The following is a 144179-nucleotide window of genomic DNA, read 5'->3' as shown; positions in this document are numbered from 1 at the left end:
CCAGATGAAATTGCACATTGATCTTTCCAATTCCATGAAGAACTGGGTTGGAATTTTGATGGGGATTGCATTGAATCTGTATGATTGCTTTTGGTAGGATGGCCATTTTTAAGATGTTGATCTTTCCAATCCATGAGCATGGGAGATCTTTCCATTTTCTGAGATCCTCCTCAATTTCTTTCTTCAGAGGTTTGAAGTTCTTGTCATACAGGTCCTTCACTTCCTTAGTTAGAGTCACACCAAGGTATTTCATAGTTTTTGTAACTATTGTGAAGGGTACCTTTTCCCCAATTTCTTTCTCCACATGTTTGTTTTTTGAGTATAGGAATGCTACTGATTTGTTTGAGTTAATTTTGTATCCGGCCACTTTGCTGAACTTGTTTATCAGCTGTAGGAGTTCTCTGGTGGAATTTTTGGGGTCACTCAAGTACACTATCATGTCATCGGCAAAGAGTGATGTTTTTATCTCTTCCTTTCCGATTTGTATCCCCTTGATCTCCTTTTGCTGTCTAATTGCTCCAGCCAGGACTTCCAGTACTATGTTGAATAGGTAGGGAGAGAGTGGGCAGCCTTGTCGAGTCCCTGATTTTAGTGGGATTGCTTCAAGTTTCTCGCCATTAAGTTTGATGTTGGCTGTTGGTTTGCTGTATATTGCTTTTATTATGTTTAAATATGGGCCTTGGATTCCTGTTCTTTCCAGGACTTTTAACATGAAGGGGTGTTGGATTTTGTCGAATGCTTTCTCAGCGTCTAGTGAGATGACCATGTGATTTTGGTCTTTAAGTTTGTTTATATGGTGGATTACATTGATGGATTTCCTTATGTTAAACCATCCCTGCATCCCAGGGATGAAGCCTACTTGGTCATGATGAATGATGGTTTTGATGTGTTCTTGGATTCGGTTTGCAAGGATTTTGTTGAGTATTTTTGCATCAATGTTCATAAGTGAGATTGGTCTGAAGTTCTCTTTCCTTGTAGGGTCTTTGTGTCGCTTAGGTACGAGGGTTATTGTAGCCTCAAAAAATGAGTTGGGTAATATTCCATCTGATTCTATCTTTTGGAATAGCTTGGTGAATATTGGTGTTATATCCCCAATAAATGTCTGATAAAATTCTGCACTGAACCTGTCTGGACCTGGGCTTTTTTTGGTTGGGAGGCTTTTGATGACTTCTTCTATTTCTTTAGGTGTTATAGGGTTATTTAGATGGTTTACTTGGTCCTGGTTCAACTTTGGTACCTTGTATCTGTCTAGGAATTCGTCCATTTCCTCCAGATTTTCCAATTTTGTGGAGTATAAGTTTTTGTAGTAGGATCTGATGATTTCTTGAATTTCCTTAGTTTCAGTTGTTATGTCACCACTTTCCTTTCTGATTTTGTTAATTTGGATACTCTCTCTTTGCCCTTTAGTTAGTCTGGCTAGGGGTTTATCAATCTTGTTGATTTTCTCAAAGAACCAACTCTTTGTTTTGTTGATTTTTTCAATGGTTTTTTTTGTTTCTATTTGGTCTATTTCTGCCCTAATTTTTATTATTTCTTGCCGTCTACTCTTTTTGGGTAAATCTGCTTCCTTTTGTTCTAGGGCTTTTAGCTGTGCTGTCAGGTTGCTGATGTGAGCTCTCTCCAGTTTCTTCTTGGAAGCACTTAGAGCAATGAGTTTTCCTCTCAATACTGCTTTCATTGCATCCCATAGGTTTGGGTATGTTGTGTTTTCGTTTTCGTTGAATTCTAGAAAATCCTTAATTTCTTTCTTTATTTCTTCTTTGACCCTGCTATTTTTTAGCAGAGTGTTGTTTAGTTTCCATGTGTATGTGGGCATTTTGTTGTCTTTGTTGTTGTTAAAGACCAGCCATAGACCATGGTGATCTGAGAGGATGCATGGGAGTATTTCAATCTTCTTATATCGATGAAGGCTCGTTCTGTGTCCAATTATGTGGTCAATTTTCGAGAAGGTGCCATGGGGTGGTGAGAAGAAGGTGTATTCTTTTACTTTAGGATAGTATGTTCTGTATATATCTATTAATTCTAGTTGGTTCAAAGTCTCTGTTAGTTTTGCAGTGTCCTTGTTCAGTTTTTGTTTCCCTGATCTGTCCATTGGTGAGAGTGGGGTTTTAAAGTCTCCCACTATTATTGTGTGGGGTGAAATGTATTTTTTGAGCTTTAGTAGAGTTTCTTTTATGAATGTGGGTGATTTTTTATTTGGAGCATATATGTTAAGGATTGAGAGTTCCTCCTGACAGATTGCCCCGGTAATGAGTAAAAAGTGTCCTTCTTTATCTTTTTTGATAACTTTTTGTTGGAAATTTACTTTATTCGATATTTGAATAGCCACTCCAGCTTTCTTCTTGGAGCTGTTTGCTTGGAAGTTTTTTTCCCACCCTTTTACTGTGAGATAGTGTCTGTCTCTGTCTCTGAGATGAGTTTCCTGTATGCAGCAAAAGGCTGGATTTTGTTTATGTATCCAGTCTGATAGTCTGTGTCTCTTTATTGGGGAGTTGAGCCCATTTATGTTAATAGATATCAAGGAATAATTGTTTCTGTATCCTGCCATTTTTGCTTTTTTGGGTTGAGTTGTGTCCGTGTTTTTTTTTCTTTTTTTAGTTTTCTTGTTTAGGAGTTTTCTTGTTTTTACTAGGCTGTATTTTCCCTCCTTGTATTGGGTTTTCCACCTGTAATTCGTTGTAGTGCTGGGTTTGTGGTCATATATTGTGTGAATTTTGATTTGTCTTGAAATATCTTTGTCTCTCCATCGATGGTGATTGATAGTTTTGCTGGGTATAGCAGCTTGGGCTGGCACTTGTGCTCTCTTAAGGAGTGCATGATGTCTGTCCAGGCTCTTCTAGCTTTCATAGTCTCTGCTGAGAAATCGGGTGTGAGTCTGATTGGTCTGCCTTTATAAGTTACCTGACCTTTTCCCCTTACTGCTTTTAGTATTCTTTCTTTACTTTGGGCACTTGATGTTTTTACTATTATGTGTCGGGAGGTATTTCTTTTCTGGTCCAACCTATTTGGAGTTCTGAAGGCTTCTTTTATGCTCGTGGTCATCTCATTCTTGAGGGTAGGGAAGTTTTCTTCTATGATTTTGTTGAAGATATTTACTGTGCCTCTTAGTTGATACTCTTCTCCCTCTTCTATTCCTATTATCCTTAGGTTCGGTCTTCTCATTGTGTCTTGGATTTCCTGGACATTTTGGGTTAGGAGCTTTTTGTTTTTTGCATCTTCTCTGGCTGTTTTGTCTATGTTTGCAATGTTGTCTTCTGCCCCCGAGATTCTCTCCTCGATCTCTTGTAATCTGTTGGAAATGCTTGCTTCTGTGACTCCTGATTTCTTTTTTTGGTGTTCTGACTCTAGGGTTATCTCTTTTAGCGCTTTTTTTATTGTGTCAATTTCTGTTTTAATTTCCCTCTTCCATTCCATTATTTCCTTGGTTCTGTTTTCGTCTCGTTCTTTGAGTTCTTTGAGTGTTTTTCTTGTTTCTTCTTTAAAAGCTTCTGAATCTTTTTGCTTTTCCTCCGTTTCTTGTTTAAGTAACTCTATCAGCGTCTTGAGGCATGTTTTCAGGTCTGTGTCTTCTTTCTCTGGAGTGTTTGGAATTCCTATGTTTGCTACTATCGGAGAGCTGGGTTCTGGTGTTGCTAGATTGTCTTGGTTTCCTTGGGATATACTCTTTCTCTTTCCTCTTGCCATTTTGTTGTCAGTGATATGTTCTTGCCTTTCCCTTGTATCTGGTCTGTGTCCCTGGTACACTTTCCGTGTGCACTCCTCAGAGATCTCTCTACTCCCCAGCAGCCCAGGTTCCGGGTGGCAGCTGGGCCAGGCTCTGCTCTGCGTACTGAAGTCACCTCCGGGTGGGAACAGATGTTCCTAATATTTGTTCCTGGTCCCAGTAGCTCAGCCTGTACGAGCCGCCTTTCCGGCTGGTGGTTGGGCCAGGCTCTGCTCTGCGACCTGAAGTCGTCTCCGGGTGGGAACAGAAGTTCCTAAGATCTGTTCACGGTTACTGGATCAGGGAGGACAGGGCAGGTCAGGGCAGGGGGTGCCCTTTCGTGTGCACTCCGCAGAGGTCCCTCTGCTCCCCCGCAGCCTAGGTCTCCCACTCACCAGTTGCTCAGCCTGTACGAGCCGCCTTTCTGGCTGGAGCCGCCTTTCCCCACAAATACATAATTAATGTTTGATTTGGTTTCTATTTGAAATTTAGATAATGTAGAAATATCAAAAATTATATACATAAGAATGATACAAATATTTTCATAGAAGCCACCAACAAGGACACCGATGACACAGCTGTATTAACAAATCGATTGTCAAGTGAAAGAAAGCTGCATGTCTACAGGCTCATTGGCTGTGATGTCTTCAATCAGGTTACATTGCCAGGTTCTTCTGACATTTCTCTCTTCAGGTCCAAACACTAGTGACTTCACACTAGGCAGGGATGAGAAATCATACAGCAATAACAACATTCATCCTGCTGGGGCTGACAGATGACCCAAAGCTACAGGTTCTAATTTTTCTGTTTTTGCTTCTCACCTACATGTTGAGTGTGACTGGGAACCTCACCATTATCACCCTGACACTCTTGGATCCCCATCTCAAAACACCCATGTACTTTTTTCTCCGAAATTTCTCTTTCTTAGAAGTTTCATTCACCACTGTATGTATTCCCAGATTCCTGTACATGATGGCTACAGGAGATAACACCATCACTTACAACGCTTGTGCTGCGCAGCTGTTTTTTGTTGTCTTCTTTGGGGCAACAGAATTCTTCCTCCTGGCCGCCATGTCCTACGATCGCTATGTAGCCATCTGCAAGCCCCTGCACTACACAACCATCATGAACAACCAAGTGTGCACAGTTCTAGTCCTCTCCTGTTGGTTTGCTGGCCTATTGATCATCCTCCCGCCTCTTGGCCTTGGCCTCCAGCTGGAGTTCTGTGACTCGAATGTGATTGATCATTTTGGCTGTGATGCCTCTCCTATTCTACAGATAACCTGCTCAGACACGGTGTTTATAGAGAAGATTGTCTTGGCTTTTGCTATACTGACACTCATTATTACTCTGGTGTGTGTTGTTCTCTCCTACACATATATCATCAAGACCATTTTAAAGTTTCCTTCTGCCCAACAAAGGAAAAAGGCCTTCTCTACCTGTTCTTCCCACATGATTGTGGTTTCCATCACCTACGGCAGCTGCATTTTCATCTACATCAAACCTTCAGCAAAGGAAGGGGTGGCCATCAACAAAGTGGTGTCTGTGCTCACAACTTCAGTTGCCCCCTTGCTCAACCCATTCATTTATACACTTCGAAACAAGCAAGTGAAAGACGCTTTCAAGGGCACAGTAAAACGAATCATCTTTCTCACAAAGAAGTAAGTTTTTCAAACTGACTTGAATTTAAGTCTAACTTGGCATCCAATCCACAGACTTGACAGTCTGTGTTTTCCTCTTACCCCAGAGATTTGAGATTTTTTTCTCCATAAGGAACTGTTTTCTCTCATAATCCAAAAATGAAAATCAAGTAAGTTGTTTCACAATCTTTTAAGTTTGTTTTATTTAGAATAGTTTCTTCTAGTATTGTATTCTCCAAAGATGCATTTTCAATATCATACAAAAGACATGAAAACAACAGTTGTGTTTCTGGTTGTGTGGCTTTCTCAAGATGTGGAATATCAACACCCATGTTTTACTCATTAAATCCCTTATATCATGTCTTGCTTCTTGGGAATACTTGAGTTTCTTGACTGACTCATCAAGAGTAATTATAGACATTTTTTAAAAACCTATACTACATTTTAATGTGATCAAAGTTTCAATGCTAAGCAGCAACAACTTTCAGTGCTGACATTTCACTGGGTCATCTCAGAATACACACAATAGGGATGCTGACAAGCCTACCACTGCTTGGTGCACACATGAGCTTCCCTTTCCCTGAAAACTAAACATCTTCCCCTCCTAATCTGTCCTGTATAACAATCTTGCCCTAATCAAGGAACTGAAGTTCAACTCACCTTCAGCTGCTAATTCAGGCATTAGGGATGATCTATTCAGTGCCATCAATATATCTGTATCGGAGATGTTCATGTTCATCTGTATGATATGCTTCTCTGAAGAGCCCCACTGTGCAAGGCAGTGTTTGAGATCAAAATACCTTATTAAAAAAGCAAAAGGAAAATGAGAACATTCAGTTGGTTTTGTTGAAAATTTGTAGAAAAGTCTGAAGTTGGGAATGGAAAGATTCCTTTGAGATGGAGCTGATATGTGACTTTTCTTGGTGACTATACAGGAAGAATGATGCAAGATTAGGGTAATTGATTAGATATGTGCACAGATTACATGCATTAGCAATTAACTCTAAGTTACCAATAATGCATTGGTGTCTCATTTAACCAAGAGTGAGTCCAGATTTGAAGGCTCCACATCATATTCCCTGTGTCTTTCATCCTCTGTGTATTGCATTAGTCTGAATCTATGCCTGTATCAGTATCAGTAGTCTGTCCCTGTAAATGTGTGTCTGTGATTGTATCTGTGTTTTTCTGTGAGTCTCTGTGTCTAAATGTGTGTTTGTGTGTTTCTATACATGTATGTGTGTCATATGAGCTGTGTGTTTCTGTATGTGTTTTCTGTGACTGATTAGCTGTGGATCTATCTGTTCCTAACAGAGGACCTCATTCTGTCTGTATTGAACAACTCTGAAGCATCACATGGGAAGATAGGCCATACTTTATAGAAAACTATGGATTGAGTAACTGCTCTAGCTGAATCCAACCAACCCAAATAACAAACATTGTTTATAAACCAATATCCATAAAGATTTGCTTTCAAACTTTATGGTAGTTTTCAGAAAATAGGTTACGACTTATGTTTTGCTACTTTTGGCAATTGATGTGTGGATGTTACCTGCGTCAGGAGCATTGTAGAGTACATAGTTTGAAATTGGAACTATGTATTAACTTAGGTAGTAAAAGTTAAATATATGAAAATTTCAAGGCAAATAATGTTGGTTTTTATATTTTTCCTCTTAAAGGCAGTTTAATCAAACAGTTTGGGTACACAGTAGGATAGCAGTTTTAAGGGATAAGGGACTTCAAAGTATATTATTAACTCCACCTATGAAATTCAGGATGTAAGAAGTATTTTCAGAAATTGTATCATCACAGATATGTGCAAAGTGGTGTACAAAGAAAACAACATGTCATGTTCATGTCTTAAATTTATGGAGCTTGTAACATATGTAAGTATTTTTCTGTGATGGAATACTCTTTTTATTTTTTTCTGGGGAAACTGTGAAAGTCATGAATGGGTTTGGGATGGTTGTATGAGACACATCCAGTAATCATCATAAAAGTAACTTGGACCAAATTATTGAAATGCTATTAAGTGGTAGTCTTTCATTTTTGTCATGTTCTGTAAATGGGAAAATAAAGTTTATGTCTTCACTGTGTACCTAGATGTTATTTATTTCTATCAAACATCTTTTTTTATTTTATTTTATTTTATTTTTTTAAACGACTTTATTTTGCAAAACAAAGATAAATTAAAAATTTTAAACATTTTTTGCTTAAAATTATACATTTTTGTCAGTACTGTTTTTTCAGACATTAAAATAAATTTTACATAAAACCATATGAATATGTTTTTTAGTCAGTACTTGATTTTTTTCAAGGGCTTGACAGTATGCATTGAAAACCTACTAGTTGCAATAAGCGTAAAGTACATGCAAAACAAAACGCAACATGAAAATAGTCAAAGTCTTCTTGTTTTGTGAATATATGTATATTTTTTGTTTTCTTTATTTCTTGGACTTCATACAGTCTGTGAGTTGTTTCTGGGGGAGTGCAAGCCTCTGGGGTTAGCATCCCACTATCAGTGACTGCATATTATGTCTGTTCTTTTGTGACTGGGTTATCTCACTCAGGATGATCTTCTCTAGATGCAGCCATTTTCTTAAGAATTTGGTTAAGTCATTGTTTCTGGTGGCTGAGAAGTATTCCATTGTGTATATGTACCACAATTTTTGTATCCATTCCTCTTCTGAAGGACATCTGGGTTCCTTCCAGCTTCTGGCTATTATAAATAGAGCCGCTATGAACATTGTGGTGCATATATCTTTGTTGTGTATTAAAGTGTCTCTGGGGTATATGCCCAGAAGTGGAATAGCTGGGTCTTCAGGTAGTACTATATCCAATTTTCTGAGGTATCGCCAGACCGATTTCCAGAGTGGTTGTATTAGCTTGCAACCCCACCAACAGTGGAGAAGTGTTCCTCTTTCTCCGCAGCCTCACCAGCATCTGCTGTCATCTGAGTTTTGGATCTTGGCCAATCTGACTGGTGTGAGGTGGAATCTTAGGGTTGTTTTGATTTGCATTTCCCTGATGGCTAAGGATGTCGAGCACTTCCTCAGATGTTTTTCGGCCATTCGGTGTTCCTCAACTGAAAATGATTTGTTTAGCTCTGTACTCCATTTTTTAATAGGGTTATTTGATTCTCTGGTGTCTAGCTTTTTGAGTTCCTTGTACACCTTGGATATTAGGCCTCTATCTGGTGTGGTGTTGGTAAAGATCTTTTCCCATTCTGTTGATTGCCGTTTTGTTTTCTTGACGATGTCCTTAGCCTTACAGAAACTTTGCAATCTCATTAAGTCCCATTTGTTAATCTTTCACCTTAGAGCTTGAGCCATTGTTGTTTTGTTCAGGAAATTTTCTCCTGTGCCTATGTGTTCTAAGGTTTTCCCTACTTTCTCATCTAATAGTTCCAGTGTATCTGGTTTAATGTGGAGATCTTTAATCCACTTACACTTGAGCTTTGTACAAGGAGATAAGAACGGGTCTATTTTCATTCTTTTGCATGCTGAGTGCCAGTTGGACCAGCACCATTTGTTGAATAGGCTGCCCTTTTTCCATTGAATGTTTACTGCTCCTTTGCAAAAATCAGGTGATCATATACATGAGGGCTTATTTCTGGATCTTCTATTCTATTCCATTGATCCACTTGCCTATTTCTGTACCAGTACCATGCAGTTTTCAGCACAATTGCCTTGTAATATAGCTTGAGGTCAGGGATAGTGATTCCTGCAGATGTTTTTTTGTTGTTGAGGATGGATTTCACTATTCTAGGTCTTTTGTTATTCCATATGAAATTGCACATTGATCTTTCCAATTCCATGAAGAACTGGGTTAGAATTTTGATGGGGATTGCATTGAATCTGTAGATTGCTTTTGGTAGGATGGCCATTTTTAAGATGTTGATCTTTCCAATCCATGAGCATGGGAGATCTTTCCATTTTCTGAGATCCTTCTCAATTTCTTTCTTTAGAGGTTTGAAGTTCTTGTCATACAGGTCCTTCACTTCCTTAGTTAGATTCACACCAAGGTATTTCATAGTCTTTTTAACTATTGTGAAGGGTACCTTTTCCCTAATTTCTTTCTCCACATGTTTGTCCTTTGAGTATAGGAAGGCTACTGATTTGATTGAGTTAATTTTGTATCCGGCCACTTTGCTGAACTTGTTTATCAGCTGTAGGAGTTCTCTGGTAGAATTTTTGGGGTCACTCAAGTACACTATCATGTCATTGGCAAAGAGTGATGTTTTTATCTCTTCCTTTCTGATTTGTATCTTCTTGATCTCCTTTTGCTGTCTAATTGCTCCAGCCAGGACTTCCAGTACTATGTTGAATAGGTAGGGAGAGAGTGGGCAGCCTTGTCGAGTCCCTGATTTTAGTGGGATTGCTTCAAGTTTCTCGCCATTAAGTTTGATGTTGGCTGTTGGTTTGCTGTATATTGCTTTTATTATGTTTAAATATGGGCCTTGGATTCCTGTTCTTTCCAGGACTTTTAACATGAAGGGGTGTTGGATTTTGTCGAATGCTTTCTCAGTGTCTAGTGAGATGACCATGTGATTTTGGTCTTTAAGTTTGTTTATATGGTGGATTACATTGATGGATTTCCTTAAGTTAAACCATCCCTGCATCCCAGGGATGAAGCCTACTTGGTCATGATGAATGATGGTTTTGATGTGTTCTTGGATTCGGTTTGCAAGGATTTTGTTGAGTATTTTTGCATCAATGTTCATAAGTGAGATTGGTCTGAAGTTCTCTTTCCTTGTAGGGTCTTTGTGTGGCTTAGGTACGAGGGTTATTGTAGCCTCAAAAAATGAGTTGGGTAATATTCCATCTGATTCTATCTTTTGGAATAGTTTGGCGAATATTGGTGTTATATCCCCAATAAATGTCTGATAAAATTCTGCACTGAACCCGTCTGGACCTGGGCTATTTTTGGTTGGGAGGCTTTTGATGACTTCTTCTATTTCTTTAGGTGTTATAGGGTTATTTAGATGGTTTACTTGGTCCTGGTTAAACTTTGGGACCTTGTATCTGTCTAGGATTTCATCCATTTCCTCCAGATTTTCCAATATTGTGGAGTATAAGTTTTTGTAGTAGGATCTGATGATTTCTTGAATTTCCTTAATTTCTATTGTTATGTCGCCACTTTCCTTTCTGATTTTGTTAATTTGGATACTCTCTCTTTGCCCTTTAGTTAATGTGTCTAGGGGTTTATCAATCTTGTTGATTTTCTCAAAGGACCAACTCTTTGTTTTGTTGATTTTTTAAATGGTTCTTTTTATTTCTATTTGGTCTATTTCTGCCCTAATTTTGATTATTTCTTGCTTTCTATTCTTTTTGGGTATATCTGCTTTCTTCTGATTTAGGGCTTTTAGCTGTGCTGTCAGGTTGCTGATGTGAGCTCTCTCCAGTTTTTTTTTGGAAGCACTTAGGGCTATGAGTTTTCCTCTCAATACTGCTTCATTACATCCCATAGGTTTGGGTATGTTGTTTTTTTGTTTTCGTTGAATTCTAGAAAATCCTTAATTTCTTTCTTTATTGCTTCTTTGACCCTGCTATCCTTTACCAGAGTGTTGTTTAGTTTCCATGTGTATGTGGGCTTTTTGTTGTCTTTGTTGTTGTTAAAGACCAGCAATAGACCATGGTGATCTGAGAGGATGCATGGGAATATTATAATCTTCTTATATCGATGGAGGCTCATTCTATGTCCAATTATGTGGTCAATTTTCGAGAAGGTGCCATTGGGTGGTGAGAAGAAGGTGTATTCTTTTACTTTGGGATAGTATGCTTTGTATATATCTATTAGTTCTAGTTGGTTCAAAGTCTCTGCTAGTTTTGCAGTGTCCTTGTTCAGTTTCTTTTTCCCTGATCTGTCCATTGGTGAGAGTGGGGTATTGAAGTCTCCCACTATTATTGTGTGGGGTGAAATGTCGTTTTTGAGCTTTAGTAGGGTTTCTTTAATGAATGTGGGTGATTTTTTATTTGGAGCATATATGTTAAGGATTGAGAGTTTCTCCTGACAGATTTCCCCGGTAATGAGTAAAAAGTGTCCTTCCTTATCTTTTTTGATAACTTTTTGTTGGAAATTTACTTTACTCGATATTAGAATAGCCACTCCAGCTTGCTTCTTAGAGTTGTTTGTTTGGAAGTTTTTTTCCCATCATTTTACTCTGAGATAATGTCTGTATCTATCTCTGAGATGATTTTCCTGTATGCAGCAAAAGGCTGGATTTTGTTTATGTATTTAGTTTGATTGTCTATCTCTTTATTGGGGAGTTGAGTCCATTTATGTTAATAGATATCAAGGAATAGTTGTTTCTGTTTCCTGCCATTATTGCTTTTTTGGGTTGAGTTGTGTCTGTGTTTTTTTCTTCTTTTAGTTTTCTTGTTTAGGAGTTTTCTTGTTTTTCCGAGGCTGTATTTTCCCTCATTGTATTGGGTTTTCCACCTATAATTCGTTGTAGTGCTGTGTTTGTGGTCAGATATTGTGTGAATTTTGATTTGTCTTGAAATATCTTCGTCTCTCCATCTATGATGATTGATAGTTTTGCTGGGTATAGCAGCTTGGGCTGGCACTTGTGCTCTCTTAAGGAGTGCATGATGTCTGTCCAGGCTCTTCTAGCTTTCATAGTCTCTGTTGAGAAATCGGGTGTGAGTCTGATTGCTCTGCCTTTATATGTTACCTGACCTTTTTCCCTTACTGCTTTTAGTATTCTTTCTTTACTTTGGGCACTTGACGTTTTTACTATTATGTGTCGGGAGGTATTTCTTTTCTGGTCCAACCTATTTGGAGTTCTGAAGGCTTCTTTTATGCTCGTGGTCATCTCATTCTTGAGGGTAGGGAAATTTTCTTCTATGATATTGTTGAAGATATTTACTGTGCCTCTTAGTTGATATTCTTCTCCCTCTTCTATTCCTATTATCCTTAGGTTCGGTCTTCTCATTGTGTCTTGTATTTCCTGGACATTTTGGGTTAGGAGCTTTTTGTTTTTTGCATCTTCTCTGGCTGTTTTGTCTATGTTTGCAATGTTGTCTTCTGCCCCCGAGATTCTCTCCTCGATCTCTTGTAATCTGTTGGAAATGCTTGCTTCTGTGACTCCTGATTTCTTTTTTTGGTGTTCTGACTCTAGGATTATCTCTTTTAGCATTTTCTTTATTGTGTCAATTTCTATTTTAATTTCCCTCTTCCATTCCTTTATTTCTTTGGTTCTGTTTTCCTCTTCTTCTTTGAGTTCTTTGCGTTTTTTTCTTGTTACTTCTTTAAAAGCTTCTGAATCTTTTTGCTTTTCTCCCCTTTCTTGTTTAAGTATCTCTATCAGCATCTTGAGGTATGATTTCAGGTCTGTGTCTTCTTTTTCTGGAGTGTTTGGAATTCCGATGTTTGCTGTTATGGGAGAGCTGGGCTCTGGTGTTGCTAGATATCTTGGTTTTTTTGGAATATACTCTTTCTCTTTCCTCTTGCCATTTTCTTGTAAGTGATATGTTCTTGCTTTCCCTTGTATCTGGTCTGTGTCTCTGGTTCTCCACTGGTCCAGGTGTCAGATGGGTCGAGCCCTGCTTTATGCCTCATAGTCGTCGGGTGTGAGCAGAAGTTACAACGTTCTGTTTCTGGTTGCTGCATCAGGCTCGGCAGGGCAGGGCAAGGCAGGGGGTGCACTTTCCATGTGTACTCCGCAGAGATCTCTCTGCTCCCCGGCAGCACAGGTCTTCCACCCACTAGTTGCTCAGCCTCTACGAGCCTCCGTTCCGGGTGGCAGTTGGGCCAGGCTCTGCTCTGTGTCCTGAAGTCGCCTCCGGGTGAAAACAGAAGTTCTAATTTTCTGTTCCCAATTGCAGTTGCTCAGCCTCTATGAGCCGCCGTTCCGGGTGGCAGATGGGCCAGGCTCCGCTCTGAGTACGAAAGTCGCCTCCCTCAGTGTAGAATTTAATCACACATTTACTGACAACATAATACCAATACTCTCCAAACTATTCCATGAAATAGAATCATATGAAACAGTACCTAACTTATTTTTGAGGCTACAGTAGCCTTGTTGTTAAACCACACAAAGACCCTGCAAGGAAAGAGAACTTCAGACCCATCTCATTTATTAATATTGATGCATAAATAGTCAACAAAATCCTTGCAAACCGAATCCAAGAACACATCAAAAGGATCATTCTCCATGATCAAGTAGGTTTCATGCCTGGGATGAAGGGATGGTTTAATATATGGAAATCTGTCAATGTAATCCCCCATGTTAACAAACTCAAGGAAAAAATCCACATGGTCATCTCACTAGATGCCGAGAAAGCATTTGACAAAATTCAACACCCCTTCATGTTAAAAGTCTTGAAAAGAACAGGCATCCAAAGCCCATACCTATACACAATGGAAGCAATATACAGCAAACCAACAGCCAACATCAAACTTAATGGTGGGAAACTTGAAGCAATCCCACTAAAATCAGGGTCTCGACAAGTCTGCACACTCTCCCCCTACCTATTAAACATAGTAGTGGCAGTGCTGTCCAGAGCAATTAGACAGCAAAAGGAAATCAAAGAAATACAATTTGGAAATAAAGAAGTAAAAACATCACTATTTGCAGATGAGAATATAGTGTATATTAGTGACCCCAAAAATTCCACTAGAGAACTCATAAAGCTTATAAACAAGTTCAGTAAAGTTCCTGAATATAAAATTAACTCAAACAAATCAGCAACCTTCCTCTACTCAAAGGACAAACATGTGGAGAAAAAAATTCGGGAAAAGATACCCTTCACTATAGTCACAAAAACTATGAAATACCTTGGTGTGACTCTAACTTAGCAAGTGAAGGACCTGTATGACAAGAACTTCAATCCTCTAAAGAAGGAAATTGAGGAAGATCTCAGAAATGGAAAGATCTCCCATATACATGGATTGGAAGGATCAACATTTTAAAAATGGCCATCTTACCAAAAGCAACCTACAGATTCAATGCAATCCCCATCAAAATTCCAACCCAATTCTTCATAGAGTTGGAAAGAGTAATGTGCAATTTCATATGGAATAACTAAAGACCTAGAATAGTAAAATATATTCTTAACAAAACATTCAGAAAACATCTGCGGGAATCACTATCCCTGACCTCAAGCTATATTACAAGGCAATTGTGCTAAAAACTGCATGGTACTGGTACAGAGACAGGTACATGGATCAATGGAATAGAACAGAAGATTCAGAAATGCACTCTCACATATATGGTCACTTGGTATTTCACAAAGTAGCTCTAAACATTCAATGGAAAAAGGACAGCCTCTTCAACAAATGGTGTTGGTCCTACTGGCAGTCAGCATGCAGAAGAATGAAAATAGACCCTTTCTTATCTCCTTGTACAAAGCTCAAGTGCAAGTGGATCAAAGATCTCCACATTAAACTAGGTACACTGAAACTATTAGAAAAGAATGTAGGGAAAACCTTAGAACACATATGCACAGAAGAAAATTTCCTGAACAGAACACCAATGGCTCATGCTCTAAGGTCAAATATCGACAAATGGGACTTAATAAGATTGCAAAGTTTCTTTAAAGCTAAGGACACTGTGAAGAAAACAATATGGCAACCAACAGAGTGGGAAAAATTCTTTACCAACCCCACATCAGATAGAGGCCTAATATCCAAGGTATACAAAGAACTCAAGAAGCTAGACACCAGAGAATCAAAAAACCCTATTAAACAATGGTGTACAGAGTTAAACAAAAATTTCTCAATCGAGCAATATAGAATGGCTGAGAAGCATCTAAGGAAGTGCTTGACATCATTAGTTATCAGGAAAATGCAAATCAAAACAACCCTAAAATTCTACCTCCCACCAGTCAGATTGGGCAAGGTAAAAATTCAGATGATAGCAGAAGCTGGCAAGGATGTGGAGAAAGAGGAACATTTCTCCACTGTTGGTGGGTTTGTAAACTGGTACAACCAAACTGGAATCAGTCTGGTGATTCCTCAGAAAATTGGACATAGTACTACCTGATGACCCAGTTATTCCACTTCTGGGCATATACCCCAGAGAAGCTCCAACTTACTACAAAGACACATGCTCCACAATGTTCATAGGAGCTTTATTTATAATAGCCTGGAGCTGAAAAGAACCCAGATGTCCTTCAGTAGATGAATGGATACAAAAATAGTGGTCTATTTACACAGTATAGTACTCCTCATCTATCAGAAACAATGAGTTTAAGAAATTCTTAAGAAAATGGATGCAGCTAAAGAATATCATTTTGAATGAGATAACCCAGTCATAAAAGGACAGACATAATATGCAGTCACTGATAATTGGATACTAACCCCAGAAAGCTCCAAATACCCCAGAAACCACTCACAGAGGATATGAAGTTCAAAAAAAGAAAAAAACCCATTATACTTAATCTTTACATACAAAGAAAACTTCACCTAATCCCAGAATACATCTTCCTTTACATTTACTTTATGCTCATTGTAACTAGTAAGATCTTAATGCACACTATCAATCCTTTAAAAAATGTAAGCACTGACAAAATGTATTTATATACTTTGATGCAAAAATGATTAAAATTTGTACATTTATATTTGTTTTTTAAAATAAAGTTGTTCAATTAAAAAAGGATTAAGTACTGACAAAATTATTCATATAATGCTATGCCAAAATGCCTTTAACAATCTATAAATGTATCCCCCTCTCTATCTTTTTTAATATAGGGATAAGGAATAAAGAAAAAAACAATAACATTATCATCTGAGTAGATTCTGCAAAAGCAATTGACAAAATTCAAGATGCTTTCATGATAAAATTGTTACAAAGATCATGAAATCAAGGACCATTTCTAAACACAGTTAAAGCAATATACAGCAAACCAGTATCAAACATTAAACTAAATGGAGAGAAACTTGAAGCAATACCACTAAAATCAGTGACTACATATACCGCCCACTCTCTCCCTACCTACTCAACATAATATTAGAAGTCCTAGCCAGAAAAATTAGATAACAAAAGGAAGTGAAAAGGATACAAATTGGAAAAGAATCCAAAATATCACTATTTGCAGATGATAGGATAGTATGCTCAAATGACCCCTCTAATTTCACCAGAGTACTCCTAAACCTGCTAAACAAGTTTAGCATAGTGGCAGGATATAAAATTAACTCAAACAGACAGTAGCCTTACTCTACTCAAAGGATAAACTGGTTGAGAAAGAAATTAGGGAAACAACACCCTTCACAATAGTGATCAAATAATATAAAATACCTTGGTGTGACTAACCAAGCAGGTGAAAAAATCTCTATGTCAAAAACTTCAAGTTTCTGAAGGAAAAAACCAAAGAAGATCTCAGAAGATGGAAAGATCTCCCATGCTCAGATATTGGCATAATTAATATAGGAAAAATGGCCATCTTGCTGATAGCTATAGATACAGATGCAATGCAGTTCCCATCAAAAATTCAACTCAATTGTTCATAGAATAAGAAATAAGAATTCTCAAACAAAACTAAAATAAAAAACTCAGAAAAATTTATTCTCAACAATAAAATAACTGCTGGAGTCATCACCACCCATAACCTCAAACTGTATTACAAAGCAATTGTGAAAAAAATGTATGGTACTGGTACAGAGACAGGCAAGTAGATCACTGAAATAGAATTGACTCCCCAGAAATGAACTTACACACCTAATGGTTACTTGATCTTTGACAAAGGAGCTAAAACAATCCGGTAGAAAAAAGACAGTATTTTCAACAAATAGTGCTGTTTTAACTGGTAATCAGCATGTAGAAGAATGCAAATCAATGCATTCTTTCATTTTTTATCAACTTTTCAATTGTATATTCTTTGCATTTACATTTCAACTGTTATCCCCTTTCCCTTTACTACCATTCCCCATACCCTTCCACTTGTTTCCATGAAGATGTTCCTCTCCCAACCACCCTTTACATCAATGCCTTGGCACTCCCCTACATTGAGGAAACACACCTACTTTGGACCAAAGGCCTCTTCTCCCATTGATGCCAAATAATACTATCCTCTGGTACATATGCAACTAGAGGCATGGGTTTCTCCATGTGTGATCATTGGTTGATATTTTAGTCCCTGAGAATTCTGGAGGGTTTGGTTGGTTGATAATGTTGTTCTTCCTATGGGGTTACAAACCCTTTCAGCTCCTTCAGTTCTTTTTCTAATTTCTTCACTGTGTTCAGTTTGATGGTTAGCTGCAAGCATTCTCACCTGTATCCGTATAACTCTGGTAGAGCCTCTGTCGAGGCACCCATATCTGGCTCTGCCAGTAAGCACTTCTTGGTATCAGCAATAGTGGTTGGGTTTGGTAGCTGCATATGGGGTGGATCCCCAGGTGAGGCAGCCTCTGAATGATTTTTTCTTCAATCCCTGCTTCTTTATTTGTCCCTTTATTTCCTCCTGTGAGTGCCTTGTTTTTTTTTTTTTTTTTCCTAAAAAGGACTGAGGCATTCACATTCTGGCCTTCTTTTTGAGCTCTTTAAGGTCTGTGAATCGTTTCTTGATTATTTAGAGCCTTTTGGGCTAGCATCCACATATCAGTGCATGTATATCATGTGTGTTCTTTTTTACTTTTTAAATTATATTTATATAAAGAAAACTTAGTGTACATTTAACCCAGTTTAGTGGTGAGTTCTTTATCCTTTGCCTTTTCCAGCTTGGCAATTTGAGCCACGGACTTAGGACCCGGAACATTGCCTCCCTAATGCCAGCGGATCTCATATCTGTCATTATAGTTGGTCCTAATAGCTTCTATCAGCTTAGCCAGAGCACCCTTGTCTTCTGAGCTAATCTGTGTGAAGGCAACAGTGGTGAATATCTTCCTGTGTGGACCAGGCACCCTAGCTTTGCCTTTCCCTTGATGATGCAGTAGGGCACCCCCATCTTTCAACACAGGGCAGGCAGGAAAACCACCAGCTCAATGGGGTTTACATTATGGGTAATCACCACCAGCTTGTTCTCCACCAAGGTGGTGACTATATTGACTGCTGCTTGGAGGACAGGTGGTCTTTTAGTTGGGATGTCCCCTTTGCCAGCAGCTTTCTTCCTAGCAGGGGCCAGTAGCCTTTGATTCTTCTTTGCTTTGTCTCTGGCCTGTATTGTGGGCAACCTTAAGCAGCTGAGTATCTGTTTGCCTGTCCAGGGCCTGGGTGAACTGGTTAATGGCAGGAGGTACTTCGAGCCACTTATAGAGTATGGCTAATTGCCTCTACAGCCTGATGTAGTGTGGCCATTTGATGAAGTATGCTAGATCTCTTTTGGGCTGGATATCCTGCCCAATTTCAAAGTTCTCGGTCCTTTCCTCAAACAAAGGATTGACCACTTTTTTGACCTCTTGCTTATTGACAACGGTGGGGGCTGGTGCCACCTTCTTCCCCTTGGCCTTTTTTCTTTTGGGCATCTTGCTTGGCTGAAGGAGAGAGAGCTCATGCGTGTTCTTTTGTGACTGTGTTATCTACTCAGGATGATAGCTTCTAGTTTCATCCATTTGCCTAGGAATTTCATAAAGTCATTGTTTCTAATAGCTGAGTAGTACTCCACTGGGTAAATGTACCACCCTTTCTATATCCATTTCTCTGTTGATGCACATCTATTGAACATTATTTCTAGTTTTTGCCTATTATAAATAAGGCTTCTATGAAGATGGTGGAGTATGTGTCCTGGTTATATATTGGGGTGTCTTTTGGCTATATGCCCAGGAGTGGTATATCTGGGTCTTCAGGTAGTAATATTTCTAATTTTCTGAAGAACAGCCAGACTGATTTCCATAGTGGTTGTACTAGCTTGCAATTCTACCAACAATGGAGGAGTGTTTCTCTTTCTCCACATCCTTTCCAGCATCTGTGTCACATGGGTTTTTGATCTTAGCCATTCTGACTGGTATGATGTAGAATCTCAGACTTGTTTTGATGTGCATTTCTCAGATGATTTGTGATGTTGAACATTTCTTTAGGTGCTTTTCAGCCATTTGGTTAAAAAGTCTTTGAAAAATCAGGACTTCAAGGTCTATACCTAAACATAATAAAAGCAATATACAGCAATCCAAAAGCCAATATCAAATTAAATGGTGAGAAATTTGAAGCAACCCCACTAAAATCAGGGACTTGACAAGTATGCCCACTCTCCCCCTACCTTTTCAATATAGTAATTGAAGTTCTACCCAGAACAATTAGACTGCAAAGGAAGTTAAAAAAATTCAAATTGGAAAGGAAGAAGTCAAAATATCACTATTTGCAGATAATATGGTAGTATACATACGTGACACCAAAAATTGCACAAGAGAACTCCTACAGCTGATAAACAACTTCAGCAAAGTGACTGAATATAAAATCAACTTAAACAAATCAGTGGCCTTCCTCTACTAAAAGGATAAGCCGGCTCAGAAAGTAATTAGGGAAATAGCAGCATTCACAATAGTCACAAACAATATAAAATATCTTGGTGTGACTCTAATCAAGCAAGTGAAGGATCTGTATGAGAAAAACTTCAAGTCTCTGAAGAAGAAAATTGAAGGAGATCTCAGAAGAAGGAAAGATCTCCCATGCTCATGGATTGGAAGGAGCAACATAGTCAAAATGGTCATCTTGCCTCAGGCAATCTACAGATTCAATGCAATCCTCATCAAAATGCCAACTCAATTCTTCATAGAGTTATAAAGATCAATTTGCAAATTTATTGGCAATAACAAAAAATCCAGGATAGCACAAGTTATTCTCAAAAATAAAAGAACGTCTGGGAGAGTCCCTATCCCTGACCTTAAGCTGTATTACAGATCAATTATGATAAAAACCTCATAATATTGTTACAGAGACAGGCAGATAGATCAATGGAACAGAATTGAAAACCCAGAAATGAACCTACACAATTATTGTCACTTGATCTTTGACAATGGAGCTGAAACATTCAATGAAAAAAGGACATCTGCCACCGGGACCGGCAGCTCGTAAAGGCTAAAAAACTGGTGAGTAGGAGATCTAGGCAGCCAGGGAGCAGATGATCTCTGCGGAGTGCTCACACAAAGCCCACCCTCCAACCTGCCTGATCCAGGGACCAGGAACATAACTTTGGAACTTCTGTTCCCACTTGGCGACTCTGAGGCATAGAACAGAACTCCGCCCATCTGCCACCTGGACCAGTGGAGATCCAGGGACACAGACCAGATACAAGGGAAAGGAGAGAACATATCACTGACAGCAAAATGGCAAGAGGAAAGCAAATGAGTATATTCCAAGGAAACCAAGAAAACCTGGCAACACCAGAACCCAGGTCTCCCATAAAAGCAAACATCGGAATGCCAAACACCCCAGATAAAGAAGACACAGACCTGAAATCATACCTCAAGATGCTGATAGAAATACTTAAACAAGAACAGAAGGAAAAGCAAAAAGATTCAGAAGCTTTTAAAGAGGAAACAAGAAAAACACTCAAAGAACTCAAAGAACTAGTGGAAAACAAAACCAAAGAGACAAAGGAATGGAAGAGGGAATTTAAAATGGAAATTGACACAATAAAGAAAACACTAAAAGAGATAACCCTAGAGGTAGAACACCTAAAAAAGAAACAGGAGTCACAAAAGCGAGCATTTCCAATAGATTACAAGAGATGGAAGAGAGAATGTCGGGGGCAGAAGACAACATTGTAAACATAGACAAAACAGCCAGAGAAGATGCAAAAAACAAAAAGCTCATAACCCAAAATGTTCAGGAAATCCAGGACAAAATGAGAAGACCAAACCTAATAATAGGAATAGAAGAGAGAGAAGAGTATCAACTAAGAGGCACAGTAAATATTTTCAACAAAATCGTAGAAGAAAACTTCCCTACCCTCAAGAATGAGATGACTACTAGCATAAAAGAAGCCTTCAGAACTCCAAATAGGTTGGACCAGAAAAGAAATACCTCCCGACACATAAAAGTAAAAACGTCAAGTGCCCAAAGTAAAGAAAATACTAAAAGCAGTAAGGGAAAAAGGTCAGGTAACATATAAAGGCAGGCCAATCAGAATCACACCCGATTTCTCAACAGAGACTATGAAAGCTAGAAGAGCCTGGACAGACATCATGCACACCCTAAGAGAGCACAAGTGCCAGCCCAAGCTGCTATACCCAGAAAAACTATCAATCATCATAGATGGAGAGATGATGATATTTCAAGACAAATCAAAATTTACAAAATATCTGACCACAAACCCAGCACTACAACAAATTATAGGTGGAAAACCCAATACAATGAGGGAAAATACAGCCTAGTAAAAACAAGAAAACTCCTAAACAAGAAAAATAAAAGAAGAAAAAGACACAGACACAACTCAATCCAAAAAAGCAATAATGGCATGAAACAGAAACAACTATTCCTTGATATCTATTAACATAAATGGACTCAACTCCCCAATAAAGAGACATAGGCTATCAGACTGGATAAAAACAAAATCCAGCCTTTTGCTGCATAGAAGAAACTCATCTCAGAGACAAAGGCAGACACTATCTCATAGTAAAAGGGTGGGAAAAAAACTTCCAAGCAAACAGTCCCGAAAAGCAAGCTGGAATGACTATTCTAATATCGAATAAAGTAAATTTCCAACCAAAAGTTATCAAAAGATAAGGAAGGACACTTTTTACACATTACCGGGGAAATCTGTCAGGAGGAACTCTCAATCCTTAACATATATGCTCCAAATAAAAAAGCTCTCACATTCATAAAAGAAACCATACTAAAGCTCAAAAAATACATTTCACCCCACTCAATAAGAGTGGGAGACTTTAATACCCCACTCTCACCAATGGACAGATCATGGAAACAGAAACAGAACAAGGACACTGCAAAACTAGCAGAGACTTTGAACCAACTAGAATTAATAGATATCTACAGAACATATCATCCTAAAGTAAAAGAATAAACCTTCTTTTCAGCACCCCATGGCACCTTCTCGAAAACTGACCACATAATTGGACAAACAGCAAGCCTCAATCAATATAAGAAGATTGAAATACTCCCATGCATCCTCTCAGATTACCATGGTCTAAGGCTGGTCTTTAACAACAACAAAGACAACAAAAAGCCCACATACACATCGAAACTAAACAACGCTCTGTTAAATGATATCAGGGTCAAAGAAGCAATAAAGAAAGAAATTAAGGATTTTCTAGAATTCAACGGAAACGAAAACACAACATACCCAAACCTGTGGGATGCAATGAAAGCAGTACTGAGAGGAAAACTCATAGCCCTAAGTGCCCTCCAAAAAGAAACTGGAGAGAGCTTACATCAGCAACCTGACAGCATAGCTAAAAGCCATAGAACAAAAGGAAGCAGATATACCCAAAAAGAGTAGACGGCAAGAAATAATCAAAATTACGGCAGAAATAGACCAATAGAAACAAAAAGAACCATTGAAAAAATCAACAAAACCAAGAGTTGGTTCTTTGAGAAAATCAAGAAGATTGATAAACCCCTACCCAGACTAACTAGAGGGCAAAGAGAGAGTATACAAATTAACAAAATCAGAAAGGAAAGTGGAGACATAACAACGGAAACTGAGGAAATTCAAGAAATCATCAGATCCTACTACAAAAACTTATACTCCATAAAATTGGAAAATCTGGAGGAAATGAACAAATTCCTAGATAGATATAAGATCCTAAAGTTAAACCAGGACCAAGTAAACCATCTAAATAACCCCATATCACCTAAAGAAATAGAAGAAATCATCAAAAGCCTCCCAACCAAAAAAATCCCAGGTCCAGACAGGTTCAGTGCAGAATTTTATCAGACATTTATTGGGAATATAACACCAATACTCTCCAAACTATTCCAAAAGATAGAATCAGATGGATTACCACCTAACTCATTTTTTGAGGCTACAATAACTCTCTTACCTAAACCACACAAAGACCCTACAAGGAAAGAGTATTTCAGAACAATCTCACTTATGAACATTGATGCAAAAATACTCAACAAAATCCTTGCAAACCGAATCCAAAAACACATCAAAATGATCATTTATCATGACCAAGTAGGCTTCATCCCTGGGATGCAGGGATGATTTAATATAAGGAAATCCATCATTGTAATTCACCGTATAAACAAAGTCAAAGATCAAACTCACATGGTCATCTCACTAGATGCTGAGAAAGCATTTGACAAAATTCAACACCCCTTCATGTTAAAATACCTAGAAAGCACAGGAAACCAAGGTCCATACTTAAACATATTAAAAGCAATATACAGCAAACCAACAGCCAACATCAAACTTAATGGTGGGAAACTTGAAGCCATCCCACTAAAATCAGAGACTCAACAAGGCTTCCCACTGTCCCCCAACCTATTCACCATAGTACTGGAAGTCCTGAATGGAACAATTAGACAGCAAAAAGAGATCAAGGGGATACAAATCGGAAAGGAAGAGATAAAAACATCACTCTTTGCCGATGACATGATAGTGTACTTAGGTGACCTCACAAATTCCACCAGAGAACTCCTACAGCAGATAAACAAGTTCAGCAAAGTGGCTGGATACAAAATTAACTCAAACAAATCAGTAGCCTTCCTATACTCAAAGGACAAACATGTGAAGAAAGAAATTAGGGAAAAGGTACCCTTCACAATCACCACAAAAACTATGAAATACCTTGGTGTGACTCTAACTAAGCAAGTTAAGGACCTGTATGACAAGAACTTCAAACCTCTAAAGAAGGAAATTGAGGAGGATCTCAGAAAATGGAAAGATCTCTTTCGCTCATAGTTTGGAAAAATCAACATTTTAAAAATGGCCATCTTACCAAAAGCAATCTACAGATTCAACATAATCCCCATCAAAATTCCAACCCAGTTCTTCATGGAATTGGAAAGATCAATGTGCAATTTCATATGGAATAACAAAAGATCTAGAATAGCAAAATCCATCCTCAACAACAAGAAAACATCTGCAGGAATCACTATCCCTGACCTCAAGCTATATTACAAGGCAATTGTGCTGAAAACTGCATGGTACTGGTACAGAAATAGGCATGTGGATCAATGGAATAGAATAGAAGATCCAGAAATGAGCCCTCATGTATATGGTCACCTGATTTTTGACAAAGGAGCAGTAAACATTCAATGGAAAAAGGACAGCCTATTCAACAAATGGTGCTGGTCCAACTGGCACTCAGCATCCAAAAGAATGAAAATAGACCCGTTCTTATCTCCTTGTACAAAGCTCAAGTGTAAGTGGATCAAAGATCTCCACATTAAACTAGATACACTGAAACTATTAGATGAGAAACTAGGGAAAACATTAGAACATATAGGCACAGGAGAAAATTTTCTGAACAAAACACCAATGGCTCAAGCTCTAAGGTCAAAGATTAACAAATGGCACTTAATGAGATTGCAAATTTTCTGTAAGGCTAGGATATTGTCAAGAAAACAAAACAGGAGCCAACAGAATGGGAAAAGGTCTTTACCAACTCCACATCAGATATTGGCTTAATATCTATGGTATACAAAAAACTCAAAAAGCTAGACACCAGAGAATCAAATAAGCCTATTAAAAATGGGGTACAGAGCTAAACAAAACGTTCTCAGCTGAGGAATATCGAATGGCTTAGAAATATCTGAGGAAGTGCTCGACATCCTTAGCCATCAGAGAAATGCAAATCAAAACAACCCTGAAATTCCAACTCATACCACTCAGATTGGCCAAGATCCAAAACTCAGATGACAACAGATGCTGGCAGGGTTGTGGAGAAAGAGGAACACTTCTCCACTGTTGGTGAGATTGCAAACTAATACAACCACTCTGGAAATCAGTCTGGCCATACCTCAGAAAATTGGACATGATACTACCTGAAGACCCCGCTATTTCTCTTCTGGGCATATACCCAGAGACACCTTAGTACACAACAAAGATATATGTACCACAATGTTCATATCAGCTCTATTTATAATAGCCAGAAGCTGTAAAGAACCCAGATGTCCTTCAGAAGATGAATGGATACAAAAATTGTGGTACATTTACACAATGGAAACCTACTCAGCCACCAGAAACAATGACTTGAACAAATTCTTAAGAAAATGGCTGCATCTAGGCAATATCATTCTGAGTGAGATAACCCAGTCACAAAAGAAGAGACATAATATGCAGTCAGTGAGAGTGGGATGCTAACCTCAGAGGCTCGCACTGCCCCAGAAACAACTTACAGAATGTGTGAAGTCCAAGAAATAAAGAAAACAAAACAAAACAAAAAAATCTTTACACAACAAAAAAACTTTGACTATTTTCATGTTACATTTTATTTTGCATGTACAATGTGCTCATTGTAACTATTGGGTTTTCGATGCATACAGTCAAACCCTTAAAAAGATCAAGTACTGACTATTCATATATATTTATGTAAAAATTATTTTAAACTCTGAAAATAAGTACTGACAAAAATGTATTTTATAATTTTATGCAAAAAAATGCTTGAAATCTTTACATTTATCTTTGTTTTGTAAAATAAAGATGTTAAAAAAACAAAACAAAACAAAACAAAAAAATCTTTACACAACTAGAAAACTTTGACTATTTCCATGTTACATTTTCTTTTACATGTACTTTATGCTCATTGTAACTATTAAGTTTTCAATGCATACTATCAAACTTTTAAAAAAATCAAGTACTGACTAAAAATATATTCATACAGTTTTATGTAAAAATTATTTTAAAACCTGAAAAAAAAGTACTGACAAAAATGTATTGCATAATTTAATGCAAAAAATGCTTAAAATCTGTACATTTATCTTTGTTTTGTAAAATAAAGTTTTTTTTAAAAAAAGAAAAAAGGACAGCATCTTTAACAAATGGTGCTGGTTCAACTGCCAGTTAGTATTCAGAATAATGTAAGTCAATTCATTTTTATTTCCTGGTACAAAGCTCTAATCCAAGTGGATCAAAGACCTCCACATAAAATCAGGTACACTGAAATTGATAGAGGAGAAAGTGGGAAAGAGCTTAGAACACATAGGCACACGGGGATATTTCATGATCAAAACAACAATTGCTTCTGCTTAAAATGTAGAAATGACAAATTGGACCTCATGAAATTGCAAAGTTTTTGTAAGGCAAAGGATACTGTTAAGAGAACAAAACAGCAACCAACAGATTGGGAAAGATAGAGGGCTAATATTAAATGTATACAGAGAACTCAAGAATTTAGATTCCAGAGCATCAATAATCCTATTAAAATGGGGCATAAAGCTAAAAAAGAATTCTCAATTGAGGAAAATCAAAGCATTCTTATCTTCTTGTACAAAGCTCAAGTCTAAGTGTATATAGGACCTCCACACAAAAACAATCAAATAAAAGAAAAAGTGGGGAAGAGCCTCAAACACATAGACCAGGGTTATATTTTCTGAATAGAACACCAATAGCTTATGCTCTGAGGTATAGAATCAACAAATGGGACCTCATAAAATTGCAATGGTTTTGTAAAAAAACAATGCTGTCAATGGGACAAAATGGCAACCAATAAATGAAAAAAAGATTTTTTTTTTTTTTTTTTACCAATCCTACATTTGATAGAGGGATACTATCTAATGTATATAAAACTCAAGATGTTTAGACTCCAGAGAATTAAATAATCTTATTAAAAATGGGGGAAAGAGGTAAACAAAAAAAGTTTAAGTGAGTAATATTGAAGAGTTGAGAAGCACCTAAAGAAATACTCAACATCCTTAGTTATCAGGGAAATGCAAATCAAAACTATCCTGAGATTCTACCTCACTGTAATCATAATGAGTAAGATAAAAAATCTCAGGTTACAGCATATACTGGTGAGTATGTGGAGAAAGAGGAACACATCTTCATTGTTGGTGGGATTGCAAGCTGGTAAAACCACTCTGAAAATCAGTCTGGCAGCTCTTCAGAAAGTTAGACAGTGTTACTTTCTGACACAAGTAATATACCTCTCCTGGGCATAAATGCCAAAGATGCTCCAAAATATAACAAGGATACAAGATTCCCTAAGTACTTAGCATCCTAATTTATAAAGCTGGAAAGAACCCAGATGTTCTTCAAAAAAGGAATGGATTCAGAACTGTGGTACATTTATACAATGGAGTACTATTCAGCTATTAAAAACAATGACTTTATAAAAATCTTAGGCAAGTGGATCTAACTAGAAAATATTATCCTGAGTGAGGTAACCTAGACACAAAAGAACACATATGGTCTTCACTCACTCATAAATAGATTTTAGCCCAAAAGCTTGAAACTCCCAAGGTATAATGCACAGACCTCAACAAGAAGGAAAACCAAATTGTGAACATTTCAGTTCTTCCTGAAGGGGGAATAAAATAATATTGGGAAAATCATAGAGACCAAGTTTGGAGCAGAGTCTGAAGAAAAGGCCATCCAGACACTTCCGCACATGGGATCCATCCCAATGTAGCCCCCAAACTCATTCAATATTGCTGAAGCCAAGAAGTTCTTCCTGAGAGGAGCCTGATATGGATGTCTCCTGTGAGGCTCTGCCAGAGCTTTACCGATAAATTCAAAGCAGTCGATACAGAATTACACTTGTATGCAGGCTTAAGTGGATAGAATTCCAACACTGCGATTAATTTTCTTGTAAGGGTTTGTCCTTTATTTGATTTACGACCCTCCAATGTAAGTGACATACCCAGGCTTATACGGAGAGATTGTGCTTGATGAGTTTCAAAAACAAAGACATGAAGTTTGGTGGTTATGAAAGGAGAAGGAAGAGGAGGGCAAAATAACTGAAGAACATTGTAAAAAGTTCTCAAAGAAGAGTGATTTTAATGTAAATAGATGCTGAAAAGTACATAACATGTACTATCCACCTATATGGACACCATTTAGATAATAGTTTATGTAATTCAGTAAAAAACATAAGCTATAATTGTAATTATTAAAATAATATTTCTACTTTTAAATATGCCTGCTGTCATTTACTTCCAAATATTAAAAGAAAACTTGCTTCAAGTTTTCTAATGGTTTTGTTTTATCACCACAATGTCTTGAGAAAAGTAGTAGTTGCAACATCCTTATAGTCTTTCACCTTTGATTTATGGTAAGGAGATAAAAACAGGCAATTCTAGCTAGTTCTTGACTATATGAATTTTCTCCCTTGTGTCTTTGGTCTTTACTGTTGTTATGGCTGCATTTTTGTGTCTCTAAGGACACTGACCACACTACAGCATCTTTCAGGATGTTTTTGCCCAGGTTCATTATAGATTCTCATTAGTGAGGTCTGAACATATGTCACAGAGGACTCAGATATTTATTTATTTAGCTAGTTTCAGGTTTAGGAAATAAAGAAAATGCAAATATGAATAGTATAAAAACATGCCCAAAGAAATCATTATATGTGTGCTTTGAAAAAAAAAGAAGACAATACTTGAAGTTGTGTTTTATTTTCAGCCAAAAGAAATCTAAAATATATGCATAGCATAAAAAGGAACAAAATCTCATTAAGAAAATCTGTCCAGTGTGTTGGTGATGAACTACTTTGGAAGGTTTTGTGGGACTAGGCCTTCACACAGCATGAGAAAAAGTAGGGATCTGTACATGTACACTGAAACTGGAAAGTTCTACATGAGTCTTTCCTGGTAGGTTTTCTGTATTAAAGTAAAATCCAGACTCTTGTTAAAGAATCAGCTGAACCTACCATTAGCTGTCAGAAGAGTAAGCACAGTGGCTCTTCATTCAAGTACATCTTTGGTGATGGTTTTTCTGGTAAGCATATAGGACCTGACATACCAAAATTATTTGCTGTAATTATTTGTATAAATTGTTACATAAAGCTACACAGATGGTTCTGAGTTGTATTTTAATTGTGCTGTTTTATTTTTTTCATCAAAGTGTAAATACTATGTGCATTTATGGCCTGTTGCTGTGATTTCCTAACCTCACCCTCCCTTTTCAAGTGAAAAGATGTAAAATAAAAAATCATTCAGACTGATAATTTGTCCTAATGACAAAATTGGTTCTCTGGAAACTTTTTAAGAAAAATTTTTTTGGAAGATTTAGTTATTTTCTAAAGCTTGTCTCTTAAAAGACTGGATATAACTGTCCTTAATGAAGTAATTGAAGGTGATTTTAGTGTTATTACTGCAACATAACTACACTGTAAATTCAGGGCAAAGTAAAGTTTATGAGCAACATACTTGTACATAAAGGTTCTAAACTGATATAGCTTTTGCTAGTAAATCTGCATTTTAAGAATTATGGAAAGATTAAAATGCACTTTGCAAATATTTAAACAGTATTAATATGCATAATAACCTATAGGAAAAATATTTAAAGTGTAGCATATGTTTATGTTACTTTTAATATAGGTAAAACTTCAAAATAATAACAGTTTACAAAAATAATGAGAGTTTTTAACTTTTAACACAAATATTGTGAGGTAAGTTAAATGGTCTTAGGGCATTTATGGATATACAAAATTATTTTCTATATATTTTCATGTAAAAAATATGAAAATCATACATGAATGCACATGAATGATGTATGTGAATTCTTTGACTTCTATCTTGAATATATTACTGACAGATGTCTCAAGAAAGCTAAAATTTTCAGTAACCAAGTAACAAGGAGAGCTAATGAAAGGAGGAGATGATATTGAACCAGCATGTAGTAAAGTAATGACTTTATTCACTAGTAACTCTCATTTTGAAAATACAAAAAGAAAATATCAAGATCAAATTTAAAACCTACCAAAATTTTAAAGTTAAAATCACTGAGCTTAGTTAACAGCTCCGTGGATAAAATGCTGGTCAGCATATAGACCTGAGTTCTGATCCCCAGCAACTATTTAAAAAGTCAGAGCGGTGGTGCACACTTAGGAAAATACATAGAGTTCACTGGCTAGCTAGCTTGGCCAAGGCAGCAAAGCCCAGGTTCAGTGAGAGATTTTGTCTCAGAAAAATAATGTGAGTACCAATAGAGCAGAATACCTGATGTGACCCTCTGTGCTCCAAATGCAAGCACATACACATACATGAACACCTCTAACAGAAAAACACATATGTACACATAAAAATATCATACAGAGATATGAAATAGTTTGTCAGTGACAAAACTTTTTACAGCTGTATCCCCAAAAGAATGTAATGCTACTTTCAGTCTGTAAACCAGTGGTGTGGGTATGTAAAAATACTGCTGAAGTATTTCACGCAATTGGATGACCATTCTGGGACTGTGCTGGTTTGGGTTGGTATCTGAGTTAAGAGAATAGAACAGTACATGAATTCGATAAGCTCACATTCTCTGAGAAAGTGTCAAAGTAGAATCACCTGACACTGGAGCACAAATGAGCAAAGCAGACAACAGAGCTTTAGGCAGAGGTTAGTAAAGTGAGATTCAAACTGAACTTCTAAATAAGTAGTTATTCAGTCAGTATATGGAGAGCAAGTGTACTATTTTTAACTTGATTTTGAACTAGATGTCATTGATAAGTTTTTAAAGTATTTTCCATACTCAACACACTGAAAGAATAAAGGTTATATGTTTTCATTTCTAAGCTTGGATAAACATTTTCACCTGTAGTCAATTGTATATCCCAATAAACAGTGTGTATGAATTATATCCTAACAGAAAAATATGAAAAGAGAGATGTTATAAAGGAATGTAGAAGTTTCAACTTAAAAGAGAAAACATACTTCATAAATGCATCCTTAATCATCATGAAAAAATGTAAATTACAAATTTCAGCTAAAGCAACAGAGCCTGTTCATGGAATGCAGATGAGTTGTTACGTCTTTATATTCTATGGAGGACCAAATATTTTAGCAAAGGGATTTTAATGTCCACCTTTTAGATACAAAAGAAATATCAAACATACAAAGATAGTGCTTTCATTGAATGAGAACGCTTTATGATTCAAATCTAACACTACAAGGGAACCTAGTTAGGTATAGATTACAAGATCAAAAATGAAGATTAAAAATATCATGTTTAAGTTGATTTTTGAGATATATTTCAAATTGTGAAGCCGATCAACTAAAGCAAATTATTCAATAGCTAAACACTCAAATTTGAACACTATCAGTTTTCACTTGCAGAGGAAACGACACAGGAACAAGTTCAGTATAACAGTCACTGTTCACTGCTCTCTGGCTCTGCTGCATTGCAAAGAAGAAATCGGTACATTTTACCTGAGGATTGAACAATTCAGAAGTGAATAATGAAAAACAACACATTAACCACCTTCATTCTGCTGGGACTAACAGACGATCCTCAACTTCAGATTCCGATTTTTGTGTTTATATTTTTCACCTACATGCTCAGCATAACTGGGAATCTCACTATCATATCTCTCACTATATTGGACTCCCACCTTAAAACACCCATGTACTTTTTTCTACAAAATTTCTCCATATTAGAAATTTCATTTACATCAGCATGTATTCCTCGGTATTTGTACAACATAGCAACAGGAGACAGGTCAATCACATATAATGTTTGTGTCACTCAAGTGTTTTTTACTGATGTTTTGGGAGTAAATGAATTTTTTCTTCTGGCCATTATGTCCTATGATCGCTATGTAGCCATCTGCAAACCCCTGCATTATGTAACCATCATGAACAGGAAGGTGTGTCAGAGGCTTGCTCTCTGCTGCTGGATGGCTGGCTTGTTCATCATATTCCCACCATTTACCCTGTTCCTAAATTTGAGATTTTGTGATTCAAATGTTATTGACCATTTCTTCTGTGATGCATCTCCTATGTTAAAGATTTCATGCTCAGACACTTGGCTCATAGAGCAGCTGGTGATTGTCTGTGCAGTGCTGACCTTCATTCTGACCCTGGTGTGTGTTGCTCTGTCCTATGTACATATCATCAAGACCATTCTAAAGTTCCCCTCATCCCAGCAAAGGAAAAAGGCCTTTTCTACTTGTTCTTCTCACATGATTGTAGTTTCAATCACCTATGGAAGCTGTATTTTCATTTACATCAACCCGTCAGCTAAGGAATCAGTGGCTATCAATAAAGGTGTAGTAGTTCTGATGACATCAATTGCTCCCATGTTGAATCCATTCATTTATACTCTGAGAAATAAGCAAGTCAGACAAGCCTTTAGTGATTCTTTCAAAAAGATTGCCATTATCTCAATGAAGAAAGAAAGTGTTCAAATATAGAAATAAAATATTAAGCATAAACCATTAAAGTATATATATATATATATATATATATATATATATATATATATATATATGTTTGTTTTTTCTTCAATGAATCAGTATTTGAATGGACTTTCTCAAAAATTTTTGAGAAAAGGACAGGAGAATGCATGTCATATAAAAACAGTGGTGATGAACACTGTGAAGAAGGCTTAATTGAGAATAGAGCCTGGAGTTAGGAGAGAACAGACTATAAGTGGAGAGTTAACTACATCTTATGAAGTATAAACAGTAGAAAACCCCACTCCTTTATAAACTAATTCAAAATATTTTAAAGAATTTTGAAGTCTGTCTAGATAGATTATACTGTTCTCAAAAACCATGGGTTATAAAATTACAGTTCTAATGCCAGGTATATAATATCTAGCTCTCTATGTCTTTTTCATTAGGGAAGTTTCAAAGATCCTCAAAATAATACAAGCCATTTTTCTGTTTTGGCTACCCATCACAGCTAGGTGACATACCTTATGGCTGAAGACATCACATAAATTATAAGATGTGGAATAAATCAACCTGAAATTGAGATAGAATCTTCTTTCCTAGTGGTTCGCTTTTGTTGTACCAGAAGACTCGATGCAGTGTTATTTTTTTTGGGGGGGGTTAGCTATATATTTCTTACCAAAAATGGGCCTTACATACTGTATTAACATTAACATTCTATGTGAGACATAACTGGCTTACTTAATAGTGGTGTATATGTTACAGGGATAACCAATGACTTTCTGATTACATTTAAGATCCTCACTACTGCAAGAAATTATTGCGTGGTAATGCAGATAAGGAAAGTCAATGGCTAGAGAGGTCATAGAGCCTAAGTGGGAAACCTAATACTGCCCTTTAGCTAAATCTGCACCTCAAACTAGCTTCTAAATATTTGTTTTTGTTCTCAGAAATTAGTGCTGCCTTCTATGCTGATCAGAGTAGCTTCTTTTGAAGGGGTCAAAGACTCCTAATTGGTAAGTGAGCTGAGAATGAGTGTCTGTTGAGTGTGGCTGGCTAGGGTAGCCTGAGTTGCAATTAATGCCCCAGGACTGAAGGGGTCATGCAAAGAAGTTGAGGCTTGGCACCATGAAGAAAGCCTATGAGAGGCTATTGGCAAAGTCTAGTTGCAGCAGAAGACAGTAGTGTTTTGGAGATGCCAGTACCATGAGATGATCACCAAGAAAAGCAGTGCCAGTGGAGAACAGGCAGCTGAAGCCTAGAAGACAGGTGTGTGCTACAAAGGGCAGAGCTGGAGAAGTGACCCACACCCTAGGAGGAGCCCAGAAGTTTGTGAGTGATTTCAGATATTGGATGGTTAGAGTTTAATTTTACTTTTGATTGTGACTGTGCTCTGATATTTTTCCTTCTTGAAGGAAGAAAGTATTTTAGTGGAGCCCACTGTTAACAGACTTTGAATTGAAAAAAGCTTTTGAATTTAAAAAGAGATTGGATATTTTAAAGGGATTGAAATTTTAATATGTAAGATTTTGTAAAGACTGGGACTCTTAAGGTTATTTAGATCTCGGGGATAAATAAGAAAGTGAGGGTTGAGGTTTAATAGTGATGTGTTTGTGTGACAAGTTGACAAGGGGTCAATTGTACTGGTTGTTTTTTTTCAACTTGCACAAGCTGGAGTTATTACAGAAAAAGGAGCCTCAGTTACTGAAATGTCTCCATGAGATTGAGCCTTAAGGCATTTTCTCAACTAGTGTTCAATGGAGGAGGGCCCAACCCATTGTGTGTGGTGCCATACCTGGGCTTGTAGACCTGGGTTCTATAAGAACGCAGGCTGAGCAAACCAGGAGAAGCAAGCCAGTAAGTACCATCCCAGTATGGCTTCTCTATCAGCTTCTGCTGGTACACACATACACACCCAGATACACACACACACACACACACACACACACACACACACTCCACATAATTACTTGTCTATTAAAATTATAGACTCTAATAAGTACTATATCATCATCATCATTATTAATTATAGGCTCAGGAATAAAATTGCTTCTGAGTGTTTGGCTTTTAGTGGGCAAGCAGTGAATTCTGGTAGTAGTGACTCAGCTGTCTGTTGGCTCAGGTGTGGAAGTTCTTGTGAGGCTGTTCTGGGAGCTCAGCCCTCTGCGCACAGGTCCTGAGTATTACTGGCAGGGACCTGGCTCTTTCTCTAGGCCAAAATGGACCCTTTTTCAGATAGCACAGTACTTTCTGCTCTCTGCGAACTCCTGGTGTGCCAGGCTCCCCTCTGGTCCAGGTGTATGAGGGGCTGTAGAGCTGAACTTCAAGCACTGCCTTTCCAGGGCAGATCCTGGTTCCCACTGGCAAAGGCCTGTGCCTTACTGTGGGCCTGTGCATTTAGTCCACGAGTACAGGTTTTCTAGGTGGCTACCAGGTCCCTCTGCCAGAGTCCTGGCACTTACTATGGGCAGCCTAGGCATGTTTTCCACAAGCTCCACCTAACCCTTTCTGAGCTTTGGTTACTCACAGTGCAATCTCACCAGGTCTGTGTCCCAGGGTCTCTGCTGTTTAGGTGGCAAAGTGCCTGTGTGTGGGTCTGGTCCACATGCTCTGGCTTTTTCCTTGTTGAAATTTTATTACTGAAGATACCTCACACTTTATAACAGAAGCCTTGTATTATTTGAGCTGTATTTAATAGAAAAGTCTTTTTTTTTGTGGTCAAGTTTTCATAGTATCAGAAAGTACCTTGCAAGCTTCCATGAGAAGCAATTAATAGTCTTAGCCAAATGATAAACCACAACCATGGTCAGAATGACAAGATAACAATTAAAGTCCAATAGTGGCACTCACCATTGCCACTATTGTTGTGGTAAGCAACAGTTGTCTAAGTGAGCCAATGGACACTCATTAGAAGGAAACTCATGACTGGCACTAGAAACCTAACCAACTTGTAGGGTCTAGTGACATCATGGATGTTAGAAGAGAATCTATTACTACAATTCTGCCACACAGCATAAATTCTAACTACATCTGTATACCCATAGACAAATGTAGCTATCATTCTTCAACAAAAGAAATTTTCCAAAAACTTCTACTATTATTAAATGAAAATTATAATTAAAACATCAACAAACAAAAACAAATATGCATGCACACACGTGCATGCACAACTCGACACAATGCAGTGAGACCACAGTCCAATGGAAACATCTACTGTACAACACATACATGTATGGCTCAGGGAACCTGGAAAAGGGAACAGAGAGATTGTAAGAAACAGAATACCAGGAACTCTGCTGTAAAACTGTCTCTCCTAAAAATGGCTGAATAAAAAAGACTTAAGCAATTATAATATCAATAGTCATGCTAATGTAGAAGAGGAAAAAAAAATCTCACAGTATCTCACCCCTAGATAAAGAACTTCAGACACTTATTTATAATATCTAGAAACTGGGAAGAACCCAGATGTCCTTCAACAGAGAAATGGATACAGAAAATGTGGTACATTTACACAATTGAGTGCTACTCAGCTATTAAAAACAATGACTTCATAAAATTCTTAGGTAAGTTATGGAATTAAAAAATGTTATCCTGAGTGAGGTAACCCAGTCACAAAAGAACGCACATGATAAGTAAATGTCAGCCCAAAAGCTTGGAATACCTAACATATAATTCACAGACCATTGATGCTCAAGAAGAAGAAATACCAAAGAGTGGATGCTTTGATCCTTCTTAGAAGGGGGTACAAAATACTCACAGGAGGAAATACAGAGACAAAGTGTGGAGTAGAGACAGAATGAAAGGCCATCCACAGACTGCCCCACCTGGGGATACATCCCATATATAGTCACCAAACCCAGGCATTATTGTGGATGCCAAGAAGTACATGCTGACAGGAGCCTGATATTGCTGTTTCCTGAGAGGCTCTGGCAGAGCATGAAAAATACAGAGGTGGATGCTCTTAGGCAACTTTTGCACTGAGAACTGGGCATCCAATGGAGGAGTTACAGAAGGGACTGAAGGAGCTGAAGGGGCTTGTAACCCCATAGTAAGAACAACCAGACCCCTGAGAGCTCCTAGGGACTAAACTACCAACCAAAGAGTACACATTGAACAACCATCCATCCCACTGTTGAAGGAGATCTGGGTTCTTTGCAGCTTTTGGCTATTGTAAATTATAAATGTATTGTAAGGTTGCTATGAACATAGTGGAACATGTGTTCATGTTATATGTTGGAACATCATTTGGGTATGTGTACAGGAGTGGTATAGGTGGGTCCTCAGGTAGTACTATGTCCAGTTTTCTGAGTAACCTCCAGATTGATTTCCAGAGTGGTAGTACCAGTCTGCAATTCCACCAACAATGGAGGAGTGTTCCTCTTTCTCCACATCCTTGACACCATCTGTTTTACCTGTGCTTTTGATCTTAGCTATTCTGATTTGTAAGAGGTGGAATCTCAGGTTTTGATTTGCATTTCACTGATGACTAAGGTTATTGAACATTTCTATAGGTGCTTCCTAAATATTCAGTATTCCCCAGTTGAGAATTCTTTAACTCAGTCCCCCATTTTAAAATAGGGCTATTTGATTCTCTGGGGTCTAACTTATATGTTCTTTTGGTCTTTTTTGAAAGAAGAGTTTTTTTATTGCCTTTTCTATGGTGCAGTTTCCCTTTTCATTGGATTTTTCCATCTATTATCCTTTGTAAGGCTTGATTTGTGGAAAGATATTGTGTAAATTGGTTTTATAATGGAATATCTTGGTTTCTCCATCTATGGTAATTGAGCGTTTTGCTGGGTATGATAGCCGGGGCTGTCATTTGTATTCTCTTAGGTTGTCTATAAAATCTGTCCAGGATCTTCTGACTTTTAGAGTCTCTGTTGAGAAGTCTGGTGTAATTCTTGACAGGTCTGCCTTTATATGTTACTTGACCTTTTTGACCTACTGCTTTTAATATTATTTCTTTTTCTGTGCATTTAGTGTTTTCATTATTATGTGACATGACAAATTTCTTTTTTGGTCCAGTCTATTTGGAGTTCTGTATGTTTATTGGCATCTTTTTCTTTAGGTTAGGAACGTTTTCTCCTATAATTTTATTGAAGATATTTACTAGTCCTTTAAGTTCGGAATCTTTGCCATCTTCTATAAGAGCTTCTTACATTTTCCATTTTCTCTGACTGTTGTGTCAATGTTTTCTATGGTATCTTCTGCCCTTGAGATTCTCTCTTCTATCTCTTGTATTCTGTTGGCGATGCTTACCTTTATGGTTCCTGATGTCTTTTGTAGGTTTTCTATTTCCAGGGTCATCTCTTTGTGATTTCTTTATTGTTTCCATTTCTATTTTAGATTTCAGATGGTTTTGTTCAATTCCTTCACCTGTTTTGTGTGTGTGTGTTTTCTGTACTTCTTTAATGGATTTTTGTGTTTCTACTTCCACAACAGGCTTCTCCCTGTTTACCTGTTGTCTCCTGTATTTCTTTATGGAGTTATGTTTTTCCTAAAGTCCTCTATCATCATCATCATCATCATCATCATCATCATCATCATCATCATCATCATCTGATTTGATTTTAAATTTGAATCTTGCTTTTCCTGTGTCTTGTGATATCCAGGACTTGCTATAGTGAGAGAACTGAGTTCTGATGATGCTATGTAGATTTGGTTTCTGTTGCTTATGTTCTTGTGCTTGCCTTTTACCATTTGGTTATCTCTAGTGCTACCTGTTCTGCTCTCTCTGACTGGAGCCTGTCTTTGTGATCCTGGTTGTGTCAGAACTCCTCAGAGTCCAGCTGTCTTCTGTGATACTGTGATTTTGGGATTTTGTAATTCTGGGATCCTGGGAGTGTCAGAGCTCCTGGGAGTCAAGCTGTCTCTGAGATGCTGAAGTCCCAGTATGACCAAGCTCCTTAGGTCTTGTTATGTTAAAGGTCCTGGAAGTCAAGCTTTCTGTGAGTGTTGTAGGAGTGAATGGATGGGGGATGTGTCAGAGCTCTGTGTTTGCTCTGGGAACAGACACAAGTTGGAATGAACCCATTCTTCTGGTGGTGCAGGGATTTGCATTTTTCTAGTTCCTGTGGAGGTCCCAGTTATTCTGGGTGTTGGAAAAGATATTGTGGTCTCAACTGTGATCTTGAATGTGTCATAGCTCCAGTGCCCCTGGTGTGTCCAATCTCCTGGGAATCATGGAACTAGTATCCAAGGTCTGCTCAGGGCAAAAATTCAGAATGGAAGGAACTCATGCCACTGGCTGGGTGGCAGTTTCCATATCCCTGGATCCTAGGGGACCCAGGTCCTACTGGTTTTGGAGCAAATATTGTGCCCTCCTCATGTGTTATCTTGCAGTGTGAGAGCACCTGGGTGTTGGGCTTACTCAGGGTGTTGTGGGAATGGGTGTAAGACCAGTTTCCAAGGTCTGTTGAGAACACAAATTCAGACTGGAAGGGTTATAACTTCTCAATAGGGGTGAGCACGAATAGGTTCTTCCCCCATCCATACTGTCAATGATCTCTGTTTTGTCCAGCTGACTACAGGTGTTGTATGTTCATGAGTGTTGCTACCATATCATATCCAGAGGATAGCATTCCCAGCACCCTTCTCCATCCTCTACCCTCATGGCTTCTTTTTCTTTCTATTCCTATTTTCTTGGTGTTTTTGATCTTCTGGTGGTGGTGATTAATGCCTTCTTTAGGGTTGATCACTCAGCAGACACCTTTTGTAAAAAAAAAAATAATAATGTATGAGTGCTCTGCTGTATATACATCTGCCTGCTGGAGGATGGCATCAGATTTCCTTGTAGATGGTTGTGAGCCACCAAGGGGTTGCTAGGAATTAAACTCCAGACCTCTGGAAGAGCAGCCAGTGTTCTAAACCATTGAGATATTTCATAACCATTAAGATATTTCATTTGATTTCCACTCAAGAGACACTCATTCTCAGCACTTTTACAATGAATAGTTTTTGACCCATTAAATAGAAGCAATTTTGATCAGCATTGAAGGAAGCACTAATTTATGAGAATAACAAATATTTAAAAGACAGATTGAGGCAGTTTCCAGCCAGTGGCCCTTGGGTGCAGAACAGACATCACCTGCCACCAGGAACAGCAGAGATACAGGGACACAGGCCTGGTGAGAAAGCATTCAGAGTTGAGGACACAGAAAGTGAGCCATCCCCCTGCTTGGTTCAGGGAACCAGGAACCATGCATTGAGCTGTCTGTTTCCAACTGGCAGCCAGTGCATACAGAATAGATGCCAGGCATCTGCCACCAGGAAAGCAGAGATCCAGAAACACAGGCCAGGTACAAGGGAAATGCAAAAACCAATCACTGACAACAAGACAATGTATAAACACAGACAACAAGATGGCAAGAGGAAAATGAAAGAACGTACCCCAGGGAAACCAAGACAACCTGGCAACACCAGAACCCTGCTCCCCATCACAGCAAAGAGTGAACTGCCAAACACTCCAGAAAAAGAAGACTCAGACCCGGAATCATACCTCAAGATGATGAGGGAGATCCTTAAACAAGAATGGGAGGGAAAGCATAAAGAATTAGAAGCTTTTAAAGAAGAAACAAGAAAAACACTCAAAGAACTAGAGGAAAACAGAACCAAAGAGATGAAGGGATGGAAGAAGGAATTTAAAACAGAAATAGACACAATAAAGAAAACACTAAAAGACAACCTTAGAGGTAAAAAACCTAAAAAAGAAATCAGGAGTCACTTATGCAAGCATTTCCAACAGATTACAAGAGCTGAAAGAGAGAATCTCGTGGACCAAAGACAACATTGAAAACATAGACACAAGAGTCAGAGAAGATGCAAAAACCAAAAAGCTTCTAACCCAAAATGTCCAGGAGATCCAGGACACAGTGAGAAGACTAAACCTGAGGATAATAGGAATAGAAGAGGGTGAAGAATATCAACTAAGAAGCACAGTAAATATCTTCAACAAAATCATAGAAGAAAACTTCCCTACCCTTAAGAATGAGATGACAATGAGCATAAAAGAAGCCTACAGAACTCCAAATAGTGTGGACCAGAAAAGAAATTCCTCCCGACATGTCCCGCGCTACCATCTTGCCAGCAAGAATGCACGCAGAACACCAGGATCCTTCTGCAGCAAAACCTTTATTGAATCTTGAAGAGGAAGACTCCTGGCAGGAAAAGGCACCCTAATTTATACCCCCCAAGGGTGGCATGTCGCTGTGTGATTGGCTGCCCACCAGTGGTCTGATCGTGACGCCCCAGGATGGGTGGTGACTTGGCTCGAATCACTCTTTGCATATGTGCCCAGTGGTTATTTACCACACTTTAGCTGATTCATGGCACCTGAAACCAGCACCATCTTGTAAGGGTGCAGCCTTTGGCCCTCAACATTTCCCTTTTTTTGTTTTACTAGAACAAGGCTGGTCTAGGCCTCTGTAGTTAGGTCTATCTGCTGTGGCTCCTGTGTTATGTCATTCCTCCAATGTCGCAGCCTTATCCGTCATAGGGTGACCCTATCACCACCGGGGCCCATGTCTTAGATTGGTCTGTGCATAAGGAAAGTTGCCCATCTCTGGATACCACAGTGCTGTGCGACAACAACTGCTAAATGACCTAGGGCGAACTCTACAAAAGAGGCCAGCCAAAAAATGAATTAGTGGGGAAGTCATGATCACCCTATCGCGTGCAATGAGGAAACCTCAGCGACGTGCAAGGGCTGATCAATGACCGCTGAGTCTGTTTTGTCCCAGTGCAATGGATCTATAAATCTGTGGGGTGCAAGAGCAGAGAACTCAGAAGCTGACTAATTCTTGAGCATAGATAACCAAATTTTAGGGGAGGCCCCTTGTTCAATGGCCACAAGTGCTTGAGTGATAATGACCTTGTCATGTTTCTGTTGAGACCGGAGTCTGCAAACCAACCACAGCAGGAACACCAACCCACAGCAAAATATTGCACAAAAAAGACCCACCCCCACCCATTCCTTAAAATAGGAGAAAATCGAAGAGATCCAGGTAGAGAGGCCTTCTGTCAAAGACAGGTCCACTTGTGTTGAGTTGATAGCCAACACTGCTGCCCTCAAAGACTCAAGAATCCTGCTGACCAATATCCTGCAAGGTACAATCTAGACAGATTAGCTGCTTGGGTAAAATTTTCATATTGTACGCTGGTAATGCAAAGCGCCCCCAATTTTCTCTCACATCCCAATTGGGCCAGTTGAAAGAGAATATCTAATCTTTCCTCTACCAGGTCGAGGCGTTAGTTAACAATTATTAATCTGCCCTTTAACTGGGCACTAGCAGAGGTATGAAAATCAACAGCATCTGCCACTGCAGCTGACAATTGATTTAAGGCTGTGCCTGTTAAAGCTCATTGATAGTTTGCACCATTTGTACTGATGTTGAGAGTGCAAGAGCCGAGGCTATAACCAAGACAGCCACCGCAGCTGTGACAATCAAGCCGGCAATGACGGCAGAAATCCCGAAATCTCTCCTTTCCCAAAACAAACTTAAGCTACTGGGGGCATCCACCGGAACAGGAACAAAGCAGGGCATGTGAGTATCTAAGGCAAAAGGATACATAGACGCATTCCAGCATAAGGTATAAAACAATTATTCGGGGAGCAATATAATCTTTCTTGGCCTTGTGTCATGCTGATATTACTTACTATCCATATAAATGGGGGCCACACACACACACAGGTGTTGCTGAGTAATTTGTTCTCTTATAGGTTGTATATTTTATATTGGATGTTGCCAAGCAAAACTTCCTGAATTTTTACCGGCTTGTATTCCTGCAGCAACACCACCCTTCCAATCAAAACTCAATTGGCCCTTCTCACTATATCCTCCTCGAATCATGAATATAGGGGAAAGGTCAGTGCAGCTACCATTAATACCACAAAGGAGCCACTGATCAAAAGGATTAGCATCAGCCTTGCCAGGATAGGATCATCAGTAGAATCATCTTGAGACTTGGCATCCTCTGTTACAAGGATCTTCCTTGTAAGGCATTCAGGCACCCAGAATGGATTATCTTCTTCCTGTGGAAAACACAAATAGCTCCCCTGGATCTTATTAATATAAGATACGGGCCTTTCCATTGACCAGTCAGTACATCCTTCCATTTTACGATCTCTTTTGGGGCACTTGGCTCTGAGCAGTGACGTTCGGCTGCAGTTCGACCATGGTCATCAAGATTTAAAGAGAGCCATAGAAACAGCTGTTCTTGGTAATGAGGGCAGAGCCTTGTTGAATTGAGCCAAGTAAGCACATCTGTGACTCCAAGGATGGTCTGGAGCTTAAATCCATCATTAAATAGGCAGCAGTGGCATCTGCTTATATCTTGGGAGGCTTCTGTAAGTCTGGTAAAATTAGTAACTGAGCAACTATATCACCTTCAGAAAAGGAAGATATGCTCCAAGGGCTAGAACATAAAACCTGGAGCTCTCCTGAGTGTCCATGATCTATCACTGCGGGGAGAAAAATGACCCCCTTTCTGGCCATTGGAATGTACCCTATTACCAGGCCTAGGCTGTCATTGGGTAAAGACCCTTCATAACATGTAGGAATAGGCTGAACCCCCATCTCTGGCATTAACAAAAATTGGGTGGCGGAACAGAGGTCCAATCTTGTGGGTCCTCCTGTGCTTCTGCAGACTGGGGAATCCTGGACTGAGGAATCCACCTGCGAGGGGCATGGGTCCCATATGTTTTGGGGGGCCTAAGACTGAAGGCCCTGAAGCACGTTATTTAGAGCAGAAACCTCGCCTGTTGACTGCTGAGGTAACGGTGGCAGAGCTCGACCCTGAAGGTCTTTTATAGAGTGGCACTCAGTAGCCCAATGATATCCCTTTTTACACTGTGTGCACAGTCCTGGTAATCTTTTTTGTTGTTGTTCCTGACAATCTCTCTTTCAGTGCCCAGGTTTTCCACAATTATAACAGACCTTCTGGCCTTTTTGTCCCAGGTGCCACGTACTCTGAATTATTGCAGCCTTCACTGTTGTCTGCCAGCCTCCTGGAGTCATGGCCAGAGTGGCAATCCTCTCGACTTGGGAAAAAGTAAAATTGGCACTAACTCCATAATTATGGACTGACCCGGCAAGTTTCTTAATTTGAATATATTCTACTGGTGGGTGAACACGGCCTCCATCGGCAGCCTCAAACACCGGAAATGCCTGCCGTATCTTTTTCTGCTTATCTCTAGTAAGGAAGGAATCTGAATAGAATCTTTCTATATAAGGTAGAGGGGTGCTGGGGCCTATAGGCTGGGAAACCGCGTGGTTTCCACCTCCCACTTTCTTCTGTTTTTTGCCCAAGCTGTTAGCTTGTAGTTCATCTGGGTGGTATCTTTCTTCTTCATAGCAAGCTGCCTCATCTTCTAAATCCTCTTCCTCAGAGAGGCTAAGCTCATCTGTTTCTAAACTATCAAGCCCCAAAGCCTCTTCTTCTAAATCCTTTTCCTCAGAGGGGCTAAGCTCGTCTGTTTCTGAACTATCAAGCCCCAAAGCCTCTAACTCCTTTACCGGATAAAGGCTTTTACTTTTTGGGGTTTTCTCCTCCTTTCCCTGTTTCTCTCCCAGGATCCTTTTGTCCTCAAACTTTTCCTCTTTCTCCTCTTTCTCTTACCCAGGGCGTCCTTTCCCTTATCTCTCACTTCCTTGGATCCAAAGTCCTTGGAAGGGTCTTTTTTCTTAGGTGTACCTTTTCTCTTTGAACTCTTTAATCTCTCATCTCGCTCTGTTTCTGACATGCTGTCTTGCAACTCCTCGAGAGCTCCCTGTCCTGCTGCTACCATAGCATGATAGGCTTTATTTTCTAACAAAACCAAAAGAAAAAGAATAAAGACAAGGAAAACAAGAATAAAAGCTTCTACCGTGCCTTCAGCGGAGAGAAAGAGATGGGAGAGGTCAAGACCAAACATGTCTCTCAGAGCTTACCTTCGTCCTGCAGTTCTGGATCCTCTCCGTAAACGGAGGGTCTCCTCAGTGCCAGCGATGTTGAAGTTACCCAGGTTTCGGCGCCAAATGTCCCGAGCTACCGTCCCGCCAGCAAGAACACACTTGGAACACCAGGATCCTTCTGCAGCAAAACCTTTATTGCATCTTGAAGAGGAAGACTCTGGGCAGGAAAAGGCACCCTAATTTATACCCCCAAGGGTGGCATGTCACTGTGTGATTGGCTGCCTGCCAGTGGTCTGATCGTGACGCCCCGGGATGGGTGGTGACTTGACTCGAACCACTCTTTGCACATGTGCCCAGTGGTTATTTACCACACTTTAGCTGATTCATGGCACCTGAAACCAGCACCATCTTGTAAGGGAGTAGCCTTCGGCCCTCAACACTGACACATAATAGTCAAAACACCATGTGCTCAAAGCGAAGAAAGAATACTAAAAGCAGTAAGGGAAAAAAAGTCATGTAACATATAAAGGCAGACCAATCATAATCACACCTGTTTTCTCAACAGAGACTATGAAAGCTGGAAAATCCTGGACAGACATCATGCAGACCCTAAGAGAGCACAAGTGCCAGCCCAAGCTGCTATACCCAGCAAAACTATCAATCACCATAGATGGAGAGACTATGATATTCCAAGACAAAACTAAATTTACACAATATCTGATCACAAATTCAGCAGTACAACAAATTATAGGTGGAAAACACAATACAATGAGGGGAACTACATCCTAGTAAAAACAAGAAAATTCCTAAGCAAGAAAACCAAAATATGAAAGACACACAGGCACAATTCTGCCTCCCAAAGCAAAAATAGCAGGAAACAGCAACCACTAATCCTTGATATCTGTTAACATAAATGGATTCAATTCCCCAATAAAAAGATATAGGCTATCAGACTGGATACATAAATAAAACTCAGCATTTTGCTGCATACAAGAAACTCATTGTAGAGACAAAGACAGCCACCACAGATTTGTCTCTCCTCATGCCAGTTTTCATTATCTCTTGGAAAGAGAAGGTTGAGGAAATCCTGAACATGCTGACTGCCAGGTTACCTGGGAAAGCAAGTGCTGATGAATCTCAAGCAATGCAAATCCACACGGGCCTTGCATTGGGGATGTTTCTCTCTCCCTTTTGTGAAGAAAAACTCAGTGACATTTCTGGCCAACAGATGAACCTTCTGATAAAGTTCTTGGATGCCATGGAAAACTGCTGCTTTGACCCCATTCTTGAACACAACACCAGCTGTATACTGGGAGTTGGACTTGCCCTGTCCCTCATGAGCCACAACAGCCACACACAAAGTCATGAGTTCATGTGGCAGCATCTCTGCAGAAGCTCTCTACCTACCTAGATCAGAGCAGGAGCCAGAGCAGGACATTTCAGGAGGTCCTCGCCTACACACTTAGCTGTGTGTGTACATCAGCATTCAGTGCTGGCATCATTGAGACTGCAGAGGCTGAAGATATTATGAGCAAGCTTCAGCTGTTGGTAGAGAACAACCAGCAGACTTCAGGCTTTGCACTGGCATTAGGAAACTTTGTTTATGGTTTGTCTGTGTGTGGACATGGGAAAGCTAAAGACTTGGGCAACAGACTTTGCCCCAGCTGGATTAAAGTTGTCTTGACAGAGGGTTCCCCCACCATGCTCTGTCTGGCTGCCCTTCATGGCCTGGTGGCACTGGTAGGCTCTGATGTGATGTCATGCAGCTCAAGTCAGAAGCCATCCAGAACACCCATTTCCAAGCAATACTCAATGAAATAATTTGAACCTTAACTGAGGTTATCAGTGTCTCAGGGGTGATTGGTCTTCAATCAAATGCAATATGGCTGCTAGGACATCTTCATCTATCTACTTTGTCTTCAAATCAAAGCAGAACTTCTGTTCCTACTGACTACAACTATTTGCCTGAAGGCAGTTTTATTAGAGCCACCATTGGCTTCTTCGTCACAGAAGGAAAAAAAGGTTCTGAAGCTGTTCCTCCATCCCTTCTCAAAGTAGTGATGAAACCCATAGCAATGGTTGGGGAAAGCTACCAGTACCCTCCTGCCAACTTGGCCGCACTCCTCTCGCCACTTATGAGGCTAAACTTTGGTGAGGAGATACAGCAACTGTGCATTGAGATTGTTGTGACTCAGGCACCATCATTCCAGAGCTCGAATGCACTGCTGAGCTTGTGGATGGTGCCACCTCTGATCCATGGTCTGAGTCTGAATATCAAGAAATACCTCCTGGTATCTATGCCTCTGTGGGCAAAGCATGTTTCTGATGAACAGATCCAGGGTTTTGTCGAAAACCTGGTGGTAACAGATTTTTTTTTCTTGTTTCCTATTCTTTTTTTTTTTTTTACAACTTTATTTTAAAGAACAAAGATAAATGTACAGATTTTAAGCATTTTTTGCATAAAAGTATATAATACATTTTTGTCAGTACTGTTTATTTTTTTTTTTAAAGGTTTGATAGTGTGATCAAGATCCCACCAGTTACAATGAGCAAAAAGTACATGTAAAACAAGATGCAACCTGGAAATAGTCAAAGTTTTCTTGGTGTGGAAAGATTTTTTTTTTTTTTTTTTTACAATGAGCAGACAGTACATGTAATACAGGGTACAACCCAGAATTTGTCAATATGTTCTTGGTGGGTAAGAATTGAGCATGACTATTTTTTTTGTTTTGTTTTCTTTTTTTCTTGGATTTCATACAGTCTGTGAGTTGTTTCTGGGGCAGTGTGAGCCTCTGGGGTTAGTTTCCCACTATCAGTGACTACATATTATGTCTGTTCTTTTGTGACTGGGTTATCTCACTCAGGATGATATTTCCTAGATGCAGCCATTTTCTTAAGAATTTGGTTAAGTCATTGTTTCTGGTGTCTGAGTAGTATTCCATTGTGTAAATGTACCACAATTTTTGTATCCATTCCTCTTCTGAAGGACATCTGGGTTCTTTCCAGCTTCTGGCTATTATAAATAGAGCTGCTATGAACATTGTGGTGCATATATCTTTGTTGTGTATTAAAGTGTCTCTGGGGTATATGCCCAGAAGTGGAATAGCTGGGTCTTCAGATGGTACTATGTCCAATTTTCTGAGGTATCGCCAGACTGATTTTCAGAGTGGTTTATTAGTTTGCAACCCCACCAACAGTGGAGAAGTGTTCCTCTTTCTCCACAACCTTGCTAGCATCTGTTGTCATCTGAGTTTTGGATCTTGGCCAATCTGACTGGTGTGAGGTGGAATCTCAGGGTTGTTTTAATTTGCATTTCTCTGATGGCTAAGGATTTTGAGCACTTCCTAAGATGTTTCTCATCCATTCGATATTCCTCAAATGAGAATGTTTTGTTTAGCTCTGTACCCCATTTTTTAATAGGGTTGTTTGATTCTCTGGTGTCTAGCTTTTTGAGTTCTTTGTATACCTTCGATATTAGGCCTCTATCTGATGTGGAGTTGGTAAAGATCTTTTCCCATTCTGTTGGCTGCTGTTTTGTTTTCTTGATGATGTCCTTAGCCTTACAGAAACTTTGCAATCTCATTAAGTCCCATTTGTTAATCTTTGACCTTAGAGCTTGAGTCATTGGTGTTTTGTTCAGGAAATTTTCTCCTGTGCCTATATGTTCTAAAGTTTTCCCTACTTTCTCATCTAATAGTTTCAGTGTATCTGGTTTAATATGGAGATCTTTGATCCACTTACACTTGAGCTTTGTACAAGGAGATAAGAAAGGGTCTATTTTCATTCTTTTGGATGCTGAGTGCCAGTTGGACCAGCACCATTTGTTGAATAGGCTGTCCTTTTTCCATTGAATGTTTACAGCTCCTTTGTCAAAAATCAGGTGACCATATACCTGAGTGCTCATTTCTGGATCTTCTATTCTATTCCATTGGTCTACATGCCTACTTCTGTACCAGTACCATGCAGTTTTCAGCACAATTGCCTTGTAATATAGCTTGAGGTCAGGGAGAGTGATTCCCGCAGATATTTTCTTGTTGTTGAGGATGGATTTCACTATTCTAGGTCTTTTGTTATTCCATATAAAATTGCACATTGATCCTACAAATTTAATGAAGTACAGGGTTGGAATTTTGATGGGGATTGCATTGAATCTGTAGATTGCTTTTGGTAGGATGGCCATTTTTAAAATATTGATCCCTCCAAACCATAAGCATGGGAGATCTTTCCATTTTCTGAGATCATTCTCAATTTCCTTCTTTAGAGGTTTGAAGTTCTTGTCATACAGGTCCTTCACTTGCTTAGTTAGAGTCACACCAAGATATTTCATAGATTTTGTGACAATTGTGAAGGGTACCTTTTTTCTAATTTCTTTCTCCACATGTTTGTCCTTTGAGTATAGGAAGGCTACTGTTTTGTTTGAGTTAATTTTTTATTCAGCTACTTTGCTGAACTTGTTTATCAGCTGTAGAAGTTCTCTGGTGGACTTTTTGGGGTCACTTAAGTACACTGTCATGTCATCAGCAAAAAGTGATGTTTTTATCTCTTTCTTTCTGATTTGTATCCCCTTGATCTCCTTTTGCTGTCTAATTGCTCCAGCCAGGACCTCCAGTACTATGTTGAATAGGTAGGGGGAGAGTGGGCAGCCTTGTTGAGTCCCTGATTTTAGTGGGATTGCTTCAAGTTTCCCTCCATCAAGTTTGATGTTGTCTGTTGGTTTGCTGTATATTGCTTTTATTATGTTTAGGTATGGACCTTGGATTCCTGTTCTTTGAAGGACTTTTAACATGAAGGGGTGTTGGATTTTGTCAAATGCTTTCTCAGCATCTAGTGAGATAACCATGTGATTTTGTTTTTTGCGTTTGTTTATATGGTGGATTACATTGATGGATTTCCTTATATTAAACCAACCCTGCATTCCGGGGATGAAGCCTACTTGGTCATGTTGAATGATCGTTTTGATGTGTTCTTGTGTTCGGTTTGCAAGGATTTTGTTGAGTATTTTTGCGTCAATGTTCTTAAGTGAGATTGGTCTGAAGTTCTCTTTCCTTGTAGGGTCTTTGTGTGGTTTAAGTACGAGGGTTGTTGTAGTCTCAAAAAATGAGTTAGGTAGTATTCCTTCTGATTCTATTTTTTTTGGAATAGTTTGGAGAGTATTGGTGTTATATCTGCAATAAATGTCTGCATTGAACCCATCTGGACCTGGGTTTTTTTTTGGTTGGGAGGCGTTTGATGACTTCTTCTATTTCTTTAGGTGTTTTGGGATTATTTAGATGGTTTACTTGGTCCTCGTTTAACTTTAAGATCTTGTATCTGTCTACAGAAATTCATCCATTTCCTCCATATTTTCCAATTTTGTGGCGTATAAGTTTTTGTAGTAGAATCTGATGATTTCTTGAATTTCCTCAGTTTCAGTTGTTATGTCTCCACTTTCTTTTCTGATTCTGTTAATTTGGATACTCACTCTTTGCCCTCTAGTTAGTCTGAGAGGGGTTTATCGATCTTGTTGATTTTCTCGTAGAACCAACTCTTGGTTTTGTTGATTTTTTTAATGGTTCTTTTTGTTTCTATTTGGTCTATTTCTGCCCTAATTTTGATTATTTCTTGTCCTCCACTCTTCTTGGGTATATCTGCTTCCTATTTTTTTTATGGATTTTAGCTGTGCTGTCAGGTTGTTAATGTGAGCTCTCTCCAGTTTCTTTTTGGAAGCACTTAGGCCTATGAGTTTTCCTGTCAGCACTGCTTTCATTTCACCCATAGGTTTGGGTATGTTGTGTTTTCATTTTCGTTGAATTCTAGAAAGTCCTTAATTTCTTTCTTTATTTCTTCTTTGACCCTTCTATCGTTTAATAGACTGTTGTATAGTTTCCATGTGTATGTGGGTTTTTTGTTGTCTTTGTTGTTTTTAAAGAGCAGTGGTAGACCATGGTAATCTGAGAGGATGCATGGGAGTATTTCAATCTTCTTATATTGATTGAGGGTTGTTCTGTGTCCAATTATGTGGTCAATTTTGGAGAAGGTGCCATGGGGTTTTGAGAAGAAGGTGTATTCTTTTACTTTAGGATGATATGCTTTGTAGATATCTATTAATTGTCGTTGGTTCAAAGTCTCTGCTAGTGTTGCAGTGTCCTTGTTTAGTTTTTCTTTTTATGATCTGTCCATTGGTGAGAGTGAGGTATTAAAGCCTCCCACTATTATTATGTGGGGTGAAATGTATGTTTTGAGCTTTAGTACTGTTTCTTTTATGAATGTGGTTGTTTTTTTATTTGGAGCATATATGTTAAGGATTGAGAGTTCCTCCTGACAGATCTCCCCATAATGAGTTAAACATGTCCTTCCTTTTTTTTTTTTTTTTGATAACTTTTGGTTGGAAATTTACTTTATTTGATATTAGAATAGCCACTTCAACTTGCTTCTTGGAGCTGTTTGCTTGGAAGTTTTTTTCCCACCCTTTTACTCTGATATAGTGTCTGTCTTTTTCTCTGAGATGAGTTTCCTGTATGGAGCAAAATGCTGGATTTTGTTTATGTATCCAGTCTGATAGCCTATGTCTCTTTATTAGGGAGTTGAGTCCATTTATGTTAATGGATATCAAGGAATAGTGGTTTCTTTTTCCTGCCATTATTGCTTTTGTAGGTTTAGTTGTGTCTGTGTCATTTTCTTCTTTTGGTTTTCTTTTGTAGGAGTTTCTTGTTTTTACTAGGCTGTATTTTCCCTCCTTGTATTGGGTTTTCCACCTATAATTCGTTGTAGTTCTGGGTTTGTGGTCAGATATTTTGTAAATTTAGATTTGTCTTGAAATATCTTCCTCTCTCCATCTATGGTGATTGATAGTTTTGCTGGGTATAGCAGCTTGGGTTGGCACTTCTGCTCTCTTATGGTGTGTATGATGTCTGTCCAGGCTCTTCTAGCTTTCATAGTTTCTCTTGAGATATCGGGTTTGATTCTGATTGGTCTGCCTTTATATGTTACCTGCCCCTTTTCCCTTACTGCTTTTAGTATTCTTTCTTTTCTTTGGGTAATTGGAGTTTTGACTATTATTTGTTGGGGGGTATTTCTTTTCTGGTCCAACCTATTTGGAGTTTTGAAGGCTTCTTTTTTGTTCGTGGTCATCACATTCTTGAGGGTAGGGTAGTTTTCTTATACGATTTTGTTGAAGATATTTACTGTGCCTCTTAGTTGATACTCTTCTCTTTCTTCTATTCCTATTATTTTTTTGGTTTGGTCTTCTCATTGTTTCCTGGATTTCCTGGACATTTTGGGTTAGGAGCTTTTTGGTTTTTGCATCTTCTCTTGCTCTTTTGTCTATGTTTACAATGTTGTCTTCTGCCCCTGAGTTACTTTCTTTCATTTCTTGTAATCTATTGGAAATGCTTGCTTCTGTGACTCCTGATTTCTTTTTTAGGTGTTCTACCTCTAGTGTTATCTCTTTTAGTGTTTTCTTTATTGTGTCAATTTACATTTTAAATTTTCTATTCTATTCCTTCATCTCTTTGGTTCTGTTTTCCTCTAGTTCTTTGAGTGTTTTTCTTGTTTCCTCTTTAAAAGCTTCTGAATCTTTTTGCTTTTCCTCTTGTTTTTGTTTAAGTACCTCTACCAGTGTCTTGAGTTATGATTTCAGGTCTGCGTCTTTGTTTTCTGGAGTGTTTGGCATTCCAATGTTTGCTGTTATTGGAGAGCTGGGTTCTGGTATTACCAGGTTGTCTTGGTTTCCTTGGGACATACTCTTTTGCTTTTCTCATGCCATCTTGTTGTAAGCGATATGTTCTTGCCTTTCTCTTGTATCTGGTCTTTGTCCCTGGATCTCCACTGGTCCAGGTGTGAGATTGGCCGAGCCCTGTTCTGCACATTGAAGTTGCTGAGGGTGAAAACAGAAGTTCCATAGTTGAGTTCCTGGTCCCTGGATCAGGTAGGGCTGGGGCTGGGCTTACCGTGCGCACTCGGCAGAGATCTCTCTGCTCCCTGGCTGCCCAGATCTCCTACTCACCAGTCATTAAAGCTTTAGGAGCTGCTGATATGGGTGGCAGATGGGCTGCACCCTGTTCTTCGCCCTGAAGTAGCAGCTGGGTAAAAACAGAAGTTCTAAAGCTGTGTTCCTGGTCCCTGGATCAGGCAGGGCTGGGGGTGCGCTTTCTGTGCGCACTCCGCAGAGATCTCTCTGCTCCCTGGCTGCCCAGATCTTCTACTCACCAGTCTTTACAGCTTTAGGAGCTGCTGATCTGGGTGGCAGATGGGCCGCACCCTGTTCTGTGCCCTGAAGTCGCAGCCGGGTGGAAACAGAAGTTTCAAAGTTTTGTTCCTGGTCCCTGGATCAGGCTGGGCTGGGGGTGCGCTTACCGTGCGCACTCTGCAGAGATCTCTGTGCTCCCTGGCTGCCCAGATCACCAGTCTTTAAAGCTTTAGGAGCTGCTGATCCAGGTGGCAGGATGTGGTAGCAGTTTTTAAAACAGATTCCCAACTCCGCCATCCTGAGATGTGTCCAAGTGCCTTACAGGGTCTGATCCAGGCCATGAAACTGCCCAGTCCTTCCCACCACCTCTGGAGTCTGCTCTGCAATGCTACTGGAAGAATTTTTGACCTTCTGCCAAATAGGATTCAGAGAAACGATCTGGAGTTGTACATCAGTATAGCAAAGTGCCTCTCGGAGATGTCGGATAAAGGTGCCAATCAGGTTTCCCAGATTACCAACGATGACATAGAGAAGGCTGCCTCTGTCAAGTTGTACCTAGTCTCTCAAGGATGACTCCCATTGACAAGCCTGACTGATCTACTCACTGCTGCTTTGCAGCACCCTGAGGAGACTCTAGCCTGGATGGTCCTGTACAGCTTATACCAGGCATGCACTGCAAACCAGGCCAACACAGGCATGTTGAAGAGACTGGAGTGGCTCTTGGAACTGATGGGCTATATGAGAAACATTACTTACCAGGGAGCATCTCTGCTAAGAATGTGGCTTCCGATGAGGCTTTGGACTTCTTCATGCTCATATTTGCTGCTGCGGTGGTGGCATGGGCAGACCATGAGGCCCTGCTTCTCCTTGGCCTCAGTGTCAGTTGGTTGCCCTGGCATCAGGAGAATGGCTTTGGTAGACCAGCAGTAGCCTTGCTTGGCAGGAGTCCAGTGCATAGAGTCATCGTGCAAGAGGTTCTTACTGTTCTCCCCAGTAGCATGCTACTGCTGCTACAAAAAGAGCCATGGAAGGAACATACCCAGAAGTTCATTGTCTGTTTTGCATCATGAAAATTCCTAATAAAGCCTTTGCAGCAAAGTCCAAGGACCTATTGAAAGCAACTCTGTTATCCTTGAGAGTTCTACCAGAGTTTAAGAAGAAAGCTGTATGGACCAGAGCATACGTTTGGTGACAGTCACAGGAACCAGCAACATTCTCCACCAAATGAGACAGACCAGAGAAATAGAAGCTTTCTAGGATTGGTATGTGAGATCAGTGAGAAGTGATCCCCACCGCTGGAGGTCATGAGAAGACAGCTAGCTACTGACATCTCACTACGTGTGTGGCCAAGAGAGGGGTGCATTCCTTGGGTACCCAGACATTTGAGACTAAAATAGAACATGGCCAGAGTTCATTGTAAAAGTCTTTTCTTTGTGAAAACTGGAGTATATTTTTTCTTCCTTAAGTTCTAGTAAAATAATCTTTTTTTTTTCTCACATTCTTTTTTTTAAACGACTTTATTTTACAAAACAAAGATAAATGTACAGATTTTAAACATTTTTTTGCTTAAAATTATACATTTTGGTCAGTACTGATTTCTCAGATATTAAAATAATCTTTACATAAAACTATGTGAATATATTTTTTAGTCAGTACTTGATTTTTTCAAGGGCTTGACAGTATGCATTGAAAACCTAATAGTTACAATGAGTATAAAGTACATGCAAAACAAAACACAACATGGAAATAGTCAGTCTTCTTGTTTTGTAAATATATACATTTTTTTGTTTTCTTTATTTCTTGGATTTCATACAGTCTGTGAGTTGTTTCTGTGGGAGTGCAAGCCTCTGGGGTTAGCATCCCAATATCAGTGACTGAATATTATGTCTGTTCTTTTGTGACTGGGTTATCTCACTCAGGATGATATTCTCTAGATGCAGCCATTTTCTTAAGAATTTGGTTAAGTCATTGTTTCTGGTGGCTGAGTAGTATTCCATTGTGTAAATGTACCACAATTTATGTATCCATTCATCTTCTGAAGGACATCTGGGTTCTTTCCAGCTTCTGGCTATTATAAATAGAGCCACTATGAACATTGTGGTGCATATATCTTTGTTGTGTATTAAAGTGTCTCTGGGGTATATGCCCAGAAGTGGAATAGCCTGGTCTTCAGGTAGTATATATCAAATTTTCTGAGGTATCGCCAGACTGATTTCCAGAGTGGTTGTATTAGTTTGCAACTCCACCAACATTGGAGAAGTGTTCCTCTTTCTACGCAGCCTCGCCAGCATCTGCTGTCATCTGAGTTTTGGATCTTGGCCAATCTGACTGGTGTGAGGTGGAATATCAGGGTTGTTTTGATTTGCATTTCCTTGATGGCTAAGGATGTCAAGCACTTCCTCAGATGTTTCTCGGCCATTCGATGTTCCTCAACTGAGAATGTTTTGTTTAGCTCTGTACCCCATTTTTAATAGGGTTATTTTATTCTCTGGTGTCTAGATTTTTGAGTTCCTTGTACACCTTGGATATTAGGCCTCTATCTGATGTGGTGTTGGTAAAGATCTTTTCCCATTCTGTTGGTTGCCGTTTTGTTTTCTTGACGATGTCCTTAGCCTTACAGAAACTTTGCAATCTCATTAAGTCCCATTTGTTAATCTTTGACCTTAGAGCTTGAGCCATTGGTGTTTTGTTCAGGAAATTTTCTCCTGTGCCTTTGTGTTCTAAGGTTTTCTCTACTTTCTCATCTAATAGGTTCAGTGTATCTGGTTTAATGTGGAGAACTTTGATCCACTTACACTTGAGCTTTGTACAAGGAGATAAGAAAGGGTCTATTTTCATTCTTTTACATGCTGAGTGCCAGTTGGAACAGCACCATTTGTTGAATAGGCTGTCCCTTTTCCATTGAATGTTTACTGCTCCTTTGTCAAAAATCAGGTGACCATATACATGAGGGCTCATTTTTGGATCTTCTATTCTATTCCATTGATCCACATGCTTATTTCTGTAGAAGTACCATGCAGTTTTCAGCACAATTGCCTTGTAATATAGCTTGAGGTCAGGGATAGTGATTCCCGCAGATGTTTTTTTGTTGTTGAGGATGGATTTAGCTATTCTAGGTCTTTTGTTATTTTATAAGAAATTGCACATTGATCTTTCCAATTCCATGAAGAACTGGGTTAGAATTTTGATGGGGATTGCATTGAATCTGTAGATTGCTTTTGGTAGGATGGCCATTTTTAAGATGTTGATTTTTCCAATCCATGAGCATGGGAGATCTTTCCATTTTCTGAGATCCTCCTCAATTTCCTTCTTTAAAGGTTTGAAGTTCTTGTCATACAGGTCCTTCACTTGCTTAGTTAGAGTCACACCAAGGTATTTCATAGTTTTTGTGACAATTGTGAAGGGTACCTTTTCCCTAATTTCTTTCTCCACATGTTTGTCCTTTGAGTATAGGAAGGCTACTGATTTGTTTGAGTTAATTTTGTTTGCAGCCAATTTGCTGAACTTGTTTATCAGCTGTAGTTCTCTGGTGGAATTTTTGGGGTCACTCAAGTACACTATCATGTCATCAGCAAAGAGTGATGTTTTCATATCTTCCTTTCTGATTTGTATGCCCTTGATCTTTTTTTGCTGTCTAATTGCTCCAGTAAAGACTTCCAGTACTATGTTGGATAGGTAGTGCAAGAGTGGGCAGCCTTGTTGAGTCCCTGATTTTAGTGGGATTGCTTCAAGTTTTTCGCCATTAAGTTTGATGTTGGTTGTTGGTTTGCTGTATATTGCTTTTAATATGTTTAGGTATGAACCTTGGATTCCTGTTCTTTCCAGGTCTTTTAACATGAAGGGGTTTTGGATTTTGTCAAATCCTTTCTCAGCATCTAGTGAGATGACCATGTGATTTTGATCTTTGAGTTTGTTTATATGGTGAATTACATTGATGGATTTCCTTATAATAACCATCCCTGCATCCCAGGGATGAAGCCTACTTGGTCATGATGAATGATCGTTTTAATGTGTTCTTGGATTCGATTTGAAAGGATTTTGTTGAGTATTTTTGCATCAATGTTCATAAGTGAGATTGGTCTGAATTTCTCTTTCCTTTTAGGGTCTTTTTGTGGTTTAGATACGAGGGTTATTGTAGCCTCAAAAAATGAGTTAGGTAGTATTCCATCTGATTCTATCTTTTGGAATAGTTTGGAGAGTTTTGGTGTTATATCCCCAATAAATGTCTGATAAAATTCTGCACTGAACCCGTCTGGACCTGAGCTTTTTTTGTTGGGAGACTTTTGATGACTTCTTATATTTCCTTAGGTGTTTTGGGATTATTTAGATGGTTTACTTGGTTCTGGTTTAACTTTGGGATCTTGTATCTGTCTAGGAATTCGTCCATTTCCTCCAGATTTTCCAATTTTGTGGAGTATAAGTTTTTGTAGTAGGATCTGATGATTTTTTGAATTTCCTCAGTTTCAGTTGTTATGTCGCCACTTTCCTTTCTGACTTTGTTAATTTGGATACTCTCTCTTTGTCTTCTACTTAGTCTGGCTAGGGGTTTATCAATCTTGTTGATTTTCTCAAAGAACCAACTCTTGGTTTTGTTGATTTTTTCAATGGTTCTTTTTGTTTCTATTTGGTCTATTTCTGCCCTAATTTTTATTATTTCTTGCCATCTACTCTTTTTGGGTATATCTCCTTCCTTCTGTTCTAGGGCTTTTAGCTGTGCTGTCAGGTTGCTGATGTCAGCTCTCTCCAGTTTCTTTTTGGAAGCACTTAGGGCTATGAGTTTTCCTCTCAATACTGCTTTCATTGCATCCCATAGGTTTGTGTATGTTGTGTTTTCGTTTTCGTTGAATTCTAGAAAATCCTTAATTCCTTTTTTTATTTCTTTTTTGACCCTGCTATGGTTTAACAGAGCGTTGTTTAGTTTCCATGTGTATGTGGGCTTTTTGTTGTCTTTGTTGTTGTTAAAGACCAGCCGTAGACCATGGTGATCTGAGGATGCATGGGAGTATTTCAATCTTCTTATATCGATTGAGGCTCGCTCTGTGTCCAATTATGTGGTCAATTTTCGAGAAGAATCCATGGGGTGGTGAGAAGAAGGTGTATTCTTTTACTGTTAGGATAATATGTTCTGTATATATGTTTTAATTCTAGTTGGTTCAAAGTCTCTGCTAGTTTTGCAGTGTCCTTGTTCAGTTTCTGTTTCCATGATCTGTCCATTGGTGAGAGTGGGATATTAAAGTCTCCCACTCTTATTGTGTGGGGTGAAATGTATTTTTTGAGCTTTATTAGGGTTTCTTTTATGAATGTGGGAGCTTTTTTATTTGGAGCATATATATTAAGGATTGAGTGTTTCTCCTGACAGAATTCCCCGGTAATGAGTAAAAAGTGTCCTTCCTTATCTTTTTGATAACTTTTGGTTGGAAATTTAGTTTATTCGATATTAGAATATCCACTCCAGCTTGCTTCTTGGAGCTGTTTGCTTGGGAGTTTTTTTTCCCACCCTTTTACTCTGAGATAGTGTCTGTCTTTGTCTCTGAGATGAGTTTCTTGTATGCAGGAAAAGGCTGGATTATTTTTATGTATCAGTCTGATAGCCTATGTCTCTTTATTGGGGAGTTGAGTCCATTTATGTTAATAGATATCAAGGAATAGTTGTTTCTGTTTCTTGCCATTATTGCTTTTGTGGGTTGAGTTGTGTCTGTGTCTTTTTCTTCTTTTAGTTTTTTTGTTTAGGAGTTTTCTTGTTTTTAAGAGGCTGTATTTTTCCTGATTGCATTGGGTTTTCCACCTATAATTCGTTGTAGTGCTGGGTTTGTGGTCAGATATTGTGTAAATTTTGATTTGTCTTGAAATATCTTCATCTCTCCATCAATGGTGATTGATAGTTTTGCTGGGTAAAGCAGCTTGGGCTGGCACTTTTGTTCTCTTAGGGTGTGCATGATGTCTGTCCAGGCTCTTCTAGCTTTCATAGTCTCTGTTGAGAAATCGGGTGTGAGTTTGTTTGGCCTGCCTTTTTATGTTACCTGACCTTTTTCCCTTACTGCTTTTAGTATTCTTTCTTTGCTTTGAGCACTTGATGTTTTTACTATTATGTGTCGGGAGGTATTTCTTTTCTGGTCCACCCTATTTGGAGTTCGGAAGGCTTCTTTTATGCTCGTGGTCATCTCATTCTTGAGGTTAGGGAAGTTTTCTTCTACGATCTTGTTGAAGTTATTTACTGTGCCTCTTAGTTGATACTCTTCTCCCTCTTCTATTCCTATTATTCTTAGGTTCTGTTTCCTCATTGTGTTCTGGATTTCCTGGACATTTTGGGTAAGGAGCTTTTTGTTTTTTGCATATCTCTGGTTGTTTTGTCTATGTTTACAATGTTGTCTTCTGCCCCCGACATTCTCTCTTTTCTCTCTTGTAATCTATTGGAAATGCTTGCTTCTGTGATTCCTGATTTCTTTTTTAGGTGTTCTACCTCTAGGGTTATCTCTTTTTGTGTTTTCTTTATTGTGTCAATTTCCGTTTTAAATTCCCTCTTTCATTCCTTCATCTCTTTGATTCTGTTTTCCTCTAGTTCTTTGAGTTCTTTGAGTGTTTTTCTTGTTTCCTTTTTAAATCTTCTGAATATTTTTGCTTTTACTCCTGTTCTTGTTTAAGTATCTCTATCAGCATCTTGAGGTATGATTTCAGGTCTGTGTCTTCCTTTTCTGGAGTGTTTGGCATTCCGATGTTTGCTGTTATGGGAGAGCTGGGTTTTGGTGTTGCCAGGTTGTCTTGGTTTTTTTGGGATATACTTTTTCACTTTCCTCTTGCCATTTTGTTGTCTGTGATATCTTCTTGCCTTTTCCTTGTATCTGGTCTATGTCCCTGGATCTCCACTGGTCCAGGTGGCAGATGGGTTGATCCCTGTTCTATGCCTCAGTGTCACAAGGTGGAAACAAATGTTCCAAAATTCTATTCCTGGTCGCTGGATCAGACAGGGTGAGGCAGGGCAAGGCAGGGGGTGCACTTTCCGTGTGCAATCAGCAGAGATCTCTCTGTTCCCTGGCAGCCCAGGTCTGCCACCCACCAGTTGCTCAGCTTCTAAGAGCCGCCCTTCCGGGTGGCAGATGGGCCAGGCTCTTCTCTGCGTCCTGAAGTCACCACCGGGTGAAAAGAGAAGTTCCAAATTTCTGTTCCTGGTTGCTGGATCAGGCAGGGCAGGGCAGGGCAGGGCAAGGCAGGGGGTGCACTTTCCGTGTGCAATCCACAGAGATCTCTCTGCTCCCTGGTAGCCTAGGTCTCCCACCCACCAGTTGCTCAGCCTCTAGGAGCCGCCGTTCAGGGTGGTAAATGGGCCAGGCTCCGCATAATAATCTTTTGAAAAAAAAAAAAAGACAGATGGGATGCCGTGGCAGGGAAGATGGCAGACGGGAAGGCGGGAGAGGAGAATCCTGAGAAGCTGCAGTGAGCTGCACCCTCCGGAGGACCTGAAGAAGAAGCAGAAAAATCTGTGAAAATTAAGACTGTTTCTTCCAGTAATGGAGGGGAAGGTTCCAGTCGCAGTGCTGAAAAGCGACCAGCTGAAGACAAAGTTGCAGACCTCCCAACAAAGCCTACAAAGATGTCCAAGTTTGAATTTGCCATAGGTAATCAGACGGCAAGGAAAGCATCCGCCATCTCCATTAGATATGGAGCAAGTAAGCCTAAGGAAACAGTTCCAACTTTTGCTCCAAAAACTCTTTCAGCAGCAGTGGCTTTCAATAAAGATGAAGATAGTGAGCCAGAAGAAGTGCCTCCAGAAGCAAAGATGAGGATGAAGAATATTGGAAGGGACACAGCAACATCAGCCAGACCAAAATCCTTTAATAAAGGAAAGCATGGCTTTTCCGATAACCAGAAGCTGTGGGAGGGAAATATAAAATTTCATCTTGGAAACATCCACGAGCAAGACAATTAAGTGAAGCGTGCTGAGATTGGGTTTTGGGTGGGTACAGGTATAAGGAGCAGTCTCCTTTCTTTAAAGAATGGTGTAAGACTAGCTTGGAGCCGTTTTTCTTTCCTCTTTTTTTTTTCTTTTTTCTATTTTTAAAAGATTGGTGCACCAATAAACGAGAGTTTGCGATTAGAGGTAATTTATATTTTATATACAGATTTCAAACATTTGCTAATTTTGTAGTTTCACATGATTAGTTTCCAAGGGTTACAGATAATAAAGAATTCAGAAGTGGTACCTTTCTAAGAATTGCATATTTTTTTTAGACACAACTATTAGCACATTAAGACACAACTATTAGCCAACTATTAGCCAACTATTAGACACAACTATTAGCCAAATGTTATTGCCTACTTCAAACTGAAAGCAGTTCCTCTCCTGACTTCTCCCCTCATCACCCGACTGTCTGGATCTCTGGATCAGCCTTACCGAGAGGGAGTATTGGACTGAGAAGACAATGTTACTGGACTATTGACTGAAAGTAAATTAGGTAGAATTAAAGTAAACCTTTTCCTATGGGCATTTCACGTGTCTGGGCCATTGTCTGCTAGTGCTGCTTTGCTGTCAGTGGTGCAGGTGCTTTGCTCTTTAAACATTTCTTTTTCATTAAAAATTCTCATATGAAACATTGAGTATTATAACTGGCCCACTTTACTGGAGCTTGTCTTGTTCAGGGTTCTTCTAAGGACACTATGTGCTACCAACGTAAGTCAGAATTTGGAACCTGCTTCTCCTGGTTTCCATTCTAGTTCTATAAGCTCTTCCACCAGAACCTGAGGCAAAGCTTAAGGAAGCTGTTTCTTTTAAAGAAAAACACCACTAAAAATATCAGTGTACATACTGCTTTTTGGTTGGCTTTTACTTTTTAAAAGGTTTAAATACCAAAAAGAAGGTCTAACATTGTATGAAGGCAGAGGCGGCAGCACATCTTCTGTGACTTTTGAAGCATTTATGTTACTAACTTACTAGATATGGTTTGAATTGAATTCACATTGATTTCTTATTCGTACAACTCCATGGCTTATTTTAAGTATATACATATTTAATATTTTAAGTATATACACATGTAAGTATATGCATACTTACATACATATCAGTGGTTTCAAAAGCACATTTAGTGATTGAAATAGGACAGAAATGCTTCTTCAGATACATTTCCATTGTCTCTCATTGCATGTACTTAGATTTCTGTATTTAGGGTGTTTGTTTTGTATTTTTGTATTGTATATGGGCTTTTAAAATGTGACAATTAATGCATTTTTAATAGTCACAGACAAAAAAATGATAAAACATCCTTGAAAATTACAATGTTATTTGGGGGCCTCTTCAGCGAGTTTCGTGGGTGGTGATTATTCACTTTGACAGTTTTTAATGTAATGACTTCCAAGAAGCAGCCCGAGATATTCCTAACACTTCATTCACTTCATTTTAGTTTACTTAACAAGCCCCAAGTAAAATGATGGAAATGTATATAGCACTATTATTTCACACATGACTTAAGCATATCAAGATACATAAATTTAACTTTTATGTCTGCAAACTGTCTATTTGTCCATTTTACTGTTTGTCGAAATAACACCTCTCCTACTTACACTTTACTTGACTCAAATAACAAGTTAACCTGAGGTCAAGATGGAGAGAGATGACTGAGCTGAACGTCTTTACTAAAATTACAATAAATTTTGTCAAACTTGATAAAAAAAAGACAGATTGATGTGCCCATAAGCTAAATGGCAGTTGTAGACTCACCACCTAGGATCCTACTAGCCATTAATCTTCAATGACTAGCAATGACCTCTCTAGCCATAAACTTTCCATATTTATGTTACTAGGCATTAATTTCTTCCAGTAGGAAGGACCTTAAATGCAATCAGAAAGTCATTGGTTGTCCCTGTAGAATATATACCACTATTGAATGAGGCAGTTAAATCTCAAATAGAATGTTAATATTAGTACATTTTGAAAGGCCCATTTTAGGTAAGAAATTGAAACCTATCCACCCCCAGTACCCTACATAGCATAATTTGGTACAACAAAATCTAACCATTAGGAAAAAAGCTTCTAAGATTCTATCTCAGTTTCACGTTGATATATTCCATGTCTTATAACTTGTGCTATGTCTTCAGCCATAAGTTTATGTCATCTAGTGATGGTGGGTAGGCAAGAGCAGGAGCAATAACTTGTATTATTTTGAGGGTCTTTGAAGCTTCTCTAATAAAAAAGACATAGAAAGGAAGATATCCCATACCTGGCACTGGGATTGTCAGTTTATAACCCAAAGATTCTAGGAAAAGTATAATATACCCAGACAGAGTATCTATGTTCAAAATTCTTTGACACATTTTGTAATTAGCCTATAAAGGAGTGGGTTTGTATACTTTTTATGTATCATAAGTTGTAGTTAACTGTCCTCTTATGATGTCTTATCCCCTAACCTCAGTCCCTATTCTCAATTAAGCCTCCTTCACAGTGTTCATCACCACAGTTTTTATATGACATTTATTCTTCTGCTCCTTTCTCAACAATTTTTTTGAGAAAGTACATTCAGATACTGATTCATTGAAGAAGAGACAAATATATATGGGTTTAATGGTTTATGCTTAATATTTTATTTCTATATTTGAACATTTTCTTTCTTCACTGAGATCATGACAATCTTTTTGAGGAAATAACTGAAGGATTGTCTAACTTGTTTATTTCTCAGAGTATAAATGAATGGGTTTAACATGGGAGCAATTGATGTCATCAGAACTGCTACACCCTTATTGATAGCCACTGATTCCTTAGCTGATGGGTTGATGTAAATGAAAATACAGCTTCCATAGGTGATTGAAACTACTATCATGTGAGAAGAACAGGTAGAAAAGGCCTTTTTCTTTTGCTGGGCTGAGGGGAACCTTAGAATGGTCTTGATGATATGTACATAGGACAGAACAACACACGCAAGGGTTAGAATGAAGGTCAGCACTGCACAGACAATCACCAGCTGCTCTATGAGCCAAGTGTCTGAGCATGAAATCTTCAAAATAGAAGATGCATCACAGAAGAAATAATCGATAACATTTGAATCACAGAATCTCAAATTTAGGAACAGGGTAAATGGTGGGAGTATGATGAGCAAGCCAGCCATCCAGCAGCAGAGAGCAAGCCTCTGACACACCTTCCTGTTCATGATGGTTACATAATGCAGGGGTTTGCAGATGGCTACATAGCGATCATAGGACATAATGGCCAGAAGAAAAAATTCATTTACTCCAAAAACATCAGCAAAAAACAATTGAGTGACACAAACATTATATGTGATTGACCTGTCTCCTATTGCTATGTTGTACAAATACTGAGGAATACAAGCTGATGTAAATGAAATTTCTAATATGGAGAAATTTTGTAGAAAAAAGTACATGGGTGTTTTAAGGTGGGAGTCCAATATAGTGAGGGATATGATAGTGAGATTCCCAGTTATGCTGAGCATGTAGGCAAAAAATATAAACACAAAAATCGGAATCTGAAGTTGAGGATCGTCTGTTAGTCCCAGCAGAATGAAGGTGGTTATTGTGTTGTTCTTCATTATTCACTTCTGAGTTGTTCAATCCTCAGGTAAAATGTACCGATTTCTTCTTTGCAAAGCAGGAGAGAGCAGTGAACAGTGACTGTTACAGTGAACTTATTTCTGTGTCATTTCTTCTGTAAGGAGAAGCTGATAATGTTGATATTCTTTAGTGTTTATCTATATAAGTTATGACACATATTCTTGCTTTTTTTTTTTACTTGTAATCTCTTCCTCATTGGGTTTTCTCGTGGTGTTATATTCAAATCACAATGTGTTCTGATTCAATAAAATTATTGAGTTTGTATGTTTAATATTTCTTTTGTATTTGAAAGATGCACATTCAAATGCCTTTCCTAAAATATTTGATCCTCTATAGAATAAAAAGATGTAACAACTCATCTGAATTCCACGAACAGGCTCTGTTTCTTTAGCTGAAACTTGAATTTTATATTTTACCATGATGATTAAGGATGCATTTATGAAGTTTGTTTTCTGTTTTAGGTTGAAACTTCTACATTACTTTATAACACCTGAATTTTTATATTTGTCTGTTAAAGTGTAATTCATATATACTGTTTACTCAGATATACAATTGACTACATGTGAAAATGTTTATCAAAGCTGAGAAAAGAAAATGTATGCCCTTTATTCTTTCAGTGTGTTGATTATAGGAAATATTTTAACAAGTTATCAATACCACCAAGATCAAAATCAAGTTAAAAATAGTACACTTGCTCTCCATATACTGACTGAGTAACTATTTATTTAGAGGTTCAGTTTGAATCCTACTTTACTAACCTCTGCCTAAAGCTCTGTTGTCTTCTTTGTTCATTTGTGCTCCAGTGTCAGGTGATTCTACCTTGACACTTTCTCAGAGAATGTGAGCTTATCGAATTCATGTACTGTTCTATTCTCTTAACTCAGAGACCAACCCAAACCAGCATAGTCCCAGAATGGTCATCCATGTGCATGAAACTCTTCAGCAGTATTTATACATACCCACACCATTGGTTTGCAGACTGAAAGTAGCATTGCATTCTCTTTGGGTTACAACTGTAAACAGTTTTGTCACTTCCAAACTGTTTTGTGTCTGTGTATGATTTTTGCATGTGTATATTTGTGTGTTTGTTAGAGGTGGTCATGTATGTATATATGCATGCATTTGGAGCCCAGAGTTTCACATCAGGTATCCTGCTATATTATATTTTTTGAGACAAAATTTCTCACTGAACCTCTCTGCTTTGCTGACTTGGCCAAGCTAGCTAGCCAGTGAACTCTATGTATCTTCCTAAGGATTACTAGTGTGCACCACCACTCTGACTTTTTATGTAGTTTCTGGGGATCAGAACTCAGGTCTATATACTGGCCAGCATTTTATCCACTGAGCTGTTAACTAAGTCCCTGTCATTGATTTTAACTTTAAAATTTTGGTGGGTTTTAAATTTGATCTTGATAATTTCATTTTGTATTTGAAAAAAGAGAGTTTACTAGTGAGTAAAGTTATTACTTTACTACACGCTGGTCCAATATAATCTCCTCCTTTCATTATCTCTCCTTATTACTTGGATACTGAAAATTTTAGCTTTCTTGAGACATCTGTCAGTAATATATTCAAGATAGAAGTCAAGGAATTCACATATGTTCTTCATATGAATTCATGTATGATTTTTATGTTATTTACATGAAAACATAGTCTATACTTTAAAGAATAATTCTCAATGTGCTCTTTTGTGTCACTTTATTTAAGACTGTTTAAATATATGCAAAGTATGTTTTTACAGATTTATAATTCTTAAAATATATTTTCCTTAGCAAAAGCTACATCTATTTTGAACCTTTATGTAACAGAATGTTGTTTATGAACTTTTAATTACTTTTCCTTGAACTTACAGTGAGGCTATGTTGTAGTAATAACACTTAAATTGCCACAGATCAATATGGTAAATATACCTTGCTTCAAGATTTTTTTTTAGTGTAGTCTCATTATCTAGACCTGGATGGCTCTGTATTCACTATAGAGATTGGCCTGGCCTTGAACTCACAGAGTTCTGCCTGCCTGCTTTTGTTTCCCAAGAGCTGTGATTAATTGTGTGTGCTACAGTGACTCTCTGTGTGTATTCATTTGTTTTGTTTTCAAAATTTTTGAGAGTTTTCTATTCTTTTCCATAAGTTCTGTTCTATAAAGTTTTCAGTCATAAAAGTGTGCCATGATATAAGTCCTGATCTATGAGGTTTTCCTTCATAAAATTATACCGTGGAATAGTCAGCTTCTAAGTTTTCATTTAAGGATTTCTCCATCATTATCTATAGGTTTACCATTATATTTTCTATTTCTGTTTCTTTAATGAATATTTTAGTAATACATGAATATCAGAGTTAAGGATTTTCTAATTTTTGATTTAGAGTAATAGTTGCTCCATTGGTTTACACAGGTGACACTTTGTTTCATTAACACATTGAATGAACTATATTTTAGTTTTTAAATGACCATCTCCATTTTTTGAGTATTAAGAGTAAGCCTTTCTTTCCCTATTTTCCTAATAAAACTAGCATATTAGGTGGACAGTTGTCCTTTTCCCTAAAATAACCACTGCCTCAATAGATGAAATCTGCATCTCTCTAAATTATATGGCAGGTTTCTTATCACCATCAATGGGAAGAAGGGCCAACAATGGTTTTGGAAGACCCACAACATTCCAGGATCTATAAAGACTTAATTATTTTAATCAATTGAATGCACTTTTTTTTAGCCCCCTTCTTTTGTCCACACATATCTTGTGAGTGTCTATTCTTGGATCTAGTTTGTGATAACTTCTTATTCCTGTAGTGTTGTGTGATAGCCCTGGCTGTAAAATAACCTTCATTTACTTTATTAAAGGCAAATATACCCTAGCTTTCAAGAGGCAAGGCTTAGAAAAATAATTCCATCTTCCAAAGAACTTTTTATTATAAAATTACAAAAGTTTTCAGAGGGTCAATTTGTCCTCATCAGGATAAATTATCATACTGGATGATTTTTGATTCTACATATTTTCCCTTTAAACAGGAGGATGAGGTTATGATGTCCATAAATGCACATAGTATTTACACTTTGATTAAAAAAACAGCACAATTAAAATACAACTTAGAGCCATCTGTGTATCTTTATGCAACAATTTATACAAATAATTACAGCAGTTAATTTTGGTATGTCAGGTCCTATATGCTTACCAGAAAACCATCGCCAAATATGGACTTGAATGAAAAGCCACTGTGCTTACTCTTCTGACAGCTAATGGTAGGTTCAGCTGATTCTTTAACAAGAGTCTGGATTCTATTTTGATACAGAGAACCTACCAGGGAAACCTTGTGTAGAACTTTCCAGTTTCAATGTATGGATTTCCACTTTTTCTCATGCTGTGCGAAGGCCTAGCCCCACAAAACCCTCCAATGTTTTTCATCTTCAACACACTCGGCTGATTTTCTTAATTATAAATTTAGTTTCCTTTTATGCTATGCATACATTCTAGATTTCTTCTAGCTGGAAATAAAACACAACTTCAAATGTTGCCTTTTTTTTTCTTCAAAGAATTGACTTGCTTTCTTTGGATAGGGTTTTCACTATTCAAATTGCATTTGATTTATTTTCTAAACCTGAAAGTAACTAAATAAATAAACATCGGAGTCCTCAGTGACCTATGTTCAGACCTCACTAATGAGTATCTATAATGAACCTGGGCAAAAAATCCTGGAAGGCACTGTAGTGGGGACAGTGTCCTTTGAGACATAAATATGCAGCCATAGCAACGGTACAGACCAAAGACACAAGGGAGAAAATTTATATGGTCAAGAACTGGCTGGTATCTCCTGTTTTTTTTCTTATCATTAATCAGTGGTGAAAGGCTATAAGGCTGTTTCAACTCTTATTTTACTCACTCATTATTGTGATAAAAAAAACATTAGAAAACTTGAAGCAAGTTTCCTTTTAATATATGGAAGTAAATAACAGCATTCATATTTAAAATAAATATATTTTATTATTTGCAGTTATAACTTGCTTTATTTCATTAATTACATAAACTGTTATCTAAAACAATGATCATAGAAATTTATGGTACATGTTATGTACTTTTCTGCATCCATTTATATTAACATCACACTTCCTTGATAATTTTGTATAATTATTTCAGTTACTTGCACCCCTTTTTCTTCCTTCCATAACCACTCAACTTCAAGTCCTTTTTTTTTGAAACTCATCAAGCACAATTTGCTCAGATGTGTCAGTATTATTGGATGGTGGTAAACCCAGTAAGTGCCATACCCTTAAAGGAAAATACATGTCCATGTTGGAATTCTATCCACTTAAGTCTGCATAAATATTGTTCATTCTGTATCACCTTCTTTGACTTCATATATGCAACTGTCATGATGAATCCAGGAAACACCATTTCCTTGTAGTCATCCACCCCTCCTTTCAAATGATCCCTGAGCCTTAGGATAATGGGGTATGCTAAGGGTGTCTTGCTTGGGGCTGAGCATTCCATAGCCTATCCCCATGGACACTTTGGTCAGTTGTGGGCATTTTTGTTAACTTCCATCCATTTGCAATGAACATTGATGGATACAGTAATCTATCGGCATAGCAAGAAGTCATTAAGAGACACTATAATACTATATTCCTTTACTTGTTTATATTAAAACTTTATTTAAAGGAAATTTTCATTTTTTTGTTTTTTTCTAGGATAGTTTATGTGTTTACATTTGAAATGTTATCTCATTTCCCAGTTTTCCCCTCTCCCATACCTGCTCCCTCTTCTTCTATGAGAATGCTTCACCTCCCACCAACCTACTCCCACTTCAACACCCTGGCATTCCCCTACATTGGGGAAATGAGCCTTCATGGGGCCAAAGGCTTATCTGCCTGTTGATGCTACACAATACCATTCTCTGCTACATACACAGATAAAAACATGGGTTCTGCCAATGTGTACTCTTGGTGTTTTAGTTCCTGGGATCTCTAGGGGTCTGGTTGGTTGATATTCGTATTCTTCTTATGGGGTCCTGTGCTTCGTCTGATGGTTAGCTTCAAGCAATGCATCTTAATCTGTATCAGTAAAGCTCTGAAAGAGGCTCTCCAAAAAAAAAAAAAAAAAAAAAAAAAAAAAAAAAGCCTCTCCGGAGTTATGCATATCAGGCTCCTATCAGCAAAAATTGCTTGGCATCAGCAATAGTGACTGAGTTTTGTGGCTGCATGTGAAGTGAATCCCCAGGTGGGGCAGTCTTTGGATGGCTTTTTCTTCAGTCTCTGCTTCAATCTTTGTCCCTGTATTTCCTCCTGTGAATATTTTCTTTCACCTTCTAAGAAGAACTGAAACATCCACATTTTGGTCTTTCTTTTTCTTGTGCTTCATACTGTTTGTGAATTGTTTCTAGAATGTTCTGAGCTTTGGAGCTAATATCTACTTATAAGTGATGGCATGTCATGTGTCCTTTTGTGTCTGGGTTACCTCACTGAAGATGTTATTTTCTAGTTCCATCCATTTGCCTAAGAATTTTATGTAGTCATTGTTTTTAGTAGCTAAGTAGTTCTTCATTGTGTAAATGTACCACATTTTCTGTATCCATTCTTCTGTTGAAGGACATCTGGTTTGGGTTCTTTGCAGCTCCTTGCTATTATAAATAAGGCTGCTATAAACATAGTGGAACATGTGTCCTTGTTATAGGTTGGAGCATCTTTTGGGTATATGCCCAGGAGTTGTATAGTGTGGGGAAGATAGGCCTGGATTCTCGCTTGAGATAGTAGAAGCCTGGGGAATGGTGAGTGAGAAAGCAGGTAGCTTCCTGGACTCCTGTGAATCAGGGGCCCTTGCCATAGGCACCACACTGCTCTTTGGACACTGGCCACACCTAAAGTCCCTCTTCTGTAGGTAGATGTGATCACAGGCCACATAAGCTAGGCAGAAGCGATGGGCAGAAGCAGGACCACCCCCAAATATGTAGACAGGTCTTCCCAAGCCCTTAGGCCAAGCAAATAGGAAGTACCGGTTGTCAGAATCATTTCAAAATTATATATACGGGATCTTGGGTCGAAAGAAAAGAGATGTATGTAAAAATTATTCTTCCACCCCGAGTTCCTTTGTTCTAAAGAACTGTTAACATCACCAATTAGGAAGAGATTTTCTCTCCCAAAGCTACTTGTATCTTGCACTGTAGTCTCTCGCTGGCTCACTTCAACCTGGCCTGGTGCTCCAGGGCTGTAGTGGAAACTCATGCCTTGCCGAGCATAGCAGCAAAAGCAATGAAGCAGCAGCCTGGCTGGGTAATCTCCCTGCTTACCTGAGCTCGTGGGCCAGACCCATTGGCAAAGGTGGCTGAGGGCACCCTATCTAAATCCAGAGATCTGTGTGGAATTTCTGGCACCAGATCCCACAATATAGCTGGGTCCTCATGAAACACTATGTCCAATTTTCTGAGGAATGGCAATACTGATTTCTAGTGGGGTTGTACAAACTTGCAATCCCACCAACAGTGGAGGAATGTTCCTCTTTCTCCACATTGTGGTTATGGGACTATTTAGATGGTTTATCTGATTCTGATTTAACTTTTTGGAACCTGGCATCTGTCTAGAAAATTGTCCACTTCCTCCAGATTTTCCACTTTTGTTGAGTATAGGTTTTTGTAGTAGGATCTGAAAGATTTTTTAATTTTCTCATTTTTTTTTGTTGTTATGTCTCCCTTTTTATTTCTGATTTTACTAATTTGAATACTCTCTTTGCACCCTCTTGTTAGTCTGGCTAAGGGTTTATCTATTTTGTTGATTTTCTCAAGGAACCAGCTCCTGGTTTTGTTGATTCTTTGTATAGTTCTTTTTGTTTCTATTTGGTTGATTTCAGCTCTGTGTTTGATTATTTGCTGCCTTCTACTGCTCTTGGGTGTATCTGCTTCTTTTTGTTCTAGAAATTTCATCTGTGCTTTCAAGTTGCTAGTATATGCTCTCTCCAGTTTCTTTTTGGAGGCACTCAGAGCTATGAGTTTTCATCTTAGCACTGCTTTCATTGCATCCCATAAGTTTGGGTATGTTGTGCTTTCATTTTTGTTAAATTATAAAAAAATCCTTAATATCTTTCTTTATTTCTACCTTAACTAAGTTATCATTGAGTAGAGAGTTGTTTAGCTTCCATGTGTATGTGGCCTTCCTGTTGTTTTTGTTGTTATTAAAGACCCAACCTTAGTTCATGGTGATCTAATAGGTTGCATGGGATTATTTTGATCTTCTTGTATCTGTTGAGGCCTGTTTTGTGACCAACTATATGGTCAATTTTGGACACAGTACTGTAAGGTGATAAGAAGGTATGTTCTTTCATTTTAGAATAAAATGTTCTACAGATGTATGTTAAATCCATTTGGTTCCTTCTGTTAGTTTCACTGTGCCTATGTTCAGTTTCTGCATTCATGATTTGTCCATTGATAAGAGTGGCATGTTGAAGTCTCCCACTATTATTGTTCATGGTGCAATATATGCTTTGAACTTTAGTAAAGTTTCATTTATGAATGTGGGTGCCGTTGCATTTGGAGCATAGATGTTCAGGATAAAGAGTTCAAATTGGTAGATTTTTTTATTTAATGAGTATGAAGTGTCCTTTCTTATCTTTTTTTGTTAACTTTTGCTTGAAAGTTGATTTTATTTGATATTAGAATTATTACATCCACCTTTTTGGGGGACCATTTGCTTAGAAAATTGTTTTCTACCCTTTTAATCTGAGGTAGTGTTTGTTGTCTTTCTCACTGTCCTCCATACAGATCCAGTCTGTTAGTCTATGTCTTTTTATTTTGGGAATTGAGTCCATTAATGTTGAGAGACATTATGGACCAATGATTATTGTTTCCTGGTATTTTTGTTGTTAGAGGTGGAATTATGTTTGTGTGGCTATCTTCTTTTTGGTTAGTAGAAAGAAGATTACTTTCTTACTTTTTCTAGGGTGTAGTTTCTCTACTTGTGTTGGAGTTTTCCATCTATTATTTTTTGTCAGGCTGAATTTGTAGAAAGATATTGTGTCAATTTGGTTTTTATCATGGAATACCTTAGTTTCTCCATCTATGTTAATTGGGAGTTTTTCTGGGTATAGTAGCCTGTGCTGGCATTTGTGTTATCTTAGTGTCTGTATGACATATGCCTAGGATGTTCTGGCTTTTAGATTTTCTGTTGAGAAGTCTGCTGTAATTCTGATTGGTCTGCCTTTATATGTTACTTGACCTTTTTTCTTTACTGCTTTAAGTATTGTTTTTTTGTTTTGTGCATTTAGTATTTTGATTATTTATTATATGATGGGAGGAATTTCTTTTCTGTTCCAATCTACTTGGAGTTCTGTAAGCTTCTTGTATGTTCATGGTCATCTCTTTCTTTAGATTAGGGAAGTTTTCTTCAATAGTTTTGTTGAAGATATTTACTGGTCCTTTAAGTTGGGAATCTTCACTTTCTTGTATACTCATTATTCTTAGGTTTGATCTTCTCATCGTGTCCTGGATTTCCTGGATATTTTGGGTTAAGAGCTTTTTGCATTTTGTATTCTCTTTGATTGTTGTGTCAATGTTTTCTATAGTATCTTCTGCACCTGAGATTCTGTTTTCTATCTCTTGTATTCTGTTGGTGATGCTTTTGTCCATGACTCCTGATCTCTTTCCTAGGTTTTCTATCTTCAGGGTTGTCTTTCTTTGTGATTTATTTTTTGTTTCTATTTCCATTTTTTAGATTGTGGATAAAAACCATTTCTTCACCTGTTTATGTTCTCTCATAATATTGAAGGGAGTCATTCATGTCCTCCTAAAGTACTCTATCACCATCATGAGATATGATTTTAAATGCAAATCTTGCTTTTCAGGTGTGATGGGAGAACCAGGACTTGTTGTATTGGGAGAACTTGGTCCTGATAATTCCAAATTGTCTTGGCATCTGTTGCTTTGGTTCTTGTGCTTCCTTCTTGCCATCTTGTTATTTCTGATGTTAGTTGGTTTTACTGTTTCTGTCTTGTGTTTGTCCTACTTGTGGCCATGTGAGTCTGTGATCTTTGGAGTGAGTGTGCTTCAGGGGGACCAGCTCTCTCTGGGCTGGTTTTGGGTCTGAAGAACTGTGAGACAGCCTTAGCTCTGAGCACAGAAGGAGACCAGAAGAGCCATGTCCCAGACCACCCTCAGCTTCTATGCCCCACATCTTCCAAGCAGGTATCTTTTTGGACAGTCAGTGTAATGAAAGTAGAGTCCTGCTTGTGAGCTTAGGAGTGAGAGCTCTCCTGTGAGACCAGCTTTCTGAGAGCAAGTTTTGGGTCCAGAGGGATTTGGGACAGCCCCAACTCTGGGTGCAGTAGTCCCAGGCATTCCTGTGATTCCTGTGCCCTGTGCGGACCTAGCAGGTCTCTCTTTGGACAGTCAGTGGGGGAGAAAGTGGAGTTTCACCTGTGAGTGAGCGTGCTTAAGAGTGAGAGTGCTACTAAAAGTTCAGCTCACTGCAGGCAGGTTTTTTTTTTTTTTTTTGTCCAGAGGGCTTTGGGGTAGCTCCAGCTGTGGGTGCAAATAGACACTGGAGGGCCCTGTAGCTTTTCCTAAGTGACTTAAGTACTATTTATGGGACTCAGGAGTTTGAGAATGAGTGGGTCTCTGATTCTTGTGACTGCTCTTGGGACGCGTCCTTCTTTTGAGTTGTCTTGTTCAACTTCTATGATGAATTTTGCTTTGTCTTACTATATTTTATTTACTTTATTTTATCATATTTTGTTTTTATATATTAGAAGTATATTTTATTCTAACAAAAGATCAAATGGAAGTGTATCCAGTGGTGAAAAAATGGGGAGGGAACTGGGAGAAGTAGAGTGAAGGAACACTATAATCAGAATAAACAGTAGAGAAAAAAAATCATTTCTGGGTCTTCAATTCTATTCCATTGATCTACCCTTTTGTCTTTGTACCAATACCATACGGATTTTTATTTAAAATCATAATTGCTCTATAATACAGTTTGTCGTTCTTTTATTGTTGAGAATAGTTTTTGCTATCTTGGATTTTGGTTATTCCAAATGAGTTTGAAAATCGCTCTTTTTAACTCTATGAAGAATTGAGTTGGAATTTTGATGGTGATTCCACTAAATTTTTAAATTGCTTTATGTAAGATGGCCATATCAATATTGCCAATCCATGAGCATGGGAGATTTTTCCATCTTCTGAGATCTTTGATTTCTTTCTTCAGAGACATAAAATTCTTGTCATATAGATTTTTCCACTTACCTGGTTAGAATCAACCAATGTATTTTAAATTATTTGTGACTATTGTGAAGAATGTCATTTCCCTATTATCTTTCTAGGCCTGTTAAGCCTTTGAGTAGAGGTTTGTTTGAGTTAATTTTATATCTAGCCAATTTGTTGAAGATGTAAAAATTTCCTGGCAATTGCTTCTCTGTTGTTTTATTTTACTTTGTCATTCTTTTAATTCTTAATTTTAAAGTAAATTTTCTGAAATCTATTAGCACACATGGAACAATATGATCCTAGAAGATATTTGTGGGAGCAGGAATGTCAGTTGACAACAACGAGAAAGAGTGATCAGGAAACATAAACCTGACAAAAATGTTTAGGAAGTTTTTCACGCATATTTATTGGGTTTCACCCGGTCTTATTTCTTATAAAGTATTATAATTCTTTTTATTGATTCACAGAAGGCTTTTTTGACTTGCCTGTTCCTAAGTGTGTAGATGAAGGGGTTTAGCATAGGGGCAATGGAAGTGGTGAGAACCATCACACCCTTGTTGATGGCCACCTCCTCCTTTGCTGAGGGCTTGATGTAGATGAAGATGCAGCTGCCGTAGGTGATGGAAACCACAATCATGTGGGAAGAACAGGTAGAGAAAGCCTTTTTCTTTTGTTGGGCAGAAGGGAATCTAAGAACTGTCTTGATGATATTAGTGTAGGAGAGAACAACACACACCAGTGTTATAATGAGGGTCAGTACAGCACAGATGAGAACTGTCTGCTCCATGGACCAAGTGTCTGAACAAGAGATTCTGAGGAGAGGAGAAGCATCACAGATAAAATGATCAATGATATTAGAATCACAGAACTCCAGATTTAGGCCAAGGCTAAGTGGTGGAATTAAAATACATAAACCAGCAACCCAAGAACAAAACACAAGTCTTCTGCAGACTGCAGTGTTCATGATAGTCACATAGTGCAGTGGCCTGCAGATGGCCACATAGCGGTCATAGGACATGGCAGCTAGAAGGAAAAATTCAGTTACGCCAAAGAGGTCAGTGAAAAATACTTGGATGACACAGGCATTATAGGTAATCACTTTGTCACCCGTTGCTATGCTATACAGATATCTGGGGATGCTTGCAGATGTGAATGAGATCTCTAATAAAGCAAAGTTTTTAAGGAAGTAGTACATGGCTGTTTTAAGGTGAGGATCAACTAAGATGAGGGAGATGATGGCCAGATTTCCAGTTATGCTCAGTGAGTAGGTGAAGAAGAGAATGATGAAGATCAGAACCTGCAGCTGCTGGTCATCTGTCAGTCCCAGTAAGATGAAAGTTGTGACAGTGTGGTTCCTCATCACTGATTTCTGGTTTCTTTTAGATCTGCACTGAACATTTAGAGCCTTTTAAATATAAATGCAGTTTTAAATTTTCCAGATTTTTCTTATTCATGAAACCTCAAACATTACCCTTTAAATGCACAGTGTGGAAGGACTTTGAACTACTGTGGTTCTGTTATGTTATGTGAAGCACAAATACCTTTTGGCTCAAGAATTATCAAAATTGGTTGTAATTTATGATACATTTTACAAGTGTGTTGGTCCTTTGTGATGTGCTGAAAACATGAGAGAACTATGAACAATGCAGTAACTTCTGGTCTCTTTTGGAACTTTATAATTGAAAAGTTTAATTTTGTTTACTGCAACTTGTGTTTTCACCTTGAAGACTTCTAGACTTATAATTTATGAATATACATTGCATGCACACATGTCAACTCAGCTATGTGTACTACATATCTATAAACATAACACACACACACACACACACACACACACACACACACAAACACACCACACTTCTGTAGTTGTTTCCATCTTACTGCATTCTTATTGGGTTTCTCTGTCCCTTAGTGATCACTTAACCCTTCAGAGTTGTACATAGCAGGGAAGGCTTTAAAGCATGTTATAATTATGCAGAGAACACACACATTCTCTGAAGAAATACTCGGAAGAATAAATTTCAAAGATGTCATCTGTGATGACTTTTTGTCCCATGCTATTATGTTTTAATCTACTTTTCCTACATAGACTAGCCTAAACCTTAAGATAAAACATGGAATAAAAGAATTAGAAAAATGACTAATCCAATTTAAGAGAAAATATTGTGACACAGTTGAGGACATTTGCAAAAGTAAATGGCATTTTAAAATTTTGAATAGATATTTGCATATTCACTTAGAAACAATGGCTTTCCTACAAATTATGAGGTTGTGATAGTCAATTTGACATCTTCTTTGTTTTAGGCCATTAACAAAATTATAAAAATTGGCATTTTAAAATTACCTTTTACTTAAAAAATATGGCATTTCATCCGTTCTTAGGTGATAAATTATCATTATTCAGTTTATCTCTATTATACCATATTTTTATTTTTCCATGGCCCCTTTGATTCTCAGTTGTGACCTGACATATTAATTGGAACATATTTCAGATACAACCTATCCCAGTAGCATGCTCTTTTTAATAAAGGTAATATGCTACAATTTGGACCACATGCCCATTGACAGATGTTTTAGGCACTAGTTCCAGGAAAATAAGAGTTCTCTGTTCCCAATTTACCTGGCTGATTTTCATTTTTCCAACTCTAGTTTAAAATCTTCTAGAGAGTTTCCTCAAGTCTGACAATTGTGGAACCAGAAACTGTTGTCTCTGCAACCCTAAGAAACATTACCTGTTTTGTAAACAAAATTACTCTTTAAGAACCAAAGTAATCATTTGAGGTGAATCATGTGTGTAATCCCAACAGGAGACTGAGACTGGACGATTGGGTGTTAGAATGCATCCTGGATTACATGTAATGATCCTCTCCTGAAAACAGTTTTAACTAAAAACATATCCAAAAAATATAATCAGCAGTTCGGCTTCATACAAAATGTAAATAAAGAAGGTCAGTATGAAAACACTTAGCACTGGAAGCCCAAATAGAAAGGAAAATATCTTTGTAGATATTTGATTGAAAAATATGCGATAGAAAAAATACATTTAGAAGAATTAGTTAGACAACCAGGTGATAAATATTTTGCTTTGTTTACTTTTATAGGTCACAACAGAGGAATTGCCTTCTCTTTCTTGGATGCTTCAATAAAATTTCTTCTTTCTCTACCTCTAGTCTCAGAGAGGGCAGAGATTACTAAGTAGAAGATTAGCATTGTCACTATTAGTCCTTAGTAATCAGTTCTGTCAATGTAGGTAGCTGATTTTTGTTTATTCTATTTTAAAAATTAAATGAGAAGAGAGATTTTTAATGAGGTAATTTATTGTTCACCAACTTGTCAGTTGTTGTTGGTGGGTGGGTAGGTATTTACCTAGTTATAGGTACACAGATATTTTGATGATGATGATGATTTTTGACTTGAAATTCTCAATAAAAGTGAAAGATTTTTAATAGCCATCAAAATGTAGCATTTATTTATGTATTTAGTAAACTTTTCATGTGCTGAGATTATAGGCATTTATCACCTGCTGAGTTTAACACTTAAATGCCAACAATTTTTATATATAAAAGTCTCCCTAGATTACATTTATATATGTGCCAAGAAACCATGTTGTGTAAATAAAGGGAATGATTTATAAAATATAAAAATTATCACTTATATTTATTTTCTATTTTAAGAGTTAATTTTTTCCATGGTATAAAAAATTGAGATCAAACAAAGTAAATATAATAAAGACAAAAAATTTGATTGTGCTTACCATTGTGACTGTTAATGATAAATTTTATTGGTTGTTGAAGTTTGAAGTCTTAAAATTCCTTAATTAAAATGATAATTGAGATGAATATTCCATATCAACTCCTAGTCATCTTAGCAACTGTCAAGCTCAAGACTGCTTGAGGATGCATGAAACCTGGGTAGAATCCGTCTTTATCCAGTTTCTCGAACTTCCCTATTATGCTGTTTTATTCTTCCTGTAAAAAGAAAAAAAACCCAAAACAACAAATCAGTGATACGAAGGCTGCAGAATGTGAGGAATCATCTCACTTATGATACTTGTTACTCTGACTTATCAGACTAATGACCATCTTCTTCAAGTGTAACCTTTGCCTATTTGGTAAAAATGCAACTAACAAAATAAATATAATCCCTGGTGATACACACTCACTAATGAATCTTATGAGTAACCTAATTTCAGGTTAGAAAGCATGCTGCATTGTGCTTCTTCAGAGACAGTGTCTTTGGAGACAGAAGATACAGTATTAGAGTTCATCAAGACTGGAAAAGAATCGAAGTATACACTAATCTCCAGGCTTAGACATAATACATAATACATAAAGTGAAACAAAACCTAAGGGGAGATCTAATAACAACCACATTTCTTATCTAAAGCTTGTTATGTAAATCATTTTTTTTATATTTGAGAAATTTTAATTAGTTAACAGAAATGGAGAAAATACATAAAATCACATAATCAAATTGCTGCTTTTACTGTAGTCGTTTGTTCTACAGTTGTATCAGAATGCATATAATTACTACTTAAAAATCACTGAAAGACTTCTGCATAAAACCACAGTAGCAGCCTCATCCATTTGGCTTGGTGAAAGGAAACAGGCAGTGTGGTTGAAACAAAGCCATTTTTATTCCTTAAAGAAATGATAGTTAAAAATGAATTTATCAATACTAGCTGAGATTTAAAAAAACAGGTGGGAGAGGCTGTGAACAATGTCCGTACCATCAGTGGCTTGTTGTAGGTTCGACCCAACTACGGGAAATCCTTGCCTTAATAATTAGCCACATGACTAAGGACTAGATATATAATTGCAGTGGAGGGACACCTGGGACTTGAAGACTGGAGTAGAAAACAGTTTGTAAATGTTAGTAAAAATTGTCTGACATTGGCTTTCACTCTTTCCATTCACACCACCACTGAGACAATCTAGAGCAGAGTCTGGAGCTCAATGGACCAATGGCCCTGTAAACCTTCACTGACAGATAAAAGGGGATTTATCTTTGAAACTAGGAGGTAGTGGCAAGCTCTCTCATAAAGATGATGGCTGAGGTTGGCAGTAGTGCACAGGAAGTGTTCTCACCTGTCCTAACAACTTGCACATTGAATACCACAGGGAGAGAGGCCTGCAGAGCTCAATACTGGGCAGAACTAATGGCCATCTATACTTAGGAGAGAGAGTGAGAGGACCGAAATGCTAGGCTGAGGGCTGAGAACCTTGCTCTCAAAGTTCCCTCCCTAAGTCAGAAGGAAACTACAGTAAGGATCCCACCCTGCTTTCTGAACCAGAGAGGTCATTACAGAGAACTGCAGTTGTGTAGTTGTGTGGAAAACTCACTTCCAAAGGTACCAATGAAGAAACACATAATCCAGATTTATTTTTACATATTTAAACTAGAACCACAATCTGTGTCTTCTCCACCAATGCAGTTCTCTACATAAAAAAAAAAAATCACAGAGAGTTCAAAACATATTCCACCAAGGAAAAAAATATCAATTGATTTGACTAAAAATATCTTGTGTAATTCCATCATTGTTTACACTTTGTTCATTGTTAATTAATTTTTTGTTGCAAACAATTTTGATAAGATTTTAATTGAAATAGAATGATATAATTGCATCTTTTCCTTTCTTCCTTCTAGCCTATACCAGATACCTTCATTTGAACCTTGCCTATGTCCACTCAAGTAGATAGCCTCTTTATCTATCTATCTATCTATCTATCTATCTATCTATCTATCTATCTATCTATCTATCTATCTATCTTTCTTTCTATATATATATATATATATATATATATATATATATATACACACACACACACACACACACACACACACACACACACACACACCACAGTCTCTTGAGTCAGTTTTTGTTGTTTGTGTGGATATGGTTTAAGGACTTACAACTCTGCAATGGACAACCAATAAGAGAGCTTATCTCTTGAAGAGGCTAATTCCTTTCCCAACTAATTCCTTTCATTAGCAGCCTGCAGTTCTTTGCCTATGGGTGGGACCCCATGAAATTTCCCCTCCCTCTGCATGAATATGTTCACTGATGTACTTGTTTTCTAATATTGTGTATGCAGATATTTTTAGGAGAGATTGTTGCAGAGTATACATCCTGGTATTTTGATTTTTATTTTGCTCCATCTACCATGATGTTCTAGAGGTGTGAAAACTGTAATATAGATTTATCCACTGGGCCTGGGTTCTCTACAGTCAGTTACCCTTGCATTGTGTCCTGTTGCAGTTTTCTGTGATGGTCTCCATTTGCTGCAAAGTGAGCCCTTTTTAATAAGGGGTGGTAGCTTCACTATCTCATTTGCATTGGAAGGTTGTTAATGCAGAGACTTGCACCTGTCCAAATACTGAGATTGATTAGTTATTTAACCCCTAACCCTAAATCGAATATTTAATTATCCTGAGTTTAGGAATCTCCATATGTCCTTCTTGGCCAACAACTCAATTGAATGGGACCCACTGCCATCACTGAAGCCTTGCCTTGCAACAAAAGATGACCAATTCAGACTCCATATCCTTAATTACTCCATATACTAAGAGTCCTCACTAGAGTCATTCTCATAGATTTCAAGAAGTTTTTACTACACTAGATTTCCACCCTCCATATGACCCCAGTTCAGTTCTTTCTCCCTGCACTCTCTCCCTTCATTCTTCCCCTAGCCTGATTCTTCCTGTTCCTGTCCTTACCCATCTCCAGTCCATCCACAAAATTTATTCTATTTTCATTTCCCCAAGGAGAGCCATGTGTCCTGCTGTTAGAGCCTTCTTCTTTACCTATCCTCTCGGGGTCTATGGAATGCAGTTTGAATACCATATACTTAACAGCTAATATCTACTTATCAGTGACTATATACCATGTTTGTCTTTCTGGGTCTGGGTTACCTCAGTTGGGATGATTTTTTTACATTATGCCAACCAGTTACAACCAGTTGCCTAAAAATTTCATGATGCCATTTTTAAAAACATATGAGTAAAAATACATTGTGTAAATTTACCATTTTTTTTTGTCAATTCTTCAGTTGAGGGATGATTAGGTTGTTTCCAGTTTCTGGCTATTATGAATAAGGCTGCTATGAACATGGCTGAACATGTCTTTTTGTGTTATGATGGAGCACCTTTTGGGTATATGCCCAAAAGTGGTATAGCTTTGTCTTGAGGTAGATTGATTTAACATTTTCTGAGGAATGGCCAAATTGATTTTAAAAGTGGCTGTACAAGTTTGCACTCCTACCAGCAATAAAAGAATTTACCTCTTGCTCTACATTCTTTCCAGCATGATCTGTCAGTTGTGGTTTTGATTTTAGCCATTCTGACAGTTATGAGATGGAATCTCAAAGCCATTTTTATTTATATTTCCCTGATGGATAAGTATGCTGAGCATTTCTTTGTTTCTCAGCCATTTGAGATTCCTCTACTGAGAAATCTCTTTTTAGATATTTACTCAGTTTTAAAATTGGAGTATTTGATTTGTTGATGTTTAGTTTTTTTGAGTTATTTTAATACACTTTGGATATGATCTCTGTCCAATGTGGAGTTGGTAAAATTTTTGTCCCATTCTGTAGACTACTATTTTTCCTTTTAACAGTATTGTTTGTCTTGCATAAGATTTTCAGTTGCACGGGGTCCCATTTATTTATTGTTGACTTAATGCTTGTGCCATTGGTATTCTGTTCAGGAAGTCATCTCCTATGCTTATGCATTCAATGCTATTTTTCACTTTCTCTTCTGTGAAGATTAATGTATCTGGTTTTATGTAGAGGCCTTTGACCTTCTTGGGCTTGATTTTATGCAGGATGATAGATATGGATCTATTTGTATCCTTTTACATGTATTGTTAGACAAACAACATTTGTTGAAGATGTGTACTTTTTACTGTTGTGTATTTCTGGCTTCTTCATAAAAAGTTAGTGATTATTATACATGCATATATTTATGTGTGGGTCTGTAAAGCAAAATGTCAGATTAGTTTTAAATTAATTTTTTTATAACTGAGAATATTTAACATTTCTGTAAGAGTTTACCAGGTATTTGTATTTTATCTTTTGAGAACTCTCTTTAGTTCTATAACATATTATCAAATTGGGTTACATTACTGGTGTTCATTTACCAAAAGTTAAGTACATTTTATATGTTAACCCTATGTCATATCTATAAAGGTATAGCTATTCTTTATTATACTGTAGGTTGTCATACTTCTCAAATGATGATACTCTTTGCTATATAGAAGCATTTTACCTTCATGACATCCCATTTACTAATCGTTAATCTTAATGCCTCTGTTAGCAATGTACTTTTACAGCTTCTCTTTTATTTTTACTTTTTGGCTTTTTTTTTTGTTTTTTTTTTTTAAGGTTTGATACTATGCATTAGGTCTTAATAGTAACAATGAGCAAAAAGTAAATGTAAAACAGGATGTAAACCGGAATTAGTCAAAGTTTTCTTGGTGTGTAAGGATTGAGCATGACAGTTTTTTTTTTCTTGAACTTCACACAGTCTGTTAGTTGTTTCTGGGGCAGTCCAAGATCTGGGGTTAGTATCTTACTATCAGTGACTGCATATTATGTCTGTTCTTTTGTGACTGGGTTATCTCACTCAGGATGATATTCTCTAGATATAAGCAGTTTCTTAAGTATTTCGTTAAGTCATTGTTTCTGATGGCTGAGTAGTATTCCATTGTGTAAATGTACCACAATTTTTGTATCCATTCGTCTACTGAAGCACATCTGGGTTCTTTCCAGGTTCTGGCTATTATAAATAGAGCTGCTATGAACATTGTGGTGCATGTATCTTTGTTGTATATTAAAGTGTCTCTGGGGTTTATGCCCAGAAGTGGAATAGCTGGATCTTCAGATAGTACTATGTCCAATTTTCTGAGGAATCGCCAGACTGATTTCCAGAGTGGTTGTATCAGTTTACAACCCCACCAACAGTGGAGAAGTGTTCCTCTTTCTCCGCAACCTCGCCAGCATCTGCTGTCATCTGTGTTTTGGATCTTGGCCAATCTGATTGGTGTGAGGTGGAAACTCAGGGTTGTTTTGATTTGCATTTCTCTGATGGCTAAGGATGTTGAGCAGTTCCTCAGATGTTTCTCAGCCATTCGATATTCCTCAATTGAGTACATTTTGTTTAGCTCTGTACCTCATTTTTTAATAGGATTGTTTGATTCTCTGGTGTCTAGCTTTTTAAGTTCTTTGTATACCTTGGATATTAGGCCTCTATCTGATTTGGAGTTAGTACAGATCTTTTCCCATTCTGTTGACTGCCATTTTGTTTTCTTGACAATATCCTTAGCCTTACAGAAACTTTGCAATCTCATTAATTCCCATTTGTTAATCTTTGACCTTGGAGCTTGAGCCATTGGTGTTTTGTTCAGGAAATTTTCTCCTGTGCCATTGTGTTCTAAGGTTTTCCCTACTTTCTCATCTAATAGTTTCAGTGTATCTGGTTTAATGTGGAGGTCTTTTATCCACTTACACTTGAGCTTTGTACAAGGAGATAAGAATGGGTCTATTTTCATTCTTTTGCATGCTGAGTGCCAGTTGGACCAGCACCATTTGTTGAATAGGCTGTCCTTTTTCCATTGAATGTTTACGGCTCCTTTGTGAAAAATCAAGTGACCATATATGTGAGGGCTCATTTCTGGATCTTCTATTCCATTGATCCACTTGCCTATTTCTGTACCAGTACCATGCAGTTTTCAGCACAATTGCCTTGTAATATAGCTTGAGGTCAGGGATAGCGATTTCTGCAGATGTTTTCTTGTTGTTGAGGATGGATTTTGCTATTCTAGTTCTTTTCTTATTCCATATGAAATTGATCTTTTCAACTCAATGAAGAACTCGTTTGGAATTTTGATAGGGATTGGATTTAATATGTAGATTGCTTTTGGCTGGATGGCCATTTTTAAAATGTTGATCCTTCCAATCCATGAGCATGGGAGATCTTTCCATTTTCTGAGATCTTCCTCGATTTCCTTCTTTAGAGGTTTGAAGTTCTTGTCATACAGGTCCTTCACTTGCTTAGTTAGAGTCACACCAAGGTATTTCAAAGTTTTTGTGACTATCGTGAAGGTTATATTTTCCATAATTTCTTTCTCCACATGTTTGTCCTTTGAAGATAGAAAGGCTACTGGTTTATTTGAATTAATTTTGTATCCAGCCACTTTGCTGAACTTGTTTACCAGCTGTAGGAGTTTCTGGTAAAATTTTTGGGGTCACTTAAGTACACTACCATGTCATCGGCAAAGAGTGACGTTTTTATCTCTTCCTTTCCAATTTATATCCCATTGTTCTCCTTTTGATGTCTAATTCCTCCAGCCAGGTCTTCCGGTACTATGTTTAATAGGTAGGGGGAGAGTGGGTAATCTTGTCGAGTCTCTGATTTTAGTGGGATTGCTTCAAGTTTCCCACTTTTAAGTTTGATGTTGGCTGTTGGTTTGCTGTATATTGCTTTTATTATGTTTAGGTATTGACCTTGGATTCCTCTTCTTTCCAAACATTTTAACATGTAGGGGTGTTGGATTTTGTCAATTGCTTTCTCATCATCTATTGAGATGACCATGTGATTTTTTTTCTTCGAGTTTGTTTACATGTTGGATTACATTGATGGATTTCCTTATATTAAACCATCCCTTCATCCCAGGGATGAAGTTTACTTGTTCATGGTGAATGATCCTTTTGATGTGTTCTTGGATTTGGTTTGCAGGGATTTTGTTGAGTATTTTTGCATCAATGTTCCTAAATGGGTTTTGTCTGAAGTTCTCTTTACTTGTAGGGTCTCTGTGTGTTTTAGGAACGATGGTTATTGTAGCCTCAAAAATGAGTTAGGTAGTATTCTATCTGATTCTATCTTGTGGAATAGTTTGGAGAATATTGGTTTTATTTCTGTAATAAATGTACGATAAAATTCTGCAATGAACCCGTGTGGACCTTGGCTTTTTTTGGTTGGGAGGCTTTTGATGACTTCTTCTATTCCTTTCGGTGTTGTGGAATTATTTAGATGGTTTAATTGGTCCTGATTTAACTTTAGGATCTTTTATCTGTCTAGATATTCATCCATTTCCTCCAGATTTTCCAACTTTGTGGTTTATAGGCTTTTGTAGTGGGATCTGATGATTTCTTGATATTCCTCAGTTTCAGTTGTTACATCTCCACTTTCCTTTCTGATTTTGTTAATTTGTATACTCTCTCTTTGCCCTCTAGTTATTCTGGCTAGGGGTTTTTCAGTCTTGATTTTCTCAAAGAACCAGCTTATGGTTTTGTTGATTCTTTCGATGGTTCTTTTTTTTCTATTTGGTCTATTTCTGCCCTAATTTTGATTATTTCTTGCCATCTACTCCACTTGTGTGTATCTGCCTCCTTTTGCTCTAGAGCTTCTAGCTGTGCTGTCAAGTTGCTGATGTATACTCTCTCCAGCTTTTTTTGGAAGCGCTCAGGGCTATGAGTTTCGTCTCAGTACTGCTTTCATTGCATCCCATAGGTTTGGGTATGTTGTGTTTTCACTTTCATTGAATTCTAGAAAATCCTTAATTTCTTTCTTTATTTCTTCTTTGATCCTGGTATTATTTAACAGAGCGTTGTTTTGTTTCCATGTATATGTATGCTTTTTGTTGTCTTTGTTGTTGTTAAAGACCAGCCTAAGACCATTGTGATTTGAGAGGATGCATGGGAGTATTTCAATCTTCTTTTATCCATTGAGGTTCGTTCTGTATCTAGTTATGTTGTCAATTTTCGAAAAGGTGCCATGGGGTGCTGAGAAGAAGGTGTATTCTTTTACTTTAGAATGGTATGTTCTGTAGATATCTATTAATTCCAGTTTGTTCATAGTCTTTGCTAGTCTTACAGTGTCCTTGTTCAGTTTCTGTTTTCATGATATGTTCATTGGTGAGAGTGGGGTATTAAAGTCTCCCACTATTATTGTGTTGGGTGAAATGTATTTTTTGAGCTTTAGTAGGGTTTCCTTATGAATGTGGGTGCTTTTGTATTTGGAGCATTTATGTTAAGACGAGAATTTTTCCTTACAGATTTCCAGTGTAATCAGAAAAAGGGTCCTGCATTATCTTTTTTGATAACTTTTGGTTGGAAATTTACTTTATTCGATATTAGAATAGCCACTCCAGCTTGCTTCTTGGGGCTGTTTGCTTGGAAGTTTTTTCCCCAACCTTTTACTCTGAGAAAGTTTTTGTCTTTGTCTCTGATATGAGTTTACTGTATGCAGCAAAATGTGGGATTTTGTTTATGTATCCAGTCCAATAGCCTATGTTTTTTTATTGGGAATTGAGTCCATTTATGGTAATAGATATCAAATAATTGTGGTTGCTGTTTCCTGCTATTATTTCTTTGTGGGTTGAGTTGTGTCTCTGTCTCTTTCTTCTTTTGGTTTTCTTGCTTAGGAGTTTTCTTCTTTTTACTAGGATGTAGTTCCCCTCATTGTAATTGGTTTTCCACCTATAATTCATTGTAGTGCTGGGTTTGTGGTCAGATATTGTGTAAATTTAGATTTGTCTTGAAATATCTTCATCTCTCCATCTATGGTGATTGATAGTTTTGCTGGGTATAGGAGCTTGGGCTGGCACTTGTGCCCTATTAGGGTGTGCATGATGTCTGTCTAGGCTCTTGTAGCTTTCATAGTCTCTGTTGAGAAATCGTGTTTGATTGTGATTGGTCTGCCTTTATATGTTACCTACCCTTTTTCTCTTACTGCTTTTAGTATTCTTTCTTTGCTTTGAGCACTTGGTGTTTTGACTATTATGTGTTGGGAGGAATTTCTTTTCTGGTCCAATCTATTTGGAGTTCTGTAGGCTTCTTTGTGGGGCGCTGCCTGCACATTGTACATTACAAGATGGTGCTGACATCCGGCTGGAGTTAGCAGTAAACAAGTCATGTGCACACGTGCTGGGTAACTTTCCACTCCTTGAGCTCTGCCTCACCTGTGTCGTCATTGGGCCTGATGAATTTCAACCAATCAGGGGACTCCACGTCCAAGGCGAGGACTGATTCCTATATAAGGGGACAGGCTAGATAGTTCGGGGTCTTTGTCTTCACTTGTTGCAAGCTTATGTTCTGCTTCTCGAGATTCATAAAGCTTTACCGCAGAAGACTCCTATTTCATGTGCCGGGTTGTTCTTGCTGGCGAGACAGTTGCGTGGGACATCTGGTGCCGAAACCCGGGAACTCGACCACTCCTTCGTCAGCACCACCGAAGACCCCCTGTCTCTGGGCAGGGAGGTTCCAGAACTATGGGTTGATAAGTTTGGCAAGGTATGTCTGACCCTGGATCTTTCTTTAATTTTGGTTTAAATCTTCCACGGCTGTGGGAAGGATCCGTAGAGGCTCTGGTCTTTGTCTGTGCGGTTTTTATTCTCTTTCTTTTAATTTCCTATGGTGTCCATCGGTGCTGGTGTTAATTTTGTGCTTAAGTGGGACATATTAAGCCCCAGGAACACTTGCGTCCCATAAGTGTTTTGTAGATAAAAAAGTGGAATGCATTGAGACTCGCCTTTCAGTTTCACTTTGTGCGGCAATGTAAATAAGCCTTGGGCATTACATCGCTGTGATGGGCTCCTCACACTCGACCATTACAGCCCTGCAGTCAATTCTTAAGCAGAGAGATCTAGAATTGCCCACCCGCATCTTACAGCATTTCGTAAAAGAGGTAGAGTGTGCTGCCCCTTGGTTTGTGGTCTCTGGGTCTCTCTCACCAGCCTCATGGAAAAAATTGGGTAGAGATTTAGGCTGTGCACAGACTGCCGGCGACCTCGGGCCCGGGACCATGGCCATTTGGACGATGGTACAAAATTGTTTAAAATATGAGAGTTGTAGGCCTGCTGTCGCTTCGGGGCAAGTGGCATTGAGTGTAGTCCAGGATAGACTATCAGAAGCCGAACATAGTGAGAGGATGGGCGCACGCAGAAAAAGGCACCCCCCCCAAGGAAAATGGACCTCCCGGTACGATGCACAGCGGGAGAGTTGTCACCCACAAACCTTCAGATTTTCATTTCCTTATGCCCTCTAATATTAAGAAAAGGGGAGCAAGCTTGTACCCTGTAGAGGACCTTGAGGCTCTTAACATTGATAGCCCCGAGACATCAGATGATGATGAGCGAGAAGGCTTGGACCCAAAGAAAGGCAGGGTCTGGGCTTTTCGTAAGCGACATTGAGGCAGTACGGCCCATACCATGAAAAACGGAGGATCCGGTATGGGTTCCTCAATGGCCCCTTACCTCCGGAAAATTAGAAGCTGTTATCCAATTAGTTAGAGAACAACTACAATTGTGTCATGTAGAACCCTCTACTTCACCTTGGAATACCCCCATTTTTGTGATTAAAAAGAAATCAGGAAAATGGCGATTGTTGCATGACTTGAGAGCCATCAATGAACAAATGCATTTGCTTGGCCCTATACAACGTGGCCTACTGGTTCTCATGGCACTCCCAAAACATTGGCCTTTAATGATAATAGATATTAAAGATTGTTTCTTTTCCATACCTTTACATTCTCAAGATAGGCCTAGGTTTGCCTTTACCCTTCCTTCTATTAAGCAAATGGATGTTACCCATGTCTCCTCCTTTGGTAAGCTGCAATATGTACATGTATCCATTGACACCTGTTCGGGTGTAATTGCAGCCACTCCCTTATCTGGAGAGAAGGCCTCACACGCCATCCAACATTGCCTAGAGGCCTGGAGTGCCTGGGGTAAACCAAACTTCTTAAAAACAGATAATGGTCCTGCTTATACCTCACAAAAATTCCAACAATTTTGTAGCTACATGGCTGTGACACATCTCACAGGTTTGCCTTACAACCCACAAGGGCAAGACACCATCGAACGTGCTCACCGCACCATCAAATCCTATTTAATAAAACAAAAAGGGGAAATTATGCAAGCTCTACCCCTGTGCCTAGAACTGCAACTTCCATGGCACTATTTACCTTAAAATTTTTAAATCTTGATGACCACAGCCATACGGTAGCTGAAATGCATTGCCTACCCATGGACAAACCAAGAGAGATGGTGAAATGGAAAGATGTCATAACTAATAAATGGAAAGGACCGGATCCTGTGTTGATCCAATCCAGGAGCTGTTTGTGTTTTCCCTCAGGATGAAAATGATCCCTTCTGGGTCCCCGAGAGGCTCACTCGAAAAATGTTGGAGACTCCTGATGACAGCCCTGCTCCTGATGCTTTGGAACCAGAGAGTCAGAGGAGAGGCGAGATGGGCGATTCTTTCGGCATTCCCGAAACCAATTCCAGTGGAACATGATGATACAGTCTTCCCTATGTTTTTCACCACCGATATCAACTTGGGTGGGGGTGGGACTCTTTGAAGCAATCCTTTGCTGCGGTCTTGTGTTGCTTCTCTGGCTGGTTTGTAAGCTCAAGGCCCAAACAAAAAGAGAGACAAGGTGGTTATTGCCCAAGCACTTGTCTCTCTAGAACATGGAGCATCAGCCAATATCTAGTTGTCTATGCTTAAGCAGTAGGTCGCTGACCAGACAGCTCTTACACTCCTAGAACTTCGGTTCATTGCACAGGATTAAAGTGTCTGGCTTGAATAGCCCATGAGGGATGCTGAGCTAAGCATCGCATTAAGAGCCCCTCGCTGCGGGGTATCTCTGGGAGATATGTCATTTTGCATGAGGGTTGCCTGGCCCAGTGTCCCTCCCTCAGAAAAATGGCAGAGTAACAGGTCAGGTGTACTACGGGCTACAAAAAGCCGAGCGGTTACTCCTGTACATTGTCTTTATACACCTTAATGAGGATTTGAATTCTATCTCCGCCCTCCTAATATGGGTGTCCTACTTTGCTTAAAGAATAAAGGAAAGGGGGAGATGTGGGGCGCTGCCTGCACATTCTTCATTACAAGATGGTGCTGACATCCGGCTGGAGTTAGCAGTAAACAAGTCATGTGCGCACACGCTGGGTAACTTTCCAGTCCTTGAGCTCTGCCTCTCCCATGGCGTCATAGGGCCTAATGAGTTTCAACCAATCAGGGGGCTCCACGTCCAAGGCGAGGACTGATTCCTATATAAGGGGAAGGGCTAGATAGTTCGAAGTCTTCGTCTTCACTTGTTGCAAGCTTATGCTCTGCCTATCGAGATGCATTAAAGCTTTACCACAGAAGAATCCTATTTCGTGTGCCTTGCTGGCGAGATGGTTGTGCGGGACACTTCTTTTATGCTCGAGGTCATCTCATTCTTACGGGTTGGGAAGTTTTCTTCTACAATTTTGTTGAAGATATTTACTGTGCCTCTTAGTTGATATTCTTCTCCCTCTTCTATTCCTACTATCCTTAAGTTTGGTCTTCTCATTGTGTCCTGGATCTCCTGGACATTTTGGGTTAGGAGCTTTTTGTTTTTTGCATCTTCTCTGGCTGTTTTGTATATGTTTACAATGTTGTCTTCGGCCCCCGATATTCTCTCTTCCATCTCTTTTAGTCTATTGGAAATGCTTGCTTCGGTGACTCCTTATTTCTTTTTTAGGTGTTCTACCTTTAGGGTTATCTCTTTTAGTGTTTTCTTTATTGTGTCAATTTTCGTTTTAAATTTCTTCTTCTATTCCTTCATCTCTTTTGTTCTGTTTTCCTCTAGTTCTTTGAGTTCTTTGAGTTTTTTTCTTGTTTCCTCTTTAAAATTTCCTCTTTTAAAGTTTCCTCTTCTGATTCTTTTTGCTTTTCCTCCAGTTCTTGTTTAAGGATCTCTATCATCATCTTGAGGTATGATTTTAGGTCTGTGTCTTCTTTTTCTGGAGTGTTTGGCATTCTGATGTTTGCTGTGATGGGTTTGCTGGGTACTGGTGTTGCCAGGTTGTCTTGGTTTCCTTGGGATATGCTCTTTTGCTTTCTTCTTGCCATCTTGTTGTCAGTGATATGTTCTTGCTTTTCCCTTGTACCTGGTCTGTGTCCCTGGATCTCCACTGGTCCAGGTGGCAGAAGATCTGAGCCCTGTTATGAACCAAATGAATCTAACAGATACCTATACAACTTTTTATTCCACCCCTCCCACTCCCAAAAGCTAACTGCCTGAACAGCCAACCATTGGACTGATCATAGGGACCTTAATGGAGAGCTTAAGGCAAGAACTGTAGGAGTTAAAGTGTTTTGCAACCCCCCAGGAAGAACAATAATATCAATTAACCCAGATCCCCCAAAACTCCCAGGGACTAAACCAAAAAGTATATACACGGAGCAAGCCATAACTCCAGCTGGATATGTAGTAGAAAACTGCCTTAGTCCTGTGGAGGCTTGATGACCCAGGGTAGGAAAATTCTTGGGCACTGAGGCAGGAGTGGGAGGCAGGTTAGAGAGAACCTTCATAGAGGCAGGGGAGAAAAAGGGAATGGGGTTTTGTAAAGGGGAAACTGGGAAGGATGATCATTTGAAATGTAAATAAATAAAATAACCAATAAAAAAAGAAAAAATGGCATTCATTACTCAGTGTTCACACACACGCATGCACGCATGCACATACAAAACAGAATATTGGAGGAAAATTTTGTATAGTACAATCTTATAATGTCTGTATTTGTAGACTGTATAAAATACAATAAAGTACATAATAAACAATAAAATATCCAAATGTGTCATTATCTTATACCTATAAATAGTTCAGCTTAATTAAGGATATCATCTTTATATTAATCAAAAGATTTGAAGAAAATTGTGGCTGCTAGGTTAGGGCAAAAATAGGTCTGTGGACATTGTTGTCGCTCTGGATCTCATATGATGGAGCAAATATTAGTCTTGAAATTATAGAATAAAAAAGAAGAACAAAATACAATCCTAACTTTTGAAGGTATCAATGTAATGGTCCTTTAAGTTCCCAGTTCTTCTCTGCATTTGCAGAACTTAATAATTATAAATTATTAGTAAGACTGTCAAAGAAGAGAACATTGTAGGGCAGTTTAGTTCTGGGCTTAACTAATCCCAAATGAACTGAGAATAAATTATCTCCTGGGCATAGACTGAGTCCATGCACTCATTAAGAAAATTGCTTGACCAAAGGGAAGCCAGGTTGGATGCTATCAGTTGATTGGTACATCTTTTTTTCTCTGTCTCTCTATATTGTGTGGTTTTCAAGAAAGATGAGTCACAGAATTTCTATGCACATGTCTTGCACTTCTGCTTGCGTCCTTCTTGTCCTTAGTTGCACATGTCAGAGATTTATAGACAGACTGTCCAGAGAATGTAAAGTTATATTTATGTCTGTGAAGTTTTAAATTTTATCTTACCCAGAGAGCTTCAGAATGTTTCACCTTCTGTTGTCTTAAAAAAGTATCAGTCGCTTCATTTTCTTAAAGAATTCCAAGGATGACAAGAGTGAGTTTATAGCATATCTAGTTTCTGTGAAATGATAAAAACGATTAAAGGTACATTTATTTTCATTTCTAAGTGAGGATGTTGGCAACTCTAGAAACCATCCTACTTGTATCTTTTAGTGTGGCAGGACTCAGTGCAATAAACAGAGGGAAGAGCAAATGACAAAACTGTCTTCTGAAGAATATTATGAATATGTTTATTTTTATGTTTCTAAGTGGCAGGATTTGAGACATGGTTGATTACTATAGGTTTTTATATCTGATAATATTACCATATATACCAAACAGTGTGTTTTATATTTGTGAAAATATGCATTTTTTATTCATCATTGAAAGGTCTAATTTACTGGAAAAAGCAAGCATTCCCAAAATATTATTTAAATATTTATTAATGTTATTTTTTCATTTAGCATATTTTAACTAGTCTGTAAACAATGTGACAGTTATATGTCATTTTTGATGGCATATTGACAGAAAAGGTGTATATTCTTAAAAAGAAAAAAACCATGGAGACTTGGAAGACTAATGTAGAAAGGTGAATAATGATCATTATCAACTTTAGTACTGGTGATGTGCTGAACTGCACAGCACAGAAACTAGTACAACAACCTGGACAACTTACACCACAGATTCTTTGATGTCTGTTAAGCATTAGGAGAGAAGAGGACTGAAAGAAATCATATAGGTTACAGTGTTGAGCTCTGTGATTTGAGAAAGTAAATACTATAGATAATTTTATTTATTCTGATAATTCTTTGAGAAGGATGGCATTATTATACTTTGAGATAAAACATTTGAATGAGTTATTTATGTCCTCAAGAAAGTTTAGATATGAAGTCACAAATAAACAGTAAAAGATGTTGAAATATGTGTCTCTAAATTTATAGGAAATAGGTATTGATTCCTCGCTCTGTTTAATTATTTTCCTTGGTCCATGTTTTAATTGTCACAAATCAAAATTTACTTATTTTTTGCTTGTTTTATTGTTCCAAGACAGAGTCTCTTTGTGTAACCTTGGCTGTCCTGGAACTAGTAGAGATTGGCCTCCTGCTTCCCAAGTGCTGGGATTAAAACTTGTGCTACCATCACCCAGCTTTGTTTGTTTAATAGTAAAAGAAAATCTAGTCTCATTTTGGCATTTGAAAACATATTTACTTCCTTGGCCATTTAAAAATAACTGGGCTGGAGATATGGCTCAGCTTTTATAGGCTAGGCTCATAACCAAAAATATAAAAACCACACATACTATGGTTGAAAATAACCATGTCAGAATTTAGGTTTAGTATATATGTTTAGGTTTCTACCAGTAAACTCTAGAAGTTTTGAAACAGAATTGAATTCAAATGTTATATATTTAGTCTAGAAAACATACAATGTGTGAAATCAGAAAACTTGTTTCATATTGAAAATGAAGATACTATTAAAATATTGTTACACAAATCAATAGTTTAAAGGTACCTTACAAATATAGAAATTATGACTGTATCTAGAGTTTTCTGTATAATTATTGAAGGCACTTTATACATCACCTTACAATTATCTTTCCATTTAACAAGACGAGGTCTGTTTAATAGGAATTAGTAGGTATTGTTTCACTTCATTGGATATTCTAATATCAATATTTAAACTTTAATTCTCTTCAATTAAATTTTCATTTTAATTTTTTTAATCAATAGATTTTTTTTTCATAATGTACCAACATGAAGAACCACTCTGTGATCACTGAGTTTGTGCTCTTGGGCATATCAGATACACCAGAAGTTCAGGTTGTGATTTTTGTCTTTTTATTCGTTGCTTACATATTAAGTGTGTGTGGAAACCTAAGCATAATCACTCTTACCGTGTTAGACTCTCAGTTAAAGACTCCTATGTATTTCTTCCTCCGGAATTTCTCCTTCTTAGAAATTATATTCACCAGTGTTTCCATCCCTAGATTTTTGGAGTCAATAATTACTCAAGTCAAGACCATTTCTTATAATAATTGTTTGGCTCAGTTATTTTTCTTCATCTCCATGGGAGTGTCTGAGTTTTTTCTCCTAACTGCAATGTCTTATGATCGCTATGTTGCCATCTGCAAGCCACTGCACTACACCCTCATCATGAATCAGAAGGTCTGCACCCTCCTTGTCCTCACCTCATGGCTGGGAGGGTTTCTGACCATTTTTCCCTTGCTCATGCTATTTCTCAAGTTAGATTTTTGTGCTTCGAATGTTATTGATCACTTTTGCTGTGACTACTTCCCCATTTTACAGCTCTCCTGCTCAGATACAAAGTTTTTAGAGACAATCGGCTTTTACTTTGCGTTTATTACTCTGCTGTTCACACTGGCTCTAGTGATCCTGTCCTACATCTGCATCATCAGCACCATTCTGAGGTTCCCATCTGCCACTCAGAGAAAAAAGGCTTTCTCCACCTGTTCCTCTCACATGATTGTCATCTCCATCTCTTATGGCAGCTGCATTTTCATGTATGTCAAACCTTCTGCTAATGAAAGGGCATCACTAACCAAAGGAGTGGCTGTTCTCAATACTTCAATTGCTCCCATGCTGAACCCTTTTATTTACACCTTGAGGAATCAACAAGTAAAACAAGCCTTCAAGGATTTGATTAATAAAGTAATTTTTAACAGAAAAAAATGAACATACTGGTTATCATGAATGTCATTGCACCTCTTTAAAAATGAAGTAATCAAACTTCCATTACATTATGAGCACCTTGGTCTTAGCTTATCAAAAAAGTATTTTGTGTGTATGGGAATTTTGCCTGCTTGTATACCTGTGTACATTTCTGTGTACCTATTGCAAGTCTTGTAATTACAGAGGCCAGAAAAGCACGTTGGGTCTCCTGGAAGTGGGGTTACTGATGGCTCTGAGCCATTATGTTGGTGTTGTGAATTGCACCAGTATCCTCAAGAAAAAAAAATCAGAAGAACTTTTAACCTCAGTGCCACCTCTCTATTCCCTGAACTTTCCTAGTGATTTGACAGTAACCCTGTCATTATTTCCTTTAAAACTTTGTGGGTATGTTTTATTATTTACTTTGTGTGGAAGCATGCCGTCATGGAGGAGGTAGGACTACTGGGAAATGTTATGGAACATTTGATAGACACCCTATTTTGGAATAAGAACCTGTTTTCATTGTATTCTGTTTCACAAATGATGTTAAAGTGTTTGTTATATTCACACATATACATATGTGTGAATGTACATGCTTGTGTGTACAGAGGCGAGTGGCCAGTATTGGGGTCTCCATTTCTTGCTCTTGCCTAGTTCCTTTCAGGAGGTAGGATTACCACCAAAAAGCCCAGCTGATTTTATTTCTGTCCCCTTGTTTCACTTTCCACTTGTTTCTGTTCTCTTCAGTTCTTGGGTTATAGGCAAGCATGGACTATGCTCAGACTTTATATGGCTACTGATATCCAGAGTATACTCCTCATAAATGTACAACAAACGCTCTTAACAACTGAGCATCTCCCATGCCAAGTGTACTTCAAATTTATTAAAATACATTAGTCCCTTGGTCTGGTGGCAGAGTAAAGATCATACATTAAGTATCTCATGATACATGGAATGTATGTAAAAACATGCCAAATAATTTTAAATGCCTTCTGTCTTATTATATTCCTTTAAAATTTTTGATTTTCCATCTCTTCTGCCAAATTCAAACAAATACACCCTATGAAACTGGAAAACTAAGATACAAAATCATTTCAGTCATAGTCATAACTTGATATCATCTCTACTGTAGCCGTTTTGGATCCTATATAATTGTATGGAAATTGGAGGTAATACATATCTGTGTATTAAACATACAGAAAACCTTAGAGGACTCTGATTTTAGCCTTGACTGATTAGGTAACAGCTTAACATTTTTTTTCCATTTTTTAAGATTTCACATATGTTTACCAATGAATTATATCTACTCCCAGCTTCTCCCTTCCAATTACCTCCTCCCAATCTCATCCCATGTTTGTTTGTTTGTTCATAAGCCACTTAGTGCTCCCAATATAGTTATAGATGTCAGGCCACCTTCTGGTGTATGGGGAACTTACTGGTGTCTGTGTTCTCATAAAACAATGATTCTCTCTCTTCCACCAACTATACACTACCAAGAGCATCTCAGTAAGGGGCAGGGTCTGAAGATCATCTGCCTACTCTTTGCTGGTAATTTGATTGACTTGATATTGTATAGGTCTTGTGCAGGCCACCATAAGTGGGACCCCATGAGTGTTGTAGACATGTCACGCCCAGCAGATGTTATTCACAGCATGCCTCTCATCTTCTTTTCTTACAATCTTTCCACCTCCTCTTTCTTAAGGTTCCCCCAGGCTTGGTGGAGGGTGACTAAAATAGATGTCTAAGTTCTGGCTGAGCATCTAGTCACTCTGTGCACTTGGGCCAGTTATGCATCTCTCCCCTGACTGTTGCTCACTTATAAAAGAAGCTCTTCTGACAACAACTGAGAAGAACTTAGTTCCATGGGTATAAACATACACATTTAGAATAGAGGTTCTCAAAGTGTGGGTCATTTGGAAATCAAATGATCCTTGTATAGGGGTCACCTAAGACCATTGGGAAATACAGAAATTTACATTATAATTCATTACAGTAGCAAAATTACAGTTATGAAGTAGCAAAAAATATTTTTATGGGTGGGTTCACTACAATTCGTGCCACTGTATTAAAGGGTCACAGCACTAGGAAGGTTGAACAAACATTGATTAGAAGGTATTGGTCAGCATGGCCATTTAAAACAACTTGAACCTATGACATTCCTATCTATGGGATTTTATCCAGGTTTATAGAAAAAATACATAATTCTGTCCCGTGAAGCAGGGCTCAATTCCATTCATAAACTGGTTACTTATCCCAATCATTTTTGCTGCTATTGCACAAATGAACACATTTTTGTCTAGCACACAGTATCACAGAATGCAGTGTGTAGCACTAGGTGAAGTCATTGATGTGTTTGCTCCCCAGTAGTCTATATGAAACTTTTTAGCATGAAAAAATTTGTAGCCAGAAGAAAATTCCCTGGGTGTCTTGATATTGTTTTCTTTATTTTCTGCAATGCCTAATGTCAAGGTGTGAGATGTCCTCAGAACTAGAGTTTTTTTTTTTTTTTTTTTTTTTTTTTTTTTTTTTTTTTTTTTTTACCATGTATTATGTTGGATGATCAAGGGAAATGGTAATAGCCTGTGTAGTTTTACAGACTTTGGGGCTCACTTTTGCCAATAAATCACACAGCCTCAGCCACAGCCACACACACACACATACACACACACACACACACACACACACACACCCAAAGAGGGGGGGGAAGAGATCTGATACTTTGTAGTGCAATTTTCATTTAACAACCAATGTCTTCCAGGAGTTACGTGGTCCACCTATGACTTCATTCTTATTTTAAAAAGTCATATTTTAAAATTAATAACTCAATTTTCATCAGGCTAAGTAAGTTACATCAAAATATATTGTGAAATGATATATTAACATTATATTGAATTGTATATTTTTGTTTTAGTATATAAAAACTCGCTTTCTACTGATTAAAAGGTAGAAATTACTTTATGTCTGTGTTTAATTCAAATACAGGGTATAAATGAGAGTTTTTATAAATAATATACTTCTTCATAGTGGGTCTAAAATATTTTACATTTGATAGATATATGAATTAATGCATAATGATAAGGTTTCTGCTACATAATGCTAGCTTTATGAATAATAATGAAAATTTTGAAATGCCAAATGATGTTAAAGATTAAATTTACATTGATTAGAATAAATATTACCTTTTATAAATTACATCTACTGCAAACATCCTTTTACAAGTTAAGAATTAATTTCATTTGAAGTAAAAATTACAAAATTACTACACTGATTTTTTTGAACCCTAAATGAAACACTTACCTAATGAACAATTATTTATATAATGTCATTGATTTTAAAAAAAATCTATTGAAATGATTATTCCATTAAAAACCCTGAAGATTAAGGAAATTTGGATTAAAAAAATTCAACACCAGTAATTATTTTTAAATGGTTATTAGTGCTTTTATTTCCTGTCTCCCTAATGCAAAGCTCATGTTTTATAATATTTTATTAATATTTTAATGACAATAGATTTTTTTCATATAACATATTCTGTTCATGACCCCCATCTCCTCTAAGATTCTCCTCACTTTCCTGCCTGTATAACTTCAGGCATTTTTTCTCTCCCTCTGTTTAGAAAACTATCAGGTCATTAAACCAATCAACCAATCAACCAACTAACCAGAATAGGGCAAAAATCACAATAAGAAAATAAATAAACAGCTCAAGATACAAAGACAGACAGACATAGAACAGAGAGATAGACAGAGACATGTACCACTAAACATATAAAATTGCAACCCATATTTAAATAAAATATTAGTGATGTAAAAACAAATTTTACAAAAATCTTTGAGATAAAATATGTCCAAAAATAGCATTGAGTTCCCTTTTGGTTGGTCATTTACTGTAGGGCATGATTCCTGCCCTTAGGTGTGGTTTGTCTACCCAGTGATATTCCATTGGAGAAGATTTGTTTTTCCTTTTTTGAGTGGTTGTCAAGGGGAGACAACCTCTTGGTTAGGGATGGAGATCATAACTGCTTCTCTTCTCAGTGCTGGGACCCCATCTGACTAGGCTGTATAAAGGCCCTGCCCATGCTGCCACAGTCCCTGTGAGTCTATTGTGTGTAACTTTTCTGTTTTCTGGTCTGTAATGTTTTCTGAGCCTTGAGGGAGTTTGTTGGAGACATCTCATTAAAAATTGAATGTTCCAAAGTCTCTTATTCTCTACACATTTTTTATAGCTATAAAGATAGTAACATGTTAACAATCTTTATTTTGTAAGACATACACATAGAAGCAATACAACAGTTTGCATAATCTATGGTTTCTAAACACTTAATCACCAACAGTCACTCTGAGACTCTGTGCCAAGGAGTTTCATGGAGCCCACTTATCTTCTTTGCTACCCATGTCATCAGAAGTCTTGGTGGATGTTTTCCTAGTTTGCCTCCCCATGCTGCTGCTTGATTTGCTAGATCTCGTTCTCCAGCTGTACAATAGTCTGCTCTATCTCATAGTTCTTACTTGCCAGTGACACCCAATTTGACTCCTCCTTATAATGTCTGAGCAAGACTTGTTTTTGGGTATTGTATATGAGAGGTGGGTGACTGCTAGTTTCAGAGACTAGACAAAGAAAGCATGCCTTTAAAATTACATGCAACAGGGTATAACAAAATGTTGTTAGGAGTTATTACATTGTTATTGTCTAGCAGAAAAATAGTATTTGGCTTTTCTTTAGAACTATGGCCTATCCATATATATATATATATTTTGCCATATAAGCAGTGTCAGTAGTGGGTTTCATCTTGTGGAATTGGGCTTAAATCTAATCAGAGAGTGGGTAGTTAAGAAACCCACAGCAGCGTGTCACTACTGCATCGGTGTATTATGTAGGCAAGTCACCATTGTAGAGCAAAGGGTTTAAAGCATGGTTAGTATTTGCCTTTCTTCTCTGGTTGCACACAAAGTAACTTCCATTTCCATGAATACTAGTCCATAGTGGTGAAGGCTCTACCTAGGCATCAGCTTGGCTTCACTGTGTTCAATGAGATATGATGGTGTCTCCAGCAACAGGGTCTCTAATACTCCAGGACCAATCAAGGAAGTGGCCCTTGGATCACTTACCTGGATTCTTATAGGTTTAGTAGACTTTGAATCTGTTAGGTGGCTTTTAGATCAGCTATAGGGATAATGAGAGCTGACTTATCAACTCCTGACCTGGCTATCTGATTCATGTTCATAAGTTACATGAGTCACTGAGGATCCTTCAGCTAAATGGGAGAGGTCTGAGGTTGTAGACCAGACTGGTGCCTAGGTTTTCCAGGTCATGTTACATGCCTTTGAATGATTAATGGCTTAGAAGTGTGGTTATGTGACTCCAGAAAGGTACTGGAGTTGGGCAGCATTTGTATGGTTCCAGTGGTAGCTGAGGATGAGTGATGGCCTAGAATCAGGTATCTATGACCTTAGACCTATGCTGGGGCCAATCCAAGCTCTGGTATGGGCTGTGAACTAAAAGGATATATAGAATATTTTCTATATAAAGTAATTCATGTACCCAATGCCCCATGACTACATACTATATGAAACATTCAAATTAGTGCATACAACCTTGAAGAATTTTGTTGAGTTACTAGAATTTTAACAGAGCAAGCTAGGCAAAATAAGAAAAAATACTCCATGAAATCTTTAAATCTTCTGCAGTTGCAAAGAACCTTAAGGCCTACATGTTCCACCCTGAGATTCCACCTCACACCAGTCAGAATGGCTAAGATCAAAAATTCAGATGACAGCAGATGCTGACGAGGATGTGGAGAAAGAGGAACATTTCTCCACTGTTGGTGGGGTTGTAAACTGATACAACCACTCTGGAAATCAGTCTGGTGATTCCTCAGAAAATTGAGCATAGTACTACCTGAAGACCCAGTTATTCCACTTCTGGGCATATACCCCAGAGACACTTTAATACACAACAAAGATATATGCACCACAATGTTCTTAGCAGCTCTATTTATAATAGCCAGAAGCTGGAAAGAACCCAGATGTCCTTCAATAGATTAATGGATACAAAAATTATGGTATATTTACACAATGGAGTATTACTCAGCTATCAGAAACAATGACTTTATGAAATTCCTAAGAAAATGAATGCATCTAGAGAATATCATCCTGAGTGAGATAACCCAGTCACAAAAGAACAGGAATAATATGCAGTCACTGATAATAGGATACTAACCCCAGAAAGCTCTTATCACCCCAGAAACAACTCACAGACTATATGAAGCTCAAGAAAAACAAAGGCTAAAAATAAATAAATAAATAGAAGCCTTAGTTCTTTTTAGGGAAAAAAGTGTATAGCACCCTCTCAGAGTGTGGTACACCTGGATCTCAAATAATTAATAATCCAAGAGCTAAGATAATAGCCTTGTGGCAATTTTTGGTACTCATAGATCATTATGCTTAATCTATACCCAACAAGAAATCTGTTTTCATGTTACATTCTGTCCTACATGTACTTCATGCTTATGGTAACTAGTTGGATTTCTATGCATGCTATCAAACCTCTAAAAGAATTCAGTATTGACAAAAATATTCATATAATGTCATGCCAAAATGCCTTTAAAAATCTGTAAATGTATCCCTCTTTTTTAAAAAAATAAAGCAGTAAAAAAAAAAAAAAAAAAAAAAAAAAGGCTCACACGTTCCAGAACTGACAATCGACTTTGAGTTTTATCTGTTAAAGAACCAAATGGGAACTATGTATAATTATATGTCTTGAGCAATGGCTATGATAAAAATTTCAGACATAGCTTTAAAGGTAACAGTGACAAAACATGAATTTTTCTAAGCATAATATTACAAAACCCCTCAAAATATATAGAACACAAAAATTATGAGATGAATGTTGGTAAGTTAACATCTTTAAGTAGAGAAAATAGTAAGATATAATCAATTAGAATATTCTTGACTCATTGTGGTAACATCATATTTTCTGGGGCAAGAGGAAATGCAAATACAGATATTAGAGATATTAAGATATTAAAAGGGGGTTATTATGAGGTATAGTGTAAAACCAATGGTGTAGCTCTTCTTCATGCCAATTGTCATAGCTACTGTTCCATTGCTGTGTGGAGACACCATGTCCAAAGAAACTTCTAGCTCAAAGCATTAAATAACACACATTCTTATAGTTTCAGAGGGTTCATTCATGATAATTATGGCAAGAACATAGCAGCTAGTAAGGCAGACATGGTGTTGTAAAAGTAGGTAAGCTACATTTGATTTTCTACTGGCAGAGAGTGAGGGAGGAGAGGGAGAGAGAGAGAGAGAGAGAGAGAGAGAGAGAGAGAGAGAGAGAGAGAGAGAGAGAGAGAGAGAGAGACAGAGAGGGGAGGGAGGGAGGGAAGGAGGGAGGGAGGGAAGGAGGGAGGGAGATTTTAGTATCAAGATATATTTTGTTTGATCTTTTTGAATTTAGTTTTTCAGGCAGACTACCTCTATCAAATCTAATCCATATAACTCTGGAAGTCACACAGAACTGAATCATACTTTTTAAAAACACAAAGACACAACCTTTATCCCAAAGTATTCGGTCCCTTAGTTGGCAACTAGAATATCTTGTAATTTGTAATCTCTTCCAGAGAAATAATATAACCACAAAACTCAACATCATACCCAATTTGAAATTTAAAATATATAAATAAGAATAAACTAAAAAAAACTGTATGATCTTATTCTTAGGCCTCTAATAATCTGTCATGTCAATTAATCAACTCAAATTCCCACAGATCTCACATTGAGAGAAGATGAGCCTCTTGTGGTAATTTTAAGATAACTACAAACCCTCACTAGCCAGTATCTGACGAGCCACATGGCCTTAGTGTGGGTAATTCACAAAACAATCTAACTTACTATCAATTACAAATCTATAAGCAAGCAATTTGTAAAACCATGAATTTAGTCCAAAATATTTCGATCTGTTCATCTCTCAATCTGAAGTGTCAGATCTTCATTTATTAATAACTTCCCTAATATATGTCTGTATTCAGTCTGCTGTGTGTACAAACTAAGACTTTTATCTTAGTTCCAAACTGCAGGTAAAAATTCCCACATAATTTGGGTAGACTCAATACTCTACTAGAAAAACAAACTTGACTTGTATATTAATTCTTTATACCATCTTCAAAACAAACCAACCAGCTTTTAATGATTTTCTAAACAATTCTGCCAAAGAATCAAGCAACTACTAATCTCTCCATCTCTGTGTTCAGGGTAGCCTGCCATTTGACAGCAGGACCCCACAGCCTCCCAGCAAAAGCTGCCTCTGTGTTTCTTTTGTTTAAGGTTTCTATGCTTGAGACATCATGTTACTCAAAATGATTTTGGGCCCTTCTTACTTAGAAAATACATTTTTCTTTCTAACTCTAACACCAAAGCCTTCACTTTTAGTAGATTCTTGCCTAACCTCTTAAGGTAAATATTAAAAGATGGCTTAACCTTATATCCCATGGTAATGCTGGCACCTTAGGTGCCATTTGGCACTGTGGGGTTCTCTAACTTTGCACTCCATGCCACCACTAGGAACTCAGGCGTGGTTCACTCTACTGCTCCTGTTGCTTCTGCCCCAGTATGTTGTTTTCACCCACTTCCCCTTGGTGTTTTGTTGCCAGGCCTTACACACACATCCCAACTCTGTGGTGGGCTTTATGTGCTTTGCCACTACACCCTTTGAGCTAAGTTAAGTAATCACATCAAAGAATGCACCAAACTACTCTGATCCAATAAGTATAATATAATTTGCCAACCTAGATGAGTCAAATGATCTTGCACAATTCCATCCCTTATAAAACATTCAGAACAATCTTATTATGAAGAGGTGTGATGAGAGAAACATACACATCTGCCTCCATCTTTGTTCCTTCCGGAATCCTCCCTCCCTGCTTTTCTTAAAGAGCTTTCATCGGAAATGTTTTACAACTTAAAAATAAATGTTAAAATCACTTTTCAAAGTGTTCTTTTTTCTTCCTGTGACTCAACTAGCAGGCTGAAAGTTAGAAGTAGCACAATTCCTGAAGAGATAGAACAAAGGCTACATTATGGAACACACCCCCACCCCAGCTCTTAGGCTACAGGTGTTACTCACCTAACGCAGCAGCTTTTAACTCTAAGAATGAGGAAGAAAGTTTTTAGTAATTTTTAGAAGTTATCATCAGCATTCAGTATAGTTAGAGAGCTAGAAAGTCTAGAGACCATCAGTCTTTAAAGCCATACCAGATTCCTACTCTGTGTTCTGTTCCTGGCACCAGATAAGAAATGACACAACTTTCTAAGAAAGCTACAAATCCTAATCCTTCTAAACAGTTCACCAACTGGAGACTAATCATGAAAAAAAACCCAAACCAAACAAAAACAAACAAACAAACAAACAAACAAAAAAAACCAAAACACAAAAACCCCAAAACGATCCTATGGAGGCCATTCTCATTCAAACTACCATACCTGGTGATCTCAGAATGAGGGCCTATTTACTTCAAGTCCAGTCTGAGTTTTAAGATGTGAGAACTGTCCAAGGTCAGGAATAGATGAATATTACAGTTCAAGATACAAGATAAATGAGCCTGGCATGATGGCTTAGCAGGAAACACACCTGTGTTCATCTGTGATGACCCCATTCAATCCTATGTAGTGGGAAAACAAAACTGATATTTGACAGTTATTCTCTGACTTTTACATGCATGTTTTGACATGCACACATACACACAGATGCACATTCAGACACACTATATAAGAGAAATTTATGTTTCCTTTGTTCTTCTATTCATTTGTGTTCTACAGTAGACTAAATGTACACCTACAAAGAAAAGCTTATCTTTAGACTGTAATAGATCTAATGCTAATTTTTCAGGAAACACCATCACAGACATCTCATGAAAGCATTTTACCACTTAGGTGAGAGTCCTGTAATTCTGGAAGATGATTCACTTACAACTACTATTGTAGTGGGAAAAAAAAGCAATTCATGATACCACCAGCAAGGCACCTGGTAGACAGGCTGGCCTGTTCTCATCCTGGCAGACTCTCTAACTCAGAGCTCTGAAATCTCTCCACCCAGCTTGACAAGTTCCCATGGCAGGCTCTGCCATGCTTGCAAATTTCCATGGCTTGCTTGAGTGCCATGCCAGAGTACCTTTCTTAAACCCAGCTGAGTTGCCCTGTGAAGGAAAACACCACACAATCTTAGTTTAAAATTAACAGGTAACACAAGGATCCCAGCAGATTCACCACATAAAACAGGGACCTCCTCTACCTACATTGTGTCTTCCATTATATCTCCTGTTCAAAAGGCCACATCTTTTTTCTTGGTTCCCCTCTTCCTCTCTTCCTGACCCAGAAGTCCTGCCTACTTGCCCAGTGATTGGCTCCTTGAAATCTTTATTCATTATGGGAAGGTTCTGCCACATACCATATAGAGCAGATCTTTACTTCAACATTGTAGTTCTGGGTTTAGTGAGAAATTACAGGATGCTGTTTGTTGTATTTTGATAGTTGAAAAGGTGTTATAGAAGCAAAACATAGGCTATTTATTGTAATACATGTAGTCCTGTATTATATGTTTATATGACATACAATACAAATATTGAATTGTGCAAACACATAAGCCTTCAAAGTCTGATGGGATGCTAATAGACAATAAAGTCAACTGTTGTCACATGTATTATTGGCTTTTCTGACTCAGGCTAGTTTCTGATATCTAGGTGTTTAAAGATATTCATGCCATCAAAAGGTAACAAAAGGAAAGTTTTATTTGGGTCTGTGCTCACAGAGGGATAGGAGTCTCTCAATATCACAGTGGAGAAACATGACAGTTGAACCAGCAAGCTGAGTAGGCACATTTGAAGCCACATACATGTTTTAGAAAGTGAATATGGGTACCTCCTAGATTTTGACACCTTGAATTCTTACTCTAGTAACATAATTTTTTCAGTAAGTCTGAAATTCCTAAATTACCTTAAAAGGTCCACCAAATGAGAACCAAATATTCAAATGCCTAATAATATGGTGGCATCTCATATAAACTACAATACTTCACTGCCTGACCCCCATAGTCTTTTGGGCATATTTTAATGGAAAATGTATGTAACACAACTTCAAAAGTCTGGTCTTTCAAAGTCTAAGAAATGTTTATGTGTCCCACATATAAAGTCTGTTCTAAAACTCAAAATAAAAGCAAGTTGTGTTCTTTTAACCTATGATGTGTCACAGAAGAAACTGGACAAAGAACAAGTGCAGAGAAGAATAGGGAACAAAAGAAGCATTTGTGTTAACATCTTCAAAAGTTAGAATTGTCCTTGGCTTTTATTTTCTATTTTTTAACATTAAAATTAATACGTGATCTACAGTATGAGATCCATAGCCACAGTAGTATGTTCTTACCCTATCTTACCAGCCATATATTTATTTTTCAATCTTTTGATTATTCAAAATATAATGTACTATATCATACAAAGTTGTGTCATGTATTCTGGAATAATAACCACCCACTATTCTGCTCTGCACTTGTAGAATTTACTAATTAGTAAATATCGATAAGACTGTCAAAGAAGATACCATTGTAAGATGGTTTATTCTGGGGTTTAACTAATCCCAAATGAATTGAGACTAACTTATCTCCTGAGCATAGACTGAGTCCATGTACTCATTAAAGAGAATTGCTTGACCAAAGGGAAGACAGGTTTGATGTTATAAGTTGGTGGATATACATTTTTCTCTTTCTTTATATTGCTTGGTTTTGAAGAAGGATGAGTTTCCACACCACAATGTACATGTCTTGAACTTCTGCTTGCATCCTTCTTGTCTTTAGTTGAGTGTGTCAGGGATTCATAGACTTGCAGAGAAGGTAAAAATGTTTCTATACTTGTGCAGATCTCAATTTTAATCTTATCCAGAGACCTTCAAAATGTTTTACCCTCCAGTGTCTTAAAACACTATCAGTTGCTTCATTTTCCTAAAGAATTTCAAGGATGATAATAGCAAGTATATACCACATTCTGTGTCTGTGAAATGATAAAAGAGATTCAAGGTACATTCAATTTCATTTCTAAGTGAGGTAGTTAGCATTCTTACAAACATTTCACCATGTATGTTTTTTTATGTCAAGTATTTATAATTAAAAAAAGTAAGCATGACTTCAATGACAAAACTATCTTCTGAAGAATATTATAAATATCCTTATTTCTATGCTTTTAAGTGGCAGAATTTAGGTCATGGCTGACTTCTGTATGGTTTTATATCTTTATATCTGATGGTATTACCATATATACCAAACAGCATGTTTTATATTTGGGAAAAATGCTTTTTATCCATCATTTAAAGGTTATTTTAACCTGAAAATGCAAAAATTCTGAAATGATTATTGAAATATATTTATTATTCTTAATTTTACATTTTAGTAAGTTTTAACTGCCATGAAGCCACATAAGTTATTTGTCAGTTTTGATAACATATTAATGAAAAAATATATCCATAAAGCTAAAAACCTGGAGATTTAGAAGACTAAAGTAGAAAGGTGAATAATATTCATTATTTGCTTTAGCTCTTATCACGTGCTGAACTGCATAACACATAAAGCAATACAACTTTGATAACTTACACCACAGACTCTGTGTTGTCTGTTAAAAATCAGGAGCAAACAAGAGTGATAGAAGTCATATAAGTTACAGTGTAGAGCTCTATGGTTTGAGAAAGTAATGCCAGTACATAACTTTATTTATTCTGATAATTCTTTGAGAAAGAAGCCACTATTTCACTTTGAAATTATAAAAAAAAAACACCTTTGTTTGAGTTCCTTTTGTTCTCCAAAAAATTTGAAGATAAAACAGCAAATACAATTAACAAAAAGAGAATGTTACAATCATACAATTGTCTCAAAATTCATAGTAAATAACTATTGATTTCTGGTTGCATTTAATTATTTTCCTTGCCCCATATTTAAATTCCAAAACACCAAGAAGTTGTTTTTATAATAAAAGAAAATCTGTTCTGATTTTTTTGTTCACAAACATATTTACTTCCTTGGCCAATGTAAAATAACACATATCAATGTTGAAAATAAGTGCAAAAGCACTTAGGTTTAGTAAATATGATGGGTGCTCAGTTTCTACTAATATACTTTAGAAGTTTGGAAATAGTATTGAAGTTAAAATTTAATGTTATATACTCCTTTCTGAAAGCATACAACATGAGAAACCAGAAAACTATTTTGAATTAAAAAGGAAAATGCTATAAAACATTGTTATATAAATCTTTAATTCAAAATAAGTTACATACAAAGAAATTAGGATCATATGAGGACTTTTAGTGTATAATTGCTCAAATGGGTTTTAAACACACTTGTACAAAAATATTTTCCTTTAACAAGATTTCTTTTTGTTTAAGAGAATAAGAAGAGATTAGGAATTGGAAATTCCATTGCTTAACTTCATCGGCTATAGCAATGTACAGTATTTAAGTTTTGTTCCTTTTACATTATGTTTACATTCTGATTTCTTTTTTATCTATAGATTCTTTGACCAACAAATCAGTATGAGAAACCACTCTATGGTGACTGAGTTTTTGCTTTCTGGAATATCAGACACACCAGAAGTTCAGGTTATGATTTTTATCATTTTATTCATTGCTTACATATTAAGTGTGTGTGGAAACCTAACCATCATCACCCTCACCTTGCTAGACTCCCAGTTAAAGACTCCTATGTATTTCTTTCTCCAGAATTTCTCCTTCTTAGAAATTATATTCACCAGTGTTTCCATCCCTAGATTTTTGGAGTCTATAATTACCAAAGTTAAGACAATTTCCTATAACAACTGTTTGGCTCAGTTATATTTCTTCCTTTCCCTGGGAGTGTCTGAGTTCTTTCTCCTAACCGCTATGTCTTATGATCGCTATGTTGCCATCTGCAAGCCACTGCACTATGTTATCATCATGAATCAGAAAGTCTGCACCCTCCTTGTCCTCACCTCATGGCTGATAGGTTTTCTCAGCATCTTCCCTTTAATCATGCTTATCTACAAGTTAGATTTTTGTGCTTCAAATATCATTGATCATTTCTGCTGTGACTTCTTTCCCATTTTACAACTGTCTTGCTCAGATACAAGGCTTTTAGAGGCATTTGGCCTTTATTGTGCCTCTGTAACTCTGCTGTTCACACTGGCTCTAGTGATCTTGTCCTACATCTGCATCATCAGCACCATTCTGAGGTTCCCATCTGCCACTCAGAGGAAAAAGGCTTTCTCCACCTGTTCCTCTCACATGATTGTCATCTCCATCTCTTATGGCAGCTGCATCTTCATGTATGTCAAACCTTCTGCTAATGAAAGGGCATCACTGACCAAAGGAGTGGCTGTTCTCAATACTTCAATTGCTCCAATGCTGAACCCTTTTATTTACACCTTGAGGAATCAACAAGTAAAACAAGCCTTCAAGGATTTGATTAATAAAGCAATGTTTAATAGAAAAAAATGAACATACTGTTTAATGTGAATGCCATTGCACCTCTTTAAAAATGAAGTAATCAAACTTTAATTATATTATGAGCACCTTGGTCTTAGCTTATCAAAAAAGTATTTTCTGTGTATGGGTATTCTGCCTGCTTGTATACCTGTATACATTTGTGTACCTATTGTGAGCCTTTTATCTACAGTGGCCAGCAAAGGGTATTGGGTCTCCTGGAAATGGAGTGGCTGAAGGCTGTGAACCATTATGTTGGTGCTATTAATTGTGCCAGTGTCCTCAAAAAGAATTGGAAGTACTTTTAACCTCAGAGCTACTTCTCTCTAACTCTTCACCTTTTTGTTTAATTTAAAGGTAACTATATTATATTTTCCTTTAGAACTACCTGGGCATTGTTTACTATTTACTATTTGTTGGAACTTTCAATCATAGAGGAGGTAGGCTCCCTGTACAATGCTATGGGGCATTTAATAGACATCCATATTTTGGAATCAGAACCTGTTTTCATTGTATTCTTGTCTCCAGAAATAAGATGCCAATGGTAAAATTCACTTACACTTAGTGTTATAAGTTTGTAATCATTTTCTTCTATATTTCATTGGGCATCGTTTCTCAAAACTAACAATAAGGAAATAAACAGCTCAAGGTACAAAGACAGACAAATCTAGATATAGACAGACTCACAACTAAACACATAATGTTGGAAACCATATATAAATAAAATATCAGTGATGTGAAAAATTACACCCACAGCTTTGAGATAAAATATTTTCAAAAATTACATCGAATTCCTTTTTTTATTGGACATTTACTGCAGGCATGGTTCCTGCACTTAGGTGTGATTTGTATATCCAATGACATTCCATTGGAACATATTTATTTTTCTTTTGTGAGTTCTTGTCAAAGGGAGATAAGCTCTTGGTTAGAGATGGGAGGTCATGTCCACTTATCTTCTCAATCCTGGGACCCCATCTGGCTAGGCCATGTGCAGGCACTATTCATGCTGCCATGCTTTGTGAGTTTATAAGTGTGTTAGCTTGCTGTGTCTTGAAGAATTTTCTCTTTAGTGTCTTTCATTCTCACTGGGTCTTGGAATATTTTGATTTTCTCTTCTGTGAGGTTCCTTGAGCCCCAAGGAAGGGAGATTGTTGGAGACATCCCACTAAAGATTGAATGTTCCAACGTCTCTTACTCTTTGCCCATTGTCCAGTTATGCATATCTATATTTGATCTCAAGAGTTTCCCAGGACCCAACAGAGAGTATATAAGCTGAAATACCCAGCGAAGGGGAGATAGAACCTGTAGAAACCATATTCATTGCATTGGCATGGCCCCCAGTTGAGAGACGGGACTACCCATCAACCTCAAAAATATTAATATAGAATTCCTCCTGTTAAAATGAAATGCAGGGACAAAGAGTGGAACAGAAACTAAAGAAAGGCCATCCAGATACTGCAACCACCTAGGGATCCATCCCATCTGAAGACTCTAAACCCAGACACTATTGCTGATGCCAAGAAGCACTTACTGGCAGGAGCTTGGTATAGCTGTCATCTGAGAGGTTCCTCCAAAGACTGACAAATACAAAGGCATATGTGTAGCAGAGAATTGCTTTATTGGGCATCACTGGGACATGAACCTTTTGGTCCTGTGGAGGCCTGATGCCCCAAGATAGGGGAATACTAGGGTGGTAAGGTGGGACTAAGTGGGTAGTTGGGGGAGCATCCTCATAGACCTAGGGTGTAGGGGATATGGGGAGAGGATAGGGAGTTTGTGGAAGGGGAAGGGGATATGTAAATAAGTAAAATAACCAATAAAATGATAAAATCCTGTAAATCATGAACAGAAATATTTATTCAGTATAGGCTATTGTGTAGTTCTCATTCATGTCCAGTGTCTTAGTACTGTTTTATTGCTGTGCTAAGACATCATGACCAAAGCAACTTGCAGCCAAAAGTGTTAAATAGGGGGACTAGTTACAGCATCAGAGGTTTTGGCCATAATAATTATGGCAAGAGTATGGTGACAAGTAGGCAAGCATAGTGTTGTAGAAGTTGTTGCTGAAGAGAGAGAGAGAGAGAGAGAGAGAGAGAGAGAGAGAGAGAGAGAGAGAGAGAGGGAGGGAGGGGAAGAATACCTCCACGGACGTTTGAAACTTCAAATCCTCCAACCCCCAGATGACACAACTCTTCCAAGAAAATCACAGCTTCTAACCCTTTTAAAACAGTTCACCGACTGCAGACTAAACATGCAAATATAGGATCCTCATTCAAATTACAGTGCCTGGTGCTCTCAGAATGTGGACCTATTTGCTTCATGTATAGTTCAAATTTTAACATGTGAGGACTTTCCAAGATCAGAAATAGATGAATATCACAGTTCAAGATGCAAGATAAATAAGCCTGGCATGAAGGATTAGAAGGAAACACATTTGTGTTCAGGTGTAATGACACTGTTTCAATTCTGTGTAGTGAAAGAACAAAGCTGACTTTTCTATGACTTCTATATGCTTGCTGTTACATACTGACACATGCACCGACAGGCACACCATATAATAGAGAAATGTCACTCTCCCTCAGTTTTTTTAATTCATTTATGATCTACATTAGGCTTAATGTATACTTGCAGTTGAACCAGCAATCTGAGAAGGCACATTTGAAGCCACAAACATGTTTCATAAAGTGAATATGGGTTCTTCCTAGATTTTCAAACCTTGAACCCATCCTTTAGTAACATATTTCCTACAGTAAAGCTAGACTTCCTAAATTACCTAAACAGTGCACCAAATGAGAACCAAATATTCAAATGCCTAATAATATTGTGGCACCTTATGTAAACTACCATACTGTATTTCCTGGCCCCCATAGGATTTTGGCCATATTGCAATGCAAAATGCATTTAGCACAGTTTCCAAAGTCTTTGAGGCCTTTTAAAGTCTCACCAATGTTTCAATGTTCCATGCACAAAATAGATTCTAAAACTCAAGAGAATCATTTAACTGTAACCACATGTAAAATAAAGGCAGGTTGTATTCTTTTAACCTATGATGACACAGAATATACATTACTATTTTAAAATGGAGTTATGGGAGAACAGTTAGGAGATGCTGGACAAAAACAAAAGCAAAAGCAAAATCCACCAGGAAAGTGTTAAATTGTGCAGCTTTATCTCCAACGCCTAAGGGCTGCAATAGCTCCACCCTTTCAGGTTTGTTGATTGCAACAAACATTTTCTGTTAGGCAGGTCCCACTTTCAGTGGGTAGCTTTATTTAGCAGATATATCATGCTTCTGGCTTCTCTAACATCTTGAATCTAGGTTTTGCTTTTATGGTTTAACACTGTGGTATCTCGGTTCCTTTATTTAGGGACTTTCTTCCTACACATTCCTTGGCAATATGACTACACATTCCTTGGCAATATGGCCTGGTAAGAAAGCTGGGCTTCTTCAATTTCTTTAAATAGCATTTTGTTTTCTTTGTTCTAGGATCAGTAAATTCTCAGTCATTTTCCTTTTTCATGTTATAAGCTCAGATGTGTAGGGTATATGTTCCAATGCAGATCAAGCTTGTATTTAAACTCTCTCTTATCAAGCCTTGTCTGCAATATTAAGCTTCCTGGTTCTTTTCTCTTTTAAATTGTGTATTTTGTATTTATTTATGTCTTATTTGATATTTTTTCATTGTAGACCTGTTTAAGAGTGATCATTAATAACCAGTTAGTGTTACAGAACTTCAAATAGAGTGAACCAGAAAAGAAATTCCTTCTGTCACATATTTATCAAAACACCAAAATGCACAAAACAAAGAAAGAATACTTAAAGCAGTAAAAGAAAAGTTCAGAAAACATATAGAGGAAGACTTATCAGAATTACACCAGATTTCTTACCAGAGACTGTAAAGTCCAACAGATCCTGGGCAGATTTCATACAGATCCTAAGAAAATACAAATACCAGCCCAGGCTACTATGTAGAGCAAAACTCTCACCTAACATAGATGGAAAAAGCAAGATATTCCATGACAAAGCCAAACTGGCACAATATCTTTCCACAAATCAGGACTTACAAAATATAACAGATGAAAGACTCTAACACAAGTAGAAAAACTACAGTCTACAAAAAGCAAGAAATTAATTTTCTTTCAACAAATCCCAAAGAAGATAGCCACACAAACTTAATTCCACCTCCAACAACAAAAATAACAGGAAGCAACAATCACCTTTCCTTAATATCACTTAATATTAATAGACTCAGTTCTCCAATAAAATACATAGACTGACTGTATACATAAACAGGACCAAGAATTTTGCTGCATATAGCAAACACACCTCAGTACAAAGACAGATAATACCACAGAGTAAAAGTCTAGATAAAAATTTTCTAAGCAAATGGTCCTGAGAAAGAAGCTGGAGTAGCCATTCTAATGTTGAATAAAATTGAATTTCAACCAAAAGTTATTAGAAAATATAAGGAAGGACACTTCATACTCATTGAAGAAAAAAATCTACCAAGATGAATACTTAGAGCAGTAAAAGAAAAGTTCAGAAAACATATAGAGGAAGACTTATTAGAATTACACCAGACTTCTTACCTGAGACTCTAAAATCCAGAAGATCCTGGGTAGATTTCATACAGATCATAAGAGAACACAAATACCAGCCCAGGCTACTATACACAGCAATTCAGAAGATCTATGCTCCAAATGCAGGGGCACCCAAATTCATAAAAGAAACTTTATTAAAGCTCAAAGCACAACAGTGCACCTCAAACAATAATAGTGGGAGACTTTAGCACCAGACTTTCATCAATGGACAGATCACAGAAATATAAACTAAACAGAGACACAGTTAAACTAACAGAATTTATGAACCAAATGTATTTAAAAGAAAACCACAGAACATTTCGTTCTAAAAGAAACACACAAAAAATGTACCTTCTTAACACCTTATTGTATCTTCTTCAAAACTGTCCATATAATTGGCCACAAAGCAGGTTTCACCAGATACAAGAAGATTAAAATAATCTCATGTACCCTGTCAGATCACCACGAACTAAGGCTGGTCTTCAATAACAACAAAAACAACAGAAAACCCACGTATACATTGAAACTGACAAAGCTATACTAAATGATAATTTGGTCAAGAAAAATATAAAGAAAGAAATTAAGACTTTTTAGAATTTAATAAAAAAGGGCACAGCATATTCACACTTATGGGACACAGTGAAAGCAGTATTAAGAGGAAAACTCATAACTTTGAGTGCCTCAAAATAGAAACTGGAGATAACATACACTAGCAGCTTGACAGCATCTTTGAAAGCTCTAGAACAAAAAGAAGAAAATACACCGAAGAACAGTATATGTTAGGAAATAAACTCATGGCTAAAATCAACCAATTAGAAACAAAAAGTACTATACAAAGAATCAACAAAACCAGGAACTCATATTTTTTTTTTTGAGATACTCAACAAGATAAATAAACCCTTAGCCAGACTAACCAAAGGGCACAGATGAAGTATCCAAATTAACAGAATCAGAAATGTAAAGGAAAACAATAGAACCCTAAGAAATTAAAAAAAATCATCAGATCAACTACAAAAGCCTATACTCAACAAAACTGGATAATCTAGAGGAAATGGGCAATTTTCTAGACAGATGCAAGGTACCAAAGTTAAATCCAGATTAGATAATTCACTTAAGTAGTTCCATAAACTTCGAAAGAAATAGAATTAGTCATTAAAAGTTTCCCAAACAAAAATACCCAGAACCAGATGGTTTTAGTGCAGAATTCTATCAGACCTTCAAAGAAGACCTAATAAAAATACTTCTTTTTTTAAATAAAAATACTTCTTAAAGTATTTCATAAAATAGAAACAGAAGGAACACTATCTAATACATTCTTATAAGCCACAGTTACACTACTACATAAACCACACAAAGACCCAACAAAGAGAAATTCAGACCAAATTTTGTCATTAATATCAATGCAAAAATACTCAATAAAATACTTGCAAACTGACTTCAAGACAACATCATAATGCTCATTCACTATGATCATCCTAGGGATGCAGGGTTGTTTCAATATACAGAAATCTATCAATGTAATCTACTATATAAACAAACTCAAAGAAAAAAAACTACATGATCATGTCATTAGTTGTTGAGATAGATTTGAGCATATTAAACATGATAAAAGTTGTGGAAAGCTCTTGGCCTCTCTTGCTACCTTGCTCTCCCACTCCTACCCCTCCACTTCCCTTTCCCTTCCCCCTCTCTCCCCACGTTCTCATGGCCGGCCTCTACTCCTCTACTTCTCTCTCTCTCTCTCTCTCTCTCTCTCTCTCTCTCTCTCTCTCTCTCTCTCTGCTTCTACCACCCCCTTAACTCTTCCATGACCTGAATAAACTCTATTCCGTACTAAAAAAAAGTTGTGGAAAGATTAGAAATTCAAGGCTTATACCTAAACATAGTAAAAGCAATATACATCAAACCAGTAGCCAACATCAAACTAAATCGTGAGAAACTTGAAGCAATCCCATTAAAATCATGGTCTAGACAAGGCTGCCCACTCTCACCCTTCCCATTCAATATAGTATTATAAGTCCTTTTCAGAGCAATTAAACAACAAAAGGAGGTCAAAGGGATACAAATTGGAAAGGAAAAAGTCAAAATATTACTATTTGCAGAAGATATGATAGTATACCTAAGTAACCTCAAAAATTCCACCAGAGAACTCCTAAAAGCAAAGTGGCTGAATATAAAATTAACTCAGACAAATCAGTATCCTTTCTTTACTAAAAGACAAACAGGCTAAGAAAGAAATTATGGAAATGACACACTTCACAACAGCCCCAAACAATAGAAAATACCTAGGTGTAACTCTAACCAAGCAAATGAAAGATCTGTATGACAAGAACTTCAAGTCTGTAAAGAAAGAAAATTAAGAAGACCCTTTGAAGGTGGAAAGATCTCCCATCTCATGGATCTAATGGATTGGCAGGACTAATGTAATAAAAATGGCCATCTTGCCTTAAGCAATATACAGATTCAATCCACATCAAAATTCCAACTCAATTCTTCACAGATTTAGATAGAGTAATTTGAAAGTTTATTTAGAATAACTAAAAATTCAGGAGAATAAAAACTATTCTTAACATGAAAAAATTTCTAGTGGACTCACCATTTCTGACCTCAATATGTATTTCAGAGCAATCATGATAAGTACTGTATGGTACTGGTACAGAGACAGGCCAGTAGATCAATGGAATTGTATCCAGAAATGAACCCCAACACCTATTGTCCCTTGATCTTTGACAGAGGAGCTAAAACCATTCAGTGAAAAAAAGACAGCATTTTCAACAAGTGGTACTGGTTCAATGGAGGTCAGCATGTAGAAGAATGCACATTGATTCATTCTTATCTTCTTGCAAAAATATCATGTCAAAGTGGCTCAGTAACCTCCACATAAAACCAGATATATTGAAACTAATAGAAAAGAAAGTGGGGAAGAGCTAAGAACACATGGGCACAGGGGAATATTTCCTGAACAGAAACAAATGGCTTAGGCTCTAATATTGAGAATTGAGAAATGAAACCTCATAAAATTGAAAAGCCCCTGCAAGATAAATACACTGTCAATGGAACCAAACAGCAACCAACAGATTGAGATCTGTACCAATCCTATATATGACAGAGGGCTAATGTGCAATATATACAAAGAACTCAAAAAGTTAGACTCAAAAGAACCAAATAACCCTATTACAAATTGTTGGACAGAACTAAAAAAATAATTCTCAACTAAAGCATACCAAATGGCTGAGAAGCATCTATAGAAATGACAAACATTTTTAGTCATGATGGAAATGCAAAATAAACATCCCTGAGATTCCACCTCACACCAGTCAGAATGGCTAAGATAAAAAACAAACAAACAAACAAACAAACAAAAAAACAAAAACAAAAACACATGTGACAGCAGATGCTGGCAAGGATGTGGAGAATAGAAACACTACTCCATTTTTTTTTGGTGGGATTACAAGCTGGTACAACCACTCTGGAAATCAGTCTGGCAGTTATTCAGAAAATTGGACATAGTACTACCTGAGGACCTAGCCATACCACACTTAAAATACAAGTGCATATTATCCACATTGTCTGGAATACCCAAGATACAATTCATAGACCACATAAAGTTCAAGAAAAAAGAGGACTAAACAGTGGGTGCTTCAGTCTTTCTTGTATATGGGAACAATATAGTCAGGGCTAGAAATGTGGAAACAAAGCATGGAGCAGCGGTTAAAGAAAAAGCCATTCAGAGACCACAATATGTGGAGATCCATTTCATATATAAGCACAATACTCAGATAGTATTGTGGATTCTAAAAATTGCTTGCTGACAGGTGCCTGATATAGTTGTCTCCTGAGAGGTTTGGCCAGAGTGTGATAAATACCGAGGTGGATACTCCCAGCCAAGTATTGGACTGAACACAGGGTCCCCAATGGAGGAGTTATAGAAAGGACTGAAGGAGCTGAAGGGCTTTGCAACTTGTAGGAAGAACAACAATATCAACCAACCAGACTCTCCATAGCTGCCAGGGAATCATCTACCAGCCCAAGAGTACACATTCAGAGACCCATGGCTCCAGCAGCATTTATAGCAAAGGATGGCCTTGTTGGACATCAAAGGGAGGAGATGCTCTTGGTCTTGGGAATGCTAGATGCACCAGTGTAGAGAAATGCCAGGGCAGGAGGCAGGAATGGATTGGTGGGTGTGGGGAAACTTTCATAGAAGCAGAGGGAAGTAGGATTTGAAAAGGATTCTGTAGCATAAACCAAGACATGGATAAAATTTGAAATGTAAATAAATAAAGTATCTGATAAAAATAAAGAAAATGAAGTAAAAAAAGAAGAGAATTAAAATGAAGGAGGAGGAAAAGGATAAGGGGAAAAGAAAAAGAAGAAGAGGAAGAAGAAGAAGAAGAAGAAGAAGGAGGAGGAGGAGGAGGAGGAGGAGGAGGAGGAGGAGGACGAGGAGGAGGAGGAGGAGGAGAAGAAGAAACACAAAACAAAACAAACAAAAAGAAGTGTTTATGGTAACTAGTGGGATTTCAATGCATGCTATCATACCTATAAAAGAATTAAGTACTGGAAAACGCCCAGGCCATCTGCCACCGGACAGCGGAGATCCAGGGACAAAGGCCTGGTGAGAGGCGCTTTGAGTAGCCTGGGCACAGAGAGGTCTGGGCCAAGTGCACTGAAAGCGAGCCCCCCCCATTGGTTCAGGAGAGCAAAAACTCTGGCAAAGGGACTCGGTTTCCATCTGGAGAGACCTTGCATGCAGAACAAACACTCAGGGCATCTGCCAAAAGGAACAGTGGAGATCCAGGGACACAGTCAAGGTGAAACTGCACTGCCAGTAGCTGGGGTGCAGATAGGTCTGGGCCTAGCAAGCAGAAAGAACACCCCGACCATTGGTTCCAGGGAGCAGGAACTCTGCCATAGAGACTCATTATCCACCTAGAGGGCTTGTGTGTGCAGAACAAACGCTAAGGGCATCTGCCACCAGAAAGAGCAGAGATCCAGGGACACAGGCCAGGTACATGGGTATAATAACAGACAAGATGGCAAGAGGAAAGCAAAAGAACATATCCCAGGGAAACCAAGACAATCTGGCAACACCAGAACTCAGCTATCCCATCAAAGCAAATAGAGGAATGCCAAAGACTCCAGAAAAAGAAGACTGAGTCCCAAAATCATACCTCAAGATGATGATAGAGATCCTTAAACAAGAATGGGAGGAAAAGCATAAAGAAACAAAAACTTTTAAAGAGGAAAGAAGAAAAACACTCAAAAAATCAAAACTAGAGGGAAATAGAACCAAAGAGTTGAAGGAATTAAAGAAGGAATTTAAAATGGAAATGGAAACAATGAAGAAAACACTAAAAGAGACAACACTGGAGGTAGAAAACCTAAAAAAGAAATCAGGAGTCACAGATGTAAGCATCTCCAAAAGACTACAGGAGGTGAAAGAGAGAATCTCAGGGGCCAAAGACAACATGGAAAACAGACAAAACAGTAAGAGAAGATGCAAAGGCAAAAAGCTCCTAACCCAAAATGTCCAGGAGATCCAGGACACAATGAGAAGACCAAACCTAAGGATAATAAAAATAGAAGATGGCAAAGATTATCAACTAAGAGGCACAGTAAATATCTTCAACATAATCATAGAAGAAAACTTCTCTACCCTTAAGAATGAGATGACCATGAGCATAAAAGAAGCCTACAGAACTCCAAATAGATTGGACCAGAACAGAAATTCCTCCCGACATATAATAGACAAAACACCAAGTGCCCAAAGCAAGAAAAGAATACTAAAAGCAGTAAGGGAAAAAGGTCAGATAACATATAAAGGCAGACCAATCAGAATCACACCCGACTTCTTAACAGAGACTATGTAGCTAGAAGATCCTGAACAGACATCAGTCAGACCCTAAGAGAACACAAGTGTCAGCCCAAGCTGTTATACCCACCAAAACTCTTATTCACAATAGATGGAGAAACCAAGACTTTCCAGGAAAAAACTAAATTTACACAATATTTGACCACAAACCCAGAACTACAACGAATTATAGGTGGAAAACATAATACAAGGAGGGAAACTATATCCTAGTAAAAACTAGAAAATATCTACGCAAGAAAAGCAAAAGAAGAAAGACACACAGGCACAAGTCTACCCCCAAAAGCAAAAATAGCAGGAAACAGAAACCACTGTTCCTTAATATCTGTTTACATAAATGGACTCAATTCCCCAATAAAAAGATATAAGCTATCAGACTAGATACATAAACAGAATCCAGCATTTAGTGGCATACAGGAAACTCATCTCAGAGACAAAGACAGACACTATCTGAGAGTAAAAGATTGGGAAAAAACCTTCCAAGCAAATGGCCCCAAGAAGCAAGCTGGAGTGGCCATTCTAATATTGAATAAAGTAGATTTTTTCAATCAAAAGTTATTAAAAAAGATAAGGAAGGACACTTTTTACTCATTACATGGGAAATTTGTCAGGAGGAACTCTTAATCTTTAACATGTATGCTCTAAGATCATACATGATCACCCATATTCATTAAAAAACCCTACTAAAGCTCAAAAAATACATTGCACCCCACACAATAATAGTGGGAGACCTAAACACCCCACTCTCATCAATGAACAGATCATGGAAACAGAAACTGAACAAGGACACACTGAAACTAGAAGAGGTTATAAACAAATTGGAATTAATAGACAACTACAGAGCATATCATCCTAAAATAAAGGAATACGTCTTCTAAGCACCTCATGGCACCTTCTCCAAAACTGACCATATAATCTATCACAAAACAAGCCTAAATAGATATAAAAAGATAGAAATACTCCCATGCATCCTATCAGATCACCATGGTCTAAGGTTGGACTTTAATAACAACAATGAGAACAAAAAGCCCATATATACATGGACTAAACAGTGCTCTATTAAGTGATAGCATGGTCAAAGAAGAAATAAAGAAAGAAATTAAGGAATTTCTAGAATTTAATGAAAATAAAAACAGAACATACCCAAACCAATGGGATGCAATAAAAACAGTACTGAGAGGAAAACTCATAGCTCTGAGTGCTTCCAAAAAGAAACTAAAGAGAACATACATTAGCAACTTGACAGCACCGTTGAAAGCTCTAGAACAAAAGGAAGCAGATACACTTAAGAGGAGTAGATGGCAAGAAATAACCAAACTCAGAGCAGAAATTGACCAAATAGAAACAAAAAGAACCATTCAAAGAATCAACAAAACCAAGAGCTGGTTCTTTGAGAAAATTAACAAGATTGATAAACCCTTAGCCCGACTAACTAGAGGGCAAAGGGAGAGTATCCAAATTAACAAAATCAGAAATGAAAGTGGAGACATAATAGCTGAAAGTGAGGAAATTCAAGAAATCATCTGATCCTACTACAAAAGCTATACTCCTATACTCATCAAATCTGGAAAATCTGGAGGAACTGGTTGAATTCCTAGACAGATACAAGATCGTAACGTTAAACCAGGACCAGGTAAACCATCTAAATAATCCCATAACACCTAAAGAAATAGAAGAAGTCATCAAAAGCCCCCCCCCCCCAAAAACCCAGTCCAGATGGGTTCAGTGCAGAATTCTATCAGACATTTATTGATGACCTAATAATAATACTCTCTAAACTATTCCCCAAATATAGTCAGATGGAACACTCCTTAACTCATTTTTCGAGGGCACAATAAACCTTGTTCCTAAACCACACAAAGACTCTAAAACGAAAGACAACGTCAGTACAATCTCACTTACAAACATTGATACAAAAATACTCAACAAAATCCTTGCAAACTGAATCCATGAACACATCAAAATGATCATTCACCATGATCAATTAGGCTTCATTGCTGGGATGCAGGGATGGTTTAATATATGGAAATCAATCAATGTAATCCACCATATAAACAAAGTCAAAATATAAAACCACATGGTCATCTCAATAGATGCTGAGAAAGCATTTGACAAAATTCCACATCCCTTCATGTTAAAAGTCTTGGAAAAACAGGTATCCAGGGCCCATACCGAAACATAATAAAAGAAATAAACAGCAAACCAATAGCCAACATTCAACTTAACGGTGAGAAACTTGAGGCAATCCCACTAAAATCAGGGACTAGATAAGGCTGCCCATTCTCCTGCTACCTATTCAACATAGTACTGGAAGTCCTGGCCTGAGCAATTAGACAGCAAAAGAAATCAAAGGGTTACAAATTGGAAAGGAAGAAGTAAAAACATTACTGTTTGCAGATGACATGATAGTGTACTTAAGTGACCCCAAAAATTCCACCAGAGAACTTCTACAGCTGATAAACTAGTTCAGCAAAGTGACTGGGTACAAAATTAACTCAACCTAATCTATAGCCTTCCTCTACTCAAAGGAAATACATGCAGAGAGAGAAATTAGGTAAAAGATACCCTTCAAAATAGTCACAAACAAAATGGCTCTAAATAAGCATGTGAAGGACCTGTATGACAAGAACTTCAAATCTCTCATGAGACAAATCGAGGAAGATTTCAGAAAATGGTAAGATCACCTATGCTCATGGATTGGAAGGATCAACATTGTAAAAATGGCCATCTTACCAAATACAATCTACAGATTCAATGAAATCTCCACAAAAATTCCAACCCAATTCTTCATTGAGTTGGAAAGAGCAATGTGCAATTTGATCTGGAATAACAAAAGACCCAGAATAGTGAAATCTATCCTCAACAACAAGAAAGCATCTGCCGGAATCACCATCCCTGATCTCAAGCTATGTTACAAGGGTATTGTGTTAAAATTGCATGGTAATGGTACAGAGATAGACACATGGATCAATAGAATAGAATAGAAGATCCAGAAATGAGCCCTCATCTATATGGTCACTTGATTTTTGACAAAGGATCTGTAAACATTCAATGTAAAAAGGACAGCCTATTCAAGAAATGGTGTTGCTCCAACTGGCACTCAGCTTGCAGAGAAATGTATTTCCTTGTACATAGTTCAAGTGCAAGTGGATTAAAGATCTCCACATTAAACCAGATACACTGAAACTATTCGATGAGAAAGTAAGGAAAACCTTAGAACACATAGGCACAGGAGAAAATTTCCTGAACAGAACACCCATGACTCATGCTCTAAGGTCAAATATCAACAAATGGGACTTAATGAGATTTCAAAGTTTCTGTAAAGCTAAAGACACTGTCTAGAAAACAAAACGGCACCCAACAGATTGGAAAAGATCTTTACCAACCTCACATCTGATAGAGCCCTAATATCCAAGGTATACAAAGAACTCAAGAAGTTAGATACCAGAGAATCAAACAACCCTATTAAAAATGGGGTACAGAGGTAAACAAAAACTTCTCAATTGAGGAATAAGTAATGGTAAAGAAGCATCCAAGGAAGTGCTCGACATCCTTAGCCATCAGGAAAATGAAAATCAAAACAACCCTAAGATTCTCCCTCACACTAGTCACAATGGCTAAAATAAAAAATTCAAATGATAGAAAATTCTGGCAATGCTGTGGAGAAAAAGGATCACTTCTCCACTGTTGCTGGGGTTGTAAACTGGTACAACGACTCTGGAAATCAGTCTGGTGATTCCTAAGAAAACTGGACATAGTACTTCCTGAAGACCCAGTTATTCCACTTCTGGGTATTTACCCCAGAGAAGCTCCAACATACACCAAACACACATGCACCACAATGTTCATTGCAGCCCTATTTATAATAGCCAGAAGCTTGAAAGAACCCAGATGTCCTTCTGTAGATGAATGGATACAAAATATGTAAAATATTTACACAATGGAGTACTACTCAGCTATCAGAAACAATGACTTTATGAAATTCTTAAGAAAATGGATGCATCTAGAGAATATCATCCTGAGTGAGATAACCCAGTCACAAAAGAACAGAAATAATATGCAGTCACTGATAATTGGATACTAAACCCAGAAAGCTCTGAACACTCCAGAAACAACTCACAGACTATATGAAATTCAAGAAAAACAAATGCCACAAAAAGAATAACTATTATGCTCAATCTTTACACATCAAGAAATCTTTGACTATTTCCAGGTTACATCTTGTTTTGCATATACTTTATGCTCATTGTAATTAGTAAGATTTTTATATACACTATTAAACTTAAAAAGTCAAGTACTGACAAAAATGTATTCATATACTTTCATGCCAAATTTTTTAAAATCTGTACATTTATCTTCATTTTTAAAATAAAATTGTTCAATTAGAAAAGAAAAATAGAATTAAGTACTGACAAAAATATATTCATATAGTGTTATGCCACAATACCTTTAAAAATCTGTATATGTATCCCTCTTTTCTTAAAATAAAGTTGTAAGAGAAAAAAATTGAAAAAATGTCCATTTTGTAGTGCCATTATTCTCACTGAAGCATCATCAATCTCCTGGTGGACAGATCGTTAAAAAATATTGAATCATTTACCACGCATACCCTCACCAGATGCCATCAGTTCCAGAGAGCTACACTTCAGCATTCTTATCACAATCTTTAAATTATCTTTGATGGCTTTCTGTTCAGGCTGTTACTTGTTTTGAGGGAGTGGGCTAACCCTAATCTTGACCAATGACAAAATTAACAAATTATATGTCTTCTTGAATAGCCCATGGAAATGTTGCAAAGGATTATTAAAAAGATACCTCAACTAGGAATGACATGAATTATTCAGGGTTAACCTGAAAGCCAAGTTAAGTATGTTGGACAACATTTTGTGTAATAAAATTTATTATTTATGTGCTTATAATGTATAAATTGTAATAGTGGTTGGTTATTATTGCAGAATACATGAAGCAACTTTGTATGATATAGTACATTTTATTTTAAATAATCAAAAGATTTAAAAATAAATATATGGCTGGTAAGATAGGGTAAGGACATACTATTGTGGTTATCGATTTCATCCTGTAGATCACGTATTAATTTTAATTTTAAAAATAGAAAACAAAAGCAAAGTGCAATTCTAACTTTTGAATATGTTAACACAAATGCTTCTTTTGTTCCCTATTCTGCTCTACACTTGCAGAATTTACTTATTAGTAAATATTGAGAAGACTGTCACAGAAGAGACCATTGTAGGATGGTTTATTCTTGGGTTTAACTAATCCCAAATGAATCGAGAATAAATTATCTCCTGAGCATAAACTGAGTCCATGCACTCATTAAAGAGAATTGCTTGACCAAAGGGAAGCCAGGGTGGATGTTACCAGTTGATTGTTACATACTTCTCTCTGTCTCTTTTTATTGTGTGGTTTTCAAGAAAGATGAGTCATGAAATTACTATGTACTTGTCTTTCACATCTGCTTGCTTCTTTCTTGTCTTTAGTTGAGTGTGTCAGGGATTCATAGACTTGTGGAGAAGGTAAAGTTGTTTTTATGCTTGTGCAGATCTCAATTTTATCTTATTCAGAGACCTTCAAAATGTTTTACCTTCCAGTGTCTTAAAACACTATCAGTTGCTTCATTTTCTTGAAGAATTCCAAAGGTGACAATTGTATGTTTGGAGCATATTCTGTGTCTGTAAAATGATAAAAGCGATTCAAGGTTTATTTATTTTCATTTCTAAGTGAAGTAGTTAGCATTCTTACAAACAGTTCTCCATGTATATTTTTAATGTCAAATTTTTGTATAATTAAAAGAGGCAAGTGTAACCTGAATGAAGAAACAACCTTCTGAAGAATAATATGAATAAGTTTACTTTTCCAGAATTTATGCCTTGGCTGACTACTATTACTATATGTAACAAACAGTATATTTCATATTTGTGAGCAATTTTTTATCCTTCTTAAAAGGTTATTTGAATGGAAAAATGCAAAAAATTCCCAAATAATTATTTAAATATATTTATTACTGTTAAATATAGATTTTAGTATATTTTAACTACTATGTAAACCACATAACAGTTATTTGTCATTTTTGATGGCATATTGATGAAAAATGTATATTCCTAAGGAAAAAAAAACATGGAAAACTGGAAAACAAAAATATTTTAAGGTGAATAATACTTGTCATCAGCTTTAGCTCTTATCACGTGCTGAACTGCATAACACAGAAAGTAATACAACAACTTTGATAACTTACACCACAGACTCTGTTGTCTGTTAAGCATCAAGAGAGAACAAGACTGATAGAAGTCATATAGGTTAGAGTGTAGAGTTCTGTAGTTTGAGAAAGTAATTTTAACACATAATATTATCCATTCTGATAATTTTTTTAAGAAGGAAGTCACTAATTCAACTTGAGATAAAAAAAAAAAAAAAACCAAAAACCCAAAGACACTTTGTATGAGTTCCTTTTGTCCTCAAGAAAGTTTAAAGATAATGTAGCAAATAAATTTAGTAAAAAGAAAATCTTAAATTCATTCAAGTGTCTCACAATTCATAGAAAATAACTATTGATTCCTGGCTCTGTTTAATTATGTTCTTTCACCCATATTTTAATTCTTACAAGCAAGAACTTGTTTTCATAATAAAAGAAGGTCTATTTTGATTTCTATGTTCAAAACACATTTTCTTCCTAGCTATTTTAAAATAACACATATTAATGTTGAAAATAACCATGAAACTGTTTAGGATTAGTAAAAATGATTAGGTGCTCAGCTTCTAATAATAAACTATAGAAATTTGGAAATAGTATTAAAATTGAAATTTAATGTAATATATTCATTTCTAAAAGCATACTGTATATGAAACCAAAAATAATGTTTTATATTCAAAATGAAAATAATATTAAGATATTGGTATGTGAACATATATTTCAAATTATTCTCCACAGATAAAATTAGGACCACACCTAGAATCTTTGAATATAATTTCTCAAGGGGGTTTAAATACCCCCATACAAAAATCTTTCTTTTCAGCAGGATGGTTTTTGTTTAAAACAATGAGAGAAGATTAGAAAATTGGAAATATTGCATTGCTTAACTTCATGGAATGTAGCAATATACAGTATTTAAAGTTTTGTTCCTTTTATATTGTGTTTACATCTTAATTTTTTTTATCAACAGATTCTGTGACCAATAAATCAGTATGAAAAACCACTCTGTGATTACTGATTTTGTGCTCTTGGGCATATCAGACACGCCAGAAGTTCAGGTTGTGATTTTTATTGTTTTATTCATTGCTTACATATTAAGTGTGTGTGGAAACCTAACCATCATCACCCTCACCTTGCTAGACTCCCAGTTAAAGACTCCTATGTATTTCTTTCTTCAGAATTTCTCCTTCTTAGAAATTATATTCACCAGTGTTTCCATCCCTAGATTTTTGGAGTCAATAATTACTAAAGTTAAGACAATTTCCTATAACAACTGTTTGGCTCAGTTATATTTCTTCCTTTCCCTGGGAGTGTCTGAGTTCTTTCTCCTAACCGCTATGTCTTATGATCGCTATGTTGCTATTTGCAAGCCACTGCACTATGTTATCATCATGAATCAGAAAGTCTGCACCCTCCTTGTCCTCACCTCATGGCTTGCAGGATTTCTCAGCATCTTCCCTTTAATCATGCCTATCCTCAAGTTAGATTTTTGTGCTTCAAATATCATTGATCACTTCTCCTGTGACTACTTCCCCATTTTACAACTGTCTTGCTCAGATACAAGGCTTTTAGAGGCATCTGGCCTTTATTGTGCCTCTATCACTCTGTTGGTCACACTGACTCTAGTGATCTTGTCCTACATCTGCATTATCAACACCATTCTGAGGTTCCCATCTGCCAGCCAGAGGAAAAAGGCTTTCTCCACCTGTTCCTCTCATATGATTGTCATCTCCATCTCTTATGGCAGCTGCATCTTCATGTATGTCAAACCTTCAGCAAATGAAAGAGCATCACTGACCAAAGGAGTGGCTGTTCTCAATACTTCAATTGCTCCGATGCTGAACCCTTTTATTTACACCTTGAGGAATCAACAAGTAAAACAAGCCTTCAAGGATTTGATTAATAGAGTAATGTTTAACATAAAAGAATGAATGTACTCGTTAACATGAATGTCATTGTGCCCTTTCAACAATTCCGAAATCAAGCCTTATATTATGAGTTCTTTGGTTTCAGTTTTTAAAGGATTTTGTGTTTATAGGGTGCTTTGCTTGTCTGTACGCCTGTATACCTTTCTCTGTAACATGCCGTGTACTCATACCTATCAGTGGAGGACAAAAATACCCTGGATTTACAAATTGTTGTAAGGCCGTGTGTGTGTGTGTGTGTGTGTGTGTGTGTGTGTGTGTGTATGCATGTGCATATATATATATATATATATATATATATATATATATGTGCATGAAATATATATATTTCCTCTTCATTGGACCATTCTATCCTGGAAATTTGTGTATCATTGTAAATGTTATGAAATATTTAACAGACAGCCATATTGTGAAATATGAACTTATTTTTGTTACTGTTTATCTCCAAATCTATGATAGTAGTGGCAAAATTCATTTATGCTCGTTGATATGCATTTGTTATTGTTTTCTTCTCCATTTCTCTGGGCACCATTTCTCAATATTCCTTTTCTAACTTAGATACAAATTTTTTATTATGTTTATATTCCTTTAAGTTGTATGTGTATTCTATCATGGCTATTACTCTTTGTGTTTAAATTTGGGATGGTATGCAATTTTAGGAGTTTGGGTACATATATGTGAGTGTGCAGGTCTGTATGGAGACAAGAGGAGAGTATTGAGTGTTTCTGTGTATCACTCTTGCCTTGCTCCTTTGAGGCATATCTCTCACTAAACCTGGAGTTCAGCTAGGCTCAGCATCAACAAAGCCTAACTAGTTTTGTTCTTTTAACTTGTTTCAGATTTCACCTTTTTTATTTTCCCTCAGTTCTTGGGTTATAGGCAAGGATGGGATACACTCAGACTTTATGTGGCTACTAATTTCCAAACTCTGAATGGTCAAGAGTACACCAAGCACTCTTAAGCACTCTTAACCTATAAAAATATGAGTTAATATGTATTTATGTATTAAGCATACACAAGACAGTGGAAGATTATATCAGCATTGATACATAGCTAATAGTTCAACTTAAAATTTTCATATTTTAGAATTTCATACATGTATATAATGACAAATATTTACCTCCATCTTCTCATTTCCAACTCATTCTCCCACTACCTTATGCCCTTTTCCTGTTTCTTTGTTCATAAATCACTTGGTTCTGCCCATATGTACATGTATGTGAAGCCACATTCTGGTGCATGGGGAGCTTATAGTGCCCACATCCTCAGAAAACAATGAACCTCTCTTCTACCAGGTATATACTGCCAATAGCTCCTTAGTCAGTGGTGGGATCTGGAGATCATCTGTCTTCTCCATGCTGGGATTTTTATTGACTTAATCTTGTATAGACCTTGTGCAGGTTACCAGAGCTCCCATGACTCCAAGGGTGTGGTATCTATGTCATGCCCAGCATATGGTATTCACAACATGCCTTCCATCTTCTCATTCTTACACTATTTCCACCTCCTCTTTCATGAGCTTCCCTCACCTTAGTGGAGGGTGACTAAAATAGATGTCCCATTTATGGCTGAGGATTACTGGCTGAGCACCCAGTACCTCTGTACTTTGATTAGTTATGTATCCCTCCACTGACTGCTGCTAACTTACAAAAACAAAACAAAACAAAACAAAACTCTTCTGGTAAAGATGGAGTGCAGCAGGTCTGTGGGTACAAACAAAAATATGCTGAAGGAATTTGATAGCATTACCATTTCAAATTACTTGGACCTATGACTTTCCTATCCATAGAATTTGACCATGAAAGCAGCAGAAATATAGAATTCTATCCTAGAGAGAAGGCCTCAGTTCCAATAGTAAAGTGTTTTGTTATCCTGGACAGTCTTGCCACTATTGTACAAGTAGACACATCTTGTCTAACAGGACACCATCACAACAGGTAGTGTCCAGTACTGGATAAGATCATTGATGACTTATATAGAATTATATAAGCATATATAGAATTTTGAGCACTATGAAAGCTTGTAGCAAAGAAAACATTCTCTGGGTACCTTAAGATTGTTTTCTCTATTTCCCACATTCCAGGTGTGCAGTGTTTTCAGAACCGGAGTTCTAACCATGTATTATGTTGGATGACCAAGGGAAATGATGACGGCTTGTGTAGTTTTGCAGACTTTGGGCCTCAACCTTGCCAATAAGTCATGGGAGGCATTTGATATTTTGTACAGAAATTTTCACTTAATAACCAATATCTTCTGAGAGTGACATGGTCCACCCATGTCTTCATTTGTATTCTTATTTTTAAAGTTATATTTAAAAATTAATAGTTTAACTTTTGTCAAACTATGTATATTACATCAAACTATGTTGCAAAATGATATATTGAAATTACATTAAATGTTATAGCCTGTTTTAGTATATAAAACCTATTTTATACTGATTAAAAAGAAGAAATTACTCTTTCTGTGTCTGTCTATTAAAAATACAGGCTATGTTCACCTGTGTTTAATTTAATTTAATTTAATTTTTTAACTTTATTTATTTTTTCTTTATGGCAGCCTTTTTAAAAAAAACTTTATTTTAAAATACAAAGATAAAAGAAAAAAATTTTAAACATTTTTACATAAATGTATACAAATACAATTGTGTCAGTGCTTGGCTCTTCTTTTCCATTTTTTAAGGTTTGATACTCTGCATTAAGGTCTTGCTATTTACAATGAGCAAAAAGTACATGTAAAGCAGGGTGTACCCCGGAATTAGTCAATGTTTTCTTGGTAAGAATTGTAAGAATTGAGAATGACTTTTTTTTTTTGTTTTGTTTTCTTTTATTTTTTTTCTTGAACTTCACACAGTCTGTGAGTTGTTTCTGGGGCAGTCCAAGACTCTGGGGTTAGCATCCCACAATCAGTGACTGCATATTATGTCTGTTCTTTTGTGACTGGGTTATATAACTCAGGATGATATTCTCTAGATGCAGCCATTTTCTTAAGAATTTGGTTAAGTCATTGTTTCTGATGGCTGAGTAGTATTCTGTTCTGTAAATGTACCACAATTTTTGTATCCATTAATCTACTGAAGGACATCTGGGTTCTTTCCAGCTTCTGGCTATTATAAATAGAGCTGCTATGAACATTGTGGTGCATGTATCTTTCTTGTATATTAAAGTGTTTCTGTGGTATATGCCCAGAAGTGGAATAGCTGGGTCTTCAGGTAGTACCATGTCCAATTTTCTGAGGAATCGCAAGACTGATTTCCAGAGTGGTTGTATCAGTTTACAACACCACCAACAGTGGAGAAATGTTCTTCTTTCTCTGAAACCTCACCAGCATCTGCTGTCATCTGAGTTTTGGATCTTGGCCAATCTGACTGGTGTGAGGTGGAATCTCAGGGTTGTTTTGATTTGCATTTCCCTGATGGCTAAGGATGTGGAGCACTTCCTCAGATGTTTCTCACTAATTCGATGTTCCTCAATTGAGAACGTTTTGTTTAGCTCTGTACCCTATTTTTAATAGGGTTGTTTGATTTCTGGTGTCTAGCTTTTTGAGTTCTTTGTATACCTTGAATATTAGGCCTCTATCTGATGTGGAGTTGGTAAAGATCTTTTCCCATTCTGTTGGCTGCCGTTTTGTTTTCTTGACAATGTCCTTAGCCTTACAGAGACTTTGCAATCTCATTAAGTTCCATTTGTTAATCTTTGACCTTGGAGCTTGAGCCATTGTTGTTTTGTACAGAAAATTTTCTCCTGTGCCTATGTGTTCTAAGGTTTTCCCTACTTTCTCATCTAATAGATTCAGTGTATCTGGTTTAATGTGGAGATCTTTGATCCACTTACACTTGAGCTTTGTACAAGGAGATAAGAAAGGGTCTATTTTCATTCTTTTGCATGCTGAGTGCCAGTTGGACTAGAACCATTTGTTGACTAGGCTGTCCTTTTTCCATTGAATGTTTATGGCTCCTTTGTCAAAAATCAAGTGACCATATATGTGAGGGCTCATTTCTGGATCTTCTATTCTATTCCATTGATCCACGTGCTTATCTCTGTACCAGTACCATGCAGTTCTTAGCACAATTGCCTTGTAATATAGCTTGAGGTCAGGAATAGTGATTCCCGCAGATGTTTTCTTGTTGTTGAGGATGGATTCCACTATTCTAGGTCTTTTGTTATTCCATATGAAATTGCACATTGATCTTTCCACCTCAATGAAGAACTTGGTTGTAATTTTGATGGGGATTGCATTGAATCTGTATATTGCTTTTGGTAGCATGCCCATTTTTAAAATGTTGATTCTTCCAATCCATGAGCATGGGAGATCTTTCCATTTTCTGAGATCTTCCTCGATTTCCTTCTTTAGAGGTTTGAAGTTCTTGTCATAAAGGTCCTTCACTTGCTTAGTTAGAGTCACACCAAGGTATTTCAAACTTTTTGTGACTATTGTGAAGGGTATCTTTTCCCTAATTTCTTTCTCCACATGTTTGTCCTTTGAATATAGGAAGGCTACTGATTTGTTTGAGTTAATTTTGTATCCAGCTACTTTGCCGAACTTGTTTATCAGTTGTAGGAGTTCTCTGGTGGAATTTTTTGGGTTGCTCATGTACACTATCATGTCTTTTTCAAATAGTCATGTGTTTACTTGTTCCTTTCCAATTTTTAAGTCTTTGATTTTCTTTTGCTGTCTCATTGCTTGGGCCAGGACTTCCAGTACTATGTTGAATAGGTAGGGGGAGAATGGGCAGTCTTGTCGATTCCATGATTTGAGTGGGATTACTCAAGTTTCCCACCATTAAGTTTGATGTTGGTTGTTGGTTTGCTGTATATTGCTTTTATTTTGTTAGGTATTGGCCTTGGATTCCTGTTCTTTCCAAGGCTTTTAACATAAAGGTGTGTTGTATTTTGTCAAATGCTTTCTCAGGATCTAGTGAGATGTCCATGTGGTTTTTTTCTTTGAGTTTGTTTGTATGGGGGATTACCTTGATGGATTCCTGTATATTAAACCATCCCTGTATCCCAGGGATGAAGCCTACTTGATCATGCTGAATGATTGTTTTGATGTGTTCTTGGATTTGGTTTGCAAGAATTTTGTTGAGTATTTTTGCATCAATGTTCATAAGTAAGATTGGTCTGAAGTTCTCTTTTCTTGTAGGGTGTTTGTGTGGTTTAGGAACAAGAAATATTGTAGCCTCAAAAAATGAATTAGGTAGTGTTTCATCTGATTCTCTTTTGTGGAATAATTTGGAAAGTATTCGTATTAAGTCATCAATAAATATCTGGTAAAATTCTGCCCTGAACACATCTGGACCAGGGCTTTTTATGGTTGGGAGGCTTTTGATGAGTGCTTCTATTTCTTTAGGTGTTATGAGATTATTAAATTGTTTACCAGGTCCTGGTTTAACTTTAGTATCTGGTATGTGTCTAGGAATTTATCCATTTCCTCCAGATTTACAGCTTTTTTGAGTATAGGCTTTTGTAGTAGGATCTGATGATTTCTTGAATTTCTTCAGTTTCAGTTGTTATAGCTCTACTTTCCTTTCTTATTTTGTTAATTTGGATACTCTTTCTTTGCCCTCTAGTTAGTCTGGCTAAGGGTTTTCAATCTTGTTAATTTTCTCACGGGAACAGCTTTTGGTTTTGTTGATTTTTTGAATGGTTCTTTTTATTTCTATTTGATATATTTCTGCCCTAAGTTTGATTATTTCTTGCTGTCTACTCCTCTTGGGTGTATCTGCTTCCTTGTGTTCTAGAGCTTTCAGCTGTGTTGTTAAGTTGCTGGTGTATGTTCTCTCCAGTTTCTTTTTGGAAGCACTCAGAGCTATCAGTTTTCCTCTCAGTACTGTTTTCATTGCATCACATAGGTTTGGGTATGTTGTGTTTTTTTTTTTATTGAATTCTAGAAAATCTTTAATTTCTTTCTTTATTTCTTCTTTGACCGTGCTATTGCTTAATGGAGCATTGTTTAGTTTCTATTTGTATATGGGCTTTTTGTTGTCTTTGCTGTTATTAAAGACCAATCTTAGACCATTGCTGTGTGCTCCTCAGCCAGCATGGAAAGATGACCACCACCAGAGGATTCTTTACAGATCACGCTTTATGGGAGTCTCTTGATTGAAGGGAAGAGCAGGAAGCTAGGGGCCCAAACTACCCTAGATGTCCACTTATATAGGGAGAAGCTCATAAGGCCTTGCCATGATTGGTTGTTACCAGTCTGCTGACACCAGAGGCCTCGGGATTGGCTGGAGATAGGTTATGTTCTGCACATGCGCAGGGTGCAGTGCCTTAGCTGACAAGAGCATTATTATATATGGAGTTGTTTTCCTCAAACCGTGAGGGAGCCAGCACCATCTTGTAATGGCGTCCGCATTTGGCTCCCCACAGTTCCCCCTTCTGTTTTAACTTGAGCAAAAGCAACATCGGACTTACTCCTGTATAAGTCCAAACCCCATGATGTGTGGACTGCTCGAAGGAGGCCATGTCCAAGGCGCACCTTCTCCCATGCAATGGAAACTAGCCCAGGGAGGTGCAAAGGCTACACCAAAGACCGGGTTTTACACGTGCCTTCCCCAGTGCAATGAGACAATATGGTCTCGTGGGGGCGCAAAGGCCTCATGTGCAACCTAACTAAAGTGCTCTTTAAGGTTGAGAGCCAAATTTGGGGTGAGGCACCATCCTCCAATGTAGCAAATGCTTGGGTAATAGCAACCTTATCTCGCTTATTTTGAGAGTGCAACCAGCACACCAACCATAGACAAAGTATGCAACCTCCCAGACAGTAAGCTATAAACAACCCCACCCTCACCCATTCTTTAAAGTAGGACACAGTAGAGGAGAGCCAAGAGGTAAGTCCCTCAGCAAATCCAGGATCTATGCAAGTAGCATTGATGGCAGTCACTGCTCTTCTTAGTTTGTCAAGGTTGGCATTCAAATCTTTGGACCAATATGGGCTTGGGGAACGCTGATAATATTCCCCATCTCAGGTCCGCTGCGGTCTTGGTCACCATTGTTGTCAGTGACAGGAGCACCAGGGACATCTTCTACCGAGGTCTACTCATTCTTGACAGGGCGCGTCAGCCAGGCTGGGACCCAATGAGGTGTTTCCTTTCCCTGGGTAAAAACACAAACAGCTCCCCTGGATCTCGATATAACCGGATCTGGTCCATACCATTTATTATCTACTACATCTTTTCACAAAACTAGACTCTCCTCATCCGGTGGTCCCTCGGAGGCATGCCTGTCTGCGGCTGATTTTACATCAACATTTAGATGCAAAAAATTAAGGGTAAAGAGTGCAAGAGAGACTCTTTCCCGGGGGGCAGCTCCTTCTGCTATACCCCCTTTTTGTTTTTATAAACATTCTTTAAGATTTCTATTGGCCCTTTTAACAATGCCTTGGCCTTGAGGTTTATAGGGCAATCCTGTCAGGAGTGAAACTCCCATGTGATGGCAAAATTGCTTGAATTTTGCTGAAGTATTGGCAGGACCATTATCTGTTTTAACACTTTAGGTATGCCCCATGCACTCCATGCTTCAAGACAATGAGTAATAACATGAGAAGCCTTTTCTCCCAATAAAGGAGAAGCAAAAATGACTCTTGAACAGGTATCAATGGACACATGTAAAAGATACTGAGATAATTGTTTAGAATAATTTGCAGCTTTAGTAAAATTTTTATACTGAATACTGGTCACACATAATCTTGAGAACTTTTATTGGCAGCCCAGCTGGGCAACCTGCCACAATATATCTGTTTTTGAACCAGATCAATTTTCTAAGGTATTATTATAAACAGTTTTTATATTAGGAGAAAAAGTAAAGAGGCCCTTAACTGCCCAATGTACTCCCTGAGATTGACAGCCAATCTAAGGATGCAGGGCTGAATCTCTTCTTCCTATACAGAAAGGTGACCGCTTAGGTTGGGCTGGAATAAACAAATTACCCTTTGGCTGGGAAATAGGCCAGCGACCGGCAATCCAGCTGGCATCAGCCTATCTAGGTTTTTTGTATAATTAGCAGTGACTCTATAAGTTTGGACTGACTCTGCCAACTCTTTAACTAGTTTATGCTCTAGGTGGTGATCATCCTTGAACACGGGAAACATTTGCCAGATGGTATGGCGTGTCTCCGGCAAGCAAAAGAACTCGCACTTCCTCTGGATAGAGCGGAAGAGCAGAGGTGGCTGCTTCAAGAGCTTCCGGTTTTGCTACAGGAGTCTTCCGCCAGGGGTTGAAACCGCTCCGCCTCACATTTCGCTGCCTCCTCCTCTAAATCTTCCTCTTCTGCCAGCTCTAAAGCTTTTTGCTCTTTTAAAGGATACAAAGTATCCACTACAGGAAACTTGTACTTTGTTTCTTGGGGCACAATCGTCTCCTCTCTCAGTGGTCTTTCCGCCTTTCGGTTTTCTTTCACTTTCATTTTGAAATTTGCTCCGTTTCTGACTTGTTTTGAACATGCCTCTCGGAGCCTACCTGTTTTACTTTTTGTTCCTTGGGCACTCCGTATTTTATTCTGCTCTGTTTTTGACCCACCCTCTTGGTTCTGCGTGATAACTTTTTGTCTAGCTAACTTCCACAACAGTATTGTTACAATAGTTACCACAAATGCAAGCAATAACCCTTCTACTGCCGGAGAAAATCCAAGAAGTGACATGCCTCCATTTTTGGCACACTCTCTTGGCGCCCTGTAAAATCCAAAGAGGGACATGTCTTTCGGGGCTTACCTATTTACCTTTTCGCAGTTCTGAATCCACTTCAGCAGCCTGAAGGTTCCACTTGGTGCCACTGGTGTTCAAAGCTTTTCGGGATTCCGGCACCACTTGTCACGTGCCCCACTTCCCGTCGGCAGGAATGACGTGCAACAACAGGATTTTTCTGCGAACAACCTTTATTGTACAACACTCTGAGCAGGGGACCACCTGGAAGGAAAATGCACTCCTTATATAGGCCCAGGAGACTCATGTCGATACCTGATTGGTGCGCCCTCCAGTAACTCATTAGCATGCCCTGAGAGCGGGCTGTGACATCTGTGGCACATGCGCACTATGTCTCTTGGGCTGGGCAACAGCTCTGTTTGCTGAGTCATCGGCGGGAAGCCGGCGCCATGTTTGGGTGCGGCACAAACGGCTCTCAACAGACCATGGTGATCTGAAAGGATGCATGGGAGTATTCCAATCTTCTTATATTGATTGAGGATTGTTTTGTGACCAGTTGTGTTGTCAATTTTGGAGAAGGTGCCGTGAGGTGCTGAGAAAAGGTGTATTCTTTTGTTTTAGGATGATAAGTTCTATAGATATCTTTTAATTCCAGCTGGTTCATGACCTCTGCTAGTTTTACAGTGTCCTCGCTCAGTTTTTGTTTCCATGATCTGTCCATTGGTGAGAGTGGGGTATTGAGGTCTCCCACTATTATTGTGTGGGGTGCCATGTATTTTTTGAGCTTTAGTAGGGTTTCTTTTATGAATATCGGTGCTTTTGTATTTGGAGTATATATGTTAATGATTGAGAGTTCCTCCTGACAAATTTCCCCTGTAATGAATAAAAAGTGTCCTTCCTTATCTTTTTTGATAACTTTTGGTTGAAAATCTACTTTAATCGATATTAGAATGACCACTCCAGCTTGCTTCTTGGGGCCATTTGCTTGGAAGGTTTTTTTTCCCAACCTTTTACTTTGAGGTAGTGTCTGCCTTTGTCTCTGAGATGAGTTTTCTGTATGCAGCAAAATGCTGGATTTTGTTTATGTATCCAGTCTGATAGTCAATATCTTTTCATTGGGGAATTGAGTCCATTTTGTTCACAGATATCAAGGAATAGTGGTTGCTATTTCCTGTTATTTTTGCTTTTGGAGGTTGAATTGTACCTGTATGTCTTTCTTCTTTTGGTTTTCTTGCTTAGGAGTTTTTTTTGTTTTTATTAGGATGATGTTCCCCTCATTGTATTGGGTTTTCCACCTATAATTTGTTGTAGTGCTGGGTTTGTGCTCAGATATTGTGTAAATTTAGTTTTGTCTTGGAATATCTTAGTCTCTCTATCTATGGTGATTGATAGTTTTGCTGGGTATAGCAGCTTGAGTTGACACTTGTGCTCTCTTAGGGTCTGCATGATGTCTGTCCGGGCTCTTCTAGCTTTCATAGTCTCTGTTGAGAAATTGGGTTTGGTTCTGATTGTTCTGCCTTTATATGTTACATGACCCTTTTCCCTTACTGCTTTTAGTATTCCTTCTTTGCTTTGGGCACTTGGTATTTTGAGTATTATGTGTCACGAGGAATTTCTTTTCTGGTCCAATGTATTTGTAGTCTGTAGGCTTGTTTTATGCTCGTTGTCATCTCATTCTTAAGGGTAGGGAAGTTTTCTTCTATGATTTTGTTGAAGATATTTACTGTGCCTCTTAGTTGATACTTTTTGCCCTCTTCTATTCCTATTATCCTTAGGTTTGTTCTTCTCATTGTGTCCTGAATCTCCTGGAAATTTTGGGTTAGGAGCTTTTTGGTTTTTGCATCTTCTCTGACTGTTTTGTCTATGTTTTTAATTTTGTCTTCAGCCCCCTAGATTCTCTCTTCCATCTCTTGTAATCTGTTGGAAATGCTTGTATCTGTGACTCCTGATTTCTTTTCTATGTTTTCTACCTCTAGGGTTGTCTCTTTTAGTGTTTTCTTTATTGTGTCCATTTCTGTTTTAAATTTCTTCTTTTATTCCTTCATCTTTTTGTTCTGTTTTACTCTAGTTCTTTGAGTGTCTTTCTTTTTTCCTCTTTAAAAGCTTCTAATTCTTTATGCTTTTCCTCCTGTTCTTTTTAAATTTAAATTTTTTTTTTTTTTTTTAGGGATCTCTATCATCATCTTGAGGTATGATTTTTGGTTTGAGTCTTTTTTTTCTGGCGTGTTTGGCATTCTGCTGTTTGCTGTGACGGGAGAGCTTGGTTCTGGTGTTGCCATGTTATCTTGGTTTCCCTGGGGTACGTTCTTTCTCTTTCTTCTTGCCATCTTGTTGTCTTTGTTTATACGTGGTCTTGTTGTCAGTGATTGATTCTCAAGTCTCCCTTGTCCCTGACCTGTGTCCCTGGATCTCTGCTGTTCCTAGTGGCAGATGGCCTGAGTGCCTTTTCTGCACGCAATTGTGGCCGTGTGAAAAGACACCCTAATTCAGGATTTCTGCTCCCATAAACCAATTGTGTGTGGGGGGGAGGGCTCACGTTACAAATGCTCGGCATAGACCACTCTGCTCCCCAGCTACTCGAAGCACTTTCTCACCAGGCCTGTGTCCCTGGATCTCCATTGTTCCTGGTGGCAGATGTCCTGAGAGTCTGTTCTACCTGCATGGGCCGCTGGCTGGAAATGCACAAATCCAAAGCAGGGTTTTTTTCCCTCTGAACCAGAGGGGGGCGTATTTTCTGTGTGCTTGGCAGAGACCTCTCTGCTCCCAGGCTACTCGAAACGCTGTTTCACCAGGCCTGTGCCCCAGGATATTCACTGTTCCTGTTGGCAGATGGCCTGAGCATCTATTCTGCACGCAAGGGCAGCCATCTGGAAACAGACAGCCCAAAGCAGGGTTCCTGCTTCCCTTAACCAAGCAGGGGGGGGCACACTTTCTGCGTGCTTGGCACAGACCTCTCTGTTCCCTGGCTACTCTGCTACTTGGAGCACTGTCCCACCAGGCCTGTGTCCCTGTTCTCCCCTGTTCCTGGTGGCAGATGGCCTGAGTGCCTGTTCTGCACACAAGGGCCGCCAGCTGGAAACGGACAGCCCATAGCAGTGTTCCTGTTTCCCTGAACCAAGCAGGGGGCCCACTTTCCGCATGCTCTGCACAGACCTCTCTGTTCCCTGGCTACTCGGCTACTTGAAGCACTGTCTCACCAGGCCTGTGTCCCTGGATCTCCCATTAAAACTTATTTTGATCACAGTTTCTCTTCCTTCTTCCTAGATCCCCCTATCTCCACATATATCCTGTCTTAGGCTTTCTTCTTCTCTCTGTTTAGAAAAAAACCCCAGCAAACAAACAAGAAAAATCAAAGATATAATAGAAAACACATACACACACACACACACAAACACATACATACACACAAAAGGAAATTATAATGTTTAAACAAAATAAAGCAGTGAGGGTAAAAAATGCCAAGAGAAAAATGATGAGACAAAATGTTAGTAATACACTACAGGACATGGGGCGTGCACTTAAGTGTGATTTGTGTACTCAATGAGACTCTATTATAGAAAACCGATTTTTTCCTTTGTGAGTAGTTATCAAGTAGAGATAGCTTATGGGGCTGGGTTTTGGAGGCCTCACATGAACATCTCTGGTCTGGCTAGGTGCATGGGTTCAGGCAAAGGAGAGAGCACTCAAACAGGGAGGGGAAAACTAGTTCTGTCACCTGCTGGTGCTGCCCTATGGGAGATTTTGGCAGGAGTGTAGTGGAGCTTCTCGCAGTGGCTATATCAGGAGAGCACATCTCTTCCCAAGCGGTGGTGTTACAACTCTTATGATAGAAGCTCTCAGATAATGGAGAAATTCCTACACACCTTTAATTATGGACAGGCCTCATATATACAGTTTTGGGATGGTTCAGAGTCTGACAATAGGTACTTCTCATTGGCTTGGCCTGAGAGCTTAAGAATGTCTCATCTACATATTTGGGGGCATGGTCCAGCTTCTGTATTAAACCTATGTAACTCGTGGTCACATCTTCACCTATGGGGGAAGGTCTTGGGGCACGGCTGATCTGGCTTGAGTCTACCTGGAGGAGGGACTTGGGGCAAGACCTATGTGACTCAAACCTCTCTACAGGGGATGTGGGGGATGTATCTATGTGTGAGGGGCCTGGTTTCCCAGGAGACTAAGAAACCGTCTGCCATCCCTTAGGGTCTCCAGGGTTCCAATTATCTCAACCAGGAATTTGGGTACCTTTTACTGCCACAGCCCCACAATAGCTTCTTTGTTAGGAATGGGGATCCTGTCCATTTTCCATGCTCAGTGCTGGGAACCCATGTGGCTTAGCTCTGGGTAGTTCCTGTACATGCTTTCATAGTGTCTGTGAGTTCATATGTGTGTTAACATGCAATGTTGGGAAGGCATTGTTTCTTTTGTGTCTTTCATCCTTCCCTGGATTTTGTAGTCTTTTCTTCTTCTTCTTCTTCTTCTTCTTCTTCTTCTTCTTCTTCTTCTTCTTCTTCTTCTTCTTCTTCTTCTTCTTCTTCTTCTTCTTCTTCTTCTTCTTCTTCTTCTTCTTTTTCTTCTTCTTCTTCTTCTTCTTCTTCTTCTTCTTCTTCTTCTTCTTCTTCTTCTTCTTCTTCTTCTTCTTCTTCTTCTTCTTCTTCTTCTTTGGGGTTCCTTATGCCCAAATATTCCACAAGGGAACTTCTCCAGCTGATAAAAACTTCAGCAAAGTGTCTGGTTATAAAATCTCAAATAAATCAGTAGGTTTCTTTTATAGAAATGATAAACAGGCTGAAAAAGAAATTAGGGAAACAACTCCTATATGATATAAAATATCTTGGGGTAACTTTAACCAAACAAGTGAAAGATCTGTATGACAATAACTTTCAGTCTTTCATGAAAGAAATCAAAGATCTCAGAAAATGGAGAGATCTCCCATGCTCAAGGGTCATCAGAATTAACATAGTAAAAATGGCCATCCTACCAAAGGCAATCTACAGATTCAATGCAATCCCTATCAAAATCCCAACACAATTCTTCAAAGACATAGAAAAAACAATTCTCAAAATTATGCAGAAAGGTAAAAAACCAAAAATAAGAAAAATAATTCCTTTTTTTAAAACAACTTTATTTTACAAAACAAAAATAAATGTACAGATTTTAAACACTTTTTGCTTAAAATTATACATTTTTGTCAGTACTTTTTTCAGATTTTAACATAATTTTCATATAAAACTATATGAATATATTTTTTTAGACAGTACTTGATTTTTTTCAAGGTTTGATTGTATGCCTTGAAAACTTAATAGTTACAATGAGCTAAAGTACATGTAAAACAAAATGTAACATCAAAATAGTTAAAGTTTTCTTGTTTTGTAAATATTTTTTTGTTTTGTTTTGTTTTCTTTATTTCTTGGACTTCATACAGTCTGTGAGTTGTTTCTAGGGGAGTGCAAGCCTCTGGGGTTAGCTTCCCACTATCAGTGACTGCATATTATGTCTGTTCTTTTGTGACTGGGTTATCTCACTCAGGATGAGAAAAATAATTCTTAACAACAACAACAAAAAAAACTTCTGGGGGAGTCACCATTCCTGACCTCAAGTTTTACTACATAGCAACAGTAAAAAAAAAAAAAAAAAAAAAAAAAAAAAAAAAACTACACGGTATTGCCACAGAGACAGTCAGGTTGATCAATGGAATAGAGTTGAAGACCCAGAAACAAAACCTTGTACTTATGCACACTTGATTTTTGACAAAGAAACCAAAAATGTACAATGGAAATAAGAAAGCATCTTCAGTAAATGTTTCTAGTCTAACTGGCAGTATGAATGTAGAAAAATAAAATTTGATCCATTTTTGTCACTGTGCATAAAGCTCAAGTCCAATTTGATCAAGAAACTCAACATAAATCAGAAACACTGGATCTAATAGAAGAGAAAGTGGGAAAAAGCCTTGAACTCATTGACACAAGGGGGAATTTCCTAAAGAGAACTCCAATGGCTCATGCTGTAAGATCAAGAATGGATAAATGGGACCTCATGAAACTGGATAGCTTCTGTAAAGCAAAGGCTATAGTTGATAGGACAAATCAGCAACTTACAGATTGGGAAAAGTATCTTCACTAACCCCACATTCAGTAGAGGGCTAATATCCAAAATGTATAAAGAACTCAAGAAGGCAACCACCAAAAAAAACCCAAACAACCGAATGAAAAATGGTAGTTTCGCAAAGGATAGTTCTGAAGAGGGATAAAATCTAAAGTGTAAAAAAATATTAAATTAAATAAAAAAATACTGATAAAAATAGTGAAACACTCTAGTGTGCTTTGTACATTTCCTTCAATTTTAACTATTTCATGGATAATCAATTAAATTTATCAGCACTCAATAGTCCTCCACATATGTGACACTTAGAAATCATAACAATGACCAATGTGGCAACAAATTTCTGGAGGAGCAAGAAATTGTAGCACTTGTCTTGACTGTAAGTCAGAACTATTTAATTGGACTCACGGACTGCTTAGCTTGGGGGAATTCATTTCTGTGTCTGGAAACCTAGCCAACTGGGTAGGGTTAGTAAGGTCATGCGTTGTTGTGGAGAACTTACTATCACCAGTTTACTACACCAGCATAATATATAACTTTATTTTATAAAATAAATGTACTTTTATGAAGTACAGTAAGTGTAGCTTTTACCATTTATCAAGTAAACTTCTTTTTGCAAGAGGTAGAGAACATTATAGAAAACCACAAATAATCTAAATGAAGAGATCATCCTATTTTTAGAGCCCAGTGTCAGTGGAATATACATACATATATATGTAGCCAGTGCCCTTAACTCTCAATTCTTCCATTTTTATAACCCACATTAAAAAAATCATTTACTCTCTCTCCCCCTCTCTTTCTTTCATTTTCACAAATAAATCAATATTTTTATGAGACATTTATAGTTTCCTCTTCTTTTTTTATAGTATGAAATAAGAGTTTATTCAGGTCATGGGGGAATTAAGATAGTAGGAGAGGCAGAGAGAGACAGACAAAGAGACAGAAAGAGACAGACACAGAGAGAGACACACAGAAAGATAGAGTGAGACACACACACAGAGAAAGACAGACAGAGAGAGAGAGAGAGAGAGAGAGAGAGAGAGAGAGAGAGAGAGAGAGAGGAGAGGAATGGAGAAGTATAGGCTGGCCATGAGCAGGTGGAGAGAAAGGGGTAAGGGAATGGGGAGAGAAGGGGCAAGAAGGCAGAGAGCAAGAGAGAGTAAGAGAGCAAGA

The 144179-nt window shown here is 37.7% G+C and overlaps 6 protein-coding genes and 1 pseudogene across 8 annotated transcripts; 5 read left to right on the top strand and 2 right to left on the bottom strand.

The window, feature by feature from the left end:
• Positions 1-4429: 4429 nt before the first annotated feature.
• On the top strand, positions 4430-5368 carry LOC308434727 (olfactory receptor 6C2-like; the record flags this gene model as incomplete). The annotated part of the gene is made up of 1 exon (XM_080935119.1): positions 4430-5368. The coding sequence occupies one exon, from the start codon at positions 4430-4432 to the stop codon at positions 5366-5368; it is 939 nt and encodes a 312-aa protein (XP_080791245.1).
• A 26144-nt stretch (positions 5369-31512) lies between these two features.
• Positions 31513-109696, top strand: LOC308434718 (olfactory receptor 6C3-like; the record flags this gene model as incomplete). 2 transcript variants are annotated; one of them, XM_080935110.1, is made up of 2 exons in its annotated part: positions 31513-31587; positions 108836-109696. In XM_080935110.1, the coding sequence occupies 2 exons, from the start codon at positions 31513-31515 to the stop codon at positions 109694-109696; spliced, it is 936 nt and encodes a 311-aa protein (XP_080791236.1). The 2 variants fall into 2 exon arrangements, with proteins under 2 accessions (XP_080791236.1, XP_080791235.1); XM_080935109.1 differs by lacking the exon at positions 108836-109696 and having other exon boundaries at positions 31513-32466.
• On the top strand, positions 59894-60430 carry LOC308434772 (PEST proteolytic signal-containing nuclear protein-like; annotated as a pseudogene). Its single transcript has 2 exons — positions 59894-60119; positions 60219-60430. The product of its transcript is annotated as a PEST proteolytic signal-containing nuclear protein-like (transcript).
• On the bottom strand, positions 63081-64034 carry LOC308434719 (olfactory receptor 6C2-like; the record flags this gene model as incomplete). Its single annotated transcript, XM_080935111.1, has 1 exon — positions 63081-64034. One exon carries the CDS (start codon positions 64032-64034, stop codon positions 63081-63083), a length of 954 nt encoding a protein of 317 aa, XP_080791237.1.
• Positions 74656-75591, bottom strand: LOC308434746 (olfactory receptor 6C2-like; the record flags this gene model as incomplete). Its single annotated transcript, XM_080935141.1, has 1 exon — positions 74656-75591. The coding sequence occupies one exon, from the start codon at positions 75589-75591 to the stop codon at positions 74656-74658; it is 936 nt and encodes a 311-aa protein (XP_080791267.1).
• Positions 94278-95216, top strand: LOC308434735 (olfactory receptor 6C3-like; the record flags this gene model as incomplete). Its single annotated transcript, XM_080935127.1, has 1 exon — positions 94278-95216. The coding sequence occupies one exon, from the start codon at positions 94278-94280 to the stop codon at positions 95214-95216; it is 939 nt and encodes a 312-aa protein (XP_080791253.1).
• A 17638-nt stretch (positions 109697-127334) lies between the features above and the next one.
• On the top strand, positions 127335-128273 carry LOC308435287 (olfactory receptor 6C3-like; the record flags this gene model as incomplete). Its single annotated transcript, XM_080935959.1, has 1 exon — positions 127335-128273. The coding sequence occupies one exon, from the start codon at positions 127335-127337 to the stop codon at positions 128271-128273; it is 939 nt and encodes a 312-aa protein (XP_080792085.1).
• Between the last annotated feature and the right edge of the window lie 15906 nt (positions 128274-144179).

Source organism: Micromys minutus (genome assembly GCF_963924665.1).
Source record: "Micromys minutus genome assembly, chromosome: 22".
NCBI classification, from domain to species: Eukaryota; Metazoa; Chordata; class Mammalia; order Rodentia; family Muridae; genus Micromys; species Micromys minutus.
The sequence above is the reverse complement of the archived record's forward strand: the minus strand, read 5'-3'. Positions and strand labels throughout refer to the sequence as shown.